Source organism: Meles meles, chromosome 9 (assembly GCF_922984935.1).
Source record: "Meles meles chromosome 9, mMelMel3.1 paternal haplotype, whole genome shotgun sequence".
Lineage (NCBI taxonomy): Eukaryota > Metazoa > Chordata > Mammalia > Carnivora > Mustelidae > Meles > Meles meles.
Genome location: NC_060074.1, coordinates 20,163,994 through 20,308,172, shown reverse-complemented (window position 1 = coordinate 20,308,172; position 144,179 = coordinate 20,163,994). Strand labels below are relative to the sequence as shown.

At 37.2% G+C, this 144,179-nt stretch overlaps 1 protein-coding gene across 1 annotated transcript; it reads right to left on the bottom strand.

Annotated features, from left to right (window-relative positions):
- Window positions 1-7,648: 7,648 nt before the first annotated feature.
- Window positions 7,649-10,028, bottom strand: LOC123950992 (gamma-crystallin F-like). The gene is made up of 3 exons (XM_046019540.1): window positions 10,020-10,028; window positions 9,686-9,928; window positions 7,649-7,921 (listed from the first exon to the last, which is right to left on the bottom strand). The coding sequence occupies exons 1-3, from the start codon at window positions 10,026-10,028 to the stop codon at window positions 7,649-7,651; spliced, it is 525 nt and encodes a 174-aa protein (XP_045875496.1).
- Window positions 10,029-144,179: the final 134,151 nt, after the last annotated feature.

Here is a 144,179-nt window from a genome sequence, read left to right as displayed (position 1 = left end):
GTCCATTGAAGGGCATCTTGGTTCTTTCCAAAGTTTGGCGACTGTGGCCATTGTTGCTATGAACACTGGGGTACAGATGGCCCTTCTTTTCACTACATCTGTATCTTGGGGGTAAATACCCAGTACTGCAATTGCAGGGTCATAGGGAATCTCAAATCAGAGCAGATTTCAATTCAGAAGATCAGCTTCCTTTCTAACAAAGGAAGAACAGGATTCAAATAAGAGAAACTATAAATGGATGATAAACCCTGACTGTCCTATGAATACTTTAGAGACTGACCTAATTTACTTAAAGAGTTAACCCAGAAAGGCATTGAGTGTAATTACATCAATATATAATAGAGACACTGGAATTTAGAGAACAAAGACTTTCTGTCCTAAGTTCTTATTCTATTATTTTGTTATTTAGTGATGGCTATTTATTGGATAAATCCAATCCAATAGTGGAAAGATTAGATTGGTATACTTTGTAAATCCACCAAAGTCAAATATTAGTCTCAAATACTGTCCCCTTAAATTAAAAAAAGAAAGAAAATCAAGCTATCACTCATTACATGCCAGATATATGTTAGGTAGTGTTTCTATTTTTATTTTTTCATATCCCCATTTGACTGAAATCCATGATTTTCCTAATGTCTTCAACAGAGCAAAGTATTCTGCCATAAATTACCAGGTAACAGAGCCATCAATTTTGGTGAAGAAAGGAAAAGAAAGCACCGTTATTAAACACCCAGCCTGCACTTAGCACTGTGCAAGGCAAATACATACAATATTTTACTTTCCCTATTTAACAGACAAAAAAAAAAAATCAAGACATTTATACATCTTAGAGTATGCGGAAAGCCATACATCTGTGCCAGGAGGAGCAAGAAGCCAAAGCCAGCTGCTTGTACTCCCGTCCTCATGTGAGGACCATCCTCACATCTCTGTTCCACACCACAACTTGCACTAATGTGCACCAGACTAACATGGAGGTGTTCTTCCTGGAGTGAAGCGGTTAGTAATTAGGAATACCAGTTTTTAAAAAATACAAGGCACGTAGGCACAATTAAAGAGAAGATGAGAAGAAAGGCATACCTTTCCAAGTAAATTGAGAAATGTGGCATATCCTGTCCCCTACAAATGTGTGTGTCCAGGGTGGTGTGCCTGGAGCCCGAGGGTTTCTGGGAAAATAGTTTCCAAAATGTTCCACTGCCTTCATTTTCACAAAGTAGATATGTAAACTACGAAATAGTAAACAAACTCTGAATCCTGAAGACACGTCTTCTTCGTGCATTCTCTTTTTTTCCCTCTCTAATTTGATACTCCGTTCAATTTGGCTAACGTGGCATAAATGTGTAAGTGAACATAACCAACTATGCATCACAGTCCCCTTTTGTGAAATGCACACTCCTTGTAAGGTCGAGCTATTATCAATGTATATTTATTGCGAATCAAAGACTTCAGTTTTTCCTCTTTCCATTTAATTAGTAAGTATGGCACTGAACTCTTCTACTGCCTAGAGTAAAGGTTGTTCATGAAACTAATCATACATGTAACTCTTACTAAAGTAGCTCTTTACCTCTCGATGGCTGTAAACAGTTTATCACTTCATTATTCAGTCTTTAGTCAAAATTCTAGTTTCCTCCACTGTGGAGAATTCCTTCAGTCAATCAGCCTGACAGCATCTTTCTTTATGGCTACAAATGCAGCAGGGTAAAAATAATTGCATGTCAGAACAAAAGGAAACTTTCCATTGTCCTCATCTTGTCAAAAAAAGTACTGGAATTGAGTTTTGAAAACTAGCACAAGATTTGAACATTCTTAAAAAGTGTCTCTTTTTGATATGCCTTTTTCTTTGGCTTGGAGCTATTAGAATTGTTTGAAAAGAACAGCATGCAATATTCAGGTTCTCGGCTGGTTATGTTAATGAATACTTCGTGAATTTCCCAAATTCTCTAGGTTTTATTTTTCAAATTCCATAAATAGCTACTCTCAGTCAGCTGTTTGACAAACATTTTCGAATATTTCTGCAAAATAGCTGTGCGTGCATCTTGAAGGGAAAATCTCTCTGAATTCCTTCATAACTGAAATGCGGGACTTTGGTATCATCCAAATATGGTATTTGGAGCAAGACTTATTCTTCATATCTAGCAAGAGCTTATGGATGTGTCAGGACCACTGATAAGGCAGGAAGCATCTGGGTCCCACTTGTTGAATTATTCTTTGTCTCCGACTAGATTACATTTCAACAACTATCAAATAGGACTCCATCTTACTTGATTTTTTTCAATAGTTATATTAATGAGACTTGGGGCTCTCTTGTTAAACATTTGTAATCTGAAACCTGTGCACAATACCCTACATAACCTTCCTAAAAATGGATTGTACAACCTGGATTAAACTCTCATTCCTCTTGACATTCCAGCATCCGATGAGAGTGACTTCCAGGACATCGAACTCAGCTCTCTCACTTTCTGACTTTTATCTCTTTAGTGGTTCACTGTTTTTCTCATCACTACAACTCCTATAAGATCTGGTTATTCTTTTAAGTACGAACACATGATCCTATTAAAAAATGATTAAGGTATTGATCTGGCCAGGGTAAAGTCAAAGATGAATATTTTTAACCAGTGATTTTTCATGCTTTTCATAAAATCTATAACAATGTCAATAATTAAGGGAGATATTAAATATTTTTTTCCTTTGGGGTTTTATTGTTTCTCTTCTTCAGTTTTTTTGATTTCCTTTGTTTTTTTGTAAAAACAGTACATAATTTAAGAGAAGAATCAGAAAATATAGAAAAGGAAAATAAGAAAATAAGAAAGACACAATCTCATCTATAAAGAGACAACCACTTTAATATCATATGAGTATGTTTTGGTCATATTTCTTCTGAGCACACATATATACATGCATAATTTTAGACCAATTTCTGTATACATTGGTATGCACACACACATAATTTTAATGTATTGAATCTTATTTTAAAGATTTATCTTTGGCTATGGGATCCATTTTACACAATTTTTTTAAAAGTATTTATTTATTTTGGAGAGAAAGAGAGAGAGAAAGCATGCACCATGCACGGGCATAAGTGGGGGGAGAGGCTGAGGGAGAGAATCTCAAGGAGACTCTGCATGGAGCACAAAGCCCAGTGAGGGGTTTGGTCTCTCACAACCCTGAGATCTAGACCTGAGCTGATATTAAGAGTCGGTCACTCAACTGACTGAGCCACCCAGGTGACCCAGTTTACACGATATTTTTAAATGACTCCATAGTTTTTAGGGGCGCCTGGGTGGCTCAGTGGATTAAGCCGCTGCCTTCGGCTCAGGTCATGATCTCAGGGTCCTGGGATCGAGCCCCGCGTCGGGCTCTCTGCTCTGCAGGGAGCCTGCTTCCTCCTCTCTCTCTGCCTGCCTCTCTGCCTACTTGTGATCTCTCTCTCTCTGTCAAATAAATAAATGAAATCTTTAAAAAAAAAAAAAGAAAAAAAAATAAATGACTCCATAGTTTTTAATCTATGTATGTATAGTCATTGGTTTAAACAATACTTTTTTTTTTTTTTTTTTGAGGGGAGGGAGAGAGAGCATGTGCGGGGAGAGGGGCAGAGGGAGAGGGAGAGAGAGAATCTTAAGTAGGCTCCATGCCCAGTGCAGAGCCTAGCGTGGCACTCGATCTCATGATCTTGAGATAATGACATGAACCAAAATCAAGAGTCCAATGCTTAATGACTGAGCCACCCAGATGTCCCTAAATGGTACTTTAATGTTGGTCCTCATATTACCTCATTTATAAGTTTCTCTCTTATAAATAGTCCAGTGCAGCCATGATTGAACGAAGATGAATTTTAAATTAAACAAAAACAAAACAAAACAAAAATCTCCAAGAACTGACTAAAGTTGTTTTAAAGCATGGAAGTTTGCGACATAATCCTTGGTTTAACAAATCTTCAAATAGTTGAACAAAATATTACCAGCAATCTTGAATTCAAACTGGTTCCTTTTAATTCGTTTTCTTAAATAATTTGTTTCTCCTCAGCTAACTAGGAGTTTCTCTAATCTGGGATCCCTCATCTCTCCTACACTCTCCTTGGATACGCTAGATAATTCTATAGGTTCAATCATCATCTCTGTAAAGAAATTTCCCAAGTCTCTAGCACTGAGTATCTTCATCAAGGGCTTTTCAAGACCACTCTGTTCAGGTGATGAACTCCCTGCCTTGACTCTGAGGATAACCCTTCATTTTATGTTCCTTGCAAGACAAAAGTATGGTGTGAATACGTGGCACAAGATAATTTTCTTCCCCTCATACGTATCTTACAAAAGTAAAAAGTTGAATAAAAAATGCAAACTCTATTTTCTGCAATACCAGAAGGGAGATGATATATGAGACTGTAAAATTACACCTCAGTGGTGCTGAAAGTGGTAGGCTCTTCGTTGATGCTGTTCAGGGAGAAGAAAGGCCAAGGCTGCGAAGGCAGGAGGGTCGAGAATGTGGCATAATGGGGCAGAGTTTTGGAAACTCCAACACAAATTCACTTTCTGTGACTGATGGGTTCAACTGGAAGTGACAATTCTGTTTCCTTGCATCAGAGGAGCTGCGGGACCAGGAGAAGGACACGATGGAGCTAAAATGGAAGGCCCACAGGGAAAAGATACTTGACGTGTCTTTTATTACCATCTTGTCAGGATGCAAACTTCAGGCTGGACAAGGCCGCGTAAGAAATTGCACTGAGCAAAATAAGTCAAGCAGAGAGAGTCAATTATCATATGGTCTCACTTACTTGTGGAACATAAAGAATAACACGGAGGCCGTTGGGAAATGAAGATGAAAGGTGAATTGGGGGAAATCAGAGCGGGAGACAAACCATGAGAGACTGTGGACTCAGAAACAAACTGACGGTTTTGGAGGAGAGGGGTCTGGGGGTTGGATGAGACTGGTTGTGGGGATGGGTGAGCCTGGTGGTGGGTATTAAGGAGGGCATGTATTGCATGGAGCACTGGGTGTGGTGTATAAACAATGAATTTTGGAATACTGAAAATAAAATAAAATTAAATTAAATTAAAAAAATAAATTATCTAAATGATTTTTAAAAAAAGGAAGAAAGAAATTGCACTGAGGTAGTAGTCCAGCTTCTGGTCTGTCTGCCTATAGCTCTTAGTTAATGGAAATCTTTGCTTTTAACTTGGAGAATATGATTCTATTTGAACTCTGTGGTTAATGAATTGAACACATGAGAAATCAGCCATAGTAAATGGACATCCCATAGCTACCAGACAGTGGTGGGACTTAAAGGTCCCCAAAGGTCATCCTTTGTGAAAACCTGTCTCTTTTTGCCTGAAGAATTCTTTTTAGGGTAGATTGTGTCTATGCAGAGGTGGCCAAGGAGCACCCCTTAGGTTCAGCTGGATCACATTTTCCCTGTGTTTTAAACTGGTTGAGTAATGATGCCTTTAGGTGGACATGTACTTTCCAGTTCATCTTAAATGCCTCCAGCTTCTGTTACTATGTTCCAGCAGCTCCTCACATTCTTGTTACCTTCCTGGCCACCCAGGATGTTTAGATTTACCCCTCCTCCCTCCCTTAGGTCGAGGTACTATCTCCAGAAAAGAATGTTCAATGCATCACACTCTGATCCAATCTGCAGAAACTGTTGGTTCACATACATTTTCTCCTTTTATGAATATATTTGCTCAACATCACTGGGCTTATTTTGAATCAGGCAGACTCTGCTAGATCCTCCAGAGGATACAGATATGTTTGAGACATTTTTCCTAGCTCTAGAGGTTTAGAATCTAGTAGGGGAGGCAAAGGTGTCAGCTTCCAGAATGAGACTGCTGCAGCTGAAGGGCCGTCACCGAAGAGGGAGAGGGAGTAGAGGAGGAACTTGTGCCTGTAGGATGGAGGATGATTCATATTTATTGTCAGAACTTCAACTCAGTGTAGTTCGTGGAAGAGCCACGTGATGAGATGAGGCCGGGACCTAGTCCCCCACGGCCTCAGTCTGTGAGAGGTGACAGTGATAACTTCATTATCTCCCCATGAGAGACTGGACGTTTGATGACTATATAAAGCTTTCACGTGTTCTCTGCCATCTCTTCATTTTCATTTCCTATCACTCAGTTTCAGGCTGTGCTGTATCTGAAAATGAATTACAGCTCATCTTCCCAGCTTGGGTGTCTGCCCAATAGACATGTAATGAGAAGCGCAAAGGTCATCTTAAATTTTCGTGTAGCCACATTAAAAAGGATAAAAGAAACAGATAAAATTATCTTAACAATAGATCCAACTATTATCATTTCAGCCTTAAATGCACATGAAAAATGATGAGATCTTTCACATTCTACTTTTTACACTAAGTCTTTGACATCTGGTGTATATTTTACACCATGGACACAGCTTCGTTTTGGACAAAGCTCATTTCAATTGTTCAGGGTTGTCATGTGCCAGTGATTGATGTCTTGGTCAGCACGGATTTAAATGTCCTTAGAGCTCCTCCACATACCTTGGAGCATGCATGGGTGTTAGTGAAATAAAACATTAGGCGTAAATAATCTGACGGCGTTATTCCTCTAATGTTTGAGGTTTGGGCTCAACATATTTCCTAGCTGAACATATTCCCTTTATTTTCTTTCTTTCTTTCTTTCTTTCTTTCTTTTGTTTAAAATAGAAAATCGCTTGCAGTAGTTCTTTCATAATAATGGCCCTTCAGCTCCCTAAGACCATATTTCAACAAGATGTTGCCATTTTTACCATAAGACAAACCCCTAAGCTAGGAAGAAATTTGTTTTTTTCTCATGTACATGATAAACCTCTGAAATGGAGAAGTCTAGGATTTACACTTAAAATCTTGTGATGTAATAAAATACCTAAGTAGGTTTCATTTGAGGAACTTCATGTGCCCTGATTGCATTTTAATTTCCTGATCATGCACCACCTGCCTTTACTTCTGTCCCTCTGTGCTCATTCTTAACAGTGCACACACTACCTGAGTGCTCTGTACCTCCTGTAAGTAGAAAAATATTTGGAAGAGTCATTTGGGTTATTTGCTTAGGTGACACTTCGTTCTTATATTTATGCTCTGGATGCATAAATAATAAATCTATTCAGCCAGTCACATATGTTTAGACCTAATTCATATCAGACACAGTTATCTTAGTAAACTTATCTAACTCTATCCCTCAGCTTTCCCACTTAATACGATCTTCAAAAGAGATGTCTACTAAGGGAGAGTACTAAGAAGGTGATGAGGGCTTCTGCCAGAAAGCTTATAGAACACCTTCCTAGAAACTACTCTATGCAAAGCTAAACTATGTCAGTGACTTTAAAATAAGAACTCACGTAATCCACATCATAACGTTATGAGATGAAGAATATTATTACCCTGAGTTTTACAAGTTGGGAAACTGGGGCACAGAAATGCTAAGAACTTGCCCCATCACCAATAGCTAGTAAGGATTTGGACAAGGCATTTGAGCTCCAGAGGCTGTGCTCCCAACTGCTACCCCATACCACCCTTTCCACTGATATGTGTAAGCAAATCCATGTTATTTCCAGCTTGCATTCTGCTGAACCTAAAAGGCAGACAGGACCACATAATTGCATCAAACACATAGGAAATATTTTATTAGTTTCCAGATGGAGAATAGGGTAGAGTACATATACTTCAATAGTAATCCACGGCTCTCCTCAATGAGCCCACTCGGGCACTCGTGGCCCCCCAGTCGTGGTAGCGCCTATAATCCCCCGGTCTCAGCAGGTACTGCCGTCCCCGGTAGTTGGGCAGCTCGTAGAGGATCCAGCAGCCCTCCAGCACGTGGAAGGAGTGGATCTCACTGAAGTGGAAGCGGTCATGAAGCGAGGAGCAGTCCTCAGTGATCTCTACCATCTGGCCCCTGTAGTCCTCTCGCTCATAGATCCTGATCCTGTGGGAGCTGGTCTGTGGGTTTGATAATCAGCAGATGAGGAGAAGTCAGAAAACCTAGCTCTTTGCAACCAGTCACACACCCCACAAGGGGAATGGACATCTCTTTATCTTTTCTATATCAGAGACGACAAGTTTTAAAGATAGGCAACACCAGGGCAGCTGTGTACAGTTAAATAAGTTGAACATTGCAAAACTGAAGAAGGCGTCATTCACCTAGATCAAATTATGCATGGCGTTCCCTAGAGTTTCTAGGACCACAATCTATTTGAATCATACATGCTGGCCCTAGTTAGTATCCTTCTTAAGTAACTATATACATATATTTCTCTGACTTTAAGGGCTTATAGTGGACTGAAGTGATCCTTGGATGGCATAAAAATAATTATATATTTAAATAAATTTTTAAAGGGATCCCTTGGAAAGACAGTTATAATTTTTGAATCCCAAGAATATTAGAAGAAGCTAGTGGGAAAGGAAGCCAAGTTGCTTTTACTTCAGGTGAAGTCTCAGACTGGTGGCAATTCAAAAAGAAAAGTCTAGCCCAGGCAACCCCTAGTCCCTTCCATCTGCTTTAAGCCCTGCTACTCTAAGATCGTGAAAGGCAAGAGCCATCACAAGGATGAGATTTATTTGTCAGTTCTAATACATGCTTCTGCAAGTCTGCTTTAGGTAATGAACCAACATGGGAGCCAAAGATCATGAAGGAGACCTGCCCAGGACCAAGGGAGCATAAAACCTTTAGAAAAATGGAAAGTTAGGCTTTTTTGTCTGGAGCAAATTCTGCTTGTCTTTCCTTGAGCACTTGCTCTTCTCTTATGTCCCTTCCCAGAAGGCGCCGATCGTCTCAGTGTCTTCCTGCTCCCACCACTGGACGCTCTTTAGGAGAAGTTCTCACAAGCGACCGTCCGCAGGATGAAAGACGCTAATAAGGAATCTCCCGCGGCTGGGAAAGGACCCACACGTACATCAGTTAATTTGGTCTTCACGGCAGTCTGGCGCATGGGACGCAACCATTCTAGACTTCTCTTCTTTTATGAGAAGCTAATGACTGGGGTGTTCGGTCTGTAATTAGAAAAGTCCAGATGGGAAAGGAGAAACCCGGACTTTCAGGTGCTTCCTGCTCCTCTGGGTCCATCAAGGCATGGGTTTGAGTCGGTTTGAGTGGGTTTCACACTTTGCAAAAGCGGCACATTTCCCCAGGACTGTGTCATAGATTAGAGAATCCCCCGCTGTGGGATTCCAGGCCGCAGGGACTCGATTTGGGGAACAGTGGGTTTTGCAGGAGCTGCCAGAATCAGCTTGTTGGTTATTTGTTTTGACTGAACGAAGAGCAGGACTTGATGTTCATAATACAATAGTTAATATTTAAGGGAAGTGGCGGCTTGCCATGTGGTACTCTGCTTTCAGCCTTATTCCAACCCTATGACTTAGCTACTTGTATTGGCCCCATTTTACAGATGAAGAGAGAGAAGTAGCCCGAGGAAGTAGTCCCAGGACACCTGATGAACCGGTTTCAACATATTGCTTATTCGTCACCTTAGCCAAGGACACCGTGAATTTTCCCAGTAGAGGTGAGTTTAATTTTAGCAAAGCAAAATAAACCTTTAAATTGAAAGCACTGCACCACATTTTCAGTGGCAGAAAACCTAGAGATATTCAGAAAGGAAAGGAGAACATAGAGAAGCAACAGAAGGCTGCCACCCCGTAGTCTGAAAGCCCTGTCTGGAGCGCTCATGAAGCGGGAGGACCCAGCAGGGCCTGGGGGGCTGGACTCACGTGCGGGATGAGGCGGCAGGAGCGGATGGAGTCGCTGAGGCCCATCCACTGCTGGTAGTCGGGATAGTCCCCGCGCCGCAGGAAGTACTGGCAGCCCGCGTAGTTGGGCTGCTCATAGAGCATCCAGCAGCCGCTGTCCACGCGCACCGAGTTGCAGCGGCTGAAGTAGGGCTGCAGGTTCGGGTGGTCACTGCTGCATTCGTAGTGGCGGCCCTGGAAACACCGGTCCTCGTAGAAAGTGATCTGCAAGGCAAGGGAGGGAAAGGCTCAGTGGCCTGGCCTCAGGCCCCAGCGTGCTGGGCCCCCTCCCGGCCTGCGGCTGCGCTGGGCTCACCTTCCCCATGGCTGGTGATGGAGGTCAGTGATGGGCCGGCCTGGCGCGGGTCTATATAGCAGGAGGGCTGCTGCGTTGGCAGGAACAACACAAAAGGGGCCCGCGGGGTGAGGAGGGGATTTTCTCTCTCTCTTTTCTACATAATGACTGCGGGGGTGGGGTGGGGGGACTTATTGTATGTTTTCTCTTAGACTCTCTAGTGTTTTCGAATTGATGACCTGTGTTAAAACTGTCCCTTGGAGCCTCTGGGGGCCTTTAAATGAAGCCTATTTAGGAATTTAGAACTGAGCAAAGGCCCTTAACCGAGTTAATACTTACAATGAAATATTTCAGTTATCTTTTTAAATTTCAAGACCATCTCCTTTTGAGTAACAGAGCCAGGTAGTGACTGAGTCTGAGGTCAGAATGGACCCCAGCATAAGACGTTTTGAATAGAGAGCATTTTCTTGGTGTGTGAATCTGGAACATGGGGAAGAACCTGCCTTCTCCATAGTACATTGAAAGTAAGATGAGATTTCCCTCCAAAAGGAAGAGCCTCTCCATGACCCTGTAGGCTGACAAGTGGGTACAGTAGATATTGCTAATACTTGAAGAATGGTGACAGGGGGTAGGGGCGTGGGAGTGGGGGGCTTAGACCCTGAGGCAGCCAGGTTTGGACAAGGGCCTCCACTCTGCCCCCTGGAGACTGGGCTGGACCAGGGTGATCTCCAGTGCCTCAGCTGGGGTGCCTTTCCCAGCACAGGCAAGGAGACCCTCACTTTTGGAATTCATGAGGTCACTCACTGGGGGTTCCAATTCACATGGTAACTTTCTATTTAATAATTGTGTTAAGTGCTAAGCGTATTTGTTTGGACCTAGCTGCTAGTTAATGTGCAAATATAACAAAATTTTAAATCCTACAAAGCTTCTGCCTTCTCTCCCTTTCCCAGCACCAGGCAAGTCCTGGTTGCTTTGCAGTTAAGGCTCTGACTCCAGGGACTGGAATCTTCTTTCTTCCCCGGCAAGAACAATCCACCCTCCCCCAGCAGCTCCTGGTGCCCTCCTCTCTTTAAAGCAGGCTTTCTCAACCTCAGCACTATTTGACCTTTTAGACCAAAACACTCTCTGCTGTGGGTGACTATCCGACGTTGTAGGTGGGATATTTAGCAGCATCCTGTGTATTACCCACCAGAAGTCAGGAGCACTCTCTTCTTCCTTCCCCGCATTATGACAATCGAAAATATCTTCAGATATTAGCAAACATCCCTGAGGGGAGCAACCTCACACCCACCCCCCAATTGAAAAGTACTGGTCTAAAAATGCCACATGCTTAACAGTCTCAGCTTTGGTTACCCCACTGCATTAACGGGATGGTTTCTATGCTGTTGGGAACTGTAGAAATTCCTCGGAGATGATCCAGAGTCACTCAGACAGCTAGTATGAGAGAAAGGCCGCGTGGCCCGATCTTATTTCCCTGCTGCAGCCAGATCATTTTCACTTGTATCTGTTTTATATAAACTTTATTTGAAAACAGGATTTTTTACCAGGTAATAATAATTTTTAAAAATATTTGAAAACCATTGATTTTAGGTATTTTGACTCCCACAATGCCTTTTAAAATGCAAATGCCTTACCTACTAACAACAATACATAATAAAATTGTCATTCTTTTATGTATCAGCATTAATGAATTTCCTAGGACAGCTAATTTCTTGTGAAAAGATCTTGAGAGAATGAAACATAGGCCTAATAGATTTTGCTGTGATAAAGTCTGGAAACATTGGCACCACGCCAAAGAGAACAAGAATGAAGTGAATACCGCATGGAAAGTTCTGGACAACCAGAGATTAGCTTATGAAAAGTAGGCCTAGGAAATGGGGTTGGAAGAGCTGGCAAAGAGAATGTGCTAAAAGTGGGCTTGGACAAATTCACAGTCTGGTCCAGAAGCAGATTTCAGTTTGGAGCTCTGGTTTGAAGGACCATTTGTAAATGGTCCTTTATAAGCTCATTATTTGAAAATGAAATTAGGGATTTATTTGTTTATTTTTCTTAACTCACTGAGGATTAGTTCAGTTATTCATGATGCTTTTTAAATTTCAACTTTACCCTCTATCTTCTGACGTTCAAAGCTTAGAGCTGAGTAGATTACTTTTTAACTAAAATTTTCCAGGAGCCTGAAAATGAGTAGCATCAATTTATACATTAGTTAGGAAATCAGGTGAAAAATTTTATTTCTGTATGACCAGAAAGACAAATAGTGCGGAAATACTGGGCACAAACCTTAGCAGGAATATAATGTTTTTTATACCACCTGCCCCTAAAGTGCTACTAGGCACTTAAGCTTTATCTCTAAACTCTTGGGCAAAAAAACCCGAAACACAAAAATCAGTCCACTAAAAAATAGTGCAGAGTAAAATGGGAATTAAGCCCGTCAAATAAAGCATGCAGCACTAAGTATGGCAAGAGAATATGAAGAGTTGAATGGCAAGGCTCTTTCTTCTAAAGCCTTACAGCGTGTTTTCCCAAAAGGCTGTGGCAAACTTCCTTCCAACTGACTGCTTTCTTATTTGAGCCTTTTGATCAGTGTTTATTTTCCCAAAACAAACATCAAATAATGAATTTCCTAGCAATTGTATTCTTTCCTAAAGTATTTTTAAGGCCTCCTGTGGATTAAGTATTACAGCCAACATAATTCTACTCTAAATCATAGGCTATACAATGAAATTCTGTAATTGACTATGTTTCCATAAGAGGCAGCTGCAGTCCCCCAACACTGATCACAGAGAGGTACCAAGGTTCTCAAATGAGCTATGCTGAGAAATACCAAGTGCTATTAGCCCCAACAGTAATCAGCTGAGGCAGAAGTGACTCTGCCACAGTTACCATGTATCAAGATCTTACAAACCATCTGCAATTTAATATAGACGTTTGCTTTAGTAAAATTTGTAGCATTCATGCTAATAGCAGAACACAATTTAGAGACAATTCACCTTTGATCAGTTTGTGATAGCTGATGTGAAATGCAGACTATACAAAACACGGGTAAAAAAGTCCACGCTTTGTGTCAGCATGCTGAAAGAGATGCTAAAAATTAAGTGAAATTTCCAATTTCAAGTTGGGAAGAAAAAGAAGCAAGAAGAGGTCCATTGCATCCAATGGATTTAAAGATAGTTGAATTCTAAATACATCTGTGGTTATACAATATATATATATATAAAGAATTCTGGCTCCATAATGCCTGAGGAGAAAATAAAGTTACGATTAAAGATGTAAGATTATTTTTCGTATTTTGAACTTGCAAAGCTATTTTTTTTGCCAAAGGATTAAAACGTAATACATTTTAAATATCTGATTTCAAGTAATTCAATAAAACCAAGAGAAAAGAAATTGAAAAAATACTCAGGGAGCAAGATTGCTCAATATTTTAAAAATTACTTTTATTAACATATCATGTATTATTTGCCCCATGGATACAGGACTGTGAATCATCGGGCTTACACATTTCATAGCACTTACCATAGCACATACCCTCCCCAATGTCCATAACCCAACCACCCTCTCCCTACCCCCCCTACTCCCAGCAACCCTCAGTTTGTTTTGTGAGATTAAAAGTCTCTTATGGTTTTTCTCCCTCCCGATCCCATCTTGTTTCATTTTTCCTTCCCTAACCCTCAAACCACCTCCCTGCCTCTCAAATTCCTCTTATCAGAGAGATCATGTGATGTTTGTCTTTCTCTGATTGACTTACTTCGCTCAGCATAATACCCTCTAGTTCCATCTGCATGGTTGCAAATGGCAAGATGTCATTTCTATTGATGACTCCATAGTATTCCTTTCTTTATCCACTCATCTGTTGATGGACATCTAGGTTCTTTCCATAGTTTGGCTATTGTGGACGTTGCTGCTATAAACATTCAGGTGCACATGCCCCTTTGGATCCCTATATTTGTATCTTTAGGGTAAATACCCAATAGTGCGATTATTGGGTTGTAGGGTAAGATTGCTCAATATTTTTTTATCAGAAAAAAATTTAGCCATTACCTTTCTTTACCAAAGAGTCATTAACTGTTAAACCAGGAACAATAGCACCACTTCAGACAAAAAAAAAAAAAAAAAAAAAAAAAAAATTAAGGTCTAAGCAAAATAAAAACATAAGTCAATGAATATTGCAAAAAAATCATGATTCCTATCTTGCCTTCCATTTGTTCGTGCTGTTGTCACTCATGTCTAAGAAACATCAGCCCTTTGACAGAGTATAAATAATAAATCGAATAATACTGTTGCCCGAAGAAATCTTTGCCAATTGTTTTCTTTTTCCTCTAAGAGCTTTTGTATGTCAACATTAAATAGATAGTTATGTAAATCAAGCCTCAGTAAAATAGTCTGCATATATTTTCTGAGAAGGAAAGTGAAAAAAAATCATTCTATGGTGGGCCTAGATGTCTAAAATACAACAGAGGTTTTGTTTGTTTGTTTGTTTGCAATAGGAAAATGCAAAAAATACTGGCTGCTAGAACAGAAACTTCATACCACATTCTTAAATTAAATAATATTGGGTCCTAAAACCCCACAACAGAATGTGTGGCACTATATTTGAAAACATACAGGTTGTGCTATGTAATAATATAATGTATAACTAAAATACGTTTCATGTATAATTAGCTACATAGTAGTAAGTAACTCACAAGGCCTCTCTGGTTTCCTTTTTCTACAAAATGAGGGTGTTCAGTTTAGAGATTCCAGAAACTTTACAGGTCACCTGTAACACTTAAAATTCTATTCATCACTAAACAAGGAGAGGTAAGTGTCAGCAACTGCAAAATAGCAAGATTGGTTGTACGATTCGTTTTTATTTTAAACTGAAAATTAGGATACTGAACAAAAGATACACCAGACTTGCTGTTGTTTTCTCAGATTATTATTTAGTTTAACAGATATAGAAACTATTCATTCATATGCAAATAACCTTAACAGAGGACTATTGATCCTTAGAGGAGTTTATTTCAAAGACTGCTATCATCTTAATGTCGAGACAATTAACTCACCAGCTAAAATAATTGAATATTTCTTTCCACAGTCCCACTCTAGCTAATACCTAATTTCTAAAATCTGTCTCAAACATTCTTCTTCCTATTATTTTTAAAATCATTTCCATCAAGACAAAGTACACCTCAGCTATTTAAACTGGAATCAAATCACCATCATTATAAAACCTTCTCAACTGAGGAGTTAAACTTTATTCTTTTACTATTATAATTCAGAAAGAAAAGTTTACTCTTAATCAATGTTTATACGATTCTTCACCCAGTACTGTTCTAGATGACTGGAATATATCACTGCACAAAGTATGCAGAGATCCTTACCTTCTTCAATTTTATTGTAGCCAATGGAGTTAGATTCTGAAAACAGAAAAAAAAAATAATTTTTTTTTTTAAGTAGGCTCCACGCCAAGTGTGGAGCCCAACACAGGCCTGGAACTCACGACCCTGAGATCAAGATCTGAACTGAGATCAAGACTTGAACACTTAACTGACTAAGCCACCTAGGTGCCCCACTAAACTTTATTTTTAAATGTGATGAGTTATGTGAAAGCTGGTTTTCCACACTGGATGGCAGGATCATGAACTAATATTGTCCCTCTGGGAGCTCCTAGAACCATTGAACCTACTTTTTTGTATAGTTGATTCAGGATTATGAAATATTCTTATTCCACTTTATTTTCTTTTCCTCCCTAGATTCTGGTGAAAAAGCTGCTGTCATTCCTATGTTTATTCCTATGTTTTCTCTGATGACATTTAAAATTTTTACTTTATTATTTTGTTTCAGCAATTTGATTACTTTATGCCTTGGAGTGGTTTTACTTTTGTTTATTCTGCTTCAGGGTCATTGATCTTCTTGGATCTGTGCATTAATAGTTTTCATTAAACTGAAAGTTTTAAGTCACAATTTTTTCTAATTTTTTTATACCTCCTATCACCTTTTGAGATCCAAAGAATACACTTAATTAGATTGCTTGATATTGTCCCCCACATTACTAAAGCTCTGTTTTTTTTCAATCTTATGCCTCCTTGTGCTTTATTTTAGCATACTTTATATTGCTGTGTTTTGAATTCATTGATCTTTTCTTCTAAAGTACCTAATATGCTATTGGTCCCATTCAACACACTTTTCATTTCAGATACAATGTATTATATCTTTAGAGGTTCCCTTGAGTCTTTTTTTTATAACTTACATTTTCTACTTTTTATGTTCATTTTTCTCTACCATCTTTAACTTATAATAGCTCTTTTTTAAGTGTCTGTGTCTGTAATTCCATCAGTGCTATCATTTCTGGGTCTGTGTCCATTTCCTGGCTTTTATTATAATTATAAATCATATTTTCCTGCTTCATAACATGCCTGATAGTTCTTGATTGGATGCCAGACATTGTGAATTTTATATATTGGTGAACGTTTTGTGTGTGTGTTCGTTTGTTTTGGTTTTTTGCATTCCTTTAAATAGTCCTGCTTTTTGTAGTTATGTTGTATTTATGTTGCATGAATCAGGTATGTTAGAACCTTTAAAGGAAACTTTAAAGGATCACTTTTAAGCTTTCTGAGGACTGAACTTCTGCTGTATATTATGACCTTTTTTTTCCCTTTGTCTGATGGGAACAGGAACTATAACTTTCCCTGTGTGATATTGGGAATCCTGTTGGTCCTTAGTTACAAAGTTCCTACACAAAAATTTGAATTCTTGTAGAGCTCAGCACAGACCAACTATTAAGATGCATTATGTGCAAGATTGCACTGATTCTGACAAAACTTCACATTTTTTTTTCATTTTATAGGTAAGACTAAAGCATTTTGTATTATATTACTTCATATAGTTGTTCTAAGGATTTGATGTCAAAATAACCTAGTAAATTGCCCAACTCCTAAGTACATAAAAGCTTCTCCTATTACGTGTCATTGATTATCCAAGTTAATGGCTGTGCAGCTAAGTTAGAGAAGTGTCTTCCATGATTACAGTAAATATTCAAAGAGAGACGCCCTCACCTGGAGAGCATCAGGGAAGAGCAGGGAGAGTCTCCTATTGTCAGTGGAGCTGACCACACTGAGCTTATTTATCCACTCAGCAGACCCAGTATTCTAAAATATGATTTTCACTTCTTATGATGAACAGATGCAAGTGAATTTGAGAATCTTCTGGTCAGGGAGCTTGAAAGTTCCTTTAGTGCTTAACCCTCATGCTTTTTTGGAAATGTGCCTGGGCCTTAACCTAGGGAGATGATTTTCCCTTTTTAAACTCTTGTGAAGAATTCTCAAGTTCCTTTGGCAAAAATTTGATGCCTCATAATAGTTTAGGTCAGGGGACACCTCCTTGAGATTCAAACTTATTTTTTCCATGTTCAGTAGTCAGAGACCATTTTGACATGTGCCATTTCAGAATTAGAAAGGACTTTGGAAGTTATTTGGATGAATGTTCATATTTTGCAGATGAGGCCAGAATATTTGTATTAGAATCCTGACCAAATTTGGTTTTCTTTAGTTTTAGTTCAGTGCCCTTTCCAATATGTTATTCTGTCTCCTGATAGCAAAACAGAGCCCCCAAATCAAAATGGAGATGTTGTTTATGGGTACTGATGTAAGTTACCATGAAATAGGTATTCAGAACATCATTCTTCTTCATTTATTAAAACTAAAGAACTTCCTGAATATAAGAATGCAAGGTTTTACCAATTGCTCTTTAAGGAAAAAGTAGCGGCGGTCGAGTAAACTACGGATATATTTTCGTAATAGCCATCATTATAGTAGAGAGTAGGAGTTGATGTGGTTGAAATGAAGAAATCCTGACGGTATCAGAAAGAGGATAGCTAACTCTTCCCTACGATACCATACAATTGTACATACACATTTCTTAAGAATGACCTCAGGCCTGAAATTTATGGAAATCACTACTCCCACATCATGATATCAACACACAAATGTTTTTTTAACACTTGTTTTCTGTATTTTCGAATGGTGACAAGAGAGTGGATTTGAAAGGCAAAACAAAACAAAACAAAAAACTACTGATGTATCTTCCCCCAGTTTATTTCCATTCACAGTAAGAAAGGTGGCACATTGGTATGTCTTCTGTGAAACTCTCGAAGAGTTTCTAGAATGCTCACTGTTACCACTCAACAGTGTTATAATGTCAAAAAGAAAAAAAAAATGCTGGAGAAATGAACCTCCCAGGAATGGGTGGGTCCACATACATTGAAGAAAATAAATAAAATATTTTCTCAAGGGAAAAGAGTAGCTTGTCAATGTTTCAAAAGTCAGCCCATTAATGTCATAGATGTTCTCTTCCACACAAGAAACCAAATGAAAGAAACTTTGTAATTATCAAGGGAATAAGAAGTTCTGGGAGCTCCATGTTATTATCTATCTTCCTGGTCCAGAAAATAATTACTGTGTCTTCAGTGGGTGCCCCAGTACCCACTGAAAAAAAAGAAAAAAAAAAAAAAGGAAAAAAAAGCTAATAACAGGAAGAAAATAAACACAGCTGCAATTAATGAATATTCCTCAGAACAGGTGAAAGGCTCTAGCAGGGGTAGATCTTGTGTTTTAAACAGTCTGCTTTAGACAGACAGTTCTGGGATTTTAAGTGTCATCATATGGCCATTGAGTACCTCAGTTTCATTTACTATAAAATAGATATGGTAATATGATATCAAAAATTGTTAAAATAGAATACAGATAAGATACATTTGAACACAAGTAATACCTGACTCACATTGGAATAAATAATGATATTTATCTTTACATAAATGTAAGGCACACTAGAAAAGTATTTCCCTTAGGGAAATACCATACTTTGATTAGCATTAACCTAGGTTCTAGGGTATGGGGGAAAGAAATTACTATGGAACTGGGTGAGATAAGAATTATCTTTTCCTTAGTCATATCAATGTTATTGGACAGGAGTGGATTATTTAAATCCCATCACTACTCTGCTAAGAAAGAGCAAGGCTGAATAGCTGCTGGTTTATGTCCACTATAAGTGTGACTATGCCATTACAATAATGAAAGTTAAAAACATTCATGCATATTTTATAAAACATGGGCAAATCTAATTTGAATCTTCCTTGAGCTGTTCCTTGTAGATAGTTGAACTACCATACCAAAATATAATATCCTTTCAAAAACATAATTTTACATTTAAATCCTTTAAATGTCAATCTCCCGCACAGTGACAGTTACTTATTATTCCATTATCTTTCTCTCAGTATTAATTAATTAATTTTTAATTTATTTGTTCTGGTGAAAATATTATATAGATCATAACCTATATTTATTAAATTAAAAATAATAAAGTAGGATTCATGATTTTTGTTTTTCCTCAAAGTTACTTCTCTTTGTCAAGCTTAACTGAAAATCTCATATGGTAAAATGAAGTCATCTAAAAGACACGAGGACAAACTACTTGGAAGTAAGCTTCAGATTACCTAGTTATGCAAATATTTTCTGCTTATTTATTATATCAAATATATTGTGTACTATATTATTATCTTATTGCATTATACATTTCTATTTATAATTTCTGATGATTATAGTGTAGGAGACTAATGAAATCAATTAGAACACGTTAAGATCACTCTTTAGTTTTTGTTTTCTTTTAAAAACTGCTGGAAAATATTATTCATGGAAGTTTGGGAAATTACATTTGCAACCTATGGAATGCACACATATGAAGTTGCTAAAAAGTGAATTTTGTTTTTCTAAACTTGAGTTGTATTAAACAGGTCAGACTTCTCAGTTATCCTGACTCTCCTAAAAATGGTGACCTTACTGAGCATGTGGGTAGCCTAGAAGCAAAGCAGTAGGAACAAGAAAGGTATTAGTGGGCAGCCTAGTCATTAGGATTGTATGGATCACCCAGGGAAGAGTTCCAATTCAGACCTGCTTTTGTAAATAACATTTTATAGATAAGTGTTTGTGACTAGAGTTTTGTAGTCTATGGAGTTATTTAGCTATTCCCACTTTAGTGCTTATCCTTTTTATTACTTCCCCACCAACCAAGGTTCAGATGCTTTTATTCTTTTTATTCTTAAACCAAAAGCAGAAGATATACGCTTCAGGAATGGCTTCTCTCTTTTGCTGCTGAGGACTCCAGGAACATGTAGACTTAGAAAGCACAACATAAGGCAAGAAGGTAAAGAAAAATCAGTAAATTATCTCGAATGAATATATTTTCTAACTTTTCCCTCCCAATAGTGTTTTTCTTTTTCCAAAATTCTCATTTTGAACTTCAGTTTGCCAAATGGTGTCACCTAAATTTCAACATTGCCCCACATTTTTCAGTGTAACAAATAAAAAAGAGAGCAAATAAAACCTTTCACCACAGAGCGCCTAGGTGGCTCAGGACCCTGTTTGGGTCCCTGCTCAGCACAGAATCTGCTTTGGATTTTTTCTCCCTCTTCCTCTCCCAGCCCCCTCTGTTCTCCTAGCTTGCACTTTTTCTCTTCTCTCTAAAATAAAATCTTTAAAAACAAAGCAAAACCCCATAAAAAAAAAGCAAACAAAAACACCTTCCACTGCTGTGCCTTAGCCAAACTAAGAAAGGAAGTATATTACTTACTTTAAATTACCTCTAAGCAGTAAATCAAAACCCAAATCCCCAGATCTCATACCTGCACAGAAAGTCTTCAGAAAACATACAGTATGTTGGAAAAGAGGAGTCAGGTATGGAATTGCTGGGGGTGGGTGATAGCAATGAAATACTGGTACAATCAACTCTCCAAACCAGCAAGTGCAACCCTGGGAAGGAAAGTGCTGAGAGAAGCCTGGGCATGTCAGAGCCTTGCACATGGGGGCAAGAAGGAGGTGGAAATGCACAGTTTGATGCATGAAGTGGTGCTCTTGCTTCTGGGATAGAAGGACATTTTAACAAGGAAGGAGGAGAAGACCTAGCAGAGGTGGTCATCAAGAACTACATGAGATAGGAGAAGTACATGATGGGAAAATTAAGGATCCTGCAGAAATGGAAGACAATCACCCCACCCCACCACACACACACACACACCCTATAACAAAAAAAAAAAAAAAAGCACCCCGAAGACATTGCTGTGAACAAGAAACTTAGCCTTAAAAACCTGAGTCAGCTGTCTTTGCATACAACTGTTCTGCGCTAGTTAGGAGGGATAGGGATACAAAATGAGGAGGAAATACAGACAACATTCATACAAAATTATTAAGAAAACAGACAATGATAATCAAGAAATTTCAGTGATAACAATACTGCAACAACACATACCTTATGAGGAAAACCAAATATATCACTCAATTAAAATTAGAGACTGACAAGATATTGGAGATACAAAAATAAATAAAAATATTTTTAAACTTGGAACATTAGTGAACCAAATTTTCAGGTTTTTTTTCTGTTCATAGTGATACTCAGTTTTTAAAAGTTGGGGAACAGAGCTGTAAATCTCATGTAAGTGTTTCCAGGAAGGAAACTTTTAGCAGCTGTGCCCTGCTTTATTAGGCCCCCAGTGAAGCTAACTTTCCTTTTTTACATAATAGTCAAGAATGGGTAATCGCCCAGAAAGTTGCTTCAGATGCTAGCACATCCAGGACTGAGCTGGAATTTCTGCCCAGGAATAAAAGAGGCAAAGGAAAATATTCTGTCCTGAGCTGGGCATGGTCCTCCAGCGAAAACTGATTGGATCAAGTTGACTAAATAGCCATCAGGCTAGGAAACCACAGTTGAAGGGATTAGAAATGTCTAGCACACAGCAAAATACAGCAATGCGGGATCTCATAGCTGGGTTGAAATGTTGTAAGGAATATCATTATTATGAATGAGCCCAAGTGCAGAACTGACAATATGACTAAAGAACAGGGAAACTGATTTCAGCTCAAAGTAGAGCTTCTAACAAGTCAGGCTGCCCAGAGCTGGCATGGCATACTTCATGAGGGTGAGAGTTCTTTTCTTCCAGGAGAGACAAATGAACATGCTTTGTGTCAACAATCAGCAGGAAGAGATGGATGGGAGTTGTGTCTGACAGATGGCTAGACTATGTTGCTTTTAAGAACTCTTAACACTTTGAGATGCTAGAAATTCCAAGAATGGTTAATTTACCCAAGGAAAGTATGTGAACTGCTCTGTCCTAGTTTCAGAGAAAGGAGAAAATTAGCCTGTATTCTTCAAGGTATCTAAATTCAAGCTTATAAGGGACAGCTGGAGCCAACTAAAGAAACTAAGGCAACTGTCTTGTGTACAGAGTTTTTAGTAATTCATTTCTCAGGATAAATTCTCTATCAGCAGAATACTCTTGAGAATTGTGAAGTGGGAGAGAAGGTTGGAGGTTCTGGAGACACAGAAAAGAAAGCCATGACTCCACTTCCACCCAGTGAGGAGCACAATGTCATGATTCCAGGGCCAAAGCTTTGGAAAGATTTTGGTCTCCCCGAGTTAACAGCCCCCATCTCATGCTCCCCATCTTTATATGCGAAGTTCAAATACAATTTCGTTCCTACAAATTCCATAAACATACATATGGCCTAAAAATTAAGAAGTTATTTTTAAAAAATATTTCTAACTACAGAACTTTTGGATAACTTTACCAAAGTTGAATTGGCCTTGCGTGTGTGTGTGTGTGTGTGTGTGTGTATGTGTGTGTGTGTGTGCGTGTGCACACGTGCGCATGTATGTGTGTCTTCTTAGTGGCTTCCCCAAGCATCACATGATTCCTTTAGGTTTTGTGGGAGAAAGGATATGTACTAATTATTTAAAATAATTTTTAAAAATAATTCTGTGTATCAGTCTACTTTTCCTGTCTTATATAAAAGCAATGTTTATCTCAGTGTAAGATACACAGACTCAGGTCTATATAATAAGAAATATTGTTTTGCTCAAGCACGAAACATTAATAATGAAGGAGGCTAGCTGTATATCAGCATAAGCTAAGGTGCCTGCACCACAGAGCACCTGCTTAGTGGCCTTGCTTTTCGAACATTGTACAGCGCTATAGGACCAAACTAAATACTGAGGGCTGGTTGACCCAAGGATCACTGGTGTGCAACAAGATGGTTTCTAATATATCTTTCTCCCTAAAAATGAAATGAGGAACTGCCTAGCAAGAAAAATTTTCTAAGTTTCTTCAAGGTGGAGGAGCAGCAAAAAATTCTCAACAAAATGGCTGGCGATTAAAAAGCTAAATGAGCTGCCTTGGCTTTCCCCATTCAGCTGCTCCCACCGTTCGTGATCTTGTGCTCTGGACTGTGCAGTGATGGTCTTGGAGTGATGCAGTAGAAAGGGATTTGGAGATGCACAGACCAGAAACCTCCATATGAGGGGTCCTCACTTTTATAGATTCTGCTGGAGCCCAAATAGCCCAAGTAATTCTGAGTGACATGTGCCAAGCACCTAAGCAAGTTCGCAGTAGGACCAGGTCTAGAAGCTAATTATCATGTGCCTCAGAATAGCTCACTATTTGATATTAGAGGCTGTCATATCAATTCACTCTTGCTTTTCTTCCTACCAAAAAGGAATTTGCTTCAGGAGAGTGAGTGTCTATGAAAATCATTAAAAATCCACTTGGGTCCTATCATTTTTGGTCAGCTAGGAAGACAGCATCCTTGCTGGCAGCTACTTGGAATTAGAATTTCATTCGGTCTGTTGGCAACAGGACCAGGACATTAAATAAGAACCAGGTGGTAATTTTGGTAGATGTTGGAAAACGGGAGATATCTTTTCCTTTGTTTTGTTTTGAACGTCTACATAAGTGTTTTTGATGCCTTAGGGAAATATTATACCTCTGACATTTTTGCCAAATACAGGCAACCTCCAGCAATACCTGTAACCCTAACTTCCAGATGGTTCTGTGGTCTCTTAGTCAAAGAGGGTATCATTCAGTCTAATTCCTAGTAAGATTGTCCATGGAGTATGTATGTTCCCCATTATCTCCATTGCCTAAATTAATGACTTTTACTTTTATCACAGACACTGGTTTGATTAAATATTGTGTTTTTTGGGGGTGCTGGGTGGCTCAGTGGGTTAAGCCTCTGCCTTCGACTCTGGTCATGATCTCAGTGTCCTGGGATCCAGCCCCATATTGGGCTTTCTGCTCAGTGGGGAGCCTGCTTCCTCTTCACACTCTCTCTGCCTGCCTCTCTGCCCACCTGTGATCTCTCTCTGTCAACTAAATAAATAGAATCTTTAAAAAATACATTTTGTTTTCTTCCATTATTTTTTGCAGAATTGCAAGATCCTAAAAAACAAAAGGCTTTCTGTTAAATTGTATAATCTCCATTTACTAGAGCTATCTCTCCTGCCAATTCATGATGAAGGATATTGTTGTGTTGTTGATGAATATTGATTAGATTTTCTTACACCAGATGTCAGTAAGTTATATTATGAAATTTATAGCTGAAAGTTTAGGCACTAGTCTCAAGGCATGTAGATTTTCTAAGAGCAAAACTCTTGCCATTACTCAGGTCTGTTATTTCCAGTTGCCACTATTCATTCACTCATTAGTTCTTCTCCGAAGAATTTAATGCACTAAAAAATCACATTATGCTTTTTTCTAGAGAACATTGAAAATATTTAAAACTAGGACTGTGCATGTGTTTTGATTTAATTAAGACCAACTAAACTTTTATTACTGTTGATGAATTAAAAAGCCTCCAGACTTTCATCTGTTGATCCTGGATGATTTTATAACAATTTTGTTAAATAAGAAAGCTTCAGAAACAACTGCCCATATTAGATTCAAAATGTATCAGACAAACATCCTCAACTGTGGGGCATATTGTAAAAAAATGTTCCACTAAAAACAACAAAACATCCTCTCTACTGATGATGTGCTCCAGTTCAGGCTTCTTCCACTAAGAAAGTAGCAAATCAAAAATTGAAAGACAGTGTAGCCTACACATGGTCTGCAAGGACCTTAGGGGTGTGAGAACTTGTGGCTCCTTGCTGTGCAGATCAGGGCGTGGGGCAGCTTGGAGTGGAAACACATTTTGACTCTTCGCAATCATTTTTATATCTGCTTTTCCCTCCAGACCCTAAATAATTATGTGAGCTTAAAGAATAATTAAGGCAACCTGTTTCATTTCCTTCACACACTTTTAATAAATTATTAAGTGTCTCTCTAAATTATAAATAAATTTGACGCATATGTTAGTTTGTTGAGCTTTTGTCTGATACTTAAGTGGGGACGATTCAAAGCTAAATGTTTTTCAGCCAAAAGAGATCTCAAAACACTCTAACCCAGCCTCAGTATTTCATTCAGGAGAAACTCAAAGCCCAAGAAGTGACATGACTTTTCCAAGGTCTCACCATTAGTGTGTGATGTAGCCAGGAGCGGTGGTCAGGATTTTTCTTTCCCTCTTTGTTGTGGGTTTTGACAAATCAAACAGATTCAAGCATGGACTCTGTCCTCTTAGAGATCACTATTTATGGGAAAAAAACCCCAAAACAAAAAAAAACTGGAGAGGCCACTCTGTAAACACATAGTGCATGCAGTGGCATGCCCGAAACAATTTTTCATTACTTCTCCAGCAGAGTATGGCCAGAGGCTTATTCTACTTTTCTCTCATTCCTGAAAAACATCAGAAATCCTAAAAATATGTTGTTGCCATTAACTGTATGAGAATAATTGTAAAACCATGCATATTTGAATATCAAAAGTGTAACTTCATATGGATTTTGTGATTGTGGTGAGATTATGCCCTACACACCACTAACTATTGAGTTATTGGCTAAGGGCCCACCTGCTACACTCTGAAATTTTTCTCTCTGTTCTGTAGAAATCTTGTCTTCCACTTGATGACTGAATACAGCAGGACTACTCTAGCAGGCCCATCATGAAGGACACAGGAGTCCTATGATGACTGAATTTGACCATGGACACCCCACTGGTCTTGCTAAATCTTCCTTAGACTGGATGGCAGTGTAGGGAGCTACATGTTAGTTCGGGTGCTTCCATTCATTCCTCTCTCCTCATTTCCCTTCAGTCAGGGTCAAAATCCCTTCACAATTCAACAGGCCTTCTCGTCTTTGTTAAGCATCTTCCTCATCTTCTTTCCCACGGGAATTTCTTCTAATAAAATCTTTGCACATTTCAGTCTCTAGGTGGGAGAGTTTTAAAAATCCTCTCCAGGGTTGCCAGGAAATTTCATTCAACTCCTTTGCTGTTGTTCAGTGTCTTTGTTCTTCTTCTTCCTACTTTTTCCTCTGTTGACCAGCTAGCAACTTTTATCCCACTGACCTCCAGCCCAGTGACCTTCCTGTCCACACCTAATATACCTCTGTAGTACCTACATCAGTAGACCTCAATTTTGCTACCTAATTCTGTGTTCCTAGCGGATCCTTGGTAGGCTGTTCATCTGCTTCCAAGATGTGGTTAGAGGTCTTTTAATGGAAGCAGAAAACAATGTTCTCAGGCTGTTCCAAATTAGCAGCCATCTTCAGCCATAATTTGGAAAAAGCAATTACATTTGATAAATAGGAGCCTTCTAGATCCATCTTCATAGTAGATGTTTTGGATTTGAAATTATAATAAAAATCTTGGAAGTCCAATAATAAGAACAGCATACAGTGTAAGGAGCTTGGCAGTATTAAAGATATTATATGAATACAAATCTCTATTATTTACTAAATTACAGGAACAGGAATGAGTCTCTGAGAATAGGAATGAAATGTGAAAGAAATCAATGCCCACTTGGTGACTACCTAGAGATGGCCATTGAAGGCGTCATCAGAGAAATAAAATCACTAGGGTCCAGCAAAAAATAGAAGTGAGACATTATGAGCAGCTGTGCAATTTCAGAACAACCACAGAGGGAAAATAATGGCACTCATGTCTATAATGCCCCAAGTTATTACCTGGAAAAGGAGAAAATAAAAGACTTCCCTGTGAGACTGAGGGAGGTGCCTTATGTTAATAACTTGCTATCAAAACATGGGGAAAATAGGCTTCCATAATCCCACCTTTCTGCCTTATACTGAAAACATGAATGGCTTCACGTCCCTCTGCATTGCTTTTTGTGCAAGACACTCTATATTTTAAAGATCAGTATACCCACAGGGTAATAATTGCATCTGAATTAAAGGAAGCAAAGTAGTTACCAAAGGAAGGAAATGATTCCCCATGGTCATCTATTCAACTTCGACTGAAAAGAAGGACATTCTTACTTTTTCACAGGTACTTGGATTCTCCACTGGCCTGGCTTTTCTCCTCATTCAGTCAAAGATCAAGTTCAGTTCATGGGAGCTCCAGCTATCCCATTTTTTCTTTGCAAAAATCCTCTTAGGAATAGTAGGGTGTGTGTGTGTGTGTGTGTGTGTGTGTGTGTGTGTGATTTTCTATGAACATCAAGCTAGTATGGGTCAAATATCATTACTAATAACAGCAAACTAATACTGGGAGGTATGCCTTAATGTCTTTATTTGTATATTCTCATATATTCTTTGCAATAACTCTTTAAGATATTACCATTATGTTCATCCTATAGAAGTGAAATTGACATATAGGAGGGTTAAAGAATTTAATCAAAATCATACATGCCACTTGTACAAAATCACATCGTATGTGGCATTCATAAAATGCCACATAGGAGGTGGCATGGCCAGAAACTGAGCAATCTTATACCAGATCTTGCACTCTTGGCTCCTGGACTCTGGGGCTCATGCTTTCTCATCACTGTTGCTTTTTAAAATACCCCCTTTCTCTAAAATATTGTTCAAGCTTCCTTTCCAAACGTTGCTTCCCATCTGATCTCAAATAATCTCAATTCTCTCCAGTCCTTAAAAAAAAAATGTTCACTTGAATCCACAACTTATATGTAGTCTGCCCCTTATTGCCCTCTTTCCTTCAAGTGCAAAACTCCCTGAAGATTTGTCCTCACCAGCTACGTCCACTTCTCACCCCTCGCTACCCCCATCTCTTTCTAGACAGATCCTGTCCACTCCTTCCTTGAATACACCTCCCCTGCCTGCAACTCCCCATGACCTCCGGCTTACCAAATCCAGGCTATTTATCTTTGAGCTAACTTCCAGCAGCATTTGGCACTTTGCTCTCTTCATTCAGAGGCTATACCATAAGCTGTTCTCTCCTGGATATTTTTCTCTTTTCTTCTAATTTCAGTTTTTCTTTTTTCTTTTTCCACTTCCTCCTTGTGGGTACTTTCAAATGCTCTCTCCTTTGCTCTGAGCATTTCTTTTTCTTTCTTTCTTTTTAAAATTTTATTTATTTATTTGACAGACAGAGATCACAAGTAGGCAGAGAAGCAGGCAGAGAGAGAGAGAGAGGGAAGCAGGCTCCCTGCTGAGCAGAGAGCCCGATGCGGGACTCGATCCCAGGGTCCTGGGATCATGACCTGAGCCGAAGGCAGAGGCTTTAACTCACTGAGCCACCCAGGAGCCCTTGCTCTGGGCATTTCTTTCCATGGTTTCACTTTTTCTGCATGTTCTCCCGACTGCTCTTCCCCAAATCTACGTCTCCACAAGCTGCAACTAAACCAGTTACAAAGCAGCTAGATCAGAATCTTTGGGGAGGGCCTGAGCATCATATGTTTTAAAAGCTAACCGAGTGATTATAATGTACAGGCAAGGTTGAGTAACACTGACAAAGGTCTACATATCAATATTTTAAATCAATTTTATTGCTAAGAGAGCCAATCATTACACAGATGATAATCAAATCAGTGTTATAACTAACAAGACAACATGGGGAGAAAGAGCCTCTGTGGGAGGAGTGATTCCTGTTTTTATTGGTCCTTCCTGTGATATGCCACAATATTCATCATTTTAGTTCAGTAAATATATGATCTCATCACCCAATGAACAGTGTCCCTATTGTGTATCGTCTTACTAGAGAGAGGAAAATTGTCTGTTTACTTGATTTTCACAGACAAAGACTCTCAGAATATGTACTTTCCTGAAACTTTGGGGATATGGGTGGGTTTACCATGCCTAGTAGAAACACCTATAAGGAGAATGTTTTATATATAAAATATCATATAGTAAACTTTCAGCTCACCCTACAGTCATGTTTCCTTCATTTATCTCCTTTGGGAAACTTCTTCCTTTGGTATCATTCAAATGTCATCCTTCCACTTTATTTTACTGGGCAATTTAGTGCTGAAGTCCCTTCTCAGCTACAAGCCTCACTTTGCATCTTGAAAGGCTCTACTGTGTCCTGCCATCCAGGCTTCTGTCTTTTAGTAGGAAAAAAAAAACAAAAACAAAAACTGGAAGAGGACTAGAAAATTTCATATTCTCCCCCCAGTGCCTATAGGAAAGTGACTTATATTGTCCATTAATACAAACCATGTGATTTGCTTTAGAATAAAAGGAGTCACAGGTGTGCCTGTGTGGCTCAGTCTGTTAAATGTCCGACTCTTGATCTCAGCTCAGGTCTTGATCTTAGGGTTGTGAGTTCAAGCCCCACATTGGGCTCCATGCTGCATGTAGAATCTATTTGAAAAAAAAGAAGAAGAAGAATAAAAGGAATCACAATCAAATTTGGTTAAAAATATGAATCTTTCTCTGACAAAGATTTGTTTTTCACACAGGGATATAGAAAATGTGAACACTGTTTTTCTCCAGGGAGAGGAGTGTGGAATTTTATGCTTTATTACATTTTTAGGTATTTTCTAAATATTTTATAATGCATAAAAATTGTATAAGCAGAAAAAAACCCCACACGAGTGCAAAACTTACACTCAGCCTATTCTGTCACCTCTTAGTTGTCTCTTCCCAAACCATTGCCAGATTGTTCCAGCAGACTAATTAGAACTCATCCATCCCCCAGACCTCCCAGGCCTGCTTTCTCTCCCACCACTTCCTTGTGGGCTCCTTCCGTAGTTTACTTATTTCTCACTTTCCCATTTCTCATTTTCTCATTTCTCACTCATGCATCTATCTCTGCACCCATTCAACAGAGATTCCTTGAATTTCATTACAATAGACACTGGACTTAGCTATGTAGCCAGTCAGTACAATCAATAATTTTCTTCTTTTTAAGTGTCTACCTACAATAAAAAGAAGAAGAAGAAGAAGAAGAAGAAGAAGAAGAAGAAGAAGAAGAAGAAGAAGAAGAAGAAGAAAAAGAAGAAGAAGAAGAAGAAGAAGAAGAAGAAGAAGAAGAAGAAGAAGAAGAAGAAGAAGAAGAGTCTCTGTGTTCAAATTTCAGCTCCTTTGCTTTCTAGCTATAGAAACTTGTAAAGTTACTTAATTTGTCTGCAAAATAAGGATGATGTTTCTCAGCTTAGAAGGTGATTACAAGGATAAAATACATTAAAGTATATGAAGCGCTTAGAGAATAAAGTAGTGCATAAAAGAACTCAGAGTTTTACCTTTTAATAATCACAATCTTCTGATTGGGTCTGTCTATTTCATCCAGTGTTCTCCTGTGGGCTGATGACCTGGTCCTCTGTCTCAGTTGCTCTTTGGGCTATGGCTTTCTTGTCGAAATGCAATGTTGCAATGTCTGCCTTTGTTGAAGATAAATACCATTTGTATAATGGTATTAGTCCCTTATTCTCTCAAATGCTTCATGTATACAACAGGGCAGGTCGTACCCACGCTGCAGGTTGTTGGGGTTGTTGTATGTGGTAGGTATGCAACATATGAGAACTACGACTTGTGCTCAAACCCTTAGATGTTACAGTTGTTCCTCTAGAATAGACCCCTTCATAGTGCCTCTGGCCATGCTCATTCCCACCCACCTGGAATTCACATTTTCACCTTCCTTAATCTGTTCATCTACTTGAAATCCCACCTAAGTTATTGTTCTATGCTCTCGGATACCTCTCTATTCCGAATCCCAATGCTTTTGCATGTTACCTCGAAGATGGGATGCCAGGGTGACTCAGTTGTTAAGTGGCTGCCTTCAGCTCAGGTCATGATCCCAGCATCCTGGGATCTAGCCCTGTGTTGTGCTCACTGGTCAGTGGGAAGCCTGTTTCTCCCTCTCCCACGCCCCCTGCTTGTGTTTCCTCTCTCACTGTGTCTCTCTGTCAAATAAATAAATAAAATCTTAAAAAAAAGATAGTCTTTCTAAAACATTATTTTACCCCCTATTCCCCTGCACATTAAAAATCCAACTCTAATGCCTAGTTAGAGAAATAAACTTTTTGAATTGTTTGTCTACAACCACATTCCACAAAAATGACTGTACACAAAATTGGGAAGGTATATTTGGGATGATCTCATTTAAAATCTGCACGTGTATTTAGGCCCAATCAATCAGGACACCTTGAGACAGCCAATTTTAGGATATTTACCACTGACAACAGAGTATCTTAAAATGTGAAGAATATTCTTGGTGTGATATCACTTAAAATTGGCCCTATGTCATATAGCAAATTCACTTTGAGAATTCCTAGTGAACACCTCACATGGATTGATACTGAACTACTGAAATTAAGGAACAATTAGATACCATTCAGTTTTCACATGCTACAGAGAGAAACCAAATCAGACAAAAAAAAAAACAGTGTTTTGTTTTGTTTTGTTTTCTTTGACCATAAGAAGTCGTAAGGCCAGAAGGCTTGGATTGTTAGTGTTGGTTCCTAATCAACCTGTTTGTAACATAGACAGCTCCTCTATGTAGTACAGTCTATAAAAATAGAAGGGACTTTTACATGTAAGTTTGGTTAATGATTTCCCCAAGTGTTATTAGGTAAGCGAATTGATTAGTATATAAAACACTGATCTCTCTCAAAGGATGCTAGAAAAAAAAAAATTAAGTCTCTAAGCAGTAGTGCTCAGTGAGTCAGTTGTGCATGTTTTGAAATAAAGGCCCTAACATCAAAGATTTTGATTCAGCAGATCAAGAATGGCACCTAGACTAGAGCTTTTAAAGAAATGGTGAAAGTAACACATATTTATAAGGTCTAATTACCAAGCTCCTTGAAATGAGTAAGACTGCTGCTGTGTGAATTCATTCTTAGCAGGAACTATATTTGAAAGAATTCTTCTCTTTGCCTCAGAATCAGTATGTACATGCAACACTAAAATTATTCTGGTATTTATTTATTGCTTTTAAAAGAAAAAAAGTTTTTTTAAATACACATTTCATAGCAGAATACTTAAAATATTTAAGATATTTTAAGATTTAAGATATATTTAAGATATTTTAATATTTAAGATATTAAATAAAATATTTAAGATATTTTAATATTTAAGATATATTTAAGATTAATAAATAATTTTTATTTAAAAAATGTTTTTTTAAATAAAAAAGAGATATTTTTAAAAGAAATATACCAGAAGAGGAAAAAGAATCTATAATGCCATTTTAGCATAAACTCCAAGGATTGAGTAAAAAAGTCAAGGGATATGGGTTCTATCTAAAGTTGGGCTGACTGGTTACATTCTCTAAGCTGGAGACAGAGCCTGAACTACTGGTTAAGTACAATCCTAGGAAGGTCTCTTGCTGGAGGATGGTAAGAAAAGTCAGTTGAATTCTCAAGTGGTTGTCAATAAAAGCCTGCCCATCAATCTTTAGAAAATATCAATTAATATCTTAGCCAGAGGTTTTTATTGTTTGTTTATCCCCCCCCCAATTACAGAGTTCTCTCCCTAGAGAAAAATAAGAACAGAGTTAAGGATGGATATTTTTCCCCCAAAATTCATATCTAGCAAAGAAGTCTTAAAAACTAGGGGCACCTGGGTGGCTCAGTGGGTTAAAGCCTCTGCCTTCAGCTCAGGTCCTGATCCTGGGTTCCTGGAATCAAGTCCTGCACCAGGCTCTCTGCTCAGCGGGGAGCCTGCTTCCCCCTCTCTCTCTGCCTGCCTCTCTGACCAGTCATGATCTCTCTCTCTCTCTCTGTCAAATAACTAAATAAAATCTTAAAAAAAAAAAAAAAAAAAAACTAAAGATGGCTAATAGACTCATTTTCCCACACACACGGCTGGTCCCATGCCCTGTTCAACACCTCTGCCCACATCATGTGCGCCTGTTATCTGGGTAGAGGCTTCAGATTTCTGAAGAGTTCACACCTTCCTCATGGGGAAACACATGTGCTCCTTAAAACCCAAATGCTGAACTTTTCTAAAGTAGTCTTCTTATCTCTGGAGTGCTTTCACAGAGCATCTGAAGATCTGCTAACAGGAAAGATGATCTTTTAATCCTACTAACAAACTGGTTAATTCTCAGAAGCAGTTACTTCACTATAAATGAGCAAAGGATACATTGTTGTGGAACTTAGATATACTTTCAACACATTTTTCATACTTTTACTTTGTGAAATCTCTTTGAATATTTTTATTTGGTACTAATCATCAGTGAAGACAAAAAGTATATCCGAAAATATTTGTTACCCTAATTTGCTCTCATCCCACATTGGAATAAAGTACGCTCAATGTATTTTGAATTTTGACTTTTTGCATCTGACTTGTTGTCATATGAGACCATTTTCTAGCTTAGTGGCCACCACTGGTCTACGGATCCATGGTTCTGCACTAAGGGAACTTGTTTGTCTCCGCATGTAGATAGACCCAACCATTCCTGATATGTTTTCACATTTACAGTGACATTTCTAAGATATTTTACTAAAAGTTACCCTTCAAAAGATTAGTTCAGAGAACATTTTTATTACATGCTTAACTCAAGTTCAAAAAAACACAGGAAAGTAAGAAGAAACTGGGAAATGAAGGAAATAGCCCATCATGTGAAAATGTATAAGAGAAAAAATAATTTCCAGCTCAGAAGGGCTGTACTGCTCCATAGTTACCCTGTCAGTCCTTACATCAGATCTTACATGCGGTTATGACCACTTTGGGAGTGAAGAGAAAAATTAAACCTACTTCCCTTGACCACCGTTTTAATGAAAAGCCCTCTTAGAAGTATTTAAAAATTCATCAATATTTTGGGGTGCCTGGGTGACTCAGTTATTAGAGCTTCCAACTCTTGGTTTTGGTCTCGTGATCTCGGGATCTCAGAGTCAGGCATCAGCCCCAGAGCCTAGTCCAGAGTCTGCTCGTTCCTGTCCTTCCCCTTCCACTCCTCCCCCCAACTCCCCTCCCCCACACATGCACACGTGCCTGTACTCTCTCTGTCTCAAATAAATAAATAAAAATTTAACAATCATAAAAATCTGTTGATATGAAAACATTCACCAAAGAATACCTTTTCTTTTCTTATAAAATTAATACTAGCACATCACTGCTGGGTCAGGAAGAGAGCAGCAAAGGGCATGACAGTATCTGTTGCTGGAGCAGGTGTGCTTGATATGGGGAAGCAGAAGTGGTTTGAGGTTATCAAAAACATACAGTCTCCTCGAGTATCAGGGTACCTATGAAATCTCAGTCTTCCTGCCCTGTCTAAAATAAACTTTAAAACTGGGTGGAATGACAAGTTTTCTGAAATTCATGGATTGCCTGAAAAGATATTTTATTGATTCTATGTTGCTTCCACATAAAGTCTAACGAGCAGAAAGTGAAATGATGCAGAGAGAAAAACATTGATGATTGTTGAATTCCAGGGCTGGTTCATGAACTGTGATTTCGCAAATCCTGACCTGGAAATCTTGTTATCCCCGGGGCCTTTTTTCAGCTGTCTGTCCAAACTGCCCTCTGTCTGGCTCCCTGACCTCACAGGTCCATTGTAGCTGCCCTTGCCTGTGGTTCTGTGACTTTCAGGAAGTGAGTCCTCTTTTGTCCTTTTAGTTATTCTCTGCTGGTATACTAGTCAACCCTCATTTTAAAAAGTTAATCATTTTGATTTTTGCAATTGCAACATTCGTCTTTCTGATCCGTGGGAAGCGAAGCTTTCTTGGGGGGTAAGAAAAACATGATACAGTAAGTGCTCTAAAATTTACTTTGTTTACTTTAAGCAAATATGGATTGACACCAATGTTAAAGACCTTACAGCAACTAAAGTTACCATACCATCTCTCTGAGTGCAGCAATTGTCCCTGTATCTTCTGTGTTACTTAGAGAGTAACGGAGAGACCGACGTTAACCCAGATTGAGCACAGGCAAGGAACTCTCCAAGGTCACTCACATTTGTGACTCCCAGTGGCATAACCCATGATTGTCTATTATAAAATGTTAATATAGAATTGAATATCTTACCAGATCCATTTTGGCCTCCATCCATCATGAAGTAACCATGACATGAAGTTCTTTTCAAGTAATCCAAATCATATCAGACCTCTAAAAAAAGAGAAATCGCATTTTAAATATTACACAGCTATTCTTTTGATTATGTATTTCATAAACCATTCTGAAAATGTGTTGGAAGTTTGCCATGATATCACTTTACGCCCACAGGAGAGATTATAGGTTAAGAATTGTGGCTTTTACCCCAAAGTCAACAATTTAGAGCTAAGCCATGGCATCACAGCGTGGGCCAATTTTCAGTGTGGAAAAGGCAGTTTTGAAGGACATCCTAAGTGTTTCTCTCGACTCTGTTTCAGTGCTAGAGAATCTCCTGTGATAATAAAATGAATGACTGCAAGTTCTCTTACGGAAAAGGGTTTTTGCTTATGAAAATTACCATTGTTGGTGGATTACCACACCTGGAAGCTTTAGATAACTTCTCACAGCTAGGCTCATACTCTTGAACATCACTGTTCTTTGCACATTGATTTCTCCTGAAATAGAAAAAACAAAACACTGTTTTCAAATCAGCTGAATCTGAGAAATACAGTCAAACAAACAAGCCACGGGGCAACAGCAGCCACAGCCACGTGGGCTCCCTCAACCAGGCCGCATGAAGTCCAGCCTGGGGAACCACAGAAGTCTCAAGGGTTCCCTCACCCTCTTTTATTCCCCTCACAGCTGTTTCTAGCATGGCCACTAGGAGATGCTACTCAAAATGCAAACTTGTTCCCTCTGCTAACTTAAAATTCTCCAGTAGCTTTTCATTTCCTTTAGGACAAAGATCAAATTCTTTCCCAGAATAGCTAGTTTTCTGCAGGTCAGCCTCCCTCTCTTCTTTTCTTTTTTTTTTAATATTTTATTTATCTGACAGAGAGAAATCACAACTAGGCAGGCAGAGAGAGAGGAGGAAGCAGGCTCCCCGTGGAGCAGAGAGCCCGATGTGGGGCTCGATGTGGGGCTCGATCCCAGGACCCTGGGATCATGACCTGAGCCGAAGGCAGAGGCTTTAACCCACTGAGCCACCCAGGCGCCCCAGCCTCCCTCTCTTCTTGACTTATCAAAGCCTTCTCAATTATTTGTTTCCAGGTTCTAGTCACTTGCCTTCTTTTAGCATCTCAAGATTACGGTCCTCCTGCCACAGGACTATTGCACATACATTAGTACAGGCTTTTGGCACCCTGTATGTAGAACCATTTCCCAACCATCCTCTGTTCCCCATCCTTCATCTGTTTATTCTTTGATCTCAACTGACATTACTTCTCAGAGAATCCCCCTGTGACATCCCAGCCTAGAGAATAACCATTCTCTCCTTCCTTATGCTAATTTCAGTTGTGATAAGCTTACTCTTTTTGTTATTTGATAACTTCTCTCTCCCCCAATAGATAGATAAGTTCCATGAGTCCCCATTGTATGAGAGTGACTGACACATAAGTGACACTAAATAAATACTTGTTGAAAGAAGACAGAAACTAATAATTGGCAAATATCACAGCTAGACAGATTTCCCTAGGTCTGAATTAAACAGTGCTAGTATTTCCTCCTTCTACAAAATACCACTTTGGTAGAGGTAAGGCTTTCCTCAGGAAGTTTCCAGCAAGAATAATGGGGTTAACAACTTAATGTCATATAGCTCATTATTAGCACAGGGACATAGTTACACATTTTAGAAAAAAAAACTAGAAGAAAGGTAAAAATACCTCATTTTGATCTCATTTATTACATGTATTATACAAATTTAAACATCTACACTTTCTCTTCCCATAAAAAATCAACATTGCTCTTTATTATCTAGTTTGGAGATTACCAAATTCCACTTTCAGAGACCCCAGGAGGCAAAGAAATTGTCCACTGACAGAGTCACCTTGTGCCATAGTGGTGAATATTATCAGTGGAATTTTATGGCATTTTTTTTCATCAAGTTTTGTTTGTCTCTCCCAGACCTGCACCATGCAGAGATGTTTTTGCATGATTCTTGCTAATTGGGGACCACTCGCACACAGCCCTCATAGTTTTTTGTCCTCAGAGGCTCCATCTCCTCCCAACATCACACACCAGGCCTCTAGGTTAACTGTTCTAACTGAATTCTTGCTGGTATCTAGCTGCACCTGCTCCTGATTATTAGGGGTTTGCCCCCCTTTTCTGCCTGCAGATTTCTGTCTCCCCTTAAATTTTGGTTTTGATCGTTGCCCTACAACCTCTACTCTCAGATAGTTTCAAGAAAAATCACAAACCAGCTGATTGTCCAGATTTTTGTTTTTGTTTTTGTAAGGATGAGAACAACATTCCTTTTTTCTTCCTGCATTCCCATGTGAAAACTGGAATTCAATAACTGATGTTTGAATGTAAAACAAAACTTCGTTTCAGGAAAATCTTTACTTGACCATGTTACATTATTATTATTTATGTATTACCGTACTTGATTTACTTATATTTTGTTGAGGACTTTTTTGTGCCAATATTCCTGAGGGATATTGGTTTACATTTTGCTTTCTTAGAAAAGCCCTTTATAGTTTTGACCACAAGTTTACCCTATTCTCATAAAATGAGTGAAGGATGTCCCTCTTTTTCTTTTTTCTGAGGGAGTTATAATTTGGATATTGTTCATACAAGTTTTATAGAATTCGTTAGTGAAGTAAACTTGACCTGAAATTTTCTTTGTGGAAAGAGTTCTAATTACCAATTCAATTTCCTCTTAGTTACAAGAATTGTGTCAACTTGGTAAATTATGCCTCACCATTCTGGCCTTTCCTATGCTCCAAGGGCTTTGCCATTCAAGTCTTGGGTTGATTTCAAAGAGATTTTTTTTTTACATTTTCCCTTAAATTTTCTAAATTGTTCTTAGTGGGAAAATTGGTCTTGATAGGACAGTTCACCCTTGATGGAGTGTCAATAGCAGAAAAATCTTAATATGTTAAACTCTCTTCTAGTCCCCACTCTGTGTTTGTGTGTTGTGTAGGGGTATGTGTGTATGTGTGTGTGTGTGTATTCAAAGATTCATTGGGAGATGAATTAAAAGGTTCACCCAATATTAAAGTTTTGGATATTCACACTAAAGATGAAGATAATTTTACTATATTTCTCTCATTTGTGGGGTGGAATTCAGGCCTCATAAATATTATGCTTCATGAATAGGAAGTTTCCTGTCAGCCTTGTCTACATCATCTGTCACCAATTCACAGGAACCAGCAAGATTTTTAAATTTGTCTAGAATGTGCCAATTATTAATTATAGAACATCTGATATCCTGTAGTTGAGATTAAAATCCACTTCTACAGTTTTCCAAGAAACTCAGAAATAGAATAAATGCATTGAGAATTATCAGAAAGTGGCAATTCCACTACAGTTTACTTGAAACTTATGAGTATTATTTCCATCTGTTTAGAAACTGAATATATATTTTGATAGATCTGGCCTCTGGATGAAATGTAAAAAAGAGTAGGACAATTAGTTAACTGAAGATTAATGTAATAACCTTCGATTATGATGGTAAAAACAGCCATCCATATTTACCACTTAGATCCAAAGGACCTTTTGGTTTTATACTTCAAGTTATTTTAGAGTAATTTATAGATGTAAGGATAGAGTATAAACAACTTTCCTAAAAATTGTGATAAGAATTAGTCATAGCATCCAAAGTTTTATTCTACATCATCTTGTCTTAACAAGATGACTTTAATGTAATTAATGCTTTTCATTTGAGATATATCCATCTTATAAATATATATTTCAGATTCCGAATGATCTCTAATAGGTTCTAGTTTATGTTTGACTCAAATTCTCCTTGTACTTGTGTGTCATCAAAATTCAACATCTTTGAAATTATTGTCCCCTTATAATTTTGTTGAACAGATGGCAACCGTTTCTGCTCCATAATTACAAAACATTTTCATTTTCAGATTTAGAAACCCTAGTTAGAATGGTCAATCTACTAATTGTTTTTCAATTTCTCTGTCTTCAATTTCCTTCCAATCATCTTTGTGTGCATACCTGCCTTTAGCTTCTGGCCATCTACAAACAGTAGTTTGTAGTAAAGTTTGGAGGACAATCATTATAAAAATAAGGGAATATGGTTTCACATTTTTTGAGCAAATTGGGAGGTCTAGGTTTTGGTCATAAAACATTGTGTGAACAAGTGCTAACTGTAAGACGATAATACGATATTATCCTTTTGTACTTAGAAATCTTTTTCTCATCCATCAATTCTTGACTTTGAAAAAAGTTTGGGTGCAAAAGTTGTCCTGTCCATTAGGCAGAAATGTCCCAGTTCTGATATACCTGTCATGCTCCGTTATTGCTGGGAACTGCCTGGAGAAAGTGTGCCCTTGACGTGACACCTTAATGGCTCATAGGCATGGCTGCTGAATGCTGCCAGTCAACTATGTTTTCTGCAGATTGCTCTCAAAGGAAGATCAGGGTGGCCCAACTCCATGGCCCTCATAAAGAGGGAAACGATATGATTACTTTCCTTCCTTCCTTCCTTCCATCCTTGCACACCTGAACATTTTGTACTGAATACCACAGAATGTTTATGAAAAATTGCAGAGATAAATTGAGGCTATGGGTGTTATTTCCCTACAAACAGGATTTCTTTTTGTTTCTGGTCACCAAGGACGGTAAGAATAGGGTCAAACCAACCTAACCCAATCAGTGATTGAAGGGAGTTGAACATTAACTACAGGGTCGAGGGCTGGTCTATTTCAGTTTCTTCCTTATTCTTAGGGACAATTAGGGACAATTAGGGACAATTCTTAGGCACAATTCCTGGGGAGGCCCTACTGAAAGCCTGGCAACTGTCTCATGGCACCTCTTACTTCACTATTTTGAATGTCCTTTTCATCCTAGCAGCTCCATAAGGCTGCTGAAAGTCCTGTTCATACTCTCTGTCTCTCCGTTGCTAATTTCACAGCATTAAGTTTCCCGAGGAGAAAAGCAATGCTAAATACAATACTTTGCCCTCTGGGTTTTCTTCCACTGCAGGATTCCCCGGCCTTCTGGTTTTCCTGGACTTCAAGCATTTCTTTTCAGGTTTTCTCCTAGATATTCTAATTGTCCTTTATTGAAAATAAAATTGGCCCTAAACCAACCAATGAACTTTTGTTGGAATGATATTTTATTATTATATTTTAAAAAGCCTGCTAATATTTTGTGTTGGAATGTATGTATGTATTTATACACATATATATGACATATGTATAAATATATGTATAAAATAAACCAATCATTATATATACATATATGTATATATAATGTGTATGGTCTACACTTGTAGAGTATATATATATATATAGAGAGAGAGAGAGAGAATATATTTTCTATACTCATATATGTTGCATATATATACTTGGTTTGTAATATGTTATATATACCTGATTTATGTATACTTGAATCCATTTTGTGCTTTTTTGGTCAGACGTTGCTATTAAATTATAGCCATTTAGTATACTTACCCTGCTTTTAAAAATGAGTTTAAGCTGGCTCTTGAAATCAGAACATTTAAAAATGTATGATAATAATTAGGGGGAAGGTAAATTTCCCACAAATTTCTCAATAAAGTATAACAAAGTTCTCCGCTTCAGTAACGTTTTCTTGATCTTTCTCAAAGACCAGTTGTATCTGCTGTTGCTTTTTCATTATTTGCTCTCCATAAGTAGCGTTTTTCTATTTTCATTTCTCTGTCCTCTACCCTGACATATGTTTAAGCATATGTTCTACACCAGTATTTAAATTACTGTACTACACTTTCTGCACATTTTTCTTCCTTTTGCAATCTAGGTAAATTCAATGATGAATTAAAATCTGTTTCATTTCATCTCATTCATCTTCTATTTCATTTGTCTTTGCTCCCCCCACATTCTATTGCCCGTGGTTCCATCCACTCACTTCTATGTCATTTTTGCCCTTACTTAAGGATTATCATTCTTTTTATTTATTCCCCACATCTGAAAAATTGTGTCCTCTTCTGAAGATGCTAAAGAAGTCTGTAATCTGGGACACCTGGGTGGCTCAGTGGGTTAAAGCCTCTGCCTTCGGCTCAGGTCATGATCCCAGGACCGTGGGATCGAGCTCTGCATCGGGCTCTCTGCTAGGCAGGGAGCTAGCTTCCCCCTCTCTCTGCCTGCCTCTCTGCCTACTTGTGATCTCTGTCTGTCAAATAAATAAATAAATAAATAAAATCTTAAGAACAAAAGAACTCTGTAATCTGTCTTCTAGATTTACAGTTTTCTTTTTCATATGCTTAATTTCATCTCTTTTCCTGATGCATTTCTCCCTAGATTCTTCTTTTTCCTTCATTTTATTCTTTCTGCATCATATTTTCTGATCCTGATGTTGGCCAAAATATAGGATAAATAAATATCATTCTGATCAACTGATTGATTGCATTGCACTGGGCTCAAAAGAGCACTTTTAGATGTAAGAGCATGTGGGTTTGCTACTCAGAGCTCTCAGTAAAATTATCCATTTTTAGCATCTACTCTGCTTAATTTCTCCCAACTTCATATTTTAATTCTTTGGTTCTCTGCTTCCAAACACTCATTCTTAGCTGTATTCATAACCTTCTTTCCTCTTCAGCAATATTCTAACACTGGTATATTCAGATCACCTCAGTACTATTTCTTGATTTTTCAGGCACATAGAAATCATAGAATTCTTCATCACTGTTATTTTTTGACAGGATCTTAGAGCTAATTTGAATTCTGAGTGCAGAACAGCTCTGTCCTTCTTGGTTCTAATTTGGTTCAGCCATCTGTATTGCTTAGATTTTTCTTTTTCCTTTTCATTCCCCTGAAGATTTGCCCTTTATATAATTCTTGTTCTCAGAATAAATTCTAGAAAATAGATTGTCAGGCCACTGCACTTGAATCTGGCAAATAACCTACTCAGCAGAATTCAAAGGAAAAGTAATTTATTTTACTGAATGATTCATATGGCAATTTATTATTCCTACATTAATCATTTTTGAGTTTTATTTTTTAATAAATATTTAGGTTTAGATTTACAGAACAGTGACAGTGATAACATGGACTGGTCCACAAACCCAGTTTTTTATACTACTAACCTCCTACATTTGAGTGGTACATTGGGCACGATTAATAACATAATATTAGTACATTATTATTAACTAAAGCCCATAACCTGTTCGGATTTCCTTTGTTTATATCTGTCCTCTTTTTTCTTTTTCAATTTTAAATTTTTTTTAAGTAATCTCTACACCCAGCGTAGGGTTTGAACTTACATCCCCAAGACTAAGAGTCGAATGCTGCAACAACTGAGCCAGACAGGTACCCTATTCTGTCCTCTTTCTATTCCAAGATGCCATCCAAGACACCATGTAATAGTAGGTTTTCATATCTCCTTGGCTTCCTCCTGGTTTCTCAGATTTTTTCTGTTTTTATGACCTTGATAGTTTTGAGAAATAACGGTCAGGTATTTTGGAAAATGTCCCTTAGTTGGGAATTGTTGACAGTTTTCTTGTGGTTGAATTGGGTTTATAAGTGTTTGCAAGGAAAACCACAGAGATACCATTTTATGAAGGGTACTATAATTAACATGACTTGTCACTGTTCATGTTGATCTTGATCCTCTGGTTGAGGTAATGCCTGTCAGGATTCCCCACTGTAATGTTACTTTTTCTTTGTTTCTCCCTTTCTGTACTGTACTTTTTGTGGAAGTCATATGTACATCCCACCCTTAGGGAGTTAATGCTCCTCTTTGTTTGAGGTTGGAGTTATTAAATTATTTGGAATACTTCTGTTTAGGAAATTTCTCTTTTCCTCTGTTTATTTATTCAATCATTTATTTATACCAATAAGGATTCATGGATATTTATTTTATACTTTGGGTTATAATCTGATACTGTTTCTTTTATTTTGTTAGTCAAATTATTCTAGCTTTGGCCATTGGAGTTTCTTTAAGTTGGCTCCTGATTTCCTTTGGCATATCACTAGTCTTGTGTTTTGTTTTTTTTTTTTCCTTTTTATTCTCAAAGTACCTCCTTTGTTTCAGGCTAGAAAATACTCAGGCTCATCTTAAATATAACTTACCCTTCCCTGGAATCATTTATTTCCACAAGGAGCATTGATTCATTTGATTGGGAAATGCCATTAGAAACCACTATTGGGATGCCAGGTTGTTCATTGTCACTGAGGTGTTGTTGCTTGACTTCTCAGCTGACAGAGAAAATGTTGGTTCCCAATCATCTGAGGAGCTTCCCAGGTAGAATCTGAAATCAGATACAGAAGAAACAGGCCACTCCAGGGTGGTAGGTGGCAGTTTTAATCAGCAAAGGAACTTACAGGTGAGGCTTGTCTTGGGTGAAAACAAGATGACTGGATCCCCATAGCTTCCCTCCAAATCATAGAAGTTAATAAAGAAGCCCTAACTGGGCTAAATCGAGGCCCTAACTGGGCTCAATCAGGTATACCATGCAGATATTTTCAACATCATGTCGCTATCTCAAGACTATGTCTTTGGAGCAGCCTCTGGAGCCAGAAGTCAGGAGAGGGAATAAGGAGCCTACAAGTATCTGGGTCTAACTCACAAGTCAGTTGGGGTCACATCTTTTATGATATTCCCCAGCAAGAAGGAAATATATACATTTTTATACTAACCTCTGTATAAATGCATAGCTCTAAATATTTCTAGATATATATTCATCTGTATTAGCATTATGCTGAATATGAATTCATACTGATAATCCCAACTCTAAGCTTTCTTTCCTTGCTTCTTCCTATGACTTCGCACTCCAACAGTGAGAAACCTAGCTTTCACCAACCTCCATCTACTTACTTCATTGTTCAGGTATATCTGGGATGCATTATCAGAATTATTAACCTGTACTCTGTGTGAAACAAAGTTTTCAACTAAAATGTCAATGTACTTTTCACTTTGAGTCTTATAGACTCACTGATTTCCAAATTTGTGTAGGTAAACTCCTTCTCCATCACTTTCTTTAGTGAAACTGTTTCATACATTTTTAATAGATTCTTCTGTCACAGTCCATTTTCAATATTGGGGTTCCCCCAACCTCTTAAACGCTTTTAAAAATTTGCATATATTAATTAAAATAAATATATTATATTTACTCTCTGTGCTATACAGTTCTGTTTCTGTGGGGTTTGACATATGCATAGTGTCAAGCAGAATAGTCTCACTACCCTAAACAATTCCCTGTGTTTCACCTACCCCACTATCCTCTCTCCCTTATAGCCCCAACAACCACACATTTACTTACCGACTCTACAGTTTTGCCTTTCCCAGAAGGCCATATAAATTGACTCATACAGTGCATAATCTTTTCAAACTGACATTTTTCACTTAGAGACATGCATTTATGGTGGAGAAATTAGAACCCTTGTTTGCTGTTGATGGGACTGTAACATGCACAGCTGCTGTGGAAAATAGTGTGGAGGTAACTCAAGAAATTACAAGCAGAACTACTGACTGATCTAACAATTTCACTTCCAGATATGTATCCAAAAGAATTGAAGTCAGGACCTAGGAGATATATCTGCACCCCATTTTCATTGTAGCATTATTCACAGCAGCCAAAATATGGAAACAACCTAAATGGCCTTCAACAGATAAAAGAAAAAAAAAAGTTGAGCTTAAAACAACATAGCTTTGAACTGTAGAAGTCCACTTATATGTGGATTTTTTAAAAAAATAAAGTATAGCACAGTAAATGTGTTTTTCCTTACAATTGTCTTAACATTTTCTTTTCTCCAGCTTACTTTATTGTGCAAATACAATATCTAATACATATAACACAAAATATGCGCTGATCAACTTTAATGTTATCAGTAAGACTTCTGGTCAATAGTAAGCTATTAGTAGTTGTTAAGTTTTGAGGGAGTCAAAGTTATACACAGATCTACAACTGCATGGGAGTTGATGCCCCTAACCCTCTCACTGCTCAAGAGTCACTATTCTGCCTTTAAAAAGAAAGAAATCCTGGCATATGTAGCAACATCTTGGACGGCAGTATGCTAAACGAAATAAGTCAGTTACAGATGGAAAAATACTGATTCCACTTATTGAGGTTTCTGAAATAGACTCATAGAAGCAGGGAGTAGAATAATGGTGTTGCCAGGGGCTGGGAGGAGGGGGAAATAGAGGTCGCTGTTCAATGGGTCTTAAATTTCAGTTATGCAAGACCAGTAAGTTTTAAAGAACTGCTCTACAACATAGTACCTCCAGTTAACAATACTGTATTATACACTGAAAATTGTAAGTGGATAATCTCATGTTATAGGTCCTTACCACAATTAAAAAAATAAAAGATTCAATCATGTCTTTGCAGTCTGCCTAGCTTGCAAGCTCATTTCCTTTTATTACTCAATGCTACTCTGCTCTATACCACAACTGATTATCCACTCACCTACTTAAGTATACCTTGGTTGCTTCCAAGTTTTGGCAATCATGAACAAAGCTACTATAAACATTCATTGATGGAGTTTTGTGAGGATACAAGTGTTTCAAGCAGTTGGAGAAACTTCTAGGTGTGCAGTTGCTGGATTATGTGGCAAAATTGTGTTAGATTTGTAACAAATTTCCTGTCTCCAAAAGTGGCTGTATCGATTTGCAAACCCCCCCACCCCCAGCAATTAATGATGATACCTGTTGCTCTGTAACCTCACTAGCCAATTCATTTTGTCAGATTTATTTTGTTTTTTAGCTATTTTTTTTCTTTAGATTTTATTTATTTATTAGTCAGAGAAAGAGAGCATAAGTGGCAGGCAGAAGGAGAAGCAGGCTCCCTGCTGAGCAAGGAGCCCGATGTGGAACTTGATCCCAGATGAGAGCCAAAGACAGACGCTCAACCCACTGAGCCACCCAGGTGTCCCTGTTTTTTAGCTATTCTAATAGGTCCGTAGTGGTATATAATTATTTTTCTTATTCGCATTTCCCTATTGACAAATGATACTGAGCATCTCGCAATGCTTTTATGTCATGTGTCTGTCTAGGTCTTCTGTTGATTTTTACTGGGGGTGTTTTCTTATTGTTGGGTTTTGAGGTTTCTTTGTATATTTTGGGTAAGTATATTTCTCAATCCATGCCTTGCCTTTCATTCTTTTTAATAGTAGCTTTTATAGAACAGAAGCTTTTCATTTTAATAGAGTCCCATTATTTGATTTTTTTCTTTCAGAGATTATGCTTTGATGTTATATATAAAAATACATCACACACACACACACAAAATACACCACCATACCAAAGATTGTGCAGATTGTCTCCTGTTTTTTTCCTAGAAGTTTTATAGTTTTGAATTTTTATATTCAGCTTCATAATCCATTTTGAATTAAAATTGGGATAAGAAGTAAAGACAACATCTAGGTTCATTTTTTTGTTCCAGCACTGTTTGTTAAAAAGCCTATCATTTCTACCTTTAATTGCCTCTGTTAAATCTTAGTTGACTGTATTTGTGTGGGTTGTTTGTGGGTCTCTTTTCTGTTTCATTGATATGTATCTATTCTTTTGCCAATATGCATCTATTTTTTTTTTGCCAATATCAATTGGTTGATAGTGCATAATGTGAGATTTCCATCTTTATTCTTTTTAGTATTGTGTTAGCTACTCTGGGTTCTTTGCCTTTCCATATACCTTTTTTAATCAAAGTAACTTACTAAGATTTTGATTGGTATCCTGTGTATCAGGTTGAGAAGAACTGACTTCTTAACAGGTTTGAGCCTTGCAGTCCTCGGTCATGGAATATATCTCCACTTATTTAGATATTATTTGATTACTTTAATCAGTTTTATATTTTTCTGCATACAGAACCTTTACAAAATATTTTGGCATATTACATATTTATTTTATTTTATTTTTTTCTATTTATGCTTACATGTTTTCATTTTCTTGGTACTATTGTAAATGACACTGTTTACTAAAATCCAAAAACCAATAGTTCATTGCTGGAATATAGGAAGATAATTGACCCTGTGTATGGACTTTGAATCCTCTTAGCTTGCTATACTTGCGTATTTCTAGGAGAGTTTAAGTAGGTTTTTTGGAGTTTTCTATATAGACAACTATGTCTTTGCTATTAAAGGCAGTTTTATTTCTCCCTTTCTAAGCTCTATGACATTTTTTTTCATTTTTTTTCGTTTTGTTTTGTTTTTTCTTTTCTTATTGTACCAGCCAGGACTTCAAACCATGATGTTGAATAAGGGTGATGAGAGAGGATATCCTGACCTTCTCCTGATCATAGGGAGAAAGAACCTAGTTTCTCACCATTAAGTATTATTTTAGCCATCTGTTCTTTGTGGGTGTTTTTATAGGCTAAGGGTGTTCTCTCTCTCCTACTTTGCTGAAAAATACTTAGAAATAAATTTAATCAAAGACATGAAAGATTTATACAATGGAAACTATAAGATTTCAATGAAAGAAGTTGAAGAACACATAAACATGGAGAGATATCCTGTGTTCATGGAACAGAAGAATGGCTATTTTTAAATGTCCATACTACCCAAAGCTATCTATAGATTCAGTACAATTTCTACTAAAATTCCAATGGCACTTTTCATATAAATAGAAAAATATCCTAAAATTTGATGGAACCACAAAAGACCTTTGAATAGCCAAAGTAATCCTGAGAAAGAAGAACAAAACTGGAAACATCACACTTACTGGTTTTGAACTATATCACAGAGTGATAGTAATTAAAACATTATGATACTGGCATAAAGATAGACATATAGACCCATGGAACAGAATAGAGAACATATAAATGACCCTCCACATATATTGTCAACTAATATTGACAAAGGAGTCAATGACACTTTTCCAATGAGGAAAAGATAGTTTCTTCAACAAATGGTGTGGGAAAACTGGATAGCCACATGAAGAAAAATGAAATTGAACCCCTATCTTACACTGCTCACTAATAGAAGTAACCATTAGATGGAAAGGCAAGACTTAGAAAGAGAGAAAAAAAGACTTAGTGAAACTGGTTGAGAAGCCATATATTTAGATTAATTGATGTGCTTGGTATTTTATTACTGGTAACTGTGAAAGAGGGAGTCTAGTGGTTTTCTGGTTACAGAATTTTTGAGAAAAATTTAATATTCATTATTTATTACCCAGAAAACATGTTCATCCCTATGTATTCAATAAGTTGTTCACAGATTGTAACTATGGATTGACAGCCTTGTTAAAAACCAAGTCATTTCTAATATGATGGGAACTTGTGTCTCTAGGGTGACAACTTCTGCACTTCTAGGTGGCATTCCTATCTATAACAGCCCTGGCAACAGAAAATGTGTGAAAGATGATACCAGGAGACAGAAAGTTAATACGACAAAAAATAGGAAGTGATACCCAGTAATACATGTGTTTACACATTTTTAGATTGTGATAAACACTCCAGAAATCAGAGGATAAGTTAATAATTAAGACTAAACATGTAAAGAGCTTGATATATAGATTCAAATGCTTTTGAGGTATTGCTTAAGGATCATGAATTTCTTTTGACCCTAAGTGGATTTTTATCACTTTCTACTAGACTGCCAAATCATAAGTAGGTGGATTATGCTAATGAGCCAAATTATGCACACTTGTGAACATGTGTTTGAAAGATAAGTTAATTAACATGTTGATTTTGGAGTGAATTGGATTTCTAAGTGTGTGAGTAATAAAGTCTAGATGACTATTCTTCAGAGAAAAAATAAAAATAAGTTGACTATAACTATCTCAGAAACCTATTGAGAAGAAAATAATCTGATTTAAAGAAGAGAATTTAAGTAATTTATCTTTTATAGTTACTTCTCCTTTTACCTTTGTGTTTGCATGATGACCATTTTGTATCTCCCTAATTTCTTCAGCAGCCAAAAAGCAAATTGAAAGCTGTTTTTTATTTTTAAATGTTGAGGTTAATTCTCTTAGAAAAACAGACATGTTCTTATCAGCTTAAATTTGTCAATTTTCCCCTAAATTTGTCATAAGAAAATGACATTTCTAGAAATCGTTAGAATTACAAAATTTAAATACTAGTATTTGAGGATTTGACTCAGAGATAAATGCATTATTCATTTAACTAACCAATAGCTCATTTAAATTTAACAATTGTATATAAGTAATACACCACAGAAGTTAATCGGAGTTCAACCTTAGTCACCTTATTTTGGGGACAGTTATAATTTATTTGTAACCTTTGATAAAAATTTTATTGCAGTCATGACTGTTCTACTTCAATTTAAGGGAAAATATGAGATGAAAGTTTTGATACAAAGGATCTATGAAACACAAGTGTGTCTTTTTGTCAGTATTAAATGCCAACGACGTTAGAAATGAAATTACCTCTTAAAACAAAGTTGTTTGCCTTTATATTATTTAATAATTCTACTTTTATTAACTCAGTGAAGAAAAAACAGAGCATCTGTACTCATAACACTAACTCGATGAGTTCTTAAGGAAAAAGGAAGTCTTCTTGCCTTTTAATTTGTGACTTTACATTCCATTTTTGTGAAATTAAAAAAATACTTGGGGACTGTCACCAAGATAGTGAGATAGGAGGTTCCAGAATCTCTCTCCTCCCACAGATGCACCAGATACAGCTACACACAGAGAAATCCAGAAACCAGGTGAGTGACTCCTCCACTGAGTCATCAGAACCCTTAGGAAAGGCTGAGATGCAAGCTCACCATCAACCCCACCCAAGGCACAGTTTCTTACAAACAGGAAGGAACCCCAAGTTCCAGCTTCTCCTTGAGGAAGGTTTGGACCACACATATAGCACCTCAGCTTTTAAGGCTGTCACCTGAGGAATGGCCCCCAAATCACATAACTGTAAAAGCCATCACCTAGGCTATATAAGAACCATTGGGACTTTGCATAATGAGTCCCGTAGAAGGACAGCAAACCTAGAAGCAGTTGCTCAATGGGCCCATGAACACTCCCTACCACTAGTCCTCTGGCCTCAGTGCAGAGAAAACAGACAAAAAACACCCATCTCCCAATTTTTTCCTGGAGGAGGTTTGACTGCATCTTCTACCAGCTGCTGCCTGAGGGTCCAGCTTCTAATCAGCCTGCATTTCAGGTTAACTGGGATCCTCCCGAGAGCCTGGAAGAACCAGTGGGCCGTTCCCCGCTCTTCTCCCTCTTGCTCACTCCAGTGATAAAAGCAACTTGCCAGCATTCCCTGGGAAGAGCTTGTCAGCACAACTAACATCTCAACTTTTACATCTGCCACCTGAGAAATGAGAAACAGGCCTCCTAATCACCAGCTCTAATGGTCAATGGGGCTTGTATTCACAAATTCCGCAGGACTTTATAGCAAACAAAGAAGCAGGTTTTAAATAGGCATACAAGTATTCCACCTGACTATACACCAGGGCTTGGTACAGAGGAGCAGGCAAAAAACACTCATCATCTCCCAGTTTCTCCCGGGAAGGGGTTTGACTGCAGGAGGGACCAGCTTCTAACTAGTCTGCATCTAGTTGCTAACGGGGATCCTCCCCGGAGTCTGAAAGAGCCTGGAGACTCTTCCCACTCTGTCTCCCCTGGCTTACTCCAACAGTAAAATCAAGTCTCCAGTTTCTCCCCAAAAGGAGCTTGTCTACATACCTAGCAGCCCAACTTTCAAAGCTGCTACCTGAAGAATAATCCCTCAAATTACCTAGCTTGGATAGCCAATGGGGCTCAGCATTTACAAGTCCCACAGAACCATCTTGAACAACAAAAAAAAAAGTTGTTTTCAAATGGGCATGCAAGCACTTCGTGTCAATATCCACCCTGTGCCCAGTGCAGAGAGAGTAAGCAAAAATGTCCATCTCCCAGTTGTTCCCTCAAAGGGATTTGACTACAATCCTTCCAACTGCTGCCTAGGATTCAGCTTCTAATCAGCCTGCATGTGGCAGCTGGCTGGGATTCTCCAAGGAGCCTGACAGAGCTGATGGGCAGCTTCCCAGCTACTTCTTCCAGACCCCCACGCTCATTCCAAGAGTAAAACCAGGCCTCCAGCTTCTTCCTGGAAGCAGTCTCCCTACATCTAGCACTCCAAGTATTTCAGCTGTCACTCCAGGGAATGAATGGCTCCCAAATCACCTAGTTTTTGCTGATGATGGTTTGACATGCATTCATGAGCCACTTGGGACCACACAGAAAAAGATGGTGGTAGTTGGGGGCATAATCACTATGAGAAACTGTTCCCTCTGGCTCAGCACAGAGTGAATGAGCAAAAACAGCGAGCTCTTGGCCTGTCCCTCTTAGGGACTAGATGGCACACCTATTATCTTGAGCTTTTCAGTTGCCGCCTGAAGGTTGGGTCCCTCCCACAAACATCCTATTAATTTAACTTTGTTTTTTATATTTATTTTAATAATGATGTGATAAATATCTCTCAGAGAAGTTTGAATTTGATTGGTGGTAAGCATTTGTCTGTTTTTTTGGGGGGGGCAGGCCAATACGCAACTTTCACCTCTATATCAAGGAAATTCCCAGTTACAGGGATTGACCATGGGAAGGTGGGGTGAGTTGCTGTGTGTGCCTAGATACATAGTTCCCTCTTCTAGGCTCTTCTGTTTACCACAAAGTCTGGATATGTGGGAACTACATTTTCCAGAATCCCTTTCCTGTTCTGCCTATATTTTAACAATGATGCACTACACAAAATTTAGAACGCTGAAAGAACCCAGAAGCTCTTTTCCCTCCTATGGCAGTGGCAGGTCAACCATGAGCTTCAGCAAATACTGTTCTTAGGAGCATCATCTAAGAATTCCACCACAAATTAGCTACCCAGATACTTTAGGCAGCTGCCATTCCTGACCTTGAGATAGTTGGCTTGTCTTACGTGTCTGAAGGATGGAAGTAAATGTGAAAGCTGGACAACTTCCCCACCTTCTCAGCTCATGCTCTCCAGTGGCTCCCTCAGCACTTAAATTCCTATCCAAAATACCATCCTATTTGAAAGGCCAAGAGTCAGTCCTGTTTTGCTGAGTATACTCAGACTGTATAAGTGATTCCTCACTTTGTGCTATGGTAGTACTGGCAAATCCTACTTATCCCTGGATCCTTATAGACAAGACTTAAGCACACGAGCTAGTCTTGTCTGATGCTCCTTCTCGGGAAGCAAAGATAAAGGAGCAGTATCCAACTGTTGGTGTGGTATCCCAGCTAGACCATTACTGATTTTATTTTTCTAAATAAAAAGCATGTTTGTGCTTTTCCAACTTTTTATAACTTCTTAATTTTGATCATTTTTCCTGGTTTTCTACCTTATCAACAATTTCATATATTTCCAATAAATTTCTTTTTTTTTCTTTCCTTGAGAACCCAGGAGGCAATTGTTTGCTTACAACCAGATTTGTTGCAAAAAGAGACAGAGAAGTCAAGTCATCAGATCCATTATTAATTATATAATTTCTTACAACAAGCTTTAATTTTTAAGTATCATGTTTAGGGGAATTGAAAAATGCGGATGGATAAGTTTCATAAGTGGTTTTCAGATAACATCAGACGATTTTGGGCTTAACTATTTGCTATGCTTATATAAAAGATGGTCTCTGTTTCCAATATATTAAGATCATAGTATCAGTGTTATTTTTTCTCCTAGAGAGTTGGAAACTGCCCGTCTTTAGACTCTAGCCTGGGAATATTCTTGAAGCATAATTGGCAAACCTATTTTGGATGACAATAGTAGAACTTGTGTGATTGATGTATTTTAAAGAAAGTTTCAAGGCACAGGAAGATAAAACATGAAATATGTCATTTGAAAACTCTCTAATTCTCACTTGACAACATTATTCAGTATATTTGCTTTCAGCTCTAAATTCAGAACCCATCTATTATTTAATAATAAAATCGTTATTGAAAATGCTTTTCAGAATTGGCTGTATTTTTATTTTTATCATTAAAATATGTTATTTTCCCATCCTTCCTAAAGGAAAAGAAATCTAACCAATTCTTTTCTATCCTCACTGTAAACTATACAGTGGAAAAAATGTTACTTACTTTCTTGAACAGAATTCCCTATAACTATAACATAGTACTGCTTAGAAGATTTTGTCCTGCTTCAAAGTAGGATAAAAGAAGTCTAAATGAAGGCTAATTTGTACTACCATATATCTTCCTGTAAGTTTGACTTATTTTTCTCATTTTTCTAGATATTGGTCTAATATTTTCTTTCATTTTCCCTGAGTTTCTTCTGTTTTTAGCATTCCTGCAGTTTTTCTTTTATCTTAACATCTGATTCATTTCATATGTAACCTCCACATTAGAAAGTTTTCATATTTTGTCTGTACAGATACTCTTAAGGATCTGGTAAATGCTTGGGATAGTCTCTCCCCTAAATTTTCATTACATTAAGGCATACACACAAGCATTTGCACATTACTAAGGTGGCTCAATCCCAGGGAAGCAAATACAGGACTCTAAAGACCCTAGCTTAAAATTCCAGCTGTCTCTCTTGTATTTATCATAAATATTACTTCTGGACATTTAACACTCCGGAAGCTATTTTGAAAGATAATTTTGAAATGTCACTGATATTATTTAGCTAATTCTATTAAGTTTCCAACTGGAAAACCTGAAATATGTAGATTTATCAAGAACCCATTATGTCCATCATATTTAGCTAACTTGTTCCAATGATAGCATATACTTTTTTGCACTTTTATGACTTGTTATTCAACACATTTCACTTCATTGGCTATCAATTTGAGTAGAAGCATTTCTCACAGATAATTCTTAATGACTACCTGGACAAAAAACTTTTCCCCCTAACTACACTGAGATATTATGTAGTGCTGTAGATTGTTATTTTTAAATATATATTTCTTTCTGAGTTGAGTATTGTGCAGTTTCCTTTTTTAGAGTTCACCAGCAACAATGACCTATTCTTGATAAGTTCATGTGGCATTTTATTACTTAGCCTGTTATAGTCAGTTACAAGCCATCTAGATTCCACCTTGTTTTGTATTATTCAAGTTAAAAGTGAATCTAACTTTGCTTCGTTAATTTCTCTGCAGTGACACAAATATACAGTATATAACTATAAAATTATTTTTGTTATTACTATTGTTACTGTAATTATTACTACCAGCTAACATGTTGAATGCATCATGCCTAATATTACAATAATCTGCAATGCCTATGTGAGCTATCTCATCTAACATCGGAATAATATCACTAATGAAAACACGGCAGCTGAATTTGCAATTATGCATACTAAAAATATTGTTTACCCTGATGTCTGCATTTATTGGCTGTGTCATGATAAAGAACATTACAAACAAAAATGAAAAGAAACCGCTAAAAGTAGATACTGGAAAAGGAGAAGCTGGTGATTGTATTAATATTCTGCCCTTGGAAAACTAATTTGTTTTGGAAAAAATAATTAGTTCTTGCATGATCAAGAAAATTACTAGGAGAAAATATTTAATAACAGAGCAAGAATACCCCTTTTATTTTGTGTAGGGATTATCTTTTTTTTTTTTAATTTCTCTAATGGTAGTAGCAGACTGGGCTTTGCTATCTTTATTCTCACAATTAAATAAAAGTCACCACCTTCAATAAAAAACCAGGCAGAAAATTAATATGAATCAGTCTTAGGAAGTTTTAGCACTCATTTAAAGGAGTATTTAATGTTGCAGGCCATGAAAGAGATGGCCAAAATTACTTTTAATTTATGAATTTGGATTTAAGCAGGAGTTTGAACAGGTATAGAAAAAGCTAAATGTAAATAGAGATCAGTCAAAAATTATTCAAAACTTTCTGATTTAGGAAAAAGACTATAGAGGTATATGTCATGGTGAAGAATTTTGACAGAGGACACTGACCTTGGAATAAGGTAAATTGGCCCATATTTATTATGGCTTGAGGTCTGGTACCTTCCTAAACAGACTAGTCATTTAAGACTCCTGAATCAGGTCTATTTGGCCTATAAGACAATTCCTATCAATTTAGAAACTGTAGTGGGACCAATAAACCTGAGTTTCAGCTTGGATGTGGCTGCACTGTTTTGCAGAAGGAGGAAGTTGTGATTAAAAATATGGAGATTTTGTGGCACCTGGGTGGCTCAGTCAGTTAAGCGTCTGACTCTTGATTTTGGCTCAGGTCACGATCTCAGGGTCATGAAATCAAGCCCTTCATCAGGCTCCACACTCATCACGGAGTCTGCTTGTCCTTCTCCCTCCCCTCTGCTTGTAGTCCCTTCTCTCTTTCTCTCAACCTCTAAAATAAATAAATAAATAAATAGATAGATAAAATCTTTTTAAAAAATATAGAGGCCTTGACAAATTGTGAACTACTGGTAGCAACCACAATTGAAATGCAGGAATAAGTCATTGCAAAGAGATCATTTCTTCTGGAAAACTGTATACAAAAAGAGTGCAGGAGGGATGCCAGGGTGACTCACTCAGTTAAGCATCTCAGTCTTAATTTCTACTCAGGTCATGATCTCAGGGTTGTGAGATCCAGCACTGCACTGGGTGTGGAGACTGCTTAAGATTCTCTGTCTCCCTCTTCATCTACCCCACTGCCCCCATCTCTCTCAAAAAAAAAAAAAAGTTAGGAGTCCATGATATCACTTTTGAGTTACTAAAAAAATTTGGGGTCATGGACTCCAATTTTGTGAATGATATCTGGAATTTGATTCCTTTAGTCCTTTCTCTGGTAATGTTTTGTTTTGTTTTGTTTTGTTTTGTTACATCCTCTTCAACCCATTAGTCATTAGGTCAGTTTCTTATCTTTTACTTTGCATTATGATGTCTGATTATTCTTTTTTTTTTAAGATTTTATTTATTTATTTGACAGACAGAGATCTCAAGTAGGCAGAGAGGCAGGCAGAGAGAGAGAAGGAAGCAGGCTCCCTGCTGAGCAGAGAGCCCGATGCGGGGGCTCGATCCCAGGACCCTGGGATCATGACCTGAGCTAAAGGCAAAGGCTTTAACCCACTGAGCCACCCAGGCACCCCTGATGTCTAATTATTCTAATTTATTTTTATTCAGGTCTTCCATAGTGACTCTAAGTCTTGCTCCACTATCCTTAATTTGAACCTGAATTCCTAACTGCATCTTAGTTCTCCTAAATCTGGAGTAATGCCTTCCTTTGACTCAGTCTTTCAGAAATCAGGGTCTGCTTTGGAAGACAGTCATAGAGGCTACACCATGACACTTCTCACCAGATGTTTCTGATCCTAACTGTCTTCTTGATTTTGGCTCTTGCCTCCTACTTAATCCCTACCTACTGTCCACTTGTTTTCTGACTTATCATTGTTTTTTCCCCCTCTAGGTTTATTGATATATAAATAACACATAACATTTTTTAAGTTTAAGGTATATAATACCATGATTATTTATATACATATATATGTGTGTATATATGTATATGTATGTATATATGTATATGTATGTATATGTGTATATGTGTATATATGTGTGTATATATGTATATACATATACATATATGTATATACATATATACACACACATATAGTGACATGATGATCACAATAAGGTTTGTTAACATATTTACCATTCCCTGCACCTTGACTGCACCACAGTCGATACATCCAGTTACATCCGTTCAGTCATCTCTCACCAAAATGACTAGGAGGAGGAATGCCCAACAGAAGAAAAATACAGAGGATGGACCTTCTGCAACAGAGCTAATGGTTATTGACATAGACAATATGCTGGAAAAGGAATTCAGGCTAACAATTATCCAGGCAATAGCTAGGTTGGAGATAGCCATGGATGACCAAACCGAATTGATTAGGGCAGAACTGAAAGCCACCAGGGACGATATTCATAATGTTAGGGCAGAACTGAAAGCCACCAGGGACGATGTTCAAAATGCTCTCAATGAGTTCCAATCTAATCTAAACTCTCCAAAAGCTAGGGTAACTGAGACAGAAGATAGAATTAGTGATCTGGAGGAGAAACAGAGCGAAAAGATCAGGAAGAAGCCTGGAACAAAAAGCTTAGAAGCCACAAAAACAGAATCAGGGAAATAAATGATGCCATGAAACATTCCAATGTCAGAATTATTGGAATCCCTGAAGGGGAGGAGAAAGAAAGAAGTCTAGAAGATATAGTGGAACAAGCTGTCTATGAAAATTTTCCCAATCTCATGAATGGAAACAATGTTCATGTACTAGAGGCAGAATGGTTTCTCCCCAAGATTATAGATTCTCGAAACTCCTCGTGACACCTGATAGTAAGAATGAAGAATTATAACTGTAGGCAGACCCTCTTGAAAGCAGCTAGGACAGAGAAGCTCCTTACATACAGAGGAAAGCCCATTAGAATAACATCAGACCTGTCCACAGAGACCTGGCAAGCCAGGAAGGGATGGAAAAATATATTCAGGGCACTAAATGAGAAGAACATGAAGCCAAGAATACTTTATCCAGCAAGACTGACATTCAAAATGGATAGAGAAATAAAGAGTTTCCAAGACCGGCAACGCTTAAAAGACTATGAAACCACCAAGCCAACACTGCAGGAAATATTAAGGGGGGTTCTATAAAAGAGAAAAAACCCTAAGAATATCATTGAACAGAAATATAGAGACAATCTACAGACAGAAAGACTTCAAAGGTAACATGATGTCAATAAAAACATTTCTATCAATAATCACTCTCAATGTGAATGGCCTAAATACACTCATAAAATGAAGGGATGCAGATTGGATAAAACGACAGGACCCATCCATATATTGTCTACAAGAGACCCATTTTGAACCTAAAGATACACCCAGACTGAAAGTGAAGGGATGGAGAAGCATCTTTCATGCCAAAGGGCCTCAAAAGAAGGCCGGGGTAGCGATTCTCATATCAGATAAATTAGATTTTAAACTAAAGACTGTAGTCAGAGATACAGAAGGACACTACATAATTCTTAAAGGGACTATCCACCAAGATGATCTAGCAATTTTAAATATCTATGCCCCCAATATGGGAGCAGTCAATTACATAAGAAAACAATCAAGATAAAGAGTCATATTGATATGAATACATTAATAGTAGGAGATCTTAACATGCCTCTCTCAGTAATAGACAGATCATCAAAGCAGAAAATCAATTAAGAAATAAGAGCATTGAATGAAACATTGGACCAGATGGACCTCATAGATATATACAGAACATTCCACCCTAAAACAACAGAATACTCATTCTTCTCAAGTGCACATGGAACCTTCTCCAGAATAGACCATATACTGGGTCACAAAGCAGGACTCAACCAATACCAAAAGACCGATATTATTCCCTGCATATTCTCAGATCACAATGCTTTGAAACTGGAGCTCAATCACAAGGAAAAGTTCAGAAGGAACTCAAACACCTGGAAGCTAAAGACCACCTTGCTTAAGAATGCTTGGATCAACCAGGCGATCAAAGAAGAACTTAAACAATTCATGGAAACCAATGAGAATAAGGACACTTCAGTCCAAAACCTATGGGATACAGCAAAGGCGGTCCTGAGGGGGAAATACATAGCCATCCAAGCCTCCCTCAAAAAAATTGAAAAATCCAGAATACAGAATAAGGTGTCTCTACACCTTAAAGAACTGGAGAATCAACAACAAATCAAACCAACTCTACACATAAGAAGGGAAATAATCAAGATTAGAGCAGAGATCAATGAGGTAAAAACCAGAGATACAGTAGAATGTATCAATGAAACTAGAAGCTGGTATTTTGAAAGAATCAATAAGATCGATAAACCATTGGCCACACATATCCAAAAGAAAGAGAGAAAGCCCAAATTAATAAAATTATGATGAAAAGAGACTAACACCAAGGAAACTAACACCAAGGAAATAGAAACAATCATCAGAAATTATTACCAACAGTTATATGCCAATAAGCTAAGCAACCTAGATGAAATGGATGCATTCCTGGAAAATGATAAAGTCCCAAAATTGAACCAGGAAGAAATTGACAACCCGAATAAACCATTATCTAGTAACGAGATTGAAGCAGTTATCAAAAACCTCCCCAAAAACAAGAGCCCTGGGGACCTGACGGATTCCCTGGGGAATTCTACCAAACTTTCAAAGAAGAAATAACACCAATTCTCCTGAAGCTGTTTCAAAAAATTGAAGCAGAAGGAAAACTTCCAGGCTCTTTTAATGAAGCCAGCATTACCCTGATCCTTAAACCAGGCAAAGACCCTACCAAAAAGGAGAATTTAAGACCAATATCACTGATGAATATGGATGTTAAGATTCTCAACAAGATCCTAGCAAACAAGATCCAACAGTACATTAAAAAGATTATCCACCATGACCAGGTGGGATTCATCCCTTGGAATATAAGGATGGTTCAACATTCACGATTCAATCAAAGTGATAGAACAAATCAGTAAGAGAAGAGAGAAGAACCACATGGTCCTCTCAATTGATGCAGAAAAAGCACTTGACAAAATCCAGCATCCGTTCCTGATTAAAACACTTCAAAGTATAGGGATAGAGGGAACATTCCTGAACTTCATAAAATCTATCTATGAAAGACCCACAGCAAATATCATCCTCAATGGGAAAAAGCTTACAGCCTTCCCCTTGAGATCAGGAGCACGACAAGGATGCCCACTCTCACCACTCTTGTTCAACATAGTATTAGAAGTCCTAGAAATGGCAATCAGACAACAAAGAGAAATAAAAGGTATCCAAATTGGCAAGGAAGAAGTCAAACTCTCTCTCTTTTTTTTTTTTAAAGATTTTATTCATTTATTTGACAGAGAGAGAGAGAGATCACAAGTAGGCAGAGAGGCAGGCAGAGAGAGAGGAGGAAGCAGGCTCCCTGCGGAGCAGAGAGCCTGATGCGGGGCTCGATCCCAGGACCCTGAGATCATGACCTGAGCCGAAGGCAGCGGCTTAATCCACTGAGCCACCCAGGCGCCCCCAAACTCTCTCTCTTTGCAGATGACATGATTCTTTATATGGAAAAACCCAGACTCCACCCCCAAACTACTAGAACTCATACAGCAATTCAGTAACGTGGCAGGATACAAAGTCAATGTACAGAGATCAGTGACTTTCTTATACACTAACAATGAAAATACAGAAAGGGAAATTAGAGAATCAATTCCATTTACTATAGTACCAAGAACCATAAGATATCTAGGAATAAAGCTAACCAAAGAGGTAAAGGATCTGTACTCGAGGAACTACAGAACACTCATGAAAGAAATGGAAGAAGACACAAAAAGATGGAAGACCATTCCATGCTCTTGGATCGGAAGAATAAACATTGTTAAAATGTCTATACTGCCTAGAGCAATCTATACTTTTAATGCCATCCTGATCAAAATTCCACTGGTATTTTTCAAAGAGCTGGAGCAAATAATCCTAAAATGAATATGGAATCAGAAGAGACCCCGAATTGCTAAGGAAATGTTGAAAAACAAAAACAAAACTGGCGGCATCACGTTACCTGATTTTAAGCTTTACTACAAAGCTGTGATCACCAAGACAGCATGGTATTGGCATAAAAACAGACACTTGGACCAGTGGAACAGAATAGAGAGCCCAGATATGGACCCTCAACTCTATGGTCAAATAATCTTCGACAAAACAGGAAAAAATATACAGTGGAAAAAAGCAGTCTCTTCAATAAATGGTGCTGGGAAAACTGGACAGCTATATGTAGAAGAATGAAACTCGACCATTCTCTTACACCGTACACAAAGATAAACTCGAAATGGATAAAAGACCTCAGCATGAGACAGGAATCCATCAGAATCCTAGAGGAAAACATAGGCAGTACCCTCTTTGATATCAGCCACAGCAACTTCTTTCAAGATATGTCTCCAAAGGCAAAGGAAACAAAAGCGAAAATGAACTTTTGGGACTTCATCAAGATCAAAAGCTTCTGCACAGCAAAGGAAACAGTCAACAAAACAAAAACGTAACCCACGGAATGGGAGAAGATATTTGCAAATGACAGTACAGACAAAAGGTTGATATCCAGGATCTATAAAGAACTCCTCAAACTCAACACACACAAAACAGATAATCATATCAATAAATGGGCAGAAGATATGAACAGACAGTTCTCCAATGAAGACATACAAATGGCTATCAGACACATGAAAAAATGTTCATCATCACTAGCCATCAGGGAGATTCAAATTAAAACCACATTGAGATATCACCTTAAGCCAGTTAGAATGGCCAAAATTAGCAAGACAGGAAACAACGTGTGTTGGAGAGGATGTGGAGAAAGGGGAACCCTCTTCCACTGTTGGTGGGAATGCAAGTTGGTGCAGCCACTTTGGAGAACAGTGTGGAGATTCTTCAAGAAATTAAAAATAGAGCTTCCCTAGGATCCTGCAATTGAACTACTGGGCATTTACCCCAAAGATACAGATGTAGTGAAAAGAAGGGCCATCTGTACCCCAGTGTTTATAGCAGCAATGGCCATGGTCACCAAACCGTGGAAAGAACCAAGATGCCCCTCAACGGACAAATGGATAAGGAAGATGTGGTCCATATACATGATGGAGTATTATGCCTCCATCAGGAAGGATGAATACCCAACTTTTGTAGCAACATGGATGGGACTGGAAGAGATTATGCTGAGTGAAATAAGTCAAGCATAGAGAGTCAAGTATCATATGGTTTCATTTATTTGTGGAGCATAACAAATAGCATGGAGGACATGGGGAGATGGAGAGGAGAAGGGAGTTGAGGGAAATTGGAAGGGGAGGTGAACCGTGAGAGACTATGGACTCTGAAAAACAACCTGAGGGTCTTGAAGGGGTTGGGGGTGGGAGGTTGGGGGAACAAGGTGGTGGGTGTTAGGCAGGGCAAATGTTGCATGGAGCACTGGGTGTGGTGCAAAAACAATGAATATTGTTACACTGAAAAGAAATTTAAAAAAATAGGAAAAAAACACAAAAAATATATCTACCATTCCCATAGTTATGTGGGGGTGGTGCTGGTAACCAGAACACTTCAGATCTACTCTCTTAGCCACTTTCAAGTATACAACACAGTATTGTTAGCTATAGTCACTTCGCTGTACAGATCCCTAGCACTTATTCACCTAAAAACTGAAAGTTTGTACACTTTGACCAACATCTCCCCATTTACCATCCGCCAGCCCCTGGCAACCAGCATTTTACTCCTTGTTTCCATGAGTTCAGCTTTCATTAACAGTCAAGACATGGGAACACCCAAATGTCCACTGGTGGATGAATGGATAAAGAAAATATTACATGCACGACCTTGAGGGCATTATGCTAAGTTAAATGAGTTGAGCAGAAGAAGCTGATAAATCCTGTATGATCTCATTTATATACAGAATTAAAAAAAAACAAATTTGTCATTGTTCCTGTGGTCTTTCTCAGTCATCTATCCTTCCCTTGCAGAGACTTTCATTCTGACCCGTCCCAAATTGTTCCCAAACCAGTCTATCACATCAGTTAGAATCTGAGGGCTGCACCAAAGCTGTGCATATCCCACCTCTGGCCTGAAATCCAGACAGTGCACCAGATAGCATGATATAGTGGGTAAAGCGCAATAAATTCCTGCTTCATGTCAGATTCCAATCTAGGCATCTCCTTGGAGAACCCATCCGGCTTCCTCTGTTGAGTTAAGCATCTCTCCTATATATTTTCAGACTAGTGCTGACTTTGATCCTAATTCCTCATTGTATAATTATGTGATTCACTTGCTTGTTTTCCCACTTTAAACTAAGATCCTGCAGGGAAGACATTGTTGTGTTTGTTCATTCTTTTTTCCCAATGTCTGGCAATGCACCTGACACATATCAAAGAGATAAACAGATTCAATCTAAACTCTCTTTAATTCTCCTCTCTTCCCTCTTCCTCTTTCTTGGCTCCTGTTGCATACTCATTGTAGGAATCAGGGGAGATTACTCAATCTCTCTGAGCCTTAGTTAATTTAGTTATGAGGGCTAGCCCATGGTGTTTTGCCCTTATAAGGAAATCAACAATAAGGTTGACATGCCTAGAATATTGGTTATTGCAGTAGACATTTAATAATTGTAGCTGATTTCCATCATAAAAAATGATGATAACCTTTCACCACCCACTGTTGGTAAGAAGGGCAGTTATGTCCTGTTTACTAAAATCTTTACATACGTTCTTGCATTTATACCTTGAAAGACTCTGAGGCAGGTACTGTAATAATCCCATTTTATCTATAAAATAGTCAAGACTCTCAGTGGTTAGGTAAAACCCAGGACCTCAGAGTCAGTGATAGGAGGAGACATAGAAGATTTCCATCATTGGACATCTTACCTCATTCTCATCTTCATTCTCTCCTTCATTGCAGCCTGTCTGATATTGGAACCTAAGTGTCCAAATACTCCTACATTTTGACAGCAGCTTCTACCATAATAAATGCTAACGAGACTTTGGTGGAAAATTTTAGAGCATCAGAATCCCATCTTCATGACTGATGATGCCGTTGCTTAATTGACTCATTTTTGTGGGCCCCTAGCATTGTCAGGCTCTATGTACAGGTGTCTTTTTGCTAACAGGCTTTGCAAGGAAGTTGCATTAACAGAAACCAGAAAAGAACATGAGATTTTTAAGGCTTTCACTTTTAAATCTTTATATAGTCAGCCTGACATATAAAAGTTATATTTGGACATTATACTAATAACCTGTGGTAAGAAAAAATAATTGCATTCTGGAAGATCAATTACATAAGCCTCAAAGAACCAGATTGTCATGATGAAAAACCTTATTTCTTTCACTCATAGTCATTTTTTAAATATTCTATAAAATACACTTAGCTCTTAATGGCAATACTTTTACTACTTTCTATGGTAATTTGTATATATTACTTAATTTATTACATGACATTTTTATAAAGGTTGCAGATCTCATTCTCAGATAAGAATAAAGCATTATCATGTGAAAATAAGAAAATATAAGTGGATTGAAACAAAAACTCAGTTTCTGGGCTCAGCTTCAGGGAAGATGGAATACACATACTTTTCCTTATCCCTCCTTTAAATACGACTAAAACCCTGGGTGTTATACATAAACATAAGAAGACTCTGAAAGGTGAAGACAAGCAGACACACCATCTAGGGACCTCAGAACCTGAGGAATGACGTGCTGGCAATGCTTTTTAGCTTTTCTTTTTGCTTGCCTATCCCAGCCTCAGTACCAGACAAGGGGGCAGCATGGAGCCACTTGGGGCTCAGATGAAAGAAACCTCAGGAAAAGTATAATCTCATCAGTAAAGATGCAAGTAAAGGGCAGCCTAGCAAGACAGAAAACTTTCACATTGTAATCTGTCTACTCTGGCAAGCAAAGTAAAAGCAGCAAAAATGGAGGTTTGAAAAGATAAGATTTCCATCCCCCACCAATATGATGTCTGAGAGGATCAAATGAAAAGATAGTTCCCTCTCCCCCAGCCAGGTTTCCAGGGTAACAGTGGACTTCTGCTGCTCCCCATTTTTGCTGGGGTGGTGTCAGAGGTGGCATAGTGGAGAGGCAGAACTTTCTCCAACATTCAGTGACAACAAGGCCACCCTACTACAGTGGTAGTAGAGATGGTGATGTGATGAGAAGCAATAATGAGGTCCCCCTTCCTCTCCCAGCCAGGACAGTTTCAGCAAAAGACTAGTGAAAAACCTGATCTCCCAGCCCACCTAGTAGCACCCAGAAGCCCTTTCTCATTTATATGTGACACCATCAGATGTAAGAGAAGGTCAGTAGAAGAACCGAGATGTCCTTACTTACCTCAAGCTTCTGTTTGATGAAATTCCTGCTGAATATCTGTGTGCAACCTCAGGACTGATCGCCACACAGATTCTCAGGGCACATCTTCTAACATAGGACTTTCTTTAGAAGAAATCGATCTGGTACTATATCCTAGTCCCTTACAATGATGGGGTTTTGGAATATAGGTGAGGTTCGGTGGTGAGTTCTGGATGTTGAGGACCAAGAAGGAATTCTTGAGACATCTTTGGTGGAAATAGGTGCTTTATTAAAAGCCCAGGGACAGAACCCTTGGGCAGAAAGAGCTGCTGCACAGGAGTGTGAGGGGCGGCTGATTACACACTATGGGGTTGGGGGTGGGGGTAAGGAAAACCCAAGTTTTCAAAAGGATTTTCATATGTTAAAGAAGACTCACAGGATACCGAGGCCTTGCCTTTGTCAAGTTAAGGTTATTTTTCCATCTAGCAAGACATTAACATGAAGATAGTTGGGAGCTTTCTGGAGAAACATTACACTCCACCTGCTTCAAGTATCTGTCAATGGGCTGCAGGTTATAAGGACATTTAATTGTATCTACATTTCCTTCTGGAAACTAGGCCATTGATAGATGTTTTATTCCTGTAGATTGCCAAGACATCTGTAAAATGAGAGAGACTTGCAGGATTGTGATCTCCGTAAATTAACTATTTGTTTTTCCTTTCCTTTAGGGCAGCCGGGAGTACAGGAGGAATGTCACATATATCCCATGGGGGAGGGCATTGTGGGGTGTCAGCTTCTGCTTTGTCCTCAGCTTGCCTCCTGTTCCCTCGTCAACAATATGACATCATCATCATGGCCAACAATATCAGTCTAAGGGAAAAAATATAAGAAGATATTGCTAAATAAAGAACTAATTCGTATTAGCATAATGGTACATGGATAAAGGAAGGAGAAACTCACTGATCCCCTGTAACAGCCTCATTCATATCCTATTTTGGCCCCTGACACTGAAGTTTAGGGACTCCGCTGTGTGATTCTCAGGCTCACACCAAGCCTGTGGGCAGTGATTGCATCCAGCCTGATTTTAATGTCACTGGACTAGCTATGTTGCGGGAAATAATCAGACCGGCAAGAAACCAAGGGACACTCAGAGAAGTAGGAGAATCGGATTTACTTTATGCTGTCAGACCCAGATGAGCCCGTGCTAGAAATTCTGGGCCTGGGGCAACTGGGTTATAGGGCTTTTAAGGGGATTGCGGGCAATCAAGTTCCAAGGGCTATGCTGACTGCTGGTAGGTGGGTTTAAATTTTTAAGCTGGGGGAGCTGGGGGGCGAGAGGGGGCTTCTTTAGGTGGGAACAGTAGCACAGGGAGCCTGTGGCCAGAAGCTTGTTTACAGAAGCAGAAACAACTGGTTGTCTCTTGCTCTTTCTATCTACTGGGGCCTGCTCTGGGTAATTTTCCTCTTCAGCTATGCAGCAGGATCTTGTGGCTTCTCTTTCTATCCATGAAATCAAGTAAAATTCTGGTGACACTGTAGAACATGGACAGGCCATCACAGAAACCCGAGCTCCACTTGTGGTGGAAGGTGGACCTTCTTATTGCCTGTTAATGGGATGAATTGTGTCATCCCAAAATTCTAATATTAAAGTGTTACCCCCAATGTAGTTATTTTTAGAGATAGAGCCTTTGTAGAAATAAATAAGGTTAAATGAGGTCATGGGGGGGCACTAATCCTGGTGTCCTTACACGAAAAGGAAAAGGCACGAGAGATCATGTCTGTCTCTACGCATACACAGGGAAAAAACGTTGTGAGGACACAGTGAGAAGGCAGTTGTCTGAAAGCCAGAAAGAAAGGTTTTACCAGAAAACAACCCTGATGGTTGATCGTGGACTTTGAGCCTCCAGAACCTTGAGGCAATAATTTCTTTTAAGTCATCCGGCCTGTGGTACTTTGTGATGGTGGCCCCAGCAAGCTAATACACTACTCTGTAGAGCTGGATACTGCTAGAAACAGCCCTGGAAATGTGTTTAGTTACTTTTAAAAAACATTTGATATGCTGTTGGCAGTATGATTTCAGTAGAGGAGGGGAAAAGGAAAAGAAAGGGAGGAAAAAGAAAAGAAAGAAACGGAGGAAGGAAAGAAAGGAGAGAAGAGGGAGGAAGGGAGGGAGGTCATGAGGGAACAGAAGGCAAGCTGAGGACAAAGCAGAAGCTGACACCCTCCAACTCCCCCCTCCATGGGGTATATGTGACATTCCTAGGCATTCCTGGCTGCCAGAAAGGAAAAGCAAATAGTTAACTTCTAGAGACCACAATCCTGTAAGACCTGAGTCTCCCTCCATTTACAAATGTCCTAGTGATTTACAAGGAAGAGGCTTTCTTATCAACAGCCCAACTTTCAAAGACCCAAAACTCAGTTCTTGAAGCCCTAACATCCTCTTCCCCTCCATAAAATTGAGGGAGACTGAGGCAGAGGGAAATGAAAATAAAGTTAAATTTCTTCTAAACCTAAAGCTCATTGATAAGGATGTGTAATAGCAGGAGTGTGACATTCCTTGAATGTCATTGAAGCTCTCAACTATCTTACTGTTAAAGCCTTACTAAAAGGAAAACAAAAATAGCAAAGCCTCTGGCATCCTGTGTGTCTTCTTCTTTCAAACCCTCCCTTTTCCTTACCTCCCCCAACCCCATAGTATATAATCAGCCGCTCCTCGAAAACCCAGTGCAGCAGCTCTTTCTGCCCACAGGTCCTGTCCCTGTATTTTAATAAGCCACCATTTTGCACCCAAGATGTCTCAAGAATTCTTTCTTGGTCATTGGCTCCGGACCTCGCCCCACTGAACCTCACTTATATTCTGAAACTTCATCAGAGGGAGAAAGGAAGGAAGGACAGACAGAAGGAAGAAAGGAAAAGTACAGAGTTTCTGTAGAATATACCAACCACAACTTAATTTCTTAGTTTCACTGCTGGTCCTCAATTATTTTCTGATTCTGAAGAACGGCCCTGGATGTGTGTATGTGAGTGAAAGTAGACATATGTATATGAAAATTCAAAGAAAAATCATAAACATGATGTGTATACCTTGCTGATTTTTTAAACCATGATTCATTAAGAAGAAAGGAACATTTTAGTATAAAAGAAATAATTTCTGCTCAAAACATATCATTTATGTATTAAGATGCATAAACTACTGGTTTGGAAATGTGCGTATTTGAATCATATAAGCTAATGATACATGTTACTCTAGCAATCTTTAATTTCTGTGTACTAAAATTTTTGTCTCATACTATTGATCAAAACATTCTAATCTAAATTTATGTTCTCTATCTGTACATTTGATGGATTTTAGGGAGACAAAAAAATATATTCAGACTAAGACGATCCTTATTAGATTAATTGTAGTTTCACAAGAAAATGTAATTGTGCAGTTTAATGAGAATTTTTATGACTAATATTAATTGAATATATAACATATATAAAAATGTAATATAATAATATCCATTGCACTAACTGGATAAATTTTATCTACAATAAATATTTCCTGTTGGTATAGACTGATTTGTGTACCCCTAAAATTTATGTTGAAACCCTACCCCCAATGTCATAGTATTAGGAGGTAGGTCCTTTGGTAGGTGATTAAGTTTAGAAGAGGTCAGAAGGGTGAGACCCTCTCGTTTGGATTGGTGCCTTTATAAAGAAGAGACACCAGAAAACACTCTCTTTCTCCCTCTCTCTCTTCAAGCCAGGGAGACAGCTCTTACCAAGGGTCTGCACATTTTATCTTGGACTTCCAGCTCTCAGATAGTGAGAAAACGTATTTGTTATTTAAACCATGCAGCGTATGGTGTTTTGTCAGTACCCCCAGAAGACCTTTACTATTTGTTTCATGTCCCCCCCAAGTTTTTTCTTCCGTGTGACGTAGTTTTAGAATGTAAGTGAGGTTCAGTGGGGCGGAGTCCAGAGCCGATGACCAAGAAAGAATTCTTGAGACGTCTTTGGTGCAAAATGGTGGTTTATTAAAGCAGGGGGACAGGACCCATGGGCAGAAAGAGCTGCTGCACTGGGGTTGTGAGGGGCAGCTGATTATATACTAGGGGGTTGAGGGAGGTAAGGAAAGGGAGGTTTCAAAAGAACTTTCCTATGTTAAAGAGGACATATAAGATACCAGAGGCCTTGCCATTGTCAGATTCAGGTTGTTTTCCCCCTTTAGCAAGGCGTGAGTTAAGATAGTTGAGAGATTGGGGAAGAATGTCACACCTGTCCCAGCAAGAGTGGGGGATGGGGGGAGGTTGCAGCATGTCCCCTTATGATTTGTCTTCAGCCAGCCTTCGGTACCCTCATCACTCGTTACCTGAATTAACTCTTCTTTGTATGCAATCCGTCACTTCAGCCTCTGGAATGGATATTCCTCTAAAAGTTACTGTTTGGATAATATAGTAAAAACAAAAATCTCTTAAACGTGAAAATCTCCCTGTAAATGTAGAAGAAAAAGAAAATGGTTTCATTATTGAATTACCCTGAAACCAGAATGTGATGGACATCCCTGGCAATCCAATGAAGACATGGCAGAGACAGAAAGAAATCTCACCTTTTTCGACAACCAAGCAGACACAGCCTATTATATACATGTTCTTAAGAGAAAAAACAATCCTCAAGACCCAGGACTTGGTAGCACCATTTGTCCTAAGTTCACCTGGAAATTAGGATCATCCTTTGTTTGAGTTATCCAAAGGGAAATTAAACCTACTGCATCCTAATAACAGGAGATGATTTTACAACTGGGAGCAAGGCACACACTGAAGTGAGGCTCGCACCCTCCCCCAGAGGCTGGCAGATGGCAGTGTCAGCGTCTTTGGAGATTACATTTCACAGAGCTGGTTCTTTGGTTCTTGAGAAAGCCATTTCTGGGTTGTAAAGCTGACTGATTTCACATTTAAACTGACTTATGTATATTTCAAAGAGACTGGGAAAGAATTTCCAAACTGGGAAAGCAGAAAAGTTTTTCTAAACATGGGCTGCATTCTAACATGGGATGTCTGGGTGGCTCAGTTGGTTAAGCATTCCTTTGGAAACTTCCTTCATCTCTACCCCGCAAGATACCTGTTGGCAGTCATCCTCCAAACATATGTGCCATTGACATACATCGGAAGAGTCTCATGACTAAGTTTTTTCTTTTTCTTTTTTTTTAAGATTTTGTTTGTTTATTTGACAGAGATGAGAGCAAGAACAAGAAAGTACAAGCAGGTGGAGCATGGAGGAAGAGGGAGAAGCCTGCTGAGCAGGGAGCCTGATGTAGGGCTCTATCCAAGGACCTTGGGATAATGACCTGAGCTGAAGGCAGACGCTTAACCAACTCAGTCACCCAGGCACCCCATGACTGAGTTTTATTAGATAGTAATAATTGAACTTTTCCTAACAATAGCTAGTCCCCTCAAGGTCTTGGATACTTTGCTTCCAAAATTCCTTAGAGACTTATGCTCCCCCTAACTCCCTCCAAATTTATATAATCACACAGTTTAAAATCAGTCACCATCACAACCCCAGTGCAGCTGTTTCTGTCCACAGGTCCTGTCCATGTGCTCTAATAAAACCACCTTTTTGCACCAAAAATGTCTCATGAATTCTTTCTCCAAACCCCAACACTTTCTACCTCATAACCATCAACCAAAACCAAGATGTAAAACTCTTTCATTACTGTGAAAATTTCCCTCTCTCCCCCTTTAAGTCACACCCCTTAATTTAAGCAATGTATTTCCTGCCTCCCAGTGATAAAAAGTTTTTACTCCCTAAGAGAGAAACTAGGGCAAGAATGGGTTGGTGCATTCCCAGCAGCCCCCCTCAGTCCTCATGCCCTGTCCCAGCCTTACTTGTGGCACCTGACAGACCATGTACAATGGTCCCTAAGTGAGTAAGATTTCCTCCTCTTGTTTGGGCCACTCAGGGGTCCTACTCTATTCTGGTAAAGTAACCCACACTTAGCCTCTAGCCACATATTAACTTTATATGCTTTCTGCTTCTCCACTCATATGCCTGCTGGAATTTCTCTCTCCATGCTCTGCCACAAAGCAGAGAACTTGCTTATTTCCTCCGTCAGCTGTTCCAGACAACTCACCTTAGCCTCAGCTTAAATACTCTGTTCACATATCCATCCTTCTAGACATCACCTAAGCATTTGTAAGTGTTCATTATATGTCAGACATTCTAGACTACAAAGACACAGCTGTACAAAATAGACAGTTTTCCTGTTGTCATGAAGCTCATAGTCTTGTGGTTGGAAAGAATGAAGAAATTAATTTCTGGTAGTGAGAAGTGCATTGAAGAAAGTGAAGCAGAATAATAACCAATATTGTAGAGAGTGAAAGAGGAATTTGTATGTGTTTCCATACAATATGGTGCTTAGGCTGGGTCTACCAAAGTCTCATGGGTTGTTTTGTAGGTATGTTGGGCATCCTTTTGCTTAACAGCAATTTATGGTGTTTTCTGCATAGGCTACAAACTTTTTTTCATTTGTGGGTTCTTGTCTTCTTTTTGTTCTATACTTCTTTGGTGGTCAATTCCTTTTGTGATGTGTTTTTTTAAATACATAGTTTCATGTACCAAATTTTGTCAGAGTTAGTGATATTTTTAGCAGTGGTGATAATGGACATCCCTGCCGTGTTCCTGACAATTTTATTTGTTAAAGTGGACAACTTTGTAATAATTAAGAGAGTACCTTAATAAAAATTGTTCTTTTTTATACACAACTATAATGTCACTCATCCTTTTAGAATATTTCTATTCACAAAATTGGAATAGGAGGTAACCATGGAGGAATTAAAATTAGAAAATAGCTTTGGGGCTCTTATGGGATTTTGATTTATTAGGGTTGTTTTGTTTTTTTTTTTTTTCCATTTTGAAGTAAATGATCTACTGGACATGTGGTGTGTTAAATCTCTGCCAGATGTCTAATATTGCTCCTGCAGTGGTGGAATTTTGATATAATTGTTGATATAAATCAGATTATGTTACTCTTTTAAATATTCCAATCTTTTCCTGCCCAACTCAGAATCAAATTTACTGTGCCCTATATATTATTTGGTGGGGGGCCATAATGAGGACCTGGATTTACAGGTCTTCTTTGACTTATGATGGGGTTTTGTTCCAATAAACTCACTGTAAGTTCAAAATAACATAAACTGAAAATGTATTTAATACACCTAATTTACTGTGTATTACTGCTTATCCTGACTTCCCTTAAACATGCTCAGAACACTTATATCAGCCTACAGCTGGGCAAAATCATCTAACACAAAGCCTATTTGGTAATGAAGTTTTGCTATTTCATGTAGTTTATTGAATACTGTACTGAAAGTGAAAAACAGAATGGCTGCCTGGGTAGGAATGGTTGTGTGGGTATTGGTTGTTTACCCTGTGATGGTGTGACTGACTGGGAGCCATGGCTCACTGCAGCTCTTCCACATCCCAAGAGAAGATCACATTGCATACCTCTAGTCTGGGAAAAGATGAAAACCCAAAGTTCAAAGTATCGTTTCTGATAAGTGTTTCGTGTTTGCACCATTATAAAGTAAAAAAATCATAAGTCAAACTGTCATAAGTTGGGGACCATCTGTATTTTAATTTTGGATTTTGCTTATAAAATATAAATATATTGCTGTTCATTTGGCATTCTTTCAAATTTCACTTTTTTGATATTTCATAAACTTCAAGGTTCTACAGTCTTAAAGCTGTTGATAGCTTTCATGGATATAGTCTGACCTATAATTTTATCTTAAAAAAAATATGAGAGGGAACTAGCATTCAGGTTTCTAAATAGTATTACTACACATGTCTTACCTTGGAAACACAGCTTCTTCTGACCTAGATTTCCAGTGAAAATTAAGAATTTTCCCTGCATCTTGGTACTTTAGGAAAAAAAAAATCAGACCAGGTCCAATCTGGGAAGATAATTTAAACTCCATTGAGAATCTAAAGGAAGTTGCTTCCATCTCTAGAATTCTTTCAAAAATGCTACCTGATCAAGCTCACTAAAATAAGTAAGCAGATTAGACAAATAGCCTCACACATAGGTAATTTTATTCCTCTTTCTTCCTTTCTTACATAAGAAAATGCATAAGCTAGCTTATTGTTGTCCCCCTACCCTCTTTTGAACAGGATATATTATAGAAATTCTGGTGAATGAGGGGAAAAAAAGCACTTCGCATTTTGAGCTACATTTTTCCCCTCACTATCAAACAGGAATGGTAGACCTGCAATTTTTAAAAGAAAATCATAAAAATGCAACCTCTAAAATTTCTGGAGCAAGTCTATGTGACAGCCATGACCATGTCTGCTCAACTTCCACATACTTCCATAGGAGGTCAATTGAAGAGACAAGACAGAGCTCCCTCAGAGAGGTTTATTGATCCCACCAGGGAAAGAATGCACCCTCCTTGCTCTGTCTTGTAGCAAGACTACTGTCCCATATGACTGCTATCCAGGTCTAAAACTTTACTGACATTTACACTTGTACCTCTTATAGGGGTCAAACTGCCATTTACAGAAATATGAATGAGGGAAGTTTTTGAATTGCGTTGCTATATGTGGCATTGGTCAAAATGGCTTCAGCTAAGGCAACTGAAGAATTAAAAGAAAATGTCAATGGTATTTTCTTAAAAAGTCTAAAATCTTAGTCGCTTCACTTCTATCAAAGGTAAATTTGAAACCTTTATGTGTAACACCAAATAAACCTATTTTCACGTTTGAAAAGATAGCCAGCTTTGACCATCTTCGAAGAACAATTATTTGAAGTGTTAGAATTGTATAATTGAGACTCAGTAACTTTAAAGATAATATCAGTGTGTCAAAATTTTAACAGAGCAATGTATGCTTCTACTGTATATCCCCTAAAGAAGAAGAACTTAGCTAAGGTATTACAAAATGTCAAAAACTGAGAAGGAAAGATGAAAGCCAAGAGCTTTGTAGCTAGTGAATCAATGTTCAACTTATAATCACACAAAATAAGCCACCTTCCACCTTCCTTAGAACAGAAAGCCTTTCCAGTAAAGTGTAGTACATGTTCTGCATAGCTGTCATAACAATGTCATTTATGTTACTTGTATAGTCTTGAATAATGCAAAAACAGGTACCTATATATAACTCTAGGCAATGTACAATAATGAGCAAGTTTCCAATTTCCGTGATTTTTGCTTTCATGTTCATGAACTTGACAGTCAAAATCAGTTATTTAAAATGTGAATTTTATATTGTCTTGACAAGACTGGTGCTTTAGCACATGGTCTGTTTCATATAACTTTGGTATAATTTCCATTGTATATTGTGCAGCTAGATTTTTAATGTACCTATATGCAGAGATACAGAATATAGTGTTAAATGAGAAAAAATAAGTTGCAAAACATTGTATATGTAGGAAAGGGATGGTTCTGAATCTGTAGTTTTGTTTACTAATCACTAATTTTTTTTACTAATTACTTTTTTGTTTAACAATTACTAATTTAAAATTACTAATTTTATTTTTTGCTTACTAATGACTAATTTACTAATTACTGATTTCTACTACATGTAGAAATGTTGGAGGATATATGAAGAACTAATTAGTAAAAATAGAATGAAAATCATACAGGTGACAGGAACAGGGAGATTGAGACATCCTGAAGTATGCCTTTGTACACAATTTTGATTTTTTAAAACATGTAAGTACTACTGGTTTAAAAGTTAAAGTATATTTTAAAATGATTATTCAATACTCTTTGGTATTTTAGACAAAGTTCTACTGTGGGGGAGGGGAGAGGTGGTTTCCCTACACACTATCAAGCAATTCTTGGACACCAGTGAGGTGTTGTACAATTCAACTCAGGTCTGACACTATCTACCCAGATAGCATCAGATTCCACAGGTGAAGGGTTTAGTGCTGCAAGGCTGCCCTCATACATTTCAGATGCCTGTCACAAGCCTAGCTTGTTACTGGTACTCCTGACCAACTGACTATAAATGAAAGGTTCCTACCAGTCCTCCTTGGGTTCCATTAATTTGCTAGAGCAGCTCCCTGAACTCAGAGAAACATTTCACTTACTTGTTGCAACTCAAGAGCAGCCAGATAGAAGAATTGCTTAGGGAAAGATACAAAAGAAGGAGCAGAGCTTCCCTGCTCTCTTGGAAGTGCACCACTCTCCCCAGATCTCCATGTTTTCACCATTTCAGAAGCTCTCCAAACCATGCCCTTTTGGATTTTTATGGAGGCTTCATTACATAGGTAGGATTGATGATATCATTGGCCATTGGAACTTTATTTCAACTTCCAGCCCCTCTCCCCTACCTGAAAGTTGGAGGCAGGACTGACATTTCCAATCCTCCAATCTCATGGTTGACTCCCCTGACAAGCCTCATCCTTTTTTTTTTTTTTTAATATTTATTTATTTGTTTGTTATGCTCATTCATTTTTAAAAATTATTGTGTTCAGTTAGCCAACATAGAGTACATCATTAGTTTTTGATGTAGTGTTCAATGATTCATTCATTGCATATAATACCCAGTGCTCATCATAACATACTCTCCTTAATACTCATCACCCGGTTACCGTATCCCCCCAACCCCCTCCTTTCTGTAACCCTCAGTTTGTGTCCCAGAGTCCAGAGCCTCTCATGGTTCATCTCCCTCTCTGATTTCTTCCCATTCAGTTTTCTCTCCCTTCTTCTGTGGTCTTCTGTGCTATTCCTTATGTTCCACATATGAGTGAAACCATATGTTAATTGTCTTTCTCTGTTTGACTTCTTCCGCTTAAAAACCCCCATCCTTAAGTATAGTTCAAAAGTAACCTCCTTAATACAACAAAAGTTCTTTTATAACTCTCATTACTTAGGAAATTCTAAGGGATTTATGAGCTCTGTGCCAGAACCAGGGAAGAACACCAAATATATGTTTTTTATTATAAATCACAGTATCACAGATACTTATTGATAATGTGACCCATCTCAAGGAAAAGATGAAACACCCTTTTGTCATTAACACTGAGTCCTTTCTGATAGATATATCAAGAATTAGAAAAAGAAGAAAAGCATGAATTATGTCTATCAATTTTGTCTTACAAATTCTTCTTTCCTTCTTTACCTTTGCCAGTGTACTATTATCAACACTGGACTGATCTGCCAAAAAACAAACAAAAACAACAGCAAATGCCCACATATGTATTTTTACATATACATTATATACACATGCATGTGTGTGTGTGTGTATAATTTATTAAGAAAGAGAATTCATTTTTCAAGATGAATTAGGTATCTACATAGGGATACCAACTCCATGCTATTTATTATAGTCTCAACCTTAGTATTTACAGCCTAGATAGAGACTGGTTTATGTTTATTGTGAATTTAATTCAATCTAGCAAATTTTTTAGGTCCCCTACTATATGCCAATGAATGCAACCTACAGATAACCCTACCTTTGTGTAGATAACATTCTATGTGTCTGAGAAGGATAGGGAGACAGACCATGAATGAGAAATATACCTTGATAATTTTTAATGTTTATTATTATTATTACTATTAAATTCTACTATTAAAAAATCCTACTATTGGGGTGCCTCGGTGGCTCAGTGGGTTAAGCCTCTGCCTTCAACTCAGGTCATGATCTCTGGGTCCTGGGATCAAGCCGCATATTGGGCTCTCTGCTTGGCAGGGAAACTGCTTCCTCCTCTCTCTCTGCCTGCCTCTATCCCTACTTGTGATCTCTTTCTCTCTGTCAAATAAATAAATAAAATCTTTTTAAAAACCTTAATATTAAAAAATAGAGCTATGTAAGGAGGCTCCAGAGTACCACAGAGGTTATTAGGGTTTAATTCTAAATAAAATAGTCAGAGTGTACCTAATTAGGAAGGTAGCATTTGAACAAAGACATAAAGGATGTGTATTCATTGTGTAGGTATCTGATGGAAAGTATTCTAGGGAGATGCAATAGTTAAGACAAAGACCAAAAGCTGCAGCATGCCTAAACTACTTCAGGAATAGCAAGAAGGCCACTATAGAACAAAACAGGAAAAGTTAGGCTCAAGAAATAAAATGGACTAGAACATATACATCATGTAGGCTTGGTTTTTATCCTTGGTGAAAATGGAAACCTCTGTAGAGCTCTGAGCAAAGGAATTCCATGATTTAACTTATGGTCAAAATAATCAGTTATCAGGGACAAAGGTAGAAGCATAAAGAACATATGTTTATGACGTTATTGGAGTAATCCAGGCTAGAGATATACTGACTTGGGCCAGAATGGTAGATAGATGGCGTGGGAAATGTTTAGATTCTGGAATTATTATCAAGGTACAACCAGTATGATTTGTTGGCAGATTTTCTCTGGGAGAGAAAGAAGTCGAACTTGACTTCATACCTTTGGCTTCAGTAACAGAAAGAATGAAGTTTCCTTCAAGCAAGACTGGAAAGCATTGTATAAGAGAGTCACAGGCACACATCAACATGAACACAAGGGAAGAAAAAACTCAAGGTTCACAACAAAAAGCTTCCAAGTAGGCGAGTGAAGACCAGAATAAAGTAGTTCTCCAGCTATCTGTGATGACACTGTGCTCAGTCATATGTGATCATCTCATTGCTTCCACTCTACTCACCAAATCTCTTGGAAAACAATGACTTTTGCTATTATTTGTTTTAGAAACTGAAATTCTAAGCACAAATTTGTCCCAAACATGAATCAGACCTGTTCCATTGTTCTGCTAAACTAAAGGTAGCAACTATAATGTAAGCCTGTGATACCTGTAATGATGATAATAATCAAAAGGAAATGAATAATACCTTTTTAATTGAGCTTACAGTAAAGTGTGGAAATTTGTGAAGCAGATTTACTTCTCTAGTTATTTTTCAAAATTAATGTCTAAGGAACTTGATTTCATATAACTAAATTAACCATCGTTTGGAAGGGTGAACTGCATTAACTCTGAGTAGACCTAAAATAGCTATTAGGTCTATAATTGTAAAAGTTGAGAACAGAATATCTCTAACAACAAAGGTACTCAAGTATATGAGACAGAGATAATCTTTTTATGGGGGAAATGCCCAATTGTAGGAACAGTTCTTTTTATTATGCAATTCTTATTTTGGTGAAAATGTGTGTCTTTGTTGTGGATCTGTGATCTGTACACGAAAATGATGATACAATTTTATTTAAGCATGGCAATATAATAAATATTGAGAAGGCATTTAAGATTTCTCCCATTGAAGGCAGTTTACTGATTTTTTAAAATATTTTATTTATTTATTTGACAGAGAGAGAGGTCACAAGTAGGCAGAGAGGCAGGCAGAGAGAGAGGGAGAAACAGGCTCCCCACTGAGCAGAGAGCCCGATGGGGGGCCCGATCCCAGGACCCTGAGATCATGACCTGAGCCGAAGGCAGAGACTTAAACCACTGAGTCACCCAGGCGCCCCAGTTTACTGATTTTTTAAAAATATATTATCATACCCAGAAAGTGTCATCCAGATGTCCGCTGTGGTATACTAGAGTTCAGGACCCATGGTACAAATTAACATGGGTTAAAGAATAGGCTTTTTCAGACAAAGTAAACTTCTAAGACTAGTGTCAGCCATCAGAGAAAAGAAGGCACAGTTTCCCCATTTCCCCATCATTCCACAGGGACACATGTCAGAGATGGGCCATTGCTGGAGCCACATCTCAACTTGAGGGAATGCCTCCATTCTGTGGGTCTCCAGCCCCAAAGATTCTGTCTTCAAAGGCATCCATGGGAAAGTAGCATTGTCAGTGAGCAAATATACATATCGCTTGGTGCTAGAGTCTAGATTTGGGGCACTAAGCCTTAACAGGAGTAACCTTGGAATCCAGATATCCAGCTCCTGGAGATGTGGAGGCCATCCTTCCAGAGTCCCAGGTCTTTAATATTGGTTCTAGTCCCTCCCTGTTCATTGTTCAGGCAATCCAGAGTCAGCTCCCAGGGTCACTTCTAGACGACTTGGCTTGTTTTAGCATGTAAACTTCCCAGGTGTGTCTCTATGTAAGTGAAATAAAATATTTTGTTTTACTGAATGCCAGATATTTCTATACATTTCTGGGACAGTGATATTAAAATAGTTTTAGGATGACAATACAACTTTAATTTTATTCATGACTGAGTCAATGACATTTCATATAAATTTCTGAGACAAATTTAAGCTTCTTGAGTGTGGGAGAGCCTTTGCTTATCAAAAATTTTTATGATATTTCTCATTCCAGGGGTAATAAACAGCTTTACAACTGCATTGGGTGTAAACTCTTTATAATTTCCCCTGTGGCTCTGAGAACTTTGTTTTAACTCTTGTCAATATAAAAATCATCTCATCAATAATTAAAACAATACCCCTGTTCCCATGAGCTTGCTAAAAGAATAAAAACCAGGCCCCATTACAAAGTTTTATTAACTAGAAGTTTTTAAGCCAGGTTTTGTCCTATTTGTTCCTTCATTAGCAGCCTGGGAACAATTGCATGGAGTATTTTAGGAAGAGTCTTAAAGTGCTACCTAACATTTACTGCTTATTTGTAATTACAAAATTCCTCTATCATGTTATAGATGCTGGGAAGTTTGTACTCAAGACAAATAACTACTAATAACTGATAAAAACTGAGAGATTCTAATAACTACTTATAACTTCTAATAACTACTAAAAACAGAGAAATATTCTAATATCTACTAAATTCTAATAACTACTAAAAACTGAGAATAATATTTCTTTTTTTTTCCTAAAAATTGTGAGGTTCTCCTGTATACAAAAATATCTGAAGGGAAGAGTACAGAACATGGTTAGTGAAAGGAACCAACAATAAGAAAACTCATGCAGAAACCCACCCTTTAATCTGCTAGCACTTGGAACCAATTCCAGGGATTCTAAAACTCTATAACATATGTAGAATATATAGTAAGGAGTGGACCATGGCAACATGAAAATGCTCTGTTACTATCTCATGCTGCCGCCCCTCGGAACTACCATCTGTTTTCTCTGAGGCCATGCTTTCTGCACACTGCCTCCAGCCAATGACTGAACATAGCAAGTGGGATTTTTTTTTGCACTATTTTCTTCACATTTTGTATCTTTTTTCTCCCATGTTACTTTTTTTCAACTTTTTATTTAAATTCTAGTTAGTTAACAGACAGTTTAATATTGTTCTCGAGTAGAATGTAGTGATTTGTCCCTTACATATAACACCCAGTGCTCTTTGCAAGTGTGCTCCTTAATGCCCATGACCCATCTAGTCTGTCCTCTACCCACCTCCCCTCCGTCAACCCTGTTTGTTCTTTATTGTTAAGAGTCTCTTATGGTTTGTTTCCCTCTCCCTTCCTCTTTCCCTCTTCCCATAAGTTCATTTGTTTTGTTTCTTAAAGTCCACATTTGAGTGAAATCATAGAACATAGCAAGTGTTAATTCAGGTCTGTTCTCTTGAACCATGGACTTCTGTGACAGATAACTTTGGCTCAAGGATACTCCATCAGTCTGACAGAAAACTTCTTATAACAGTTTCCTACCAGTCTCTTTTGTCTCCAGACTTCTTCACAGATACCAGACCTGCACCATGGTCTGAAGGTTCTCCTACTCCTGTTCATCTCCTCCATCTCTCATATTACCCCAACACAACTTTCATGTCTCCTCAACAGGTCTCTTATACCTTGTACAGTAGACACTGATAACTAGTTTGTGCCAGCATATCCAAACGTCCCCATAAATCACTATCCTGAAAATGTAGAGCTCCTGTCCTCCCTCTGCATTCCCATCAAGCAGAATGTGTAGCAGAATGTGTTGCTTAGTGCTCAAGGTCAGGGGCTCTGAGGGCAGCCAAACCAGAGTGTTCCTTGTAAGGAGAAGTGTCCAGGGGGCAGGCCTTGATCTCCTTGGAAATACTGGCCATGCAAGGAGGGGGAAGGCCACTGACTGTTGCTAGGGTAAGTTGCTATGATACAAAACCTTTTGCATGTAGAGCCCAACAGCAGATGCGTTGTCCAGTTGGCTGCTCCTGGATTTTGAATACACAAGTTCCCCCATAAACTTATGTCTCTGTTGGTGAGTCTGAGTTTTTTTTTTTTTTTCTATGGCTTCACTGGATCATCACCCACCCTAGACTGAGAGTCTTCTGGGGTGTGGTTGCACATACTTTAATTCCATCTTTGTGCATGCTTCTTGGGGCACATTTCCTCCTCCATTCTCACGTTACACTAGCCCTCTCATTTACTCTGCCCAACCACCCCCAGTGATCTTCACTGATTTCTTAAAGCGTGATAAATTGTTTCTACCTCACAGCCTTTGCATGGGCTATCCTAGTATACAGGATAAACAAATATACATATAAATACACATAAATAAATATAACCTTTATATATTTCAGTGCTTTGTGTAGATTTTAAAAATTATTTTCCCAACTAAGTTTTGACTGTAAATTCCATTCATAAATGTTGAGTCATTAAAGTTTTTTTGCTATCTTTACCTTGTGATAGTTTTATGGAATAACTAAGGCTAAATGGAGACTACAGTGTATTGAAATGTACTGCATTGCTTCTGACAAAATATTATAACCACTAAATTATTTTGAGGTGTTTCTCAAAATGAAAACTCAGAGAGAGTAAGATATAGTTGATTCTTGAATGGCACAGGTTTGAACTATGCATGTCCACTTCTTTTTTTTTAAAGATTTTATTTATTTATTTGACAGACAGAGATCACAAGTAGGCAGAGAGGCAGGCACAGAGAGAGAGGGGGAAGCAGGCTTCCCACTGAGCAGAGAGCCCCATGTGGGGCTTGATCCCAGGCCCCTGGGATCATGACCTGAGCTAAAGGCAAAGGCTTTAACCCACTGAGCCACCCAGGTGCCCCTTAATGCAGATTTTTTTTTATAGTACAGTACTACAAATTCATCTTATTTTCCTTACAATTTTCCTCATGACATTTTTTCTTTAGTTTTCTTATTGTAAGAATATATATAATACATGTAACATATGAAATATACTTTGATCACTATTTATGTTATTTGTAAGGCTTTTGATCAACTGTAGGCTATTAGTAGTTAAGTTTTGGGGGAGTCGAAGTTATATGTGGATTTTTGACTATGCAGGGGTCAACACCTCCAACCTCCATGTTGTTCCAGGATCAATTATATTGCAAAAGTATGGAGGGAGGAAAATAAAAAAGGCAAGAAAAAAATTTTCAGTGAATGTCTTACTAAAACAGTTTTTATCAGATTCTAATATGTAGACAACTACTGGATATCTTCTTCCCTATATTACCCACTTGGCTGATTTTTCTTCAGAATGAAGCCCAGGAAACACCTTCTCCCAGAAAACTTCACTGCCCTTCTTTCTATTCATTTGGATGAGAGGCACCTCTAATGTGGTCCTATAGAACCTGACATCTCACAGCACTTATCCCATGAAATTCATCCCCCAGCCTGGTCATATATTGCCCCCTTATGAGCAGAACCCCCAAAAGTAAAAGTTTAACCTTAGTCCTAATATCCTCCAACACTATCAAAGTACCTGCCACAGAGTAAAGCTCAGTAAATGTCATCAAAGAATAAAAGGTTTGCCTGAAATCCGGAGTTGATAAATTGAATTACCAGATAAGATAAGAAGTATGATTCTGCATGGATTATTGAAGGAGATTCAAAATACCTTGTTTCTCTTTATGAAATTTCTGGAAGAGAATATATCTAGAGAATATATCTAGTTGACTGGTTGCTCCTCAGGGCTCTCACACTATAAAACAATTAGATTCTGTGTAAAATATACCTTCTGCTATGGTGCTGAAATCATAGGGCCAGAGCACCAACAAACATCTCGGGCATGGGTGGGGAAGGGGTGATGATCAGGGAAGAGGAAATAATAAGCAAACCAAAAGTGAGGTTGTCATGGGAGCAAATGCCAATTTCAACATTTCAAGCACCTCAGGTTTTAAGTGTGGGGTTAACATCTAGATGGTAAGCTCAGCTTGAAACTCCCAAATTAAACTGGGACCAGGGAAAGAGTTAGTGTACTCAAAGATCCATGATGCTCCCAACTATAGCAGAAAATATCTTCACATTAGACTTTCATGATTTCCAGTTTAAAGTCAGTGGAATATGGATCTAGAGATCACTAAACCTATAAGGACATGCCAGCATAGAGCACAAATAAATGATGATAACAATAGCATATTTTCACCCAGATTTATATCCTTAAGGACTTCAATATCTAGAGTTATATTATAAAATAAGTATGTACAAAACTTTTAAAAAATAATTAAAGATGACCAGCAATACCATCTTTTTTCAGACTGACTAGACAGATTTTAAAAAAGGAATAGAACTTTGAGAAATGAGTTCAAAGCTCTAAGTGCTTTAGGATCATTCATACCAAATCGTCGTTTTATTGTAGAACAGGGAGGCTGCAACATGCCCCTGATGACTAGGCCAGAAATGAGCCCAGAACCTCAGCTCCACAATCCAAGTTCAGTGCTCCTTCCTCTGGGCTGTGGTGCAAAAAGTCAGCAAGGACATCATGATCATGTGAACAAACACAACAGCTTTGCTTACCATGTGCCAGGCATAGTGTTAAGCCCCTAACTCACTTAATCCTTACAAGAATCTTATGAGGTTAGTACTGTTACCATCGGCATTGTAAAACTGATGGGAAGAGAGCTGAAATAATTTGCCCATGGCCCCACTGCTAGGAAATGGTGAAGCAGGGATTCCATGATCTCTAGCATTTATAAGAGAAGTTAAAATGCTTGATAATCCTCAAAAGGTCCCGTTCAGTCATATCACACACCTCAGTCACTATCAAGAGGCAGTGGCCTTTTTAATTTGTCTAAGCTGTCTAAGTGGCTCAGAGCCACTCAATTTATTTCTTTCTCCCCCAGAAAGGTTGAAATACTCTTCTTCTTACTCCTCAAATTAAATACATACCGGAATAAAGAAGAGATGAAATAAAATATATCCAAGTACAATTATTTCTGAATTGGTTCTAATATAGAACTTCTTAGTCTATTTCTCTGGGTCTGCTCATTATGTAGAAAGGGAAATTGAAGGCACATAGATAAAGGTCATCCAGCTAGTGTGAAAAAAAAAAAAACCCACAAAAACAGACGATAAAACCTGTTTTAATTTTAATATGGTCTCTTTTCATTTGCATGTAAATCATGTCAAACTGTCCCTTAGATGTTTGATGGTATACACATAAGCCAAAATTTACTGAATTATATAATTGAAATTTGGTACTGTATTACATGGAGATTATACCTCAATAAAAGTGTTGGTTTTTTTTTAAGTAGGTAGAAAAACTAAGTATATGCCACCAACTCACCTTAATTATTCTTTCATATGTTAGGTGGTATTGGCCAAGAAATTCCATATTTGGTTAGATATTCCCTTTCTCAAATGCTAGAAAACAATATAATCATTAAAAGAAAATAAATCAACAAATTAGCCATTTTATTAATTCAATATAGATTCTCCAATGAACTAGACTTGACCACATGGGAAACTCCTGTTATTGATACAATCTGATATAGTCTGGAGCCTAGAACTGAAAAGCTAAAGTGCCTACACTTTCCACTTCATCCCAATTTATTCAAAACTAACACTGAGAAACACAGAAAGACCATCCCAAACATTCTAGCCGGTAATAACCTAGTACTATGACCAAGAGACTGCCTGGAGACAAGATAGGAAACAAAAGAAAAATCTCAGGTTTTGGCCAAGGGCCAAAGACCACAAGGCCAAAGTGGCTCCTTTTGACTTGTACAGTTTTTGTTATTGTTGGTATGCTTTTTTACAGAAAAGAGAAATTACTTCATTTGTTCTGCCAGAAACATGTTCCCATAATGTATACTCAAAATTTAAGAATCCATATATAGACATGCTTCCTCCTTAGGTTGGGCCAATATCAGGTGGCAATTAGAGAAAATGAGCTTCTTCTGGGCATCATTTATAAAAGTTAATATAGCAAGAACAGATTATATCAATGTTTAGTTTAATATAACATCATAAAACCCAATGAGGCATATGTTATTACCACTGTCATTAGGAGTTTGGGGACCTATTTTAAAAAACAGATGTTTTTTAATCCCAAGTTAATTTTTTCTGCTTCAGAGTTATTTTACCTTTCTAAAGGTAAAGAAACTGTTGTGATAGAATTTTTAAAGAAAAATTGAGTCCTACTTAATGAGGATTGTGATTTACCATATTTGCTAATTGGAGTCTAGGCCTCACCTAAGTTTTTAGGAAGAATAGACACATTTCCCACAAAAAGTGAAAAGCAGGAGCCTTAGACACAGAAACCAATAAAAGAACTGTCCCAGGTGATATTTGATCCAAGGTAGATCAAAGAGATAATATTTTAAAAACCGGAAAGGCATATGGAGAAGTTGATACCACCATGCTGAAAAGTACTTCATGTTGCCAGAAGAGAAATCTTGGGTTATTTCATTTCGTCAAAGAATTTTTGGTTAAAAACTAAAATGATTGCTGTACAAACTTCAGTATTTATTCAACAAGGAAACATCAAATGTTCATTTAGCACATGCTATATGCTAGGGATTGAGCTAAAGCATGAGGCATACACAGTAGGATGTGTATGTTACTCAAAGAGCTTGCAATCCACTAGAAAAATGAAGATTGACATAGTTAAAATAATTAGAGAATAACAAAGATAAGAATAATCAAGTGTGTGATGGTTTTCAATCTTAGGGTACTCATGAATAATCTGGATTTCTCAGGCCCCAACACCAAATATTCTAATTCAGTAATTCTGTGGTGAAACCTAAGAATATATATTTTTAAGTTATCCCAGGTGATTATATACAGGTGGTCCAAAGTCTTGCACTTCAAAAAAGAATAACAGAATAAATCTAATGGAGAGACTTTTTGAGCTTGTAGCAGTCATTGGAGTTTTTCTGAAGAGAATATGACTTAAGATGGTCATCATACTACATGTTGGGTTTGATTTTAGATTAGTTTGTAGTACATGAAATTTTGCTTAGGGGCACCAGGGTGGCTCAGTTGGTTAAGCATCTGCCGTCTGCTTGGATCTTGATCTCAGGGTCCTGCAATTGAGCCCTGCATCAGGCTTCCAGGTCAGTGAGGAGTCTGCTTCTCTCTCTCCCTCTCCCTCTAACCTCTCCCTCCCCCCACCTCCATCTTTCCCACTAGTGCTCTCTTTCTTGTTCTCTCTCAAATAAATAAACACATAAAATCTTTTTTAAAAAAATTGTTAAAGAAAATTAAATAAGCAGCAGACACATATTTCTTTTTTTTTCTAGAAACACTTATTGCCAGAAAATTCTAATATATAAGAATCCATCCACTTCAATAAGGTTTAATCTTTTCCATATTAGGTGGTATGGTATGTGTACAGAAAGACTGCTTCTGATCCACATGTGGCCTTGATAATATTTTAAAACCATAATTTTACACAATGAAATCAACAAGTTTGAGTGCTGTAATCAATAATATTTTTTAACATCTAAATAATGAACTAGAAAAATAAATAGGAGGTCAATGAGGCATGGAATTGTATCTCAAGAAATAAATTAAAATGTGTTATGTATGCGCTGCTAGTTTCCATGCTAATCTCTCCCACACCCTTCAGTGAGGGATACTGTTCAAGATCAAGCATGTTATCCATGAGTAATATGGAATGAATATGCAGTAGTTTTAATAGCAAAAAAGAAAATAATTCTCAATTTGTGAGACAAAATGTAAATGTAAAAAAAATAAACCGTTTTATATATTTTTCTCTCACTTTATACTTTATGTAAATATATGTATTTATGTGTGTGTAGTGGGAGTTAAAGTTAAAAGATTTAGACAAATTTCTCAAATTATCTGTCATTAAGAAATTAATTGAAACAATAGTACATTAAATTCAAAATCAAGCAAACACAGGAATAAATATGTTTACTTTTAATCAACAAATGTTACTCCAACAAGAACATTAACTTCTAAATTTTCACATATATTTAAAACATCTAACCTATTAAAAGAAGTCACATGTAACAAAATACAAAAGTATCATGTTGGAAAATGACATGTCATAATGTAAGTGAGCATTATATTATAATCATAACTTATTCAGTAATGCCACTAAAGAAAGAATAAAGATGTTCAGTATTGGTACACACCAGGACACATACATATATATATATATATATATATGAATCCATAGAAAATTGGACTATTATTCCTGAAAAAAAGAGATATGTTTGGAAAAAGCATTTCAAAATGATGAGAATCTTGTGGACTAGTCAGTTGCTTCTTTTTATGTTATCTCTATTTAAGAAAATAAAGAGAATTTGGTGAAGGGTTCAGAATTGAATGGAGAAAAAACACATTTTCAAATATAACAGGTGCAACCATTACAGTCTGCTTCCCATATCCCCTGAGTTAGATAGTATGTTTATATTGAGAGAGAAACAAGACTCATCAGATTAAAATTGGGGATAATGACTTCTGGTCCAGCATGTCAGGAACTTGGAAATCACCACTCTACCATAACAAGTAAAAACCTGAATAAACTGAAAAATCAACAACTTTTTAGATTCGTTAAGGGAAGTGAGAGAGCTGGATAAACTGCTGCCCCCCAAAATGAAGACAGGCAAAGAGATACAGAGAATTAAGACCTACCAGAGCAGAAACCCAAGAGCAAAAACTTCCGCATGAACCAGTGGCAGGGTAGGAAAACCTGAGCTGTGATGAATGAATTGCTAGAGCCTCAGTGTGGATAAGTCAGAGAGATAAAATCTTCAGGGGACCCCATCACAGAGGACCCCCTGCATTTTTTGTGCATTTTTTCTTTGGGAGCTCTATAACACTCTGACAGTGAAGATCAGAGGATTATCAATCCCCCGGTGCTTCCTACAGGGGAAGAAGCAAAGTAGCCATTTTTTCCCCAAATTTTTATTTAAATTGTAGTTAGTTAATATTTAATGTAATATTGGTTTCAGGAGTAGAATTCAGTCATTCATCACATATACATACATACAACACCCAGTGCTCATCATACCAAGTCCCTTCCTTAATATCCATCACCCATCTAGCCCATCTCCCACCCACCTCCCTCCATCAATCTTCAGTTTGCTCTCTTTCATCTATCATTAGAGTCTCCTATGGTTTGTTTCCCTCTCTCTCTTTGTCCTCCCCCACTCTCCCTACCATGTTCTTCTGTTTTGTGAAGAAAAACAGTTAGAATGTCCATACTACCCAAAGCAATCTACACATTTAATGCAATCTCTGTGAAAATACCACCAACATTTTTCACAGAGCCAGAACAAAGTAGCCATTTTGAAATACCCCAGAGTGCTTTGTTCTTAACTAGGTTCCCCCTCAGGAGAAACTATTTAATCAGAGCCTAACCTGCTGGGTATTCCTAGAGCCTAATTGACTTAGGGGAAAGGAAATGCACAACTCCAGCCCACTCTAGCCACCCTGGCCCCTCAAAGGGTTGAGAAATACCCTTCAGTGGCAGAGACTCACTAAAAGAATGGGACCTAATCATAGGACTGTAAACTTTCCCTTCCCCCACACCTCACCCCTATGTTACTAAACTGGTATTAACAACACTTCCTTTTATCTAGCGCATCATGCTCAGCTATCCAGAAAAAAATTACAATACTAAAAGTTAAAAGTGGGGATTATTTTTATTGGCATAAATTGTTCAGTTATGTTGAATTCTCAAATAGTAAAATTTTATGCCATGTAAGCAAATGTAAGTTTTAAGTGGATTGCTGCAAGATAAGACAAATTAGGGGCACCTGGGTGGCTCAGTGGGTTAAGCCGCTGCCTTCGGCTCAGGTCATGATCTCAGGGTCCTGGGATTGAGTCCCACATCGGTCTCTCTGCTCAGCAGTGAGCCTGCTTCCCTCTCTCTCTCTCTGCCTGCCTCTCTGTCTACTTGTGATCTCTCTCTGTCAAATAAATAAATAAAATATTTTTAAAAAAAGATAAGACAAATTATTGCATGTTTTCAGATCAACTTTCCATTAATACTATTATATCCTATCCATCTCTATCCCAAAATAAATATTTCTAGTTTAAAAACTAATTAAAAAAAAACTTTGCCTTCTAACCGTGATGAAATAACAAGGACCAGATTTAATTTCCCATCATAATAAACTAGAGAACTGAATAAAACACATGAAGTAATTATTTTTAGACATTGGATAACATTCAACATAGGAATGACCTCTGTGAGAATGGTAAACTGGATAATATATGATCACCCTCAGTTGCTGGCTGGAGGCACATTCTAGATCACTCTGCAGGCAGGGGAATTACAAGAGGTCTCACTGAACTGAAGAGATAGTGATTGGATTTCAGAGAGATTGAGGTTCTGTGGGATTGGGCAAACAAAACACAAAATTTGCACAAAAGCCCTTTGAGTCTTTGCTGAGAGCTAGACTAAAAATACTTGTGAGACTCTAGGAAGTAGGCAAAGTAGGTCTCTGGCTGTAAACTAAATAATTTTCTGAGCTCACAAAGAATGATGTGGACTCAAACCTTGAGCCTTGTGGAGAGGTCTCAGTACTCACCTGGGCATTCAGTACACTTAGAAATGTGAGCCTTAGGGCAGATTAAAATAAGCTGTTGAGTAAAAAACACTCAGAAACAAAAACAAAAACATACTTATATCATGGTATAAAAAACATCAGTTATGGGATGCCTGGGTGACTCAGTTGGTTAAGCGACTGCCTTGGGCTCAGGTCATGATCCTGGAGTCCTGGGATCGAGTCCCATATTGGGCTCCCTGCTTGGCAGGGAGTCTGCTTCTCCCTCTGACCCTCCCACTTCTCATGCACATTCTCTCTCTCACACTATCTCTCTCAAATAAATAAATAAAGTCTTTAAAAAATATATCAGTTACAAAATATATGCAAAGCCCACAAATTGAAAACTCTAAAACACTGCCAAGGGAAAGTGAATAAATAAATGGAATGATATACTTTATATATGGTTTAGAAAACTGAATGGTGGTTTTTAAGTGACATATTTCTCCAGATTCATTTATAAATTCAGTGGACTCCCAATCAAAGTCCAGCAGGGTTTTTCAGTAATTGACAAGCTTATTCAAAATGTATATAGAAATGCAAAACTAGAAGAGCCCAAACTATTTAAAAAAAATAAGTTGAAAGACTTAAAATTTAACTTCAATATTACTGTGAAAACACAAAATTCAAGAAGGTGTGAGTATTGGCTTTAGATATAGAGATTAGAGTGAAACAGAATAAAGTCCAGATTTAGACCTGCATGGTAAAATCAATTGATTTTTTATTAATGTACATATACTTGGCTGAATAACGGCCACCTAAAGATATTAGCTCCTAACTTTGCAACCTATGAATACTACTGTAGAACGAAAAAGGGTCTTTGTAGTTTTTTTTTTTTTTTTGGTTGTTGTTTGTTATTTTTTAGTTATTTTTTATTTCCTTTCAGTGTAACAGTATTCATTGTTTTTGCACCACACCCAGTGCTCCATGCAATACGGGCCCTCCCTAGTACCCACCACTTTGTTCCCCCAATCTCCCATCCCCACCCCTTCAAGACTCTCAGGTTGTTTTTCAGAGTCCATAGTCTCTCATGGTTCACCTCCCCTTCCAATTTTCCTCAACTCCCTTCTCCTCTCCATCTCCCCATGTCCTCCATGTTATTTGTTATGCTCCACAAATAAGTGAAACCATATGATACTTGACTCTCTCTGCTTGACTTATTTCACTCAGCATAATCTCTTCCAGTCCCATCCATGTTGCTACAAAGGTTGGGTATACATCCTTTCTGATGGAGGCATAATACTCCCTCATGTATATGGACCACATCTTCCTTATCCATTCATCCATTGAAGGGCATCTAGGTTCTTTCCACAGTTTGGCAACTGTGGCCATTGCTGCTATAAACATTGGGGTACAGGTGGCTCTTCTTTCACTACATCTGTATCTTTGAGGTAAATGCCCAGTAGTTCAATTGCAGGATCCTAGGGAAGCTCTATTTTTAATTTCTTGAAGAATCTCCACACTGTTCTCCAAAGTGGCTGCACCAACTTGCATTCCCACCAACAGTGGAAGAGGGTTCCCCTTTCTCCACATCCTCTCCAACACATGTTGTTTCCTGTCTTGCTAATTTTGGCCATTCTAACTAGTGTAAGGTGGTATCTTAATGTCGTTTTAATTTGAATCTCCCTGATGGCTAGTGATGATGAACATTTTTTCATGTGTCTGATAGCCATTTGTATGTCTTCATTGGAGAAGTGTCTGTTCATATCTTCTGCCCATTTTTTGATATGATTATCTGTTTTGTGTGTGTTGAGTTTGAGGAGTTCTTTATAGATCCTGGATATCAACCTTTTGTCTGTACTGTCATTTGCAAATATCTTCTCCCATTCTGTGTGTTACCTCTTTGTTTTGTTGACTGTTTCCTTTGCTGTGCAGAAGCTTCTGATCTTGATGAAGTTCCAAAAGTTCATTTTCGCTTTTGTTTCCTTTGCCTTTGGAGACATTTCTTGAAAGAAGTTGCTGTGGCTGATATCGAAGAGGTTACTGCCTATGTTCTGATTCTGCCTATGTTCCAGGATTCTGATGGGTTCCTGTCTCACGTTGAGGTCTTTTATCCATTTCAAGTTTATCTTTGTGTACGGTGTAAGAGAATGGTCGAGTTTCATTCTTCTACATATAGCTGTCCAGTTTTCCCAGCACCATTTATTGAAGAGACTGTCTTTTTTCCATTGTACATTTTTTCCTGTTTTGTCGAAGATTATTTGACCATAGAGTTGAGGGTCCATATCTGGGTTCTCCACTCTGTTCCACTGGTCAATGTGTCTGTATTACCATGCTGTCTTGGTGATCACAGCTTTGTAGTAAAGCTTGAAATCGGGTAACGTGATGCCGCTAGTTTTGTTTTTGTTTTTCAACATTTCCTTAGCAATTCGGGGTCTCTACTGATTCCATACAAATTTTAGGATTTTTTGCTCCAGCTCTTTGAAAAATACTGGTGGAATTTTTATCGGAATGGCATTAAATGTATAGATTGCTCTAGGCAGTATAGACATTTTAACAATGTTTATTCTTCCAATCCAAGAGCATGGAACGGTCTTCCATCTTTTTGTGTCTTCTTCAATTTCTTTCATGAGTGTTCTGTAGTTTGTCGAGTACAGGTCCTTTACCTCTTTGGTTAGGTTTATTCCCAGGTATCTTATGGTTCTTGGTGCTATAGTAAATGGAATCGATTCTCTAATTTCCCTTTCTGTATTTTCATTGTTAGTGTATAAGAAAGCCACTGATTTCTGTACATTGACTTTGTATCCTGTCACATTACTGAATTGCTGTATGAGTTCTAGCAGTTTGGGGGCAGAGTCGTTGGGGTTTTCCATATAAAGAATCATGTCATCTGCGAAGAGAGAGAGTTTGACTTCTTCCTTGCCAATTTGGATACCTTTTATTTCTCTTTGTTGTCTGATTGCCATTGCTAAGACTTCTAATACTATGTTGAACAAGAGTGGTGAGAGTGGGCATCCTTGGCATGTTCCTGATCTCAACGGGAAGGTTGCAAGCTTTTTCCCATTGAGGATGATATTTGCTGTGGGTCTTTCATAGATAGATTTTATGAAGTTCAGGAATGTTCCCTCTATCCCTATGCTTTGAAGCGTTTTCATCAGGAACAGATGCTGGATTTTGTCAGATGCTTTTTCTGCATCAATTGAGAGGACCATGTGGTTCTTCTCTCTTCTCTTATTGATTTGTTCTATCACTTTGATTGAATCGTGAATGTTGAACCATCCTTATAACACAGGGATGAATCCCACCTGGTTATGGTGGATAATCTTTTTCATGTACTGTTGGATCTTGTTTGCTAGGATCTTGTTGAGAATCTTGCGAACCATAAGAGACTATGGACTCTGAAAAACAACCTGAGGGTTTTGAAGGGTCAGGGGTGGGAGGTTGGGGGAACAGGTGGTGGGTGATGGGGAGGGCACGTTTTGCATGGAGCACTGGGTGTTGTGCAAAAAGAATGAATACTGTTACGCTGAAAAAATTAATAAAAGGGGGAAAAAAAAAAAAAAAAAAAAAAAAGAATCTTAGCACCCATATTGGTCTGAATATCACTTAGCATCCAGTAATATTGGTCTGAAATTCTCCTTTTTGGTAGGGTCTTTGCCTGGTTTTGGGATCAGGGTAATGCTGGCTTCATAAAAAGAGTATGGAAGTTTTCCTTCTGCTTCAATTTTTTGAAACAGCTTCAGGAGAATTGGGGTTATTTCTTCTTTGAAAGTTTGGTAGAATTCCCCAGGGAATCCGTCAGGTCCTGGGCTCTTGTTTTTTGGGAGGTTTTTGATCACTGCTTCAATCTTGTTACTAGATACCAGTCTATTCAGGTTGTCAATTTCTTCCTGGTTCAATTTGGGAGTTTATAGTTTTCCAGGAATGCATCCATTTCATCTAGGTTGCTTAGCTTATTGACATATAATTTGTCAATTACCATAAATACCAATGTCAAATACCAATAAATTGTTGGTAATAATTTCTGATGATTGTTTCTATTTCCTTGGTGTTAGTTGTGATCTATCCCTTTTCATTCATAATTTAATTAATTTGGGCTTTCTCTCTTTTCTTTTGGATTAGTGTGGCCAATGGTTTATAGATCTTATTGATTCTTTCAAAAAACCAGCTTCTAGTTTCATTGATATATTCTACTGTATCTCTGGTTTCTACTTCATTGATCTCTGTTCTAATCTTGATTATTTCCCTTCTCATGTGTGGAGCTGGTTTGATTTGTTGTTGGTTCTCCAGCTCTTTAAGGTGTAGAGACAGCTGGTGTATTCTGGATTTTTCAATTTTTTTGAGGGAGGCTTGGATGGCTATGTATTTCCCCCTTAGGACCGCCTTTGCTGTATCCCATAGGTTTTGGACTGAAGTGTCCTCATTTTCATTGGTTTCCATGAATCATTTAAGTTCTTCTTTGATCTCCTGGTTGATCCAAGCATTCTTAAGCAAGGTGGTCTTTAGCTTCCAGGTGTTTGAGTTCCTTCTGAACTTTTCCTTGTGATTGAGCTCCAGGTTCAAAGCATTGTGATCTGAGAATATGCAGGGAATAATATCAGTCTTTTGGTATCGGTTGAGTCCTGCTTTGTGACCCAGTATGTGGTCTATTCTGGAGAAGGTTCCATGTGCACTTGAGAAGAATGAGTATTCTGTTGTTTTAGGGTGGAATGTTCTGTATATATCTATGAGGTCCATCCTGTCCAATGTGTCATTCAATGCTCTTGTTTCTTTATTGATTTTCTGCTTTGGTGATTTGTCTATTACTGAGAGAAGTGTATTATGATCTCCTACTATTAATGTATTCATATCAATATGACTCTTTATCTTGATTAATTGTTTTCTTATGTAATTGGCTGCTTCCATATTGGGGGCATAGATATTTAAAATTGTTAGATCATCTTGGTGGCTAGTCCCTTTAAGAATTATGTAGTGTCCTTCTGTATCTCTAACTACAGTCTTTAGTTTAAAATCTAATTTATCTGATATGAGATTCGCTACCCCGGCCTTCTTTTGAGGCCCATTGGCATGAAAGACGCTTCTCCATCCCTTCACTTTCAGTCTGGGTGTATCTTTAGGTTCAAATGGGTCTCTTGTAGACAACATATGGATGGGTCCTGTCGTTTTATCCAATCTGCAACTCTGTGTCATTTTATGGGTGTATTTAGGCCATTCACATTGAGAGTGATTATTGATCAGATATGTTTTTATTGACATCGTGTTATCTTTGAAGTATTTCTCTCTGTAGATTGTCTCTATATTACTTTTCAATGATATTTTTAGGATTTTTTTCTCTTTTATAGAAAGAGATATTTCCTGCAGTGTTGGTTTGGTGGTTGCATAGTCTTTTAAGCCTTGCCACTCTTGGAACCTCTTTATCTCTCCATCCATTTTGAATGTCAGTCTTGCTGGATAAAGTATTCTTGACTGCATGTTCTTCTCATTTAGTGCCCTGAATATATCTTGCCAGCCCTTTCCAGCTTGCCAGGTCTCTGTGGACAGGTCTGACGTAATTCTGATGGACTTTCCTCTGTACATAAGGAGCTTCATTGTCCTGGCTGCTTTAAAGAGGGTCTGCCTACAATTATAATTCTTCATTCTTACTATTAGGTGTCTCGAGGACTTTGGAGAATCTCTAATCTTAGGGGGAAACTGTTCTGCCTCTGGTACATGAATGCTGGTTCCATTCGTGAGATTGGGAAAATTTTCATGGACAACTGTTCCACTATATCTTCTAGACTTCTTTCTTTCTCTTCCCCTTCAGGGATTCCAATAATTCTGACGTTGGACTGTTTCATGGTATCATTTATTTCCCTGATTCTATTTTTGTGGCTTCTAAGGTGTTCCAGGCTTCCTCCTGATCCTTTCTCTTTATCTGTTTGTCCTCCAGATCACTAATTCTATCTTCTGTCTCAGTTACCCTAGCTTTTAGAGAATTTAGATTAGATTGGAACTTCTTGAGAGCATTTTGAACATCATCCCTGCTGGCTTTCAGTTCTTCCCTAACATTGTGATCATCATCCCTGGTGGCTTTGGTTCTACCCTAATCAATTCCATTTGGTCATCCATGGCTTTCTCCAACCTAGCTATTGCCTGGATAATTGTTAGCCTGAATTCCCTTTCTGACATATTGTCTATGTCAACAGTCATTAGCTCTGTTGCAGAAGGCCCATCCTCTGTATTTTTCTTCTGTTGGGCATTCCTCCTCCTAGTCATTTTGGTGAGAGATGACTGAACGGATGTAGCTGGATGTATCGACTGTGGTGCAGTCAAGGTGCACCCTGGAACTCTTCTGAGCAATCAGGATTCCCCACCGAAATGAGAGAAAAAAGAAAAGAAAAAGAAAAAGAGAGAGAGAGACGGGAACAAAAGGGAAGATAAAAGAGAAGGCTCAGCCCAAATGGGCCCCGAGGTAAGATTTATGAAGTATACAAACAAAAACAGATCAAAAAAAAGACTGATAAAAGTATATATATATATATATAAAAGCAAAAAAAGGAAGAACATCGTCAAAAAGAACCCCAAGTATAAGATTTATATACTATCGGGACAAACACACATACACAGAAACACTGGTGGAAGGAAAAGATGGGAGAGTGGTTATAAATTCTGTGTAGGCGAGGAAGGTTATTTTGATTCTTCCTGGATGTATCTTGATATCTTTGTTAAAGGACTCAAATTTCCTAAGATATAGGGGGATTAAAAATTGATTAACCTATAGGGATAGCATTGATTGGGGAAAGAGGGTTACCTTGAAGTTTAACTCTATATGAATATTAGAAAATAAAAATTAAAAAAAAAACTAGACTAAACTAAACTAAAATTTAAAAAAAAAATTTAAAAAATAGAAAAGCAAAAGAAAACACGGGTGTATGTATCAAAAAGTCCAGGTTAGAAGGTTATTATAGAATTCTATGTACTGGACATCTCACTGTGATGGTAAATAGGTTAAAAAAATATCTATATAAAAAAAATGAACCAGAATAGTGGGAATGAGTTAAAAATAAAAGTTGTTATCTATGAAGTAGTGGTGGTTGTTCTCTTGTCGTCTTTTTTTTTTTTTTTTTTTTCTTTCCTGGTTGGTTTTCTGGGGGAGGGGCCTGCCGCATGGGTTTTCAGTCAATGATGTTCCCTGAGTTAAGTCCTCCCGCCCCCCTCAAGGGAGTGGGCTCTGAGGAAACCGGTTTTTCAGGCTTTTGTTCTCTGGAGGTTTTTATGTTTGTTTGTTCGTTTTTGTTTTTGTTTTTCTCTCTCGCCTTGACAGCTTTTGATGGTTTTTGGAGGTTTAGAGGAAAGCAAACTGCACCCCAACCTCCCTCTCAGAGAGAAGCCTCAGAATGCTCCCCCGTGAGTGCTGCAGAGCTGCTGGCAGAGCAGGTGCTGAGTCGTGGTCCGCAGGGATGCAGGATCTCCTGCTTGTACCAAAAACCGCGGCAGTGGCAGCTGTCTGGGCAGCTCCAGACCGCCAGGGATATTCCAAGAAGCGATCCCACACTGAGATTTTCCTGCTGGCCCAGGCTGGGAGTGCCTGGTCTTTCTGGGTCCGGGTCTGAGAGCACCGGTTTGGCACCTGTGTGCACCTCTCCCGGGGGAGGGTGTGGGGTGAGAGCATCTCGGGCTCTGATAGCACGGTGCGGTGTTCTGCCATCTGTCAAGGCTCCCAGCCCCTCACAGGAGCTGGACCCAACGTGTTCTCGGGTGCGCTGATGGCTCAGGGACCAAGACCTGGTTTCTCCGCCGCACTCTCTCTGGCTCAATGCCAGGGGAGGCTGTCCTGGGTCCCAGGACTTAAGCCCCTGTCCCTAACCGCTCCGATTCCCACAATTTCCCCCTTTGCTCTTTTTGAGTGCTTTCAACCAGACTCCAAGTTAATGCTGGTCCCCAGGTGCAGGGCACTCTCGTATTTGGGTATTACTTTCCAATCGGTCACCTCTGGTGGCTCCCTCCTCCTTTTGTTTATCTTCCGATATCAGTCTGACGTTCCCCCTCCACTTTACCTGCCCACTGGCGTCTTCTGCCCCTGTAGAGATCCAGACGTGTATAATTCTGATCTCAGGCTGATTTCATGGGTGATCGGAGTTCTCTGGTAGGTCATCAGCTCACTTTAGGGTAGTTGAAAGGGCGCCTCGTTCTACTTCCCCGCCATCTTGTCTCCAAGCCCGGTCTTTGTAGTTCTAATAAAGATCTTGAGGTAGGGGCACCTGGTTGGCTCAGTGGATTAAGCCACTGCCTTCGGCTCAGGTCATGATCTCAGGGTCCTGGGATCGAGCCCCGCATCGGGCTCTCTGCTCCGCGGGGAGCCTGCTTCCTCCTCTCTCTCTGCCTGCCTATCTGCCTACTTGTGATCTCTCTCTCTGTCAAATAAATAAATAAAATCTTTAAAAAAAGATATCAAATACTAAAATATACCCAATTAAATATTAACTATGCTGTAATAGATTAGAAATATTTTAATGTTTTCAACACTTCTGTAGGAATTCATTATGCTATATTCTCTAAAACAAATCATAGTTCAAAGTTTAATTTGTTGATGAATATTTGCTCGTGATAAAGGAGAAACTGATATAATCTGGAAGTTGACAATGCTAGTATAACAGGTAGCTTATTTCACATATCAATTTAGGGTACCTATCTGTATCATGTGGTTGGATATAATAAAATACACATAGGCAAGCACAGAATGTTGACTTATCACCAGTTCTAGTTTTAAAAGGATCCAGATATATCCAACACAATACAGAAAATACAGAAAATGAAGAATAAAGTGATAAACCTCATATCAAGATTTATTAGAAACTATAATAATTAAGACAGCATGTTGCCATCAAAATAATAGACACATAGATAATAGTACAGAATACAGAGCCCAGATATAGCACCAAATGATGTAATCAACTTAGTTTTGGCAAAAGTACAAAGGCAATTCAATGGAGAAAAGATAATTTTTCAACAAATATTGCTGGAAAAAATGGGCATGCATGAGAAAAAAAAGAAAGAAAGAAAACTATATACATACCTTACATTGTGTACAAGGTTGGGTAAAATGGGTGAAGGCAAGTGGAAGGTACAGACTTCCAGTTATGGAATGAATAAGTCACAGGAATAAAAAGTGGATCATAAGGAATACAGTTAATGATATTGTAAGAGTGATGATGTAACAGGACAAGTGGAACGACCTTTGTGGTTAGCACAACATAATGTATTACCTTGTAAATCACTAAGTTTATACTTGAAACTAACATAACATAATGTGTCAACTACCCTGAAAAATTGTTAACTCAAAATGGATCATACAACTAAGTGTAAAATCCAAAACAATAAAATTTCTAGAAGAAAACATAGAAAGTCATCTAGGTGAACCTGAGTTTGGTGATCTGTTTTTAGATAAAACATCAAAATGATTATCTATGAAAGAAAAAAAAGTAACAATCAGACTTCATTGAAATTTAAAAATTCTGCTCTGAGAAAAGTACCATTAAGAGAATGAAAAGATAAGCTATTGAGTTGGAGAATTATTTGTAAAATACACATATGATAGAGGACTTGTAGTCAAAACTCTTAAACTCAACAAGAACCAAATTAAAAATTGGCAAAATATCTGAACTGATGCCTCACCAAAAAAGATATGGGGAAGGCAATTTTTCATATAAAAAGATCTTCAACATCATTTGTTACTAGAAAATTGCAAGTTAAAACAATAATGAGAAACCACTATGTAACTATTAGAATGGATAAAATCCAAAAATTTGACAATACCAATTACTGGCAAGGATGGGGTGCAACAGGAACTCTGATTTTTTGCTGGTGGAAATGCAAAATGCTACATTTGCTTTGGAAGATAGTTTGGCAGTTTCCTACAAAATTAAAAGCATTTTTTAGTCACGTGATATAGCAGTCATGTTCCTAGGTATTTGCCCAATTGAGTTAAAAGTTTATGCCCACACAAAGACCTGTTCATATTATTTTTTTTAAATAAGTTTTTGACAGTAGTTAAAACTTTAAAAAGTTGGATCTTCTCCTCATTCTATTATTTGAAGATATCCTATGTTGGCATCTTTGCTATCTGTTGAGCATTAGCATGTCAATATTTTAGAGTCTATTTTCCTCAAATAATTGTAGTTATGCACTGTTAATAAGTTACATGCATCCTAAAAACAATTTGAAAATTCTCTGTTTTCTTTCTTTGTGTTGACCAAATTCAAATTCTCACATAGAAAACATGTAAGGACATGGCTAGTTGACCATGCAGTGGGCAGTTATGAAAGCATCATTGATGTTATGGACATTATCTCTCATTTATTTTCCTGTTGTTGCTATTGTTACTAATTATTTCAATTTCATGTGACTTCAAAATTTTAGAAAGGTAAGAAGTGGCATTTTTATTGGATGCCTTTTAAAAGTAGGAAAGAAAGCCAGAACTAGCTTTTCATCAGCACTATTTAATAATATTAAAGCAGATATCCTGTGCCGTGATCATCTGTTAATTATTATTTCCTGAACCAATAAGACAAGTAGTGCATCTCAAGACCTTTATGTCCATCCTGATCCTTGAGTACTTGGTAACTCCAAGAGTAAGATTTATTTCATTCACAGGTCCAACCCAGGGTTTTTGTTTTGTTTAGTTTTTTTTCTTTCTTTTTTTTTTTTTTAGGAAAAAATAGTAAGAAAAAAAAGGGAAGAAATGGGATCAGTTTTGATAGCATTTATAAAAGCTTCATGTACTGTAATATGTTGAATTAAAATTCCAAAGTTTTGAATTATCTATGCTCTTTATTAAATAAACATTCCAAATCTTTTATTCATTCTCTCAATATTTTAAGTTAATATAGTCACAAATATGATTGCCACTCCTTTTAATGATATGAATATACCTTCTCAACTCCTCAATTCCAACTCCTTTCTCTTGGCTTCTAAGACCCTTCCAAACAGATCTTATTTCTACAGTCTGACCTCCCATTATTTTCTTCATCCTCTACACACAAGTCAAATTGGATTCATAAAGTCTATCCACATACATCATCTCATAGCAGATGTCACTCTCATCTCACAGCTGCAAGATGGAGGTCCAGCAAGATCAGGCACTTGTCCAGAATCTCACAGTGAGTAACAGCAGAGGACACCAGGGCTGGTCTCCCCTTCCCTTCTGGGGTTCCTGACATTTCTCCACAATGCCCACAGGAGGAGCAATTATAACTTAATTCCAAGCTTCTGTGCTTTTGGACCAAGAATGGACGTTGGGGATTTAGAGCCAGTGGATGTCAATGTGAAGACAACATTTTTTTATAGATAGGGAGCTATAGACATCGTCCAGTAATATCGGGAGAGCAACCATTACATTTTCCCATTTCCATATCTAATTTGCCATCATCTACAATTTTTCCCTTTTTCTTTAGATTAGAGAATTAGAGTTCAGCCAAGTGAATGACTGTGCATCTGCATTTTTGTTTTTCCTTAAGAATAATTTATAGCCTATCTTTATGTGAAATAAAAGAAAAAAGTAAATCAGGGAATAATGTTGTTTATTTCATTTATATACCCTTCTATACCAAATGTTCTGAATGTGCAGCAAGGTTACAATATTAGAAGGGAAGTCTGAACAAGTTTAAAAGAGCTCTTCCCGTGAAGGGCATTCTTACATCCCATGGAGGGACACTGTGACTAGTATCTGTTTTTTCCCCTACTATAATAAATTATCTTCACAAATGGAAATGTAGGTCACATTATGATATTTTCCATACTTTCTCTTCAGAAAAAAGTAAAAGCATTCTCATTAATCATTATTGCATAATTTCATGTCAAAGATCTTTTTGCCAACTCTAAATATCCTGGTTTTTTAAAATGGCATATTGGTCTTCTGTCGTGTACTGTGGTTACATGCCCCTGGAGGGACATTCATTAGTTATCTATGAGAAAATAGTCTGACATGCTCAGTCTGTGGAAAGTTCTCTATACCATGTCCTCAAGCATTACTGAAAAGTTTAATCTGAGTATCAAAACCAGACCCGATTCTTCTCACTTCAAGCAGGGAGTACAAATGAAGAAAGTGGGGAAAGGAAGACTATTGGTAACCAAAGTTGTCTTTCCATTAGACCTAATTAACAGCATCACCAGAACCCCAAGCAACTGACCATTTTTCCTTTTGTTATTCAGAATCTCTAGAAATGGCTCTTTGGATTGCTGAATGATATCTTCCTCCCACTACGTGGGAGCACCCCTCCTTTTTGCCAATCCCACTGATCACTGAATGGCCACAGTGGTCTCCATTTTTCCTCTTCCTGGCATTGCTTCAGACCCTTTCTTTTATTGCTTTTGCTCTTCTCTACCAGTAACTACATGAGAGAGGTGAGACATACCCACATCACCACTGCACTCACTGTCTTGTAGCTCTGAGTTGGCACTGACTCCCAGTTTCTGTTTGTTTTTCATAATGTGATATTTTAAATATAAATGATTCTTTCAATTCACTATCACTTTCTCTTTTTTTATGCTGCTCTTTCCTTTCTTCTAGAAGCAAGGCACAGGTTTCCTAGTAGATCTGATACTAAGGTAAGAATCTAACAACAGATTTGTGTATGTACAGCTGATGCTGAAATGAAAATCTTTTCACAATTTCAAAATAGAAAAACCAACTTCAAATTTCAACAAGTTAAATATTTGCACCTACTATCTGGGCTCACTTTTTCTGACCCTTTCCTTACTTACCATTTCCTTATTTAGCCAAGCAGGGTGAGAATTAGCAATGGGTCTCTGACTGCTTGAACAATCTTTAAGCCAATCTCAGCACAAATATAGTAAGTTATTCTGTCTTTTCTAAGGTTTGTATGCCCAGTGCAGCGAACTTCTTAGCTGAGCTGCATTAAACTATATTGACAAACAACCTCATCTGATTTGTTTGGTGCCAACTCTGTAGCTTCTGGAAATCTGATGCTTCCTCTCCCACCCATGTTGATCTCTTGCTTGGTTGATCTTCCACTCCTTGAGTAGGATACCGTGGTGTTTCTGAACTTTACATTTCTGGTTTGGTATTTTGAGGGACTGAAAAAAAAAAAAACATTAATCAAACATCAGTCATGTCTGAGTTCTTCCTCTTGAGATGTCCTTGGGGTCACTCTCTTGGATTCTAAACACTGAGCCACTGACAAGCTTTGTCTCCAGATGGCCCTAAGGCTCCACATTCCCAAACTAGAAAGATATACCCAGGCATGGTCAAATATACTGTATGGCCCCCTGCCCTGGCCTGTTAACCTTGTAGGGCTATATAAACATATTTATATAATTGTTATATGCTATAACTCATATGAAAATAAATAAAAGGCTTTAAGTTCTACCTTATAGTATATGTTAAGCTATTGCAACAGAGTCTCCAAAATAAAATGACCCAAAAAAGATAGAAGAATATTAGTCTCATACCTAATAGTCCAGATTTGTAATCCCAGGTGGTTTTATGGTTTTTCAAGTGGCTCTTCAATCTCCTCCAGTGACACCTTTGCCTGTGTGGTCAGACATATCTTACTAAACTTACATTCTAGCCAATGAAATGAAAAAAGAGAAGAAAGGAACAGAGGAAATCTTCTTTTTAAATGATTTGACCCAAAAGATACAACCGTCATCTCTGACCATATTCCATTCCCAGAGCTTAGCCATATGGCTAATCAAAGATGCAAAGGATTCTGGAAATCTAGATTAGAGAATCATATATCCAGCTAAAACCTGAGAGGGAGATTCTTTTCCTAAAAAGAAGAAAAGGAGACTGGACAGGGGGAAATTAACCACGTTTACCACAGAGACATATTTCTGCTATTCAAAAAAGCAGAAGAAATTCAGCCAACCTATCCTGAGCACAAACTTGCATGACAGTGACTTGAGATACTGGCAATGCGTAATGGAACCCTGAGTACCTGAACTTCATGCAATCATACAAAATAGGTGGGTCTTACCTAAATAGGAGGAGAATTTAGGAAATACAGCCATTTATTCCAAGTTATTAGTTACCGTGCAGTAAGTAAAACACCTTTGAGAAAATTGATATAAGTATATCATTAAGACTAACTATATTATAGTTATAAGTATGTATAGTTATATATATAAGTATATATAGTTATATACGACATACTATATAGTTATAAGACTAACTATACTATGCTAATACTTACTGCTTCTTAATTAAATACCTCTGATAATATTTAAACTACATAAATAATCAAATGTGGTAACAACATTATGAAATATACATACAAAAAAACATATGTTGTAGTCTGCATGGAAAGGAATCAAAATGCACATATTTGAAACAAAGCAGTGAACAATCCCATTTGCCCACTTTTATCTCCCTGCACATACGCAAATGCACAAGATAGCAAAGCCTGCAGATTTGGCCTGAACCTTCCCAAGAGCTAACTTTTTAATTATCAGGTCCACTGAGACATAAAATCTTTAAAAATGGATTGCCTAAAACTGAATCAATAATCTGCTAGTTATACTACATATTTATAAAGAAAGAAACAAGAGGAAATAAATTATAAATCACTTTTTCCCTCTACTCTGTATGATAATTTTCATTACCAATTGATGGGTACCCTGTGCTCCTTAAACATACTAATTCCTACAGGAAAATCTTGATTTACTATATTGAAACTTTGTTTTCATCTGCTGAAAAAATTGTATACCAGAAAAATAATACCTTAGTATAAAGTAAGGTAGTTATCATGAAAAGCAAAGAATAAATAGGAAATAAATTATAGACAGTAAATATGTATTTGGTCTTTATTCTTTGTTTGCTGGATAATTGGGATGAGGAAGAGTCTGATCAATCATTTTTTTCCCAGTTTTAATGCCTGGATGTGATAATCCTGATGGCATTTTACCCATGACCTGAGCCAGTATTGATGCTAGAGAATGGATTTTGAAATTCTTTCTGCATGGAAGGTGCTAAGGCCAGAGGTAGTCCATCCTCCAAAAGTCTGAGTGACAGATTTAAGTTATAAACCAATTACAAGGGATATAGAACCAGAAGAACTGAGTGGGAGGGTCAGAAAGAGGGATCACCCATGTAAACAAAGGTGGGAGAACTCCAGGGGCTGTAAGCTCTTCACACGTTTCTCCCATGTTCATATGACAAGACCAAGATACCAAAACAGAGCCATGCGTGGAGGACCATGCTTCCCACCGAGTTTTCTGAGAAACCACTAATTCCTCAGAATGTACTAAGAATAAAGGTTTTGCATTTTTAACAACATAATATAAAATATTTCAATTAGTATTTTAATTCCTATGTTGTCATACTTGGGAATGTTTAGCTGAACTATCAGTGTTTCTTGAAATCAGCTTTAAGAAACACTGATGCTCAGGTTCCATATGCAGAAATTCTGTTTAATTAGTCCAAAGTACACTCAGGAACTAGGCTTCTCAAGCTCCTTAGGGGATTTTGGTTGAGAACCACTGGATTGAAGTACCAATAATAGGGGAATTTTATGTTGTATCTATACTGATTTCCTGACACTTAAATATTTATTTTTTTCTTTGAAACTATATTATTTATGTGTCCAGGAAAATATATAAATCTCTGTAACATTTCATTGACATTTTAGCACTTTGAATCTTATTTCACATTTAGTAAGTCTCTTGTAGTCGTAGCCCTATATTACCATGTAAGTGATGAAAGAGCCTTAAGGTTCTCAGGTTAAAGCACACTAAAACTAATTAAGTATTAAGTTTGAAGAAATTTAAAGAGAGAAATATGACAATCATTAATCTGAAGTGTAATGGTCATGATTGTTCATTCTTCATTATTAATTGTATCTACATAATACTTTAACCCATTATTTATACTCCCATCTCCAGTGATTTACTTAAAAACCAGTTATGATTAATGAAATAGAAAGAAAGTCTGCCCGAGTAATCTAAGGAATGCTACCTCACACTTAAGATGATATGGAAAGGGAGAGTTTCTCCTCTTCCCTGGATGATTTCATTTCTGAATGAATTATCAGGCTAACTTGTTGGTTTTAAGCAGACTCATGAAGTCTGACTGAGTGAGAGTCTGGGAGGGGAGATCAGAGAAGATAAAGAAGGGAGCAGTTGTAAAGCAGGAAGAACAAAGAGCCTGGGAGAGTGAAGGGAAGGTCTGGAAATAGGTGAGCAAATCTGAGAAGGAGTAAGGATGTAGTAGGAAGAAATTTAAGGCGAGGATGACTAATGATCCATGTCCTCGTGTCGCCCCCTCCCCCTGAGTGTGGGTGTGACCTGTGAATATGAGGGCACAAGACTCCCATGATTGAGTCAGGTTATGGCAAAGGAGAAAGGACTTCACATATATAATTAAGATATCTAATCTGTTGACCTTGTGTTAATGAAAAAAGAAATAATTCTGGGTTGGTTTGATCTAATTAAGAAGTTTTTAAAAAGAGGGTGCAGAAGTAGGAAGCAGGAGCAGAGATGCTCTTCTGTTGATCTTGAGAAAGCAACCTGTCATGTTATGGAAAGGACCATATGGCAGAGAATGCTGTGTGGTCTCTAAGAGCTAGGGATCTCAGTCCCACAGCAGCAAAAAACAAACAAACAAACAAACAAACAAACTTAAATTCTGCCAAGAAACACCTAGTGTTTGGAAGAGAGCCTGGAGCCTCAGATGAGAATTCAGCCCCAGACAGGACCTTAACTGCAGCCCTATGAGATTCTGGGCAAATGACCCTGCTAGACCTGCATGAACTTCTGATCCACAGAAACTGGGATAATGATTTATCATGTTTTAAGCTACTAAATTTGTAGTAATTTGTTATGCGGCTATAGAAAATTAACACAAGGAGAAGATAAAAGATGAGGATGTTATGATTAGTTTTTAAATTCTTCTTAGTCAATTAGAAGATGAGGTCAAGTGCAAAAAGCCAAGGAGAAAGATGGGTGATTAAAGATGAGTGGATAATGAAGAGTTTAAATCAGTACTGGGATAAATTCAAGAGTGAGTCCAGGCAGTCTGAATTTGCTTGTGTTTGTGTGTTGTCTTATATCGCTGGTGAAAAGAAAATTATAGATTGCATTGTATTTTTATGCTCATGGATCATTTGCAAACTCTTGTTTGCAGACATTCCATACTACAGTTCACGTAATTGCAGATGTCCCATTGGCAGCCTGAGATCTCGTTCTTTGCCAATATTGAGGCTATATTCAAGCCTTCCTCAGTTTTCCCTAATACAGCTCAAACTCCACAATACCTGTAAGTAATGTGTGGATTTGTGAGGATATAGGGAAATGTGACTATATTAAATGGTGAGATTTTTCATAAAAAGTACTTTTAAACATTGTGTTAGTTTTTTAGGACTGCTATTAACATAGTGCCACATAGTGAGTGGCTTAGACAACAGAAATTTATCCTCTTGCAGTTCTCGAGACTAGAAGTCCAAGTTCAGGATATCAGCAAAGTTGGTTCTTTCTGGAACTATGAAGAAGAATCTGTTTCATAGTTTTGGGTGCAATTGTAAATGGGATTGACTCCTTAATTTCTCTTTCTTCTGTCTTGTTGTTGGTGTACAGAAATGCAACTGATTTCTGTGCATTGATTTTATATCCTGACACTTTACTGAATTCCTGTACAAGTTCTAGCAGTTTTGGAGTGGAGTCTTTTGGGTTTTCCACATATAGTATCATATCATCTGCGAAGAGTGATAGTTTGACTTCTTCTTTACCAATTTGGATGCCTTTAATTTCTTTTTGTTGTCTGATTGCTGAGGCTAGGACTTCTAGTACTATGTTGAATAGCAGTGGTGATAATGGACATCCCTGCCGTGTTCCTGACCTTAGCGGAAAAGCTTTCAGTTTTTCTCCATTGAGAATGATATTTGCGGTGGGTTTTTCATAGATGGCTTTGATAATATTGAGGTATGTGCCCTCTATCCCTACACTTTGAAGAGTTTTGATCAGGAAGGGATGCTGTACTTTGTCAAATGCTTTTTCAGCATCTGTTTCATGCCTCTTTCCCTGCTTATGCTGGTTTGCTGCCAATCTTGACATTCTATGACTTGTAGGAGCATCAACCCATCTCTGCTGGCATTCTCCACACATGTGTGTGTTTCCTCACATTGTCTTCTCTCTGGGCATAACTGCAACCAAAATTCCTGTTTCTCTATGGGCATTCATATTGGATTAGGGTCCTGCCTCATATTAACTTAATTATCTCTGTAAAAACTTTTTTTGCAAATAAGATCACCTTCTGAGGCACTGTGGGTTAGTACCTCAAAATATCTTTCCTTAATACGGCCTGTAACAAATATTTCATTCTTCATATTCCTCTGATGTATACAACACTGTATCTTCATTATTGTTGTTTTTCCCAACCTCTGTGATCATATCTATATTCCTCATTAACAGTCATAAATATTTTAGGTTTCAATCAGTAGACATATAAAGGACTCAAGTGGTTCTCCAGGTAATTCAATGAAGACCAACTGCTAGATGTTTGGAAACAGACATCCCAAATGTCTGCTGTGCCTATTACATCCATGTTTGGACATTTTTCACCATTGGAAGCTCTGTGAAAATCAAGAGAAACAATAAGAGATAAAATGATGATAAATACTCAACACTTATGGATATTTGCATGATGTCACCATTTTTTTCTCTCTCCCATTTTTAAATTTTTTTTTGCTTGTTTATATCTCTGAGACATTTTTCCCTCTACTTTTCCCTTCAAACTAAATCTTAATAATAAGTTGTCATGACTTTAACAATTGTCTATTGAATATTCATAAAACATTGAATTAGTATTTACGTATAGGTCTGACACAACTAAATTCCAAAAACTAATTCTTCTTACCATAACTTCTGAGAGTTCATTAGAGTTACAGTTAATTGGTTAAACTTCCAGTTTGTTCGCTATTTTGAAAAATAGTGACTTTGTAAAATGTTCAAACTACAATATTATTTCCCCAATGAGACTATTACCTGATTTTTTACTTCCTAATAAATGGCTTTATTTATCACAGAAATGTTCTGAATGGTAGAGGTGTTACTTTAATCAATAAAGGATACAGAAGTTATATCAATAAAGGATACAGAGGTTACAGAAAAATAAACTCAGGTTTTTAATATTTGAGTTTCACCACAAAAATAACTGAAAGCAAAAGTTTACCTTATCCGACAATATGTGACCTAGTTGCAAATTCTTTGGTGATAAAGAAAATTCAGATCACATACTAATCTCCCATACTAACTTTGTGGGGGGAACTTGACCTCTTGAATGTGGTCCTTCAGATATGATTGGGAGTATAACGTTGCCTGTAATTCTTCTGCCAAAGAAACCATTGTGGTAAGTGGTGTTCTTAAAAGGATAATGCCTGAAGCCAATTATAGTTGGAGTCTTGGAGTTCTTTTACTGGTAACTAAAGAAACTAGCATCCCAACTCTACCCTGAGTGATCTGTCCTGTGCACTGGCCTATTAAATATGTTTCTCTGGTGATTCTAATGTGCAGTCAAGGTTGAAAAATTGAGTCCCAGAGGAAAATCATTCTCTCATGTTGCATCCCTTCTTCTGAACGTTTCTATGCAGATGAAATTTATATAAGATGTGAATGGGTGAACAAAACATAGAAAAGCAGACTGAAGCCAATAAAGATTAGTGAGCAAATACATATTTGTTGACTATCTTCTACAGGTGACCCTTGAACGGCACAGGTTTGAATGGATCCTGCCCACTGAAATGTGGATTTTTTATGGTACAGTACTATAAATGTATTTTCTCTTCCTTATGGTTTTCTTTTTTTTTCTTATGGTTTTCTTAATATCATTTTCTTTTCTTTAGCTTTCGATATTATAAGAACACAGTATATAATACATGTAACATACAAAATAGGTGTTAATTTACAGCTTATGTTATTGGGAAGGCTTCTGGTCAACAGTAGGCTATTAATAGTTGAGTTTTGGGAGTGTCAAAAGTTGTACATGGATTTTTGGGTGCACAGTCAGTGCCCCTAATCCCTGCATAGTTCAGGGGGTCAACGGTATCTGCCAATTGTTCTGTAGGCACTGGATTTACTGTAATGGGAACTGCATATATAAAGGTTTGGCACTGTCCAAGGAAAGAAACAGCAAGTAAATGGAGGAAAAGATAACACATTGTTATTAATAATATTTTAAATAATACGAGTATGCAAAAGTCTATAAAGGAGCAAAGAGCAGAGGTACTTACCCTCACATACAAAACAGCCAAAAACCAAGAGAAGGAGAGTCATTTGTAAAGAGAAAGATGAACAAATTTAAAGGTAAAAGTATGATAGGACTATTTTTTAACTAGTCTTTTGTATGTTGTTTCTCCTTAATCAGCCAGTCTTGTGTTGATTTATCAGGAGTTCTAAGAACCTGTGACTGATTAATATCAAGTGCAGTTACAATAGAGCATGAACCTAGACAGCCTATCAATGTAAGCATCCTTACCAGTCCTAACTGATTCTAGAACTTCAGAGATACAAAATATTAGTATAGTATAACATATATATAATATAGTATGTAATGTAGTTTGCCACATGAGCTGGCCTGGGGATATAGCTAATTTCATCAACAGTAAAGTCAGTTAAAAGTTATGATCTTTAATATGATCTCCCTGATATAAGGAAGTGGAGATGCAACCTGGGGGGTTTGGGGGTAGGAAAAGAATAAATGAAACAAGATGGGATTGGGAGGGAGACAAGCTATAAGAGACTCTTAATCTCACAAAACAAACTGAGGGTTGCCAGAGGGGACCGGGGTAGGAAGAGGGGGGTGGGGTTATGGACATTGGGGAGGGTATGTGCTATGGTGAGTGCTGTGAAGTGTGTAAACCTGGCGATTCACAGACCTGTACCCCTGGGACTAATAATACATTATATGTTAATAAAAAAAGTAAAGAAGAGAAAAAAAGAGTTGTGATCTTTAAATCATATGAAAAAATCTAGCTCATACAGTCTGGCAAGCCTTCTATTCTGGGCTAACTTCTTTTACCACTCAAGAATCTTAATAAAAATTGATCCAGAGAGAATCATCACAAATCACTGGATTTATGGTCCTGGAGTAAACTCTTTTTTTCTCTTCTACCATTTCACAGAGATACTGTAAAAACTTTTTAGATTATGCTTTATATCCAATAAAATCTATGGAGACCCTGAGGCCTTTAGAAGGAATTCCATTTTAATCTGCTTTTCTATTATTGGTGCTTTATTATAGAAATTGGTTTGCAACTTGTGCTTGAAATTTATTTATTAATTTAATATTTTATGTTAATTTCTGTCATAAATTTTATTAAAATGCTATAAACTAGGGAAGACAAATAGTAATATTTTTAATTGTACCCCTTACCAGAAAGAAAACATAGAATGTCATTCACTCACAGATCAAAATTTTAAGCAATTTTTTGTGACAATGATAATTATTTTCTCTTCTGAAACTGTAATTTTAAAAATAATCAAATTTTTAGGCTGCTGAATTTACATTTTAATGTTTTAAATTAGAAGTGAAATTAAACACCAACACAATTCTAAAATAGTCTTGAAAACAATTTTTTAACTTGCTAACTGAATTAATTTTTAAAAAGACATTGAGGAAGTGATTAATTATTATGGGCTGATTAATCCACAGTTCATACAAAAATACACACATGTATGAACATACATACCACTTACTTTTTTTTCTTTTCACAGTTTCATGTTAAGCCACATTTTAAATTTACTTAAATGTAAAGACAAAATTTTGCAGTTTTTGAAATAACATAATTGAGTTATTTTATCAGTTTTTTATAGGGAAATATTAAAGCAAGTCAGTAACCAACTAACTGCAATGTTCAATCTCCCGTCAGTCAAAATGTGGCTGGAGTTAGTTTTCCTTCTCAATTATGTTTGACTTGCCAAAAATAAAAGTCAGTAGAGAGTTCTGCTTTTAACAGGTTATGAAACACAGATCCATCACATTTTACTCTAGTGATATTTTTCTTTTACATTTTAGTTTTTGTTTGTGATTTCAACATGTTTTATATTAGTACTTTCTAAAATTTCACTTTATTATAAAAGAAATGTTTTTTATTATATAATTTAAACAATACTACTTCATAATACTTTAGTATATTTAAACATATAAGCACTTATAAAATATATATTTACATATTCTATATATTTACATATGTATATATTTTATGAATATGTAGTCATTATTTTTAAACAATAGATTATTAAAATATATCATAAGCAAGCATATCATATTTTCACTGTAACATTATCCAATACATATTAAGTACTAAATATGCATTAAATACTGAAGAATATTCAAAGAGTACATGAAGATATGAGATCTGACTTCAAATTATTCGAAAAGGTAAAAAGCAGACAGGATAGATATAAAACACAACCATATGCAAAGCGTTTTGCTACACAGTAAATGTTAAAAAAAAAAAAACAAATATAAGTAGGGAGCTTAAAACAATCCAGGAAATTATAACATCTTCAGTTTTTCTCACTGAATTGTGATTCAATATCTATAAAATCAAAAGCAAGTAGAAAATTATAGGATGAGAATGTAATCAGAAGTCTGTTTAGCCTGTGTATAGTTGCTCATAGTATGTTCTTGTAATTGTTTGTATTTCTTTGATGTTGGTTGTGATCTCTCCTCTTTCATTCATGATTTTATTAATTTGGGTCCTTCCTCTTCTTTTTGATAAGTCTGGCCAGAGGTTTATCAATTGCTGTGAAATGTGTAAGCCTGGTGATTCATAGACCTGTACCCCTGGGCCAAATAATACATTATATGTTAATTTAAAAAAAGAAGTCCATTTAGAACTCATAGAGTGGATCCATTATTCAGGTGATTTATGAAAGATCTATTAAGAAAGAGATGATAAGACTCCATAACATAATTAGAACACACACATGAATTGTGTAGGTTTCAGAGAAACTTCTTCCATTAGTGGACACTGTATTTTTAAATTTATATCACAAAGGAAGTATCGAATGAATGTGTTTTTCTCTAAATGGATTTTTCACCCTTTTATCACCAACATTTATGTTTTAAGCTATGTTAAGATTGGGAAGGCAAGGTTTGGCAGAGTAATGGTAATCAACAGGAAGTATAGCCTTTATTATATTGCACAAAATGCTTTCACCCACAAAATCTAATTTGCTAACAACAATTTCTTGAGGCACATACTATAATCACATCCATTTTGTAGGAAGCTGAGGCTTAAAGAAAGTAATAGACTTACCCAAGGTCATTCAACTAGAGGGTGGTGAACTAGGAGATGCAGTCATGACGCTAAGAAAAGGTACTTTGTTTGATGTTAGAATAGATGTAATTCTGAGAAAGTTTATAAGACAGACACCCTCCACTCCTCCCATCCCACCTACAGAAGAATATCCTTAGTCTGCATCATTCTAATCTCCCACAGTTTTAGGATGAACGAATGACAATGATTCCTCACTGCCCATAATGTCCCTGTTTTTTGTTTTTGGTTTTTGTTTTTTTGTTTTTTTTGTTTTTTTCTCATTATAACATGATGGCAGCATCTCAGGCTAATATCCTGCTTCTAAGTTTAGGGTGTGCCTTGCTTTGGTCAATATGACATCAGCAGAGATGACACTAGCAGTCTTAAAACAAGGCTTTGTCTGGGTCGGCATACTTTGATGCTTATTGTTGCCAAGAGAAAGACACACCTTAGGTTGTCTTGCTTATTTCAGGAGGAGGAAAAGAAATAAATGGGCAGCACTGTCCCACCCAAGGTGCCCAGCCAAGCCCAGGATAGTGCAGAGCCTCCAGCCAACTGCCAACACCAGAACAAAAACACAGCTGAAACCAGGAGGACCATGACATTAAATATGGCCTCTAAATTTCATGTGTAAAGCACTCTAGCTCAGAACAAATCAGTAGAACTCCAAAAATATTTAAGAAATCTTATTGTTGTTTTCTAGGTTGTTCTCTACTGTTTTCTACTGTTGCAGTTGTGCATTATGTAAAATAAATTAACTTGTAAACAATATAGAAACTGGACAATATGACTTAGCTATGAATTCCTTCTCTTTGCTCAAGTTTTATTTTAACCAATTTTTTTTTTATCTCTCCGATTTTTAAGCTACTAGGAAGGGAACAAAGAACTACAAAAACAACCAGAAAACAAATTTTAAACTGACAATAAGTACATACACTATCAGTATTACCTTAGATAAAAATGACCTAAATGCTCCAATAAAAAGATATAGAGTGGCAGAATGGAAAAAGCAAGACCCATTTATATGCTGTCTACAGGAGACTCACCTCAGACCTAAAGAGATATACAGACTAAAAGTGAAGGGATGGGAAAATACTTACTGTGCAAATGGAAGTGAAAAAGAAAAACCCAGAATATCAATACTTATATCAGACAAAATAAACTTTAAAACAAAAACTGTAATAAGAGACAAAGAAGAGCGACACATAATGATAAAGGGATCAATCAAACAAGATTATAAATATCTACCACCTAACACTGTAACAATTAAATGCACAAAAAATCTAGTGGCTGTAACAAGAGAAATTGATGGTGATATAATAATAGTAGGGATTTTTAATAGTCCACTTACATTGATGGATAGATCATCCAGATGTAAAATCAATAAGGAAATATCTTCGAATAACATATGGGAACAGAATGATATAAGAGATATATATAGAACAATCCATCCAAAACCAACAGAATACACATTCCTTTCAAGTGCACTTGGAACACTTTTGGAAATCTGTGGATGTGTAATCACAAAATGCATTGAGCTTGGGTACTACATGATATGGGATATGCATTATTTTATTTATTAATATTTTCAATGTTAAAATATCTAATAGAACTATTTTAAACAATTTTAAATGATAGTTTAGGAAGAGGAGAGATTAGTGATGTCATTCAGAAAATATAGTTCAAGTTTCATGGTGACAATGACTAACAAGAGTTGAGGCTTATTGACTATCGAAACTTCACTGACATGCTTATTTGTCTATTGAGAAAAGGTCAAATAAGCAAAAACGCTACAGCAGAAGAGGAGAATTATGGCTTTTATGGCAGGGAGCTGAGTGGGTGAGTTCTGTGCTGGGTCCTCATCATCTGAAGGAAAGAAATGCCCAAATCTTTCAGAGGATTATGATGTGAATTATTAAGATTCTGATGGCCAAACATAAAAGCCAAAGATAATGCAATTGATAATGAGATCAATAGCGTAGATCCCAAGGGAATGATAAGGTAAAAACAATGTTTTAGGAGAATGTTATGAACCTCACTTGTCTGAAATAAAATCCCTTATTTTAGAATATATACACTTTCAGAACAAATAGCTCCCATTATTTGTAATTTTTTTAAAAAATTGGACACTTTACAAGACAATATCTTTATTACTTTTGCCTCTTTAGTAATTCATTTGAATGGTCAGTATTAAGTAAGATATGTTCAACAAAATAATGATTTAGCTTTAAGAAATTGGTCTCTGTGGGAAATTATCATGTTATTTTTATTTAGATAAAAAAATGAATGAAACATTCAAACCGTTGGAGGTTTAGGTAGAATAAATGTGGAAAAATGTTAATATATATCATGATATTCACTGATAATGCTTTTTTAAAGAGAGTATTTCAATATTTCTCTTAAAAATGCATGCAAAGCAGGGGCACCTGGGTGGCTCAGTGGTTAAGCCTCTGCCTTCCGTCCAGGTCATGATCTCAGGGTCCTGGGATCGAGTCCTGCATCGGGCTTTCTGCTTGGCAGGGAGCCTACTTCTCTCTCGCTCTGCGTACTTGTGATCTCTCTCTCTGTGTCAAATAAATAAATAAAATCTTTAAAAAAAATGCATGCAAAGCAAAGACACAATTTGACTTGGGAGCAAATGTTTTATAGTAAATATAAATTTACACCAATACACATTATAAAATCAGAGATTAAATAAATAATATTTTAATGAGTAGCTTTGAGATTTGATAAATGACAGTAAATATATAACTTTTCATTCATGCGTTTTAGTTGTATTTCAATCTCAAAACTATTCACCCTCATGAGCAGTGTGTGATCAAAATGACTATTTAAATAAGAAAAATATTCATTTGGAGAATCCCAGAAATTTCCCTTCTTTCTTCTGCCTCTTTCTTGACCTTATTGGAGCATTCCAGAAGAAAATGGAAAATAAGAGGACCACAAATGTTATTCCCCTATGTAGGAGATTCTAAATGGTAGAAAAAAAAGACTATGGGATGTTCAGCATTCAAACCAGAGCATCATAAATGTTCCAAACTGATTTTGCTTTCTCTTTTTCACACTTTCCTTCCCCTTCTCTACTTCTCTTCACTTTTCCGAGAGTTTAACTAAAATATTTTGACCTCCTCTTCTTCCCCTTAGCAAAATGCTATTTCCAACTTCATTATTTCAAAAGCGTTAATAATTTTTTACATGCATTTAAACATGAAGTTGAAAGGTGTGTGATATTAATTGTATTTGTTCAAATGAAGTGCCTGTTAAGTGGAAAGAACTTACGATCTTAAACGTAGAACAATGAATTACTTTAGGAAGCTTAAAAACTATCCAAATTTACTGAGCAGTCATGAATCGAATTAAGCTTAAAAAAATCATCTATTATTTTATATCCTGACACTTTACTGAATTCCTGTACAAGTTCTAGCAGTTTTGGAGTGGAGTCTTTTGGGTTTTCCACATATAGTATCATATAATCTGCGAAGAGTGATAGTTTGACTTCTTCTTTACCAATTTGGATGCCTTTAATTTCTTTTTGTTGTCTGATTGCTGAGGCTAGGACTTCTAATACTATGTTGAATAGCAGTGGTGATAATGGACATCCCTGCCGTGTTCCTGACCTTAACGGAAAAGCTTTCAGTTTTTCTCCATTGAGAATGATATTTGCGGTGGGTTTTTCATAGATGGCTTTGATAGTATTGAGGTATGTGCCCTCTATCCCTACACTTTGAAGAGTTTTGATCAGGAAGGGATGCTGTACTTTGTCAAATGCTTTTTCAGCATCTATTGAGAGTATCATATGGTTCTTGTTCTTTCTTTTATTAATGTGTTCTATCACATTGATTGATTTGCGGATGTTGAACCAACCCTGCAGCCCTGGAATAAATCCCACTTGATCGTGGTGAATAATCCTTTTAATGTACTGTTGAATCCTATTGGCTAGTATTTTGGCGAGAATTTTTGCGTCTGTGTTCATCAAGGATATTGGTCTGTAGTTCTCTTTTTTGGTGGGATCCTTGTCTGGTTTTGGGATCAAGGTGATGCTGGCCTCATAGAATGAGTTTGGAAGTTTTCCTTCCATTTCTATTTTTTGGAACAGTTTCAGGAGAATAGGAATGAGTTCTTCTTTAAATGTTTGGTAGAATTCCCCTGGGAAGCCGTCTGGCCCTGGGCTTTTGTTTGTTTGGAGATTTTTGATGACTGTTTCAATCTCCTTACTGGTTATGGGCCTGTTCAGGTTTTCTATTTCTTCCTGGTTCAGTTGTGGTAGTTTATATCTCTCTAGGAATGCATCCATTTCTTCCAGATTGGCCAATTTGTTGGCGTAGAGTTGCTCATAGTATGTTCTTATAATTGTCTGTATTTCTTTGGTGTTAGTTGTGATCTCTCCTCTTTCATTCATGATTTTATTGATTTGGGTCCTTTCTCTTTTCTTTTTGATGAGTCTGGCCAGGGGTTTATCAATCCTATTGATTCTTTCAAAGAACCAGCTCCTAGTTTCATTGATTTTTTCTATTGTTTTTTTGGTTTCTATTTCATTGATTTCTGCTCTGATCTTTATGATTTCTCTTCTCCTGCTGGGTTTAGGGTTTCTTTCTTGTTCTTTCTCCAGCTCCTTTACGCGTAGGGTTAGGTTGTGTACTTGAGACCTTTCTTGTTTCTTGAGAAAGGCTTGTACCGCTATATATTTTCCTCTCAGGACTGCCTTTGCTGTGTCCCACAGATTTTGAACTGTTGTGTTTTCATTATCATTTGTTTCCATGAATTTTTTCAATTCTTCTTTAATTTCCTGGTTGACCCATTCATTCTTTAGAAGGATGCTGTTTAGTCTCCAGTTGCATTTCTGTACACCAACAACAAGACTGAAGAAAGAGAAATTAAGGAGTCAATCCCATTCACAATTGTACCCAAAACTATAAGATACCTAGGAATAAACCTAACCAAAGAGACTAAGAATCTATACACAGAAAATTATAAAGTACTCATGAAAGAAATTGAGGAAGACACAAAAAAATGGAAAAATGTTCCATGCTCCTGGATTGGAAGAATAAATATTGTGAAAATGTCTATGCTACCTAAAGCAATCTACACATTTAATGCAATCCCTATCAAAATACCATCCATTTTTTTCAAAGAAATGGAACAAATAATCCTAAAATTTATATGGAACCAGAAAAGACCTCGAATAGCCAAAGGAATATTGAAGAACAAAGCCAAAGTTGGTGACATCACAATTCCGGACTTCAAGCTCTATTACAAAGCTGTCATCATCAAGACAGCATGGTACTGGCACAAAAACAGACACATAGACCAGTGGAACAGAATAGAGAGCCCAGAAATCGACCCTCAACTCTATGGTCAACTAATCTTCGACAAAGCAGGAAAGAATGTCCAATGGAAAAAAGACAGCCTCTTCAATAAATGGTGCTGGGAAAATTGGACAGCCACATGCAGAAAAATGAAATTGGACCACTTCCTTACACCACACACGAAAATAGACTCCAAATGGATGAAGGACCTCAATGTGAGAAAGGAATCCATCAAAATCCTTGAGGAGAATGCAGGCAGCAACCTCTTCGACCTCAGCCGCAGCAACATCTTCCTAGGAACAACGGCAAAGGCAAGGGAAGCAAGGGCAAAAATGAACTATTGGGATTTCATCAAGATCAAAAGCTTTTGCACAGCAAAGGAAACAGTTAACAAAACCAAAAGACAGCTGACAGAATGGGAGAAGATATTTGCAAACGACATATCAGATAAAGGGCTAGTATCCAAAATCTATAAGGAACTTAGCAAACTCAACACCCAAAGAACAAACAATCCAATCAAGAAATGGGCAGAGGACATGAACAGACATTTCTGCAAAGAAGACATCCAGATGGCCAACAGACACATGAAAAAGTGCTCCACGTCACTCGGCATCAGGGAAATACAAATCAAAACCACAATGAGATATCACCTCACACCAGTCAGAATGGCTAAAATTAACAAGTCAGGAAATGACAGATGCTGGAGAGGATGTGGAGAAAGGGGAACCCTCCTCCACTGTTGGTGGGAATGCAAGCTGGCGCAACCACTCTGGAAAACAGCATGGAGGTTCCTCAAAATGTTGAAAATAGAACTACCCTATGACCCAGCAATTGCACTACTGGGTATTTACCCTAAAGATACAAACATAGTGATCCGAAGGGGCACGTGTACCCGAATGTTTATAGCAGCAATGTCTACAATAGCCAGACTATGGAAAGAACCTAGATGTCCATCAACAGATGAATGGATCAAGAAGATGTGGTATATATACACAATGGAATACTATGCAGCCATCAAAAGAAATGAAATCTTGCCATTTGCGACGACGTGGATGGAACTAGAGCGTATCATGCTTAGTGAAATAAGTCAATCGGAGAAAGACAACTATCATATGATCTCCCTGATATGAGGACATGGAGAAGCAACATGGGGGGGTAGGGGGATAGGAGAAGAATAAATGAAACAAGATGGGATTGGGAGGGAGACAAACCATAAATGACTCTTAATCTCACAAAACAAACTGGGGGTTGCTGGGGGGAGGTGGGATTGGGAGAGGGGGAGCGGGCTATGGACATTGGGGAGGTGAGGCGAACCATAAGAGACTATGGACTCTGAAAAACAACCTGAGGGTTTTGAAGGGTCAGGGGTGGGAGGTTGGGGGAACAGGTGGTGGGTGATGGGGAGGGCACGTTTTGCATGGAGCACTGGGTGTTGTGCAAAAAGAATGAATACTGTTACGCTGAAAAAATAAATAAAAAGGGAAAAAAAATCATCTATTATTGAATGCACGGGAACTATTTTAGGAAACGACTTCTGAACTGTTGAAATACACAGTTTTAATCTCTCTCACATCCAAATGATGCAGACATATATTTCAAATTATACTTAGTTCTTCTTCTTTTTTTTTAAGATTTTATTTATTTATTTGACAGAGAGATACAGAGAGAGCACAAGTAACAGAGCAGCAGGGAGAAGCAGGCTCTCTGCTAAGCAGGGAGCCCGATGCGGAGCTCCACCCCAGGACCCCGGAATCATGACCCAAGCGGAAGGCAGCCGCCCAACCAACTGAGCCATCCAGGCGCCCCTTAGTTCTTCTTTTAAATTAGTATTCACACACAATGAAAGACACAAATATTAAGGAAACATTTATTGAGATCTAATAAATGCTTTCTTCTGTGCAATCCAAATCTGTGTCAAGATCTAGAATACTTTCGACACCTCAGAAAGTTTCTTGACATGGAGGAGTCCATTCCCTCTCATATTCTCTGCAGAGAAAAGTGACTTTCCGACATTTTCCAAAAGTGGAATTATGTCTGTGCTAAACATCCTATAAGTAGCATCATGCAATTTGTATTCTTGTTGTAAAGTTCCTTGTAATGATTCTAGATTGATCCATATCTTTCTGTGAATCAGTAGGTTGTGTTTTTTAATTCATGAATAACATTCCATTGTACAAATATGTGACAGTTTATTCATTGACCTAATTCTGGATACCTGAGTTATTTCCAGTTTTGGGTTACTATGACTAGAGCCATTATGAACATCTATGTAAAAATCATCTTATCGACACATCTTCTTTTCAACTGTGATTGTGATTCAAATGATCTAGGAGTGTAATTGCTGAATCAGAGGTAAGTGTATGTTTGGTTTTGTAAGAAATTTCCAGAATTTTTCCAAATGTTATACAATTTTTCATTCCTTCTAAAAATAGGATGCTTCACATACCCTCCTACAGTCAGTGTTGTGAGTCTTTTCTGATGTGGCCGTTAAGGTAAGTATGAAATGTTATCTCCTTGAATTTTTACTTTGCACTTCCCAGATGAATGATGACATTAAAGCATTTTCATATGCATGTTTGCAATTTGTATATTTCTCTGTTAAATATATGTTTGAGTTTTTCCCCATTTTTCACTGAGTTCTTTTCATTTTTTTGTTCTTTATGTATTTCATTGTCAGATATATGTTTTTCAAATATTTTCTACTTTGTCACTTGCTATTTCATCTTCTTAAATTTGTATTATATGCAATTTTAATCATTTTGAAATATATATATATTAACATTTCTTGTATTGTTTTTACTTTTCCTGAGCTAAAAAATCTTTGCTTACACCTGAGTCATTAATACAGTCTACAATATTTTCCTTTAAAAGGTTTTATTTTTTGTTAAAACATGTAACATAAGCCCTTTTTAAATGCTTTTTTTTTCATAAGTCCTACAATATTGTTCCATTATTTCAAAATTGCTTTGGTTACTGTAAGCCACTTGTATCTTCATGTAAATTTTAAACCAGCTTGCAATTCTCATTTTCATTTTTAGAAGCCTGCATATATTTTCATAAGAACTAAAAATAATCTACAGATCAATGTGGAGAGAATTACCCTTTTTACAATAATAGATGTTCCAATCATTAAACACAAACTATCTTTCTACTTATTTAGGACTTCTTTAATTTATCTTAGCACTGTTTGGTAGTTTCAAGTGTAAAGAACATACATATAATTTTTTAAATTAGTATTACTTTTGATAGGCTCATAAATAGAATTTTTAAATATCATATGCTAATTATTTTGTTAGAATATATAGATGCAATTGATTTTCTATGTTAAACTTTGTGCATTGCAACCTTGTTAAGTCCATTATTATGTTTAGGTTTTTTGTTTTTGTTTTGTTTTAAGGGGGGGGGAGAGGCTGAAGGAGAGAGAGAAAGAATCTGAAGCAGACTTCACACTGAACACAGAGCCCAACATGGGGCTGGTTCCCATGACTCTGAGATCATGACCTAAGCCAACAGACTGAGCCACCCGGCGCCCCTCTAGTTTTTATTTCTAAAGTCATTAATATCTTCTTTGTAAACCATAATAGTTTGTACACTGCAATGGCTAGGACATTTACTTTAATGTTGAATGGATATAATAAGAGTGGGCGTCCTTGTGTTACTCCCTTGTGTTATTTCTCTTAGGAGAAAAACCTTTAAGTTCATTAGCAAATATGGTATTAGCTGCAAGTTTATAGACGGATGATGGAAGAATTGTCTTTGATTTCTATTTTGGTAATTTGTGTCCGTTCCCTGATTTTGTTTAGACAATCTAGTTCAAGATATACCCATTTTGTTGAACTTCTCAGGGAACCAAATTTTGCCACTGTTAGTTTTTTCTGTTGTGTGCTTTTTTCCAAATTCATTTATTTCTGTCTTTATGTTATACCATCCTCTTTTACCAATTTTTGTAATTGTTTCTTAAATACCTTTGCCCATTTAAATAATGCAGTCAAATTCATTGGGAGAAAGTAACTCATGACATTGTTATATTAAAAGACAAAATTCAGGGGAACCTGGGTGGCTCAGTGGGTTAAAGCCTCTGCCTTCGGCTCGGGTCATGGTCTCAGGGTCCTGGGATCGAGCCCGGCATCGGGCTCTCTGCTTCTCAGGGAGACTGCTTCCTCCTCTCTCTCTGCCTGCCTCTCTGCCTACTTGTGATCTTTGTCTGTCAAATAAATAAATAAAATCTTTTAAAAAAAAGACAAAATTCAACTGAATAAATTTTAAAGAGCTTGTTGGGTTTTTTTCAGCAATTTATGAATGAGACATCTAAACTAGCAGACAGAAAGGAGCTCCAAATAGCTGTACTATTGATGAAATGAAAAACGAAAAATGAAAGACTTTTATAGGCAGAGGGGGCAAGAAAAAGAAAATTATGCTAGGGGCAAAGTAGGTTGATTATGCAAGGTTTCTTTCCTGTAGGGATGGCACGGGTCTGTTAGGCAGATTACCTCACTGGTACTGTTCGAGCAATTCCTGACTAGTTTAAAATTCCATTTCTGGGAGAATCAAAACTGTAATTAGGTTAAGTCTCAGTTTGGTGACATAGGGCTTAGCATAAGCGATTCCATTTTGGGCCTGTTGTCTTATTTTTAACACTTATTAAAACTTTTCTTCAATATTTTTATAATGTGTAATAAGATGCAAATCCTTCAGAGTATTGGGTCTGTAAATCTAATTTTTATCTCTAAATAGTAATTTCTTAATATAAATATTTCCTTTTATCTCTAAATATTAATATTAATCTCTAAACATTAATACAGAATACCTTAAATTTTATGTATACAATTTAACACCTCTGATAAAGTGTGGTGGAAAGTCACAAAGAAATTGTTCTTGTTTTACTTAGAGGAATGTTTCAACTAATCTTTTTCTCCGAATTTTGTATCTCATACAGAAAGGAGATATAGTGAAAGCACTACCTGAAATACACGAATTTCAATAGGAAATGTCATTTTAGATAAAGGACTTGAAGACATCAGCAAGTTGGGGATTTTTTGCAGAAACTAAGTCCAAGAAAATCCTCTGTCCTCATCTCCATTACTAATTAATTTCTCATTCTTATATGTACATCTATTTATTCAGAAAAGACTTATCATCAAATCCAGTAAAATGATCAAATTTAAAAATCAATTGAAGAACATAAAACTAAAGATTTTCATCAGCTGAGTTATATTAAAAATGTGTTAAAAATATACTAGCTTTGACCTTAGCAATGTAGGCAGTATATTCAGCAGCCTTCCTCCGTAGTTGCCACCAAGATCCGCCTTTGTTTCTTTAAGTTACTTCCCCAAATTTTCTCTTCCTGATTAGAGAAAATACTGCCTGCTCTCCATATTCCTTGTTCTCTAGATGTGCATAAAACAAAAGAATATCCATAAAGTTTATAAAAAAGGAGCCTAGTGGTAAATTTTTGCCGAAGTTTGGCTCTAAGGAAGAAACCTATCACTAAAGATAAATGTACATGCTTTTTCTAGTTGACATATGAAAACATTGTAGTCAGCAATTTTTTCTTATTTGCAATAGATGTCAAAAATCTCAGACCCCAACTCACTGCCTAAATGCTTTGAGATGCGTTTTGTTTACTTCAAACAACGGTCATCTACTTTGGCCTGGAATGTCCTCTTTCACACTATGTTTTAATTTCCGAGCCATTTATGATGTTTTTAACAAGTGGCATGGCATAGGTATCTAGGGGAAAAAATATGGAAGCCTTCTCTATTACGAATCAATCCCCCCCTTTTTTCCCTTTTATGTGTCATAGAAAGCATGCAGCAGTCCCTGGAAATAAAGTCTAAAGATAGTCACAGTGTTTTATTTCTTGAAGGTACCAATGTCATCACCAACAAAAAGGTTTTGTAATGGAAAGTGATGAAATCTTTCTGAGTGAACAAAGCAGTCTGAAGGGAGCTTTTGAGTTAATGAAAGTGAGATAAAATCAATTCTGTTATTTAGAGAGACTTGACCTACTTCTTTCCCCATGCCAGAGCCAGAAGGTTTTATTGTATGAAGATCCATTCAGTCTCTCACCCAGAAAAACATGCTGAGACAAAACTTCAAATTAGATTTGGAATTTGTCAGATGGACTCAACCCTCCTATTTCGACAACTCTTTCTTTAATACTATTCCTTCTTTTTCCTGTATCCACTTAACTACGCCACTGACAAAGTATTAGTTTAGCACATTCTTTTCCACAACCACCCACACAGAGAGGTTGACATTTTTATAGGATAGTTTTAAAAAAACAAAACTTTGGATACCAAAGAAGTATTTCCATAATTGTGGAGTATATTGTCATAAGTAGTGAGAATATTTTGGTGATGTGTTTTTTGTTGTTTTTGTGTGTGATGGATGATATTCATTCTCTTATTACAATCAGAAGAGAAAACAATATGCTTACATGAACATAATTTCCTCACAGCTTTATTTCAGTTTTTGGTTTAAAATAGTAAAAGCTGCCATTACCAAACATAATTACCTACTATATTACCATATCTGCCTGGTTGATATTATAAAATTTGGCCTATGTCCATAAACTGAATCCATTCTTAATTTTTTTTTAATGTTATAGACCACAATGAAAATAATATGTAAGTCTGTAAAGGCCTTTCCAAATAAAGTCACCACAAAAATCATTTTTGAGTCATGGAAGAATCATGGGACATATATTTTAATTTTCCACTAGAACCCCTCTGAATTAGCCAAAACTCATATTAGTTGTTTTTTTTTAATTAATTAATTTATTTTTTCAGCGTAACAGTATTTATTGTTTTTGCACCACACCCAGTGCTCCATGCAATACGTGCCCTCCCTATTACCCACCACCTGGTTCCACAACCTCCCACTCCCTGCCCCTTCAAAACCCTCAGGTTCGTTTTCAGAGTCCATAGTCTCTCATGGTTCACCTCCCCTTCCAATTTCCCTCAGCTTCCTTCTCCTCTCCATCTCCCAATATCCTCCATGTCATTTGTTATGCTCCACAAATAAGTGAAACCATATGATACTTGACTCTTTTTCCTTGACTTATTTCACTCAGCATAATCTCTTCCAGTCCCGTCCATGTTGCTACAAAAGTTGGGTATTCATCCTTTCTGATGGAGGCATAATACTCCATCATGTATATAGACCACATCTTCCTTATCCATTCATCCGTTGAAGGGCATCTTGGTTCTTTCCACAGTTTGGCAACCGTGGCCATTGCTGCTATGAACATTGGGGTACAGATGGCCCTTCTTTTCACTACATCTGTATCTTTGGGATAAATACCCAGTAGTGCAAATGCAGGGTCATAGGGAAGCTCTGTTTTTAATTTCTTGAGGAATCTCCACACTGTTCTCCAAAGAGGCTACACCAACTTGCATTCCCACCAACAGTGTAAAGAGGGTTCCCCTTTCCCCACATCCTCTCCAACACACGTTGTTTCCTGTCTTGCTAATTTTGGCCATTCTAACTGTTGTCAGGTGGTATCTCAATGTTGTTTTAATTTGAATCTCCCTGATGGCTAGTGACGATGAACATTTTTTCATGTGTCTGATAGCCATTTGTATGTCTTCATTGGAGAAGGGTCTGTTCATATCTTCTGCCCATTTTTTTGATATGATTATCTGTTTTGTGTGTGTTGAGTTTGAGGAGTTCTTTATAGATCCTGGATATCAACCTTTTGTCTATACTGTCATTTGCAAATATCTTCTCCCATTCCGTGGGTTGCCTCTTTGTTTTGTTGACTGTTTCCTTTGCTGTGCAGAAGCTTTTGATCTTGATGAAGTCCCAAAAGTTTATTTTCGCTTTTGTTTCATTTGCCTTTGGAGACATTAGTTTTTGACAGTTTATTTAAAAATTGTATCATGGTATTGTTTAAATTGAAGTTTTATTAATATTGGCATGTTAGACATTCTATAGTTTGGTATGTCTATTCATGTCTGGCCATAAGAATAAGAAAAGACTCACCAAACCAGAAATGAAGATACTCTTTTGCTTTCTAACGCTTGTCTTATGACACTTGGAAAGCCCAGTGGGCTGTGCCATGCGTTTTTTTGGATCATGCATACATTTCCAGGAGTACATTGCCTAAGGCAGGGGCTCTAGGACAAATCATGAGATTCTGGCCCCGAGAGAAAGGAAGAACTTTGGCTATTTTCTCGATTAATTTTTATAAAGTCACTTATATTCTCTGATATGGCACATTTCTTGTTTTCCTTTTTTTTTTTGTGCATGTGAGAGTTTCTGATATTTTCATATCCTTTAATCTCTGTTTCAAAAAATCCTAGGTGTTCTCAGGATGTTGATTATAAATGCAGTGGAAGGAAACTCATTCAGAGATATACTAAAGTGAAATTACTTAGAAACAGAGCTATTTCAGCTAGGTTGGTTTCAGTTGATATTAATAGAAAATTCAGTTGACATTAATAGAAAATAGAAATTTGACAAAATAGAAAATTAGAAAAATGATGTTTTAAAAGCAAGAGGAATTACTGGCTAATGTAACTGAAGTATCCAGTGCTATATTTGATTTCAGGAATTTTTTTTTTCTCCCAGGGCTCAAGCAATAGGACAAGATTCTGCTTATCTCTCCTCATTTCTTTTCCTCTCACACTGATGCTTCTTCAGGCAAACTCTACCCGTTGTAATTTCAGTGTAGCAGTAGCAGGGTCCTGGGATGTCCACATCCTTATTCATGTCTACACAGAAGTTAAAAGAATCTTCTTTCATGGAATATGGTAACCATAATTGACCTAACCCAGTCATGTACCCTGCCTTGAACTCCCACTATGAGACACATCTGCATTATGGCTCTAAAAACACCAATTTAGTTCTTCTTGCATAATCACTATCCTTTGGATCTCCAGATTCAAACCAACTTATAATGATCTTGAAAGATGTAAAACAAAATGGAGAGGTCATTAGATGTCCTTAGAAGAAAATTGAGAGTAGTTGATGGCAAGTCCAGTATCAGTAGTTTTTCCTAGGATTTTACAGGAGTGAGCTTGTTACTCACATGTTACTATATTAGTTACTCACATGTTACTATATTAGTTCCTTAGTTCTACTCACCATGAGGGAAGCCAATCCCCAAGGAAATGTAATTATGGGGAGGTTAAATTTCTTGTTGCAAGTCTGTATGTTGGATGGAATATAACCCATGATGGTTAATTTTGTATGTCAACTTGGCTGGGCCATAATGCCCAGATATTTTGGTCAAATAGTAGTTTGGATGTTTCTTTGAAGGTTTTTTTTTAATAGATGATATTAATATTTAAATCAGTAGACTTTGAGGGGAGTAGATTAATCACCATAATGTGGGTGGACCTCATCCAATCAGTTGAGTGCCTTAGTAGATCAAAGACTGGCTTCCTCCAAGGAAGACGAAATTCTGCAACAGAATTCCTTTGGACTCGGACTACAACTCTCCCTTGAGTCTCCAGCTGGCAGGACCATTCTGCAGATTTTTGAGCTTGCACCTCCACAATCATGTGAACTATTTTTCTATAAAATGACTCTTTCTGTAATATACACATCCTGTTGGTGTTTCCCTACATATCCCTAACACAGAACCATAATTAATAGTCATAAATGTGGCTTTTGAATAATTTTATTAGAAGTGTGTGAGCCTTTTCAGAAAATCGTATTAGATAGATGTCAGTATAAATAGAGAGAGAGAGAGGTGATTTTATCTCAGTCCCTTGCCATATCCACATCAGCCATTCACAACTATAAAACAGTGGACACTGAATTGATAAAAATTTACTTTAGTTTCTCTATGAAATCATTAGTATTAAATACATCCAAAGTTTAGTTGCTTACTTAGTTATGACTTCTTATTTGAAACATTTGCAATTCCCATTCCCACATGGAATAGGTTAAAGATTATGTCCAGTCTTCTATCATGTCACTACTCCCTGTCCATTTAAATTTATAATTTAAATGCATAACCTCTGTTAACCTATCTCCCACCCTAGACTGCAAATTTCTTTTCAGTAAGGATTCTGAATAGTCATCCTTGATGTTAGCCAAGTGAATGTTAACATTTCATATTGATTCCAAGTTAAATATTTAAGACATCAAAATTTGTTGTAAGATGGCAGATACAAAAAGTATCATATCACTCCTGTATTTTAAGCTCCAAATATTTCATGAAAACATCATTCAATTACTATTGTTATTGTCAACAATAGTAAGCTCTTAAATTTGATTTTCACTTTGTTGATTTCCAAGTGCTTCCACATACTTAATTTCTTTTGGGCTGTCAACAATCCTGTGTATTTCACAGGGTCATGGTTAGTACACCTACTTAAGCTGGTATCATTATATTTAGAACTAATTCAAGGTTTATATCTTCTAATTATTTAGCCAGATTTAGCCCTAATATCTAATAGTTATTATAGAAGCTAGATTCTTCTATATTACATGTAGGATGTGGCAGCATGGGACCCTAGGACATTTAAAAGTGAAGTAGGATATGAAGCAGGGGGAAAGGTTCAGAAGAGAAAGGTTAGTGTAACAAAACCAAAATCTTATAGAGCTAACAACAAAACAAACAATATAGCAGCAACACAAAATAGAATTTTGACTAAAGAATTATTATCATATATATAGCATATAATGTTTTACATATAATATATATTTATACATACAAACATATTTTATTATATTATATATTATATTAACTGTATTACATTATAATTTAAATTGGTTCTTGGTACTTGCTTTCCCTATAACCTTGGGCAAATTGGGCTTGGAAACTCATTTTCCAGCTCTGTCACAACCTGGTAGAGTAGGAGCATCTCCATTGTTCTAACATGAAAATCCAAATGGCCACAGGCAGAAAGGGAACTAGAAAGAAGAAGACAAATCAGATAGCAGAGAATCAGCCCACTCCAGAATAGATGCTAATTAGAATTGTCCTTAATAATTTATAGACTCCAGTACAGTTGGGTGGCTCAGTTGTTTAAGTGTCTGCTGTTGACTGAGATCATGATCCCAGAGTCCTGGGGTCGAGTTCCGCATCCAGCTCCTTGCTTAGCAGGAAGCCTGCTTCTCACTTCTGCCTGCTTCTCTCTCTGTATGCTGCTCCCCCTCCTTGTATGTGTGTACTCTTTCTCTCATTGACAAAAAGCAAAAAAACAACAAAAACAAAAAACCATTTATAGAATCCATTTGAGACTGACCAGCACTAAAGCCATGAAGATTCTTTAAGCATTTTACCTGGGTAAAAGTGTTGTACTCATATCAACAGTGAAAATACAAAAGTCAGTTTCTTACCTATTGCAGAGCATATTCCTTAATAGTTACTAAAATTTAAATAATCATTAAAAATTGGTCTGATGCAATAAGGTCCTATATAATAAGAAACTAATACCCTCATTCTTATGTGACAAGACTTAGAATTAGTGACAAGAGTCAGTAAGTAATTTGTAATGATGGACAATTAGTTCAAAGCCTAATACTAAAATGTTATAAATCTTCATTTGAAACAAGGATTTTTTTTTATTTATTTTATTTATTTTATTTTTTTTATTCGTTTATTTGTTTATTTACAGCATAACAGTGTTCATTGTTTTGGCATCACACCCAGTGCTCCATGCAGTACGTGCCCTCGCTATTACCCACCACCTGGTTCCTCAACCTCCCACCCACCCCCGCCCCTTCAAAACCCTCTGGTTGTTTTTCAGAGTCCATAGTCTCTCATGGTTCATCTCCCCTTCAAGTTTCCCTCAACTCCTTCTCCTCTCCATCTCCCCATGTCCTCCATGTTATTTGTTATGCTCCACAAATAAGTGAGACCATATGATACTTGACTCTCTCTGCTTGACTTATTTCGCTCAGCATAATCTCTTCCAGTCCCATCCATGTTGCTACAAAAGTTGGGTATTCATCCTTTCTGATGGAGGCATAATACTCCATTGTGTATATGTACCACATCTTCCTTATCCATTCTTCCGTTGAAGGGCATCTTGGTTCTTTCCACAGTTTGACGACCGTAGCCATTGCTGCAATAAACATTGGGGTACAGATGGCCCTTCTTTTCACTACATCTGTATCTTTGGGGTAAATACCCAGCAGTGCAATTGCAGGGTCATAGGGAAGCTCTATTCTTAATTTCTTCAGGAGTCTCCACACTGTTCTCCAAAGTGGCTGCACTAACTTGCATTCCCACCAACAGTGTAAGAGGGTTCCCCTTTCTCCACATCCTCTCCAACACACGTTGTTTCCTGTCTTGCTAATTTTGGCCATTCTAACTGGTGTCAGGTGGTATCTCAATGTTGTTTTAATTTGAATCTCCCTGATGGCTAGTGATGATGAACATTTTTTCATGTGTCTGATAGCCATTCGTATGTCTTCGTTGGAGAAGTGTCTGTTCATATCTTCTGCCCATTTTTCGATATGATTATCTGTTTTGTGTGTGTTGAGTTTGAGAAGTTCTTTATAGATCCTGGATATCAACCTACAGGGATTCTTAACTTGAATACTTGTGTGGAATGCAGGGAAATAATAAAACTCAAAACTGAATGATATTTGCATATGAATACACTTAGGATAATTTTTCTAGGGAGAGAACTTAATCTCTCAAGTGAACCCAAAGAAGGTTGTGAACCACTGTTGTGAAGTTTTACTGGCTCCTAGTAATATGCCAAGATTTTTTTTTTTTTTTTGACAGAGAGAGAGAGAGAGAGTGAGAGCACAAGCAGGGGGAGTGGCAGGCAGAAGGAGAGGGAGAAGCAAGCTCCCTGCAGAGCAGAGGAAGCCAGATACAGGAATTGATCTCAGAACTCTGGGATCATGACCTGAGCCCAAAGCAGTGGCTTAACCAACTGAGCCACGCAGGCACCCTAAACCATTGTTTTTAATCAAAGAAGTACATTTAGTAATCTTTTAGTGTGATTGATAATAAAATATATTAATTTTAACATTAAATATTGGGTTCCTAAATTTTTTCATCTCTAGATTAATGAGCTTTCATTAATCTGACTTGAATTACATTCAGTTATTTCTTGGACTACTCAAAAAATATTTTGCAGTAACATACTTTCTTTCTTTCCACTTGTACAAAAATCAGAAAATGCTCCCAACTGTACTCCTCATCATATTTAAAGGATGGAAGTTCAATGAAACCAATCTCTATGGTAATTCGTTCTGTTTCCTCCCACCAGAGCACACTACCAGGCTGGATCATATCCAGCTGTCCTGTGTATCTGAGATAAAGCCTTCCTTCCCACCACAGCCTGAAGATCTCTTTTTCCTATCTGAACTCTTAACAAACTAACAATCAATGCCTCTCGGTTGGCAAATTAATCACTTCCTACTCTGCTCCATGACATACTTCCTAGCAGCTGATTTAATACTAAATCAAATTAAACTAAGTTGAAAAGCACATTACTATTTATGTTGCTCTAGTGTTCTACTAATTAAAAAAAGATGAGTAGGCTTTTTCAAGAATTGATTGATTTTTTTTTCTAGAAAAAAAATTTACTTGTTTATGGCATGAAATTTCTGTTCAGTAAACGATGCTTGAGTCTTTCATGTTTGGAAAGAGCTGTTCTTCCTCAAAGGAGAAATAAAACCCATGTAGGATAATCTGAGGAGACAAGTGTTTACTTAAGAGAAGTTTTTTTGTCTTTAGATTTGGCTTCAGTCACCACTAGAAAATACAGTGAGCTGAGAATTGGTATGTGTGACAATTGGGATGTATGGTTTCATATTAGTTAGAATATTTCGTACCTCTGAAATGTTGTTCCCTCACAAATAACATCAGTCCATACACAACCCTGCTTGCTTCAAAAGATTGTTATTTAGTGAACAATAGAAATATGCAGGCTCTAGCTTTGTAGGTTAGTCCTATCCAAATGCAAGATATTACATTATTATTATTTAATTTGATCTTAGAGTACCTGCCTGTGGAATATATTGGACTTTAATTATGCTACATATATTAGTATCCAGAAACCAGGTGGGCCAGGACTCAGAGAAATTAATATGCACCAGACAGTTATCAGTCACTCTGGTCCACTTGCCTTAAACCTCAAGGCCCAAGGCAGAAGGGAGAACTGTGTGTTGAATTCTCAGAGCTACCAAGTGTGGCAGAGCTGGCATTTCCCCTGGCAATCTTCTAGCAGAGTTCATATTTGGAACCCTTGTCTCTACTGCCTTAGCACAGTCAGAATTCCAAGTCCAGCTCTTTCAGAAATTCTGCAAGTCCATTTTCCAAGAGGCTCATTAAGGCCTATCTTAATGAACTTCCTGCTGCTATTAGTCTTTATAAATTTCAAAAGAACATAAAAGCCTACTGATTTATATTGTGCCTTTCTTCCAAAATGGCAATTTTGTAAAAATTAACTTTGCCATTTTTTTCCCTTTTTATTAATTTTTTCAGCGTAACAGTATTCATTCTTTTTGCACAACACCCAGTGCTCCATGCAAAACGTGCCCTCCCCATCACCCACCACCTGTTCCCCCAACCTCCCACCCCTGACCCTTCAAAACCCTCAGGTTGTTTTTCAGAGTCCATAGTCTCTTATGGTTCGCCTCCCCTCCCCAATGTCCATAGCCCGCTCCCCCTCTCCCAATCCCACCTCCCCCCAGCAACCCATTTTAAAGCCCTGAAATAAATGCCCTGCTGTAGTTGAGCCGCGCTTTCCCAGGGGTACACAAAAGAGCCTTCTATTAACCCTGGACATATGGCACGCCTTCAGTGACAGCACATTGGTAGCTTGAAATAAGCCATGTTGGACGTTTTTCACACCAAGAAAATGGACAAATGCCACAAATCAGTCCCCCGACCCCCATCCCCCACCCTGGAGCCAGTTGTTAACCAGTACCAGTACAGCACTAGATTTAGGCTGATGGGAACTTGTATCTTAAAGTTATGACCTTGAGCAAATTATTTAACATCTCTGAGACTCAGTTTCCTCCTCTGTGAGATGGTGATGATAATACCACCTACCAAACAATTCTGTGAATTTAATGAGAACATTATCATGGAAGAGTTCCTGCCCGTTGATGGTGCCAGCAGCTTCGCTCCTGACCAGGATCCCTTGGTGCCTGTATCTCTCTGGCTATGCCCATCTCTCCAGATTTTGGTGTCGTGGATTGCCCTTCATCTCCATTCCCTGATAAGCCCAAGAAAAGGCACTGATTTTCAGTTTTATCAGCTTTTTCTAGCTATAAGGATGAGACTGATAAATTCCAAGGACTTTCCATGGGGCATGTGGGCATTGATTCTTGTGTCTGGAGTTTTCTAACTTTGATTAAGAAAAACTCCAACCACCTGACTGTTATAAGGCAAGTTTTCTCAGTTCACATCACATCTGGAAAAAAAAAAAGTGATTTGACTGGTTCTACTTTGCTTACACGTAAAGTACTATAGAAAAATTAAAACAATATAGAAATGGAGCATCGATCATCGATTTTTATTGTTGTTGTTAATATTGAAGGCATGGACATATTTTGCCATGAGGATTTTCTCATGAATTCTGGTTTAAAATTGCTGCTCCAGGTTTAGAATACCTGAAGCCTCAAAGTTTCATTCTGCTTCTGTCCCAGGGTCTCTAACACTGATGTTATGGGATGATATGAACTGCTTCAAGTGGCCCCCCTAGGGCCACTAGCTCTGTGATATTTCAGAATGGCCTTCTTGAGAAGTTCCTTTCTCAACCAGCACCTATATAGTGCTGAGATCCAAGGTTAACCATTTGTTTAAAATGGTTATCTTCAAATACTCTGCTGCCTATTCAGTCAGATGAGACATCTTCATGGAAGTAAGAGGAAAGGGATTCATTAAATTGTCTGGATGATTGTTCACCCATTTTAAGAGAAGAAAAACAATTTAAAAATCTACTTCCTTTTAGTAATCCAGTTTCTTCCCCTTCTCTCCATGCAAAAATAGTCACTGAATTTTCTGGGCACTGAGCTCCATTCATTCATTCCATTCATTAATCTACTCCAGGAATTGCCCAAGGAAATGCATATTCCTAACTCCCAGTCATAGAATGTATGGCTTGCCTCCAAATATTTCACATTGGGATTTGACTTTTAGAGCACACACTCTGAAATACTCAGAGTATTTCAGAAATATTAATCAGACATCTATTTTCCATCTGCTCTTTATACTGTGAGATACCTAATAAAAAGCACAATCCTAACAAATTCTCTAGAGGAAAAAAATCACAAACACATTCTATAATCACTCAATCATTCTTTTGTTTTATGCAGTTGATAAATTATTTTAAAGTTGTTCCTGGAATCTGCAGGATTTCTTTGCCTTTTATAGAAAAATTATGCCTTTGGAATGGAAGCTTTTTCAACAAGAATGTAGAAACAATTGTCAATGATTGAATTTAATCTGGCATTATGTGTACCATGGTATCATAAAATAGCTTCATATTTCATCTTTGAGCTTTGAAAAGATAGTCTAAAAAAATCCATAATGTTTCTTGATACTGTTTTAGTATTAAAAGGCAACTAACTGTTGTCATAATAAAATGAATGTTTATCTGTGTCTTTCAGAAAATCTGGGTGGAAATTTTAAAAATTCACTCTATTTGTATAGATTGTCAACACACTGTTTTTACTGCACACAATATAAGCACACATAAATGCATGGTTCCCCTAATATTTGAAAAAAAGAGAACTTTTGTTATAACAAATTCCTATCCTAAAGAAAGCATACATTTTAAGATTTTAAAACTACTCTATACTATTGCTTTTAAAATTCAGAAATAAAAAATATGTGTTAATAGAATGACAAATCATAGAAATTTAGAAGAGATATACCTTTTAAGATTTTCTAGTTCTACAGAATAGAGAGCCCAGGAATGGACCCTCAACTCTATGGTCAATTAATCTTCAACAAAGCAGGAAGGAATATCCAGAGGAAAAAAGACAGTGCCTTCAATAAATCGTGTTGGGAAAATTGGACAGCCACAAGCAAAAGAATGAAACTGCATCATTCCCTTATACCATACACAAAAAGAAACTCAAAATGGATGAAAGACCTAAATGTGAGAACGGAACCCATCAAATCTTAGTGGAGAACACAGACATTAACCTTTCAGCCTTGGACACAGGAACTTCTTGTTAGACATGTCTCTAAAGGCAAAAGAAACAAAAGCAAAAATGAACTATTGGGACTTCATCAAGATAAAAAGCTTCTGCACAGAAAAAGAAATAGTCAACAAAATTGGAAGGCAACCTATAGAATGAGAGAAGATATTTGCAAATGACATATCAGATAAAGCCCCGGTATCCAAACTCTATAAAGAACTTGTCAAACTCAACACCCAGAAAAACAAATAATCCAATCAAGAAATGGGCAGAAGACATGAACAGAAATTTCTCCAAAGAAGACATACAAATGGCCAACAGACACATAAAAAAAATGCTCCATATCTCTTGTCATCAGGGAAATAAAAATCAAAACAATAAGATTCCACATTACACCAGTCAGAATGGCTAAAAATTAACAAGACAGGAAATGACTGAAGTTGGAGAGAATGTGATAAAAGGGGAACCCTCTTACACTCTTGGTGGGGATGAAAGTTGGTACATCTACTTTGAAAAAAAAGTATGGAACTTCCTCAAGAAGTTAAAAATAGAGTTACTCTATGACCCAGCAATTGAACTACTGGGCATTTACCCTAAAGATACTGATGTAGTGAAAAGAAGGGGCACAGACACCTCAATGTTCATAACAGTGATGTCTACAATTGCCAAACTGTGAAAGGATCCAAGATGTCCTTCAACAGATGAATGGATAAAGAAGATGTGGTTCATTTATTACTCAGCCATCAGAAAGGATGAAAACTTACATTTACATCGATGTGGATGGAACTGGAAGTATTATGCTAAGTGAAATAAGTCATTCAGAGAAAGACAATTATCATATAGTTTCACTCATACGTGGAATATAAGAAATAACACAGAGGATCATAGGGGAAGGGAGGGAAAACTGAATGGAAAGAAGTCAAAGAAGGAGACAAACCATGAGAGACTCTTGACTCTGGGAAACAGACTGGGGGTTGGGAAGGGGACATGGGTACAGACATGGGGCAGCTGGGTGGTGGACACGTGCTGTAGTGAGCACTGGTGTTGTGCATAACTGATAAATCACTGAGCACTGCATCAGAAACTAATGATGTACTATCTGTTGCTAATTGAATCTAAATTGGAAAAAAAAAAAGATATTTTCTAGTTCCACTCAGGGTGACCTCAGGAGGAAAAACAAGTTGCTTATTGCTAAATATATAACTTGTGATAAATCCAGAATTTAACTTCAAATTCATATACTTTGTTTTTATTTAGGTCCCCATTCTATTTGAACCTAAAAATACATGTATACATCCCATGTAATTATTTGTTAGAAAGCCAAGTTGCCAGCATTTATTATACTTAATGTGGAATAACCTAATGGACATTTAGCTGGACAACACTATCAACGTCTGTTTTTCATAGATAAATATTAAGTAGGAAATTAGCCTTTTGGGTCACACCTTCTTTCCAAAATGAATTTGAAAATATATTTCTGAACAAGAGAAAAACCATTCATGAAGACAACTACATTTAAAATTTTAGGAGGTCTAAAGAAACACTTTGAAAAATAAAATTCATATGTAAACTGATATACAAGAAGGAAGGTTTCAGGGAAGTTGATGTGTCCTTAAGTATTAAGAGATTCTAATTATCATGGATCATGAACAATTAGGCAACTGTTAGTAGCTCCAAAACAGTATTCAGGGGCACCTTCTTCTGTGGAAAAGTGAGAGTAAGTGGACTGAGATACAAGAACAGGAAGCTCTTCTAAGAAATAGTGGACCATTACAGGAGTGAAAAGATTAATTTGCTTGTATTCATGCTAATTTATGGTGTACATAAGTCATATAGTTCATAAATTCCTTCAAATATAAGTCAGCATGTTGCACCTGGAAAGAACATTCCGTTGTAAATGTAAATAAACACATTATAAATACAGCTAGATTGTGTGTTAAGTTTCTGCAAGTACATGGATCAGATCTATATCTGAATACCTATTATACTCTAGGAATATACATTTTCACTAGGGGAAGTGGAGTCACAAACATAATTCAAATGTAATTATAGAATATGTAAGAATTTGCAAATTGGCTGATTTGGGATTGTAGGCAGAGCCAGTGGGAGGTGGAAGCTGAGGATTGGGTGGATAGAGAGTGCTTCCAAGGAAAGCAGGGGATGGCTGTCTTTCTAGATGTGGAGTAAGAGAAACAGTTCCTACTTTACTCCCAGAAAGACACTCTCTCTTCATGGTTGGTGATATACCAAAGCAAAAAATGTTTTTGAATTCTTTCTGATGACAATTATGAGAAGTTGCCCTGTGAAGCAACTGGAATTTTACAGAAAACAGTATTATTAAGAGCACTAGAGGACTAGGGAAGGGAGATGATCTCCTTGTTTAGTATTTAGTGAGCTTAAAACACTTAGAAAGCCCCAAGGAGTTATGCCCAGTAGGATTTTCATTCTACAATTTGCACTGCAAAGAATGATTGCAGAGTCATCACTCTATAGAAGGTAACTAGAATCATGAAAGTACAAAAATGTTCCTAAACAGTGTGTAAAATGATACAGAAAAATTGTTATCATAACCCAGAAGAACATCAACATTTTAATGAGAAAGTCAATATGCAAGATGTTCAGAAGAAACCTAAAAAAAATTTTAGCAAAGGACAAGGAGAAAGCAGAGTTACAGACACCAAGAAAGACATATTTCAAGAAAAATAGGATGCTTACCAAAAGTCACTGATGGTGTTTTTGAGATTAATTTTTGTGAAATGGTGAGAACAGAGCCTGAGCCAGCGGGCAGCCAGGAAATTTTCTGAGGTGTTACTTGACATGAAAATATTATTTACTTTTTTTAATTTGAAAGAATTTCCCAAACAAGAATTAAGATTTATATAGACAATATCCAGAAAATCAACTGTTACAATGAAATAGTGGGAAGTAGAATTACTCAATGACCCTGATTCTAGATTTTTTTTCTTTTTTTTTTAATCTCTTTTCAGCGTAACAGTGTTCGTTGTTTTTGCACCACACCCAGTGCTCCATGCAATACGTACCCTCTCTATTTTTACTTCGTTCACTTCGAAGGTGATTGAACATTACCTATTTTAATTATCAAGACTACCTTGAAAGATGAGGGGCATTATTTTTCATATTTTTGTCATTGAAGAACCCAACATTAAGTGCAGGTGTCTCACTACAAAGACCTATGATTTTTCCAGTTTTAAAGTGTTAAATGGGGTGATCAGTTTTCATATAAACAAAAGGAAGGATGTGCTTTCCATAAAAAAAAGTTGCTTCACTTGGCCACCAAAGCAAAAGCAATATCATTTAATATTTTATAGTTAATGTATTTACTTAGCACAGGCAAGGTTATTTCATTTAGAAAAAATATATACTTAAATGGATTCAGTCATTTTCCCAGTACTGGTTTTCAAAATATTCATTTGAAGCCCAAGTTCAACAGAGATTATTTTCCTTCCAAAAAATTTACACACTGAATATTCTGTTTGCATAGTCTTGAGTGCCTCAGCTTTCTTATACAAATGTTTCAGAATGGAAGACAATGGCTTTTGCTGAACTACTTTGCTAATAGTGTGGTTTACTCAGGCCATGGAACAACAAAATGGCTTTTGTTTGTTTTTAAATCCATGAGGATTTGATTTTATTGAACTCGCATTTGGATTAAATTTCAGCAGCATTTATTTCTGCTTCCATAAGGGTCATTTTCCAAATGAACAACTGGGAAGCTAATTTGCTGAAGCCAGTGATGTGTTGCTGAGCTTTTCCTTGGTTTGCTCTGATGACTCCTCACTTTCACCAACAGCTCTGAGACTGTGAGCAAACATCAGATAGTCGTTCTTGGATAAATCTTACCAATAAAGTGGTTGAGAAGTAAGGCAGAACTTTGGAGTGTAGTAACAATTTCTTCATCAAAGTATATTTCTATCTACCATCCCATTGACATTCAGAATTATTTCTAAGGATTTCACAGGAGCATGGTTCTCACCTATTTGCAAATCACTCCTGTCTGCTCTCATCTTTCCTTCACAAGTTAGATACACTCCTTGGTTTTAGCAAGGTGAAATGACTATGGTACTCTAGAGAGCTGTGAATTTTAGTGAGTATCATTGAATTTGGTGTAGTAGGGTAATTTTGTCTGAGTAAAACAGACTAGAAATTCATTCCCACTAAATTGAAATGGAAGGTTTTTCTAAATAAGATAGTCTCCTCCCATTCTGTTTAGCCACAGGAAAATTGTTGACTAAAGATCTGCAAGGTAGTATGGTAGGGACTTTACTTGTTTTATTTACAAACTCAAATGTTCAGATCTTTATAACTATGAATTCTTCATTTTTATTCCAACAAGGGTTTCCTTTTTTTTTTTTTAAGATTGTATTTATTTATTTGAGAGAGAGTGAGTAAGAGAGAGCATGAGAAGGAAGAAGGTTAGAGAAGCAGACTCCCCATGGAACTGGGAACCCAATGCAGGACTCCATCCCAGGACTTCAGGATCATGACCTGAGCTGAAGGCAGTTGCTTAACCAACTGAGCCACCCAGGAACCTCCCCAGCAAGGGTTTCTTAATTATAGTTTTGAATACTTGTTCTGTTCCTTTGCTTTGGTTTTCTTCTCAAAGGACTCCTATTATCCATATGCTGTTATTTTCTCTTATGTCTTTTTTCTTTTTCACTTTAAAAAATTTAACTATTTATCTTTTATGTCTTCAATTTCTTTTAAGATATTATCCGTTCAATTTATTTCCCCGAGTTAATTTTAAATCTCTGAAATATTTTCCTTGTATTTCTAATTCTTTACTCAGCTTTGTCCTCTCATTTCTGAGTTTCTGAATCTGATTTATACCGTCCTTTTATGTACTGGATCATTTTCTTATATTTCTTTTTGTATCAAAAAATGCAGATTGCAATTTTGGTTTGTGGCTGATTTTTTTCTGGCATGGTTTCCTTGTCTGGTACATTTTCTTAGACTTCCTTATACTCATTTTAAAGTAAATATGTTATATAATATTTGACATTGTCTATTTTCACATAAAATTAGTCTTGAGCTATTAGGAGGAGGTAGTTAGAGTTGAAATTTGAAAAAGCTAATTTCAGAGAGGTCATCTTTTGTGATTTGCATGATGTTACAATGTGCACACATGCACATACACACACACACACACACAGAGCAGCTTGTTTTCTGAAATTTCTTGACACAGTTGCTCACCATCAGCTTTATCTGAACATCCTGCTTCCTTTGTCTCTATCATCTCTGTCTTGTGAAATTTTTCTTTCACTTCCAGCAGTTTCTCCTCCTTGTAAGATGAGCTGATGAATGGAATCCTGGATGGTCAGTTTAGAGAGTTCATAATACCATCCTGCTCCAATTCCTTTACAGTTAATGCAAGCTCCTTCCTGCACCTAAAATCAGAGTGGGCAGCACACTTTCAGTTTCAACTGCTGTTCCCAGAATGGCTTGGTATTCTTTCCAGTGGGTATCTATTGACTATTTTTGTGTATTCTACTGTTTTCCAGTTCATTAGACTCTCTACTGCTGTTCTGCTTTTTTCTGTGCAGGCATTGATCCCATGGAGGTCTGTAACTGTCCATAGTTCATCACACCCACTTGTGCTTTTTCATTTAGGGAGCTAACTTGTCATTTAAATGTTGTCTGTGAAGTTTATGTTTTGCTATCCAATTGGTCTTGTCTGTTATTTTGTGAGGAATTTCAGGAAGACTGAAAAATGACCACTCTTACTGTCTTCCTACATACTTCCAGAACTGAATTTTAATATATATGTGTATACAAACTTTCTACCATCACAGCAAATCAGTCCCTATATTTGCCCCACAAACAATACATAATCATTGTTGATAAATGTTTTGTATCCAGAAATGTGTGAGAATTTTTTCCCTCACTAAAATTCTAGTTCGACTGTATACAATTATTATAGCAAATCACATTTCCTCATGATTCTAAAGACATTGCTCCTCTGTCTACCTAGATGCAAAGGTGACAAGAAACCTGATGTCAATAGAATTCTAAATCAGTTATCCTTGATTTTCCAAAATTTCACTATGTTGTTAGTCTTTTAAATATATCTTTCTAAGCCGCAAGTAATTCTTTTCAACTTGAGGACCAGTGTCCTTCTCCTTGACAAAGTTTCTTCTACATGCTCCTTTATTCTCTCTTGAAAAATATTTTATTCTTTTATTTGAGAGAGAGAGAGAGAGCAGAGAACACAAGCAGGGAGTATATGGGAGAGAGGCAGAAGGACAGGGAGAAGCAGATTCCTAGCTGAGCAGGAAGCCAGATATGAGGCTCCATCCCAAGACTCTAAGATCATAACCTGAACCAAAGACTGAGTGAGCCACCCAGGTGCCCCAAAACTTTCCTTTATTCTCTATCTTGCACCTCTAATCAGATACACATTGCAATAACTCCTATTTTTTCCTTTTACACTTTGTACCACATTCTTACAGAATTCTTCCTTCTGTTGCTTCTTTCAGGTCTTATTCACACTTGAGGAGTGTACATTTTACTATTTAACTCCCTTTTCAAATATTTATGTATAGATGATATATAAATTCAGATTTTTATGACCTCCTGTTCTTCTTAATAGATATCATTTCCTAAAATGTCTTTATAAGGATATAAATTATACTTTTTTGACATCTTTCTCTACATTCTTATTTAGTTTGTTTAGTTTGTTATTTTCGCTAGGTATTGGTTTTCCTCAAATATCCAATAGTTCTTTATGTCCATTTTCGTCTGGAACTTTTTATTTGCCAGGCTATGGATACTGTTTGGGTTTACTAAAGCCAGACTCTGATGATTAGTGGTTGACGGAAAGAAAACCAGAAGGTATGCTGTTAGGCACAATTTGCTTGTTATAGTTGTTTTCCTTCAGGGAAATCTCTCTTCATTTCTGAGGTTTTACTGGCCACCTGGAACATGAGCCTGTTTCTTCCACTAAAGTATTAACACTTAGTTCTCTACTTACTGACAAATACTTAGAATACTTACTGCTCAGCACTGATGTATGTGGTTCATGAGTCAACATTTCTAATATGTGCAATAGTGCTTCTCTCCCCTTCCGATTACAAAGACATTGCAATGTGGATATTACACAGAGTTGTTCCTGTTTTAAAGTGCTACTTTTGTTTGGTGTGCAATATCTTCACTTAATCCAAATCAGTTTACTTTTCAACTATCAGGTGTTGCCCAAATTTATGATCTACCACTGATAGCCCTTTTCCTTTTCATTAGATTATAGACTTTAAAATATATTTTTATTAATATTAATAAAGTAACATTAATAAATGAATAACCCAGGGTATTTCAGAAAAGAAGCATAATTACTCAGTCTGTTATTTTTACCCAGATATTATGAACTTTGAAAATTTCATTAGATAACTTTTTATGAAACTTGTAAATTTCAGTACAGGTACAGTACAAGTACAAATTTCAAACATGCACCCAAATCTAGTTAAGATTTCAATCAATATTTATCATGACACACATCTTCAGACTCTATAATATATACTCTATATTATCGATACTCTAATCGATACTCTATAATATTCAGATTCCATAATATAATCTACATTATATTAGAGTATAAATTGCAAGGACTTTAAAATTAGGCAAACACAAACTCTGGTTTTTATCAGACGTGTGAATTGAACAAACCACCTTAATTCACTGAGACTATTTTTTCCTTTAAAATGTAAGTAATAAGCATCTCCTATGATATTATGAACTTTAAGCAATGTATATGATAGCATTTAACAAATTTCTGAGACCTGACACTCTCTTTTTTTCTTTTTCTTTCTTTTCTTTAATTCTCTTTTTCTGTTGCTCTATGTGACAGATGCCAGAATTCTCTGCAGCTAAAATATGATATTTCTTGCTCTCAAAAACAATACAATGAAGAAAGGATTCATCTCCACATACTTTCTCTGTTTGTTTTGAGTGTTGTGAAATGTCAAACAGTATTGCAAAAGAAAACAGCTTTGAAACCAGCACAGCATTTGTAAATAATTTCCTCTTGGTATTATTGAAATATTTGAATAAATATGATTCCATTGTTGGTTTTAGAACAATGTATTTCCTTCTGTAATTCCCTGGGATTGTAAAATAGGACTAGGTCAGTATCTTACTCTCTTAAATCAATGTTATACTTAATTCTACACCCTCTCACAGTTTTTCTGATGTTTGGGGTCAATATGTTGTGATTTATGAAATATCCTAGGTTTATATCTAAGGCCATGCACACACACACACACACACACACACACACACACACACACACACAAGGCAGGGGCAGGATGGAAAAGCCAGGATATCTTACTTGGAGTAAAGACTAATGAACATGAGAACAAAGGTTCAAGTCATGAAAAAGCCTTTAATACCACAGGCGTAGATAGTACACGAATGTGGACAAATGCTATGAAAGTTTATAATCCTATTAAGTGTATGACACACACTGAACAAAATAGAGAGGCTATTGATACAATGCATAGTCTTGATCTTCAGTGATTTTTGTAACTCAATAATTTGGGAATGTTTTCAGACCTATAATCAGTTAAGCCTTAAAAATATGGTCAAGTTTGTACATCAGGTTTTTAGTAAATTATATAGTATGTAACAGAAATACTTTGGGAAATTTCTAATGCTCAACTTGAGAAAAACATACAAACTAACCATAATGTAAAAAGGAATTCAATCAGGATGTGGGAAAATCTTCACTACTATATATAGCATCATCAATGGAAAGAAGAAAAAAATTAGAAGTGTGTTTCTAATAGAGTGCACCCATGTTGCATTGATTTCTTTAAAATACCACAACAACTAATTATAAAATTATTAAAGAATTTAACATTGATCTCCTGAACTCTATGAAGGCCATACCTAAACCCAAACAGAGCATCCTAAAGCCTCCATGCTTTTTCCTCTCTTAATCACTTTCTTTCCCACCAATCTTACTATTCTCTGCTCTAATAATATCCATATGCCTCTAAACTCAGTCATAATACCTTGACTTCTTTGTCTCTCTGCACTGACTTTCCCTTTCTGCTCCTGATCTAGTGTTACAAATAGCTTGTTAAGTAAGGCATGACATTTTCTTGGAGGAAAAAGTAAGACACAAGAGTATGTCATCACACAAATATATGAGAAAGACTAATCTGTCATTTATAGGATTCTTCTTATGGAACCATGGTAGACATATGCACATATTCAGTGTTATTGCATCCTCATGGCCAACCTCAGGTGTTGGCAATACCTCCATTTTACAGATGAAACTGAGCACAGAGGAATTAGTTACTTGTCAAAATGGCAGAACAATGTTGAGGA

What these genes read in the sequence shown, in the direction of transcription:
- LOC123950992 (XM_046019540.1), bottom strand. An exon ending in CCTGCCGCCTCATCCCGCAC is followed by an intron (nt 7,922 to 9,685) that starts GTGAGTCCAGCC and finishes TCAAACCCACAG; the next exon opens with ACCAGCTCCCACAGGATCAG.